The sequence below is a fragment of the Agelaius tricolor genome, unplaced genomic scaffold, assembly GCF_023055355.1.
Source record: "Agelaius tricolor isolate 1412-34295 unplaced genomic scaffold, bAgeTri1.0.p SCAF_24, whole genome shotgun sequence".
Classification (NCBI taxonomy): Eukaryota; Metazoa; Chordata; class Aves; order Passeriformes; family Icteridae; genus Agelaius; species Agelaius tricolor.
Genome location: NW_027269284.1, coordinates 8,364,899 through 8,490,665, shown reverse-complemented (window position 1 = coordinate 8,490,665; position 125,767 = coordinate 8,364,899). Strand labels below are relative to the sequence as shown.

Sequence of the window (125,767 nt, the reverse complement as noted above, 5' to 3'; positions counted from 1 at the left end):
CAAATATTTATGTACTGAGCAAAGAACTGGGCTGCTGCTTGCTGAGTGTCTGAGGCACTGGTGTGTTTGTCCCAGTGCCCCACACTTCTGGCTGCAGGACCCACCCACAGATTTAGGACTGGAACAGGATATGCAGTTCTGCAGGGCTGGAAGACATCCCTTTAATAAGAATTTGTAAGGAGATCAAAACAAGCACAGAAACCCAATTCCATCCTATATGTGTCAAAAATAAATTTACAGCTGGGAATACTCCCCAGGAGATATGTTTTTCCTGGCTTCTCCCTCACACTAGTGAAACACAGCCAGTGCTCAGTTCTGGACTTTGCAAACACTCATCATTGATAAACTGGATGGAAAAAGCCAAGTGTTTGTGTGGGCTTAGAAAAAAAAATCATTATTTAATGACACTCAGACAAGTATGTTTTTGGAGGGCAGTTCATATGGCACCAGCTGTTCTGATTTAAAGGATCTTGGTAGAGCATGTAACAAAACCATAGACCATGGTTTGGTCATCCCAAATAATGTGTATATGCACAAACTTTCCTTCAAAGTAAACCATACCCTTAAATCTCTCCCCAGTGATCAGACACAAATTATATTTGTTTTGACATACAACATTTTGCTCCACTTTGGAGAAGCTATAAAACTGCAATTGCTCCAAATTTTAAGCTCCTCTTTGACATGCTAGACATTGAGTTTGTTCAGTTTCTTGTTGTACCACACCTTTCTTTGGCTTTGAATTCAGTATTTTGGCTCCTTTCTGTTACGTTGTACCCTGTAAGGAAAGCAGGAGTTTGGCATATGGTTTCTGCAGGCACAGATGAATACTCACACACAATACAGTTTCCATTTCCCAGGCAGGCTGGCATTTGGAGCTGGCTTTTGTAACATGAGAACTGGACAAGAATCAATTCTCTGATCGTATTAGGGCTATAATGATCCTGCATTTTCTTACTCTTCCCGTGACACTCCTGGGTCATTTAGAAAAATTTCAATTCTCTCCCAAACACATCAGAGAGAAAAGCACTCACCTTCCCTCAGCTCTGTCTGGCCTAGGATGACAAAATCTCTCTTCACCCCTACATTTTTGAAGGAGATGTTGCACACTTGGGTCAGCAAAACCAATCTGGTTTAAACTTACTAAGCATTTCAGATTATATCTGTTCTCACCTAATTTACCAGTCCACCAATTATGCACAATTTAATAGAAGAGATTTTAAAATTATTTCCAGCTCACTGAGGAAAATAATAAGCAGTGGCAGGTTTAGGATTATCCTTAACAACATCCCTAAAGCACAGAGAATGATTTCTCCACTGATGGCTTCCTGAGTGTGTTTGCTGATAGACAGAATGCTGATTTTCTTCATCTCTATGTTGCATGTCACATATATGCAAAAATCAAAGTTTAAGAATACCTGGAATTAAATTAGGTTTGTCTGAAAAACTGTATTTTCCACAAAATTTCTGATTTTGTATTGCTATATGGTAATTATTTTATTAACTTAATCCCCCCTCAGGTTTTCCATTAGTTTGTTTTTCATAGAATCAAGTTTGTCACTTTTCTGCCTTTTAAAATACTGGTAGAACAGCTAACTCTAGCCTGGTGCAATTTCTTTGATACTCTTAAATATAAGATAAATGAGTTTGTTTAGGCCAGTCAAGTCTTCACCATTTTTTTTTTTACATGGCTCTGCTGATTTTTGTGTTTACCATAGTATGTGTTGCTTAACAGCTTTCTGGGTTACTGAGGGATTGGAAGGTATTTCATCACATCTCAGTGATAAGAACACATAAATACAGTTCAGAACCACTTGCTGAATATTTCTTCTGCCTGTTTACAAACCATTTTATTGAAGCTCATATTTTTGCCATAGGAAATTATCTCTGTCTATACACTTTTGTTTTGATTCTTACATTTTACAAAATAAAACCCCCAAAACACTGTTAAAAGAGGTTTCATTCTCAGGCAATAGTTGCCCACTGCTTGTGGACAGGCTGCCCCAAAAGCCCTGTGGAGTGGTGAGGAGGTGGCAAGTGCAGTACCTGCTCTACAAAGCAGTGTGGTGGCTTTCCTCTGGTTGCCCTGGAAGCTGTCTTGGCCCATGGATCACATGTGGAAAGCATAAGTCACATCCCAGTCACAGCCACAGGACAAACTCCAGATCCATGCTGGTCCTTCCAGGTTGTTTTCTAACTCCTGGTTACCACTCCATGACAAATATGCTGCCCTCTGAAAAAACTGACATTATGAATTGAAGCATTTTCTCTATCCAAGAACATGTAATTTAAAAATATCCTTTGCTTAAAATAAGGAAAAACAATGAATATTTTACAAGTTGGCAAAAATAAGTAATTAGCAAAGTTCTGAGTAGAGAGAAGATGACAAGTGAAATGAGCTGGGAAGGGCAGGAGGATGGGAGAAAATGGGCAGGTAAAGGAAGCTATTACCTAATGATGCTGGGTCTTTGGAGACTAATGCAAAGCTCAGCAGATGCTCTACACTAAGGCTGACCAAACAAAAAATGTAAAAATGTGGAAATTGCCTTCAGGAAATACACTGGGAATTCTTCTAGCCATGCACTTACTAGTCTATTATGTGACAAACACACTGAAGAAACTCTTGATGGAACTTGAATTCATTTAAGAGAGATTCATGCTGAGGCAATGCTGAACAATCACAACCAGGCTGCAAACATTTGAGAATAAAACAAGGCAAGGTAGTCAGCAGAACTGCTTTTCTCAGCATTTACCTCCCTCTGCCTTGAAAGGAACTGATGTGAAATGCTCTGCTGTCTCTCATTAACCTGTCACTTGACTTGCTTGGAGAAGAAGGAAGCTTTGTGGCCCTGTTGCCAGTGCCAGTGCTGTGTGCAGCCTGCTGGGACCCAGCTGACCCCCCCTGGCTGCAGCCTGTGCCTCAGCTTAGACCATCACATGGATGTCTCATGCAGCAGCTCCCCTGGCCCGTGGTGCTCCTCAGGCCCTGAGCCCAGCTGAAATGATCTCACTGTGATCTCAGGCTAATGAGAAGTGAGAATAACAAACCCTTGAGGCCTGTGAAGGTGTGGTGCTAGCAGAGGACACCCTGTGATGTCCACATGGCTGGAACAGAGAGACAGACTGCTCATGATGGTAGCACAGGCTGGTGTGAAATCACCACTTGTGTTTGAAAACACAATAAGTCAGTAAGGAAAATATATGAACAAAGGCAAACAGAAGAGGAACTTGCATCCCTGCAGAATGTGGGATAAATCATTATTTGCAGTGGGAAGGAGGCTTTCAGACAGACAGAGCAGCATATGAGTCTACTGATTCCTACAGAAAACAAGCACCTCTAAATCCACATCCACGGAACTGCAGATGTAAAGCATGGCCAGGTTTCCACCTGACCCACAAGGCACTCCTAAAAAGGTGATGTGAAATACTCATGTATTTATCTTGCCACATCAGCAAGGAAGGTGTGTGCATTCAGTGTTCTAGCACACATAAACAATTTCAGTCTTTCTGTTAAAACCTTTTTGCTTTGAGTCACATCAGCACACAGAAGGCATACCTGGTTTGAAATACCCTGGGCAGGCAGGTGGTTTGACAGTCACAAAGCAGAAAACTGCCACTCTCCAGGAGAGGAGCAGGGCACAGGGCCCTGGGGAAGCAGTTTTAAGGCTCTTTCAGGCCTGTTTGTTTCAGCTTTCTGGTGCCTTCACGTGGCAGCCTAAAAGGATGGATCCCTGAGGCCAAATAATTTTGGACTGAAGCTATTTGACTGAATTTGACCCAGCTCCCCAACCAAGATAAAATGACACATCCAACTTTATTTGGCATTTGAAATGGGAGGGAAATGACTTCTCTGTTCTGCCAGAGGCCTCTTTTATTTAATGTTTTACAAAGAGGAAGAAACTGCATATAATAATGACATCTTGTGGTAGTTGTTGAATTATTGCCCTATGATTTAGTAGATAATTGGATGCCAAATTTCATGACATCTCCCTCTTTCCATGCTGCAGCTCTGCAAGTTCAAAGCTACAAATTCTCCTGCTCTGAGAAGCTGGACATAGAAGATCTCTGGAACCTTTGGCTGTTGACTTCAGAGGAAATTCTTCTCATTTGATTACACAGATCTGGCTAAAAATACAGATCAGAAATTCATAGTCATACCTGATTAAAGAACTTGATCCACAGTTATCCAGGTATTCATACAGGAAATACTACTTTTGATAATGTTGAGTGCAGAGTGGCTCTGGCCCAGGGAATGAGCCTGCCTTTGCTGCACCATGGCTTTGTACTGGGTGTCAGAGGAAAGAGTGACAGCCTTGGCTGCAGCATGGAAAGCCTGACAGCTGCTGAACACCAGCACTGAGCTTGCAAGCAGCCCTGGGGAGCAGCCACCAGCACCCAGGGATGCAGGATTTTTTAAAGAGTAAATGCCCAAGGCCTCACAGTGCTTCTACTTATTACAGCTTTGGTGCTCAGGTCTGTAACTCCTGCCATCAGCCAGGTGTCCAAGGGTCCCATGAAGGTCCAAGCTTACTGCAGGCTGTGACATTTCATATTTTGGGTCCATAACTGAGCTATTTTACTGAGCACCCCACTTTGCCTGCCCATAATCATGTCCTTGCTGGTGCAGCCTCTGCTGTGCTGGCTCTAGTTGAAGTTAGAAGCTTTTCAGAACAAACAGCACTTTTTCCTGCCAGTTTGTCAGTCCTTATCATCAGAGAGAGGCACAGCTTGTATCAGGGAGTTTGGCTGTTGCCAGAATAGTCATAATAAAGAAGATTAGCAGGAAGGGCCTAGGGATATATTTTTACAGGGTGTCTGGGTGTCTGTTTATCTTGTGTTTGGTGAGTATCCTTGTGGTTCACCAGGTCTCCAGGTCTCTGCTACTGTGACACACTTTTGCTGTGTTTTTTTTATTGGGATGAAGCTGGCTTAAGTTATATGCCAAACACCTTTGTGCTTTTTTCTGGGCTACCAAGGCCTCATAAACAGACTTACAGTTTATACACAAGATTTACACACAGCTGTTTCCCAGCTGTGGGGAAGGAGGCAGGAAAAGACTGAGTGACTTATGGAGAGCTCAGAGGTAATGGTGAAATCACACACATGTATGACAGCAGAGTAATGCTGCTGATCAGCATTGATAGTGCAGAATGAGGACTGGCAGATCAATGCTACTACATTTAATGCAGCATGGCATCTCTTCTCCATTTGCCTTTTTCACTGCCAGAGTTCCTGGTGTTCACATTGGATGCTGGCCATTACAAGCTCTGCCTCTTTCCTTCAGAGACACTTGTTGGATGCCCCATTGATATGGAAAATTCCTAAAGATAATCAGGATACCCCATGACCCCATAACATCTAATGATAGATGTTTAGCTCTTTAACTGATCTATTTTTTCTTCCATAGGATGATGCCACCTATTGGACTTTATTAAAAGAGGCAAAAAAGTTCAAAGAAAATAAACACTTTATACTGGGTTGGTTTTTTTTAGCAAAGAAGGTTAAACTTTCCTACAGTTCAACTGCAAGAAAAAGAGCTTCTATCAGGACATCCGAGTTAAGGTACCTCATTAGAAAAGAAGAAAGAATAGAGGCAGAAAAACCACAGGCAACACTGACTATCTCTGGTGAAGAAAAAGAAATTAAAGAAAAAAAATACAGTTTAACAGGATAACTTTTATCCATTTTTCCAATGGGACTATAAACAACAGCCATAGGAGTTCAGACTTTTTCTTTGGCTTTTTTGTTTTTAAACTGAAGTGTGTTGAGGGTGATAATTCTTAATTGACCTTGAACGTGATGTGGTAAAATTATTAACATTTAAAGACTACTCTTAGTCTGGCTAAGAAGCTATCTTTACTGAAAGAACATTCCTTTCAGCTAAAAGCTAACAGTGTGATTGTTTCCAATTTCCCACTTCTGAGCTAAGACAACACAGGGTGTGCCACTAATCAGAGCCATCTTTCCACACTGCCACGTTTCTGTTTGGTTCCTCAGAACTGGGGCAGCCAGCAAGCTCCCAGAGACATCCTGTGCCCCCAAGGACAGACAGCTGCCTCTGCTGACAGTGAAACCATTGCTTGTGCTGGCCTCTTCCTTTCTGGTCTTCTGAAAGGCAATACAGGTTGGTTCTCTGCAATCTGAGGACAGGGGAGCAGAGGGAAAGATGCTCTCCCCATGTTCTCTCACTATAATCATAGTTAGTACAGGTTTTTTCCAGCCTGTCCTAATGTTTTTTTTGCCTTTATCAGCTTATTCATAATCCCTGGTGGAAAATGTTTTTTTTTTTAAATTATTTACCTTCTGGAATATGAAAATAACAACAAGAGAGTGATTGGAAAATCTTTTTAATATAAACTTTGCAAAGCAATGATTAAAATAAATCTTCATTTTTTTAAATTTAATTGAGTAAATATGTATAGTGTGCAGATGTGTTGCTCTTGATCTTGTCATTATTAAGTTAACAGTCCCTCAGATCAAGTTGGACTTGATTTCAAAGTTATTTTAAAACCTGGCACCTCTCAGTGAAAATCCCTTCCATTTTCAGTGTTCATGAGGCCTCATTTCCTCCTGATGTTTGTCACAAGGTATCCATCTCCGGCCCATCCAGACTCTTAAAGCTTGTTTGGTTTACAATCTTGACCTCAGCCTGCCTATAACAGGTTTATTCATGCAAAATTCTGCCCACCATGAAGGTCTGCTCAGAGCTTTGTTGCCTTGAAGGATCTCTCCCCACATATTTTTGTATAACTGCAAAATAATAATTAAAAAGAATTAATGCACAGAGAAGAAACAAAACTTCCACAAGACAAATTATTAAGTTAACTTGTTGGCTGAAATGAGATTTTGATTGAATTTCTAGATAACAAATGTGAATAATTATGTACAGGCAAGAACAAACAGAACAATAAGCACAAAATTTCAAAATCAGATTTCTGTATAAATCATTTAGACCATGCTTGGATAAGAGCAGGAAACCAGAAACCTTTATTATCTCTGGTTTTCAACTTGACAGGAGTTGTACTATCAAAGGTAGAAATTTGGAAACAAGATTAGATTAAGCCAATCTTTGTTCTGTCCAAACCTGAGGGCTGTGTCTGAGAGCACTCATGGACAGCTGCTGTTATCTTTGTTTGAACACACTTCTGGAAAGGAACAGAACTTCTTTCCCAGTGTGAACTGTTTGATTTGAGCATAAGAAATTCTTCTCTCGAGAGCAGATTGCTTATTTGTCATTTTACTAATTTGCAATTTTTTTTGCGGAAGAGTTAAAAAGAAACAAATTTTGCAAAAGTAGAATTTTAACAATATTTGTTAATTCATAATTTACAAAAGCTTAAAACTTTAAATAACTTTATAGCAAAATCAGAAAAGAAAGAACATATTTTCAGCAGTAAGAGAGCACAGTGTAGCAAAATAATAATGTAGTACAAAAGCAGTCAGTGAGGTAAAGTGAAATGCCTTTTTTCTTCATCAAAAGATGCTGTGGTTCTAAATATCTGTGATGACATAAATACTGAAATATAATACATTTAATATTAAATATATTTTACCTTGATTACATGGCCTAATGTCAACTACTTATTCCATTCTAATTCGGATTAAATATTGTCTAACAAGTTTTAATTAATCCTGAAATAAATGTGGCAATACCTTCACAGATTTAGGCTGAGATTAAGATTCACTTTTATGGAGAAATAAAGATTCACTTTTATGGAGAAATTATCCACACCATCAAAAGTTCCTTTTAAAGAGAATCTGAATTCTTCTTTAGGGCTTAAGGCTGCCTATAAAAAAATTTGAAATCTTTCTTCAGCTCTGACTATGATCTGTGGCTTACAGTGCAAGGCACTCCACTGCAGCACAACACAATTTATCCTGAATTAAATTCACCTTTTTGTTGTACTTGGATAATCTATTCTTTAAAATACTGTAATTTTTACTAAAATGTTTGCATTGGTTCTTAGAAGGTGCAAAGCTATCAATGAATAGAGGATTAAACATAGACAGCCAGGAGACAATGATCTTTAATAAGCATTTTGAGTGAAGGATTGGCAGCCTTTTTTGAATTTCAGTTGTGTAAATATTTACACAAGTTGAAAACCACAGACTTACAGGCAATTCAGAAAACCTTCCTGAATTTTATAGAACATGGGTTGAATAGCACTGATTAAAATTATTTTCTCAATGATTCAATGAATTTATAAAAAAGTAAGTGTATGAGGAAGTGTTTAGATTCCTACATTCATTTCTCATATATTATACTCCTAATATTAATATCTAATACTAATAAGTCTCTATGGCTTCTGCATTTGTAAGAGCTAAGAGGTACCCAATAAAGAGCCAGCCAAATCCATCATGACAACTTTATCAGCCACTGATAAGAAATCTCCAGGTGACTGCTGGAGAGGGGATACTATTCTAGGAATGGATCACTGTGTACTTGTACCATATTTTCCATTTCTGCCTAAAGCATCTGCTCCCAGCTTCTGCTAGAGCCAGAAAAATGTGTTAAAATGGGCTTTTGGCCAATAGAGATACTTTTAACATTCTAACAAACTATGTTCTTTCTCTGAAGAGTTACCTTCAGAGCTCCCCTCCCATGACCTCTTGCATCAATTTAATCCTCAAAAAACTTATAGAAATGGAAACAAAGTTTCCAGTGATGATTACAACCCTCTAGGAGATGGCTGGATAGGTACAGCCAGCCTTTCCTGCCTCATTTGTAAAGACTGCTAACAAAGTAATCATTGTGTTAGGTCAGCTTAGAAACATCTGTTCTGCCCTCTGTATTTCTGGATCACCATGGGAACAAGGGGCAACTTCAGACAAGAATTCACATGAAATACTGAAAACCACGGAGTCTGATGCAGCATTCCTGTCAAACATCCTGGCAGGCTCCCCAGGCTCCAGGGATTGTCTGCAGCATCCATCCACACCAACCCAAACTAACAACCCAAACTGTGCTGTGACACTGGCCTCTGCAGAATAGTTATCCCACAGCTCAGCCCTGATGAGTAGGTTTGGATCAGTAAGCAAGAATTTTGTGTTGCTGAGATTTTGGAAAAAAGACAGATCTTGAAATATGTAAAAAGAAAAAGGAAGGGAGAGACCAGGAGCTGTTGTAGCCAACTCCATGGTGCACCTACACCCCGAGTCCTGCTTGTAGGTTTGGTTATGCCACTTCAGAAATGATATGGCAGAAGCAGAAAATACACAGAGAAGGAAAACAAGGTCTGTCATAGGAATGAAAAGGCTCCCATAGGTGGTAAATAGATATGGACTGGGACTAGGAAGTATTTTCTAAAAGTACTCATAATTAAATTGTAGAAATGATGGTGTGATAAAAGCCAAATGACAGCTGAATTTGAAAATGGATGGGAAAAAATGGAGAATAGCTACATCTGTGGCTACTAAAGAGAATGATACAAACAGAACCTATGGCATGAGACATCTCTTAAACTGCCAACAGCTGAGACATCAGGAAAAGCACACCTCACTTTTTCATCTGTTTCCCAGTGTTCTCTTTGAACATCCATCCCTGTCAGCCACAGAGTATTCTGTGAAGTGAATCCAGTATGGCTCTTCTTATGCTCTTAACTCTAGCTTTGTGTAACTACACCAAAAAATTTCTCTCAGCCCTTTTTCAGTTCAGTGCACAGATGCCCACAACAGCAAACTACAGCAATACAAGTCTCCCATTGAAGTATATCTCCAGTAAATGAAAAAGTTCATTTTCTGCTGACATCAATTTAACTCTGGCAGTATTTTCCACTGAAAAATTGTCTTTCTTTTCTTTTGTACTTGTGAAATGTCTTGAATATGTTAAGGCTAATTACAGGCAATAATCTTCTTCATGATTAAAGTTACAAATTTTACAATGGGTTTTCTTACCTCTCCACTTGCTTTACCAATGGCAGAATTGAGAATGAAGTCAGAAGGAGCAAAGGCATCAACCAGGGCAACTGCATCATCTTTCAACTGTTTAAAACCAAAAGAGACACATTTGACAACTTCTGCAGTTATCTATGGCTGAACTACAGAGCAGCATAAAGTACCAGCTTTGGTAATTTAAGAGAAATCCACAATTAGTAGCCTAGTTTTATTTCAATTTCTTTCACTCCCAGGGTAACTGCCAAAAAAGACTGTATTTCAAATGTTTTCTTCCTTTACCTAGGGGGTTTTAAACACATTTTAACCAATTTGGTGCTGTTTACAGATATAAACACGAATCATTTTGGACTTTAAAAATATAATGACCAGATTCTTCTTTGAAGTGCTGCTGACCTGCAAAGAATATGTTGCAGTTTGGAAAGCTTTAGTGTTAAGAAAAAAACCCCACAAAATCACTTAGAAATTAAATAAAAAGAACTGTGTTGAAATATTTCACTGGCTTTCTAATAAAGATTGCAAGGCCACAAATGCTATGGTGTTGTTTGGTAGGGCATATTGTTTTCCATTTATTGAAATAAATTAAGACTAGATTCAGGGTCAGTGAGTTGCTAAACTTCACAGAAAATTATTCAAAAACCATTACTGTAATATCCTGCTAACTTATCCCATGAAGTACAGAATAATCTGATGATTGTAAGCTATGTATCTCATTTTTAGTGTTTATATACTATATATTTAATCACAATAAACAGGCTTACCCTGTAACAGAGCTTCAGAATAGCATCCTGAATAAATTTCCCAGGTCGTTCCCCTGAAGCATAGCCACCTAAAAAATATTCACAGAGAAGCTTATACCAGTTAAGATTACACTGATAAAAACTTTTTGCCAAGTTCATGAGTTCAGTAGTCAAGAGTAAGTAACTGCACCTGTGTAATTGAACTGACAGTATTTCATTAATGAGCTGACTGCAAAACTCTTAATCTAAGCTATACAGAGCCTTTTGCAGTAATGAGCTGCACTACAGCATCTTGCTGCCTATCCCTCATCCTCTCACAAAAGCACTGGATCACAGGAAAACTTCTTCTCTCTCCATCATCTCTGAGGTAAGAGAGAGACTTTTAGGTTAATTTTTCACTGCAGATTCCTGCTCCTGAAAATTTGGTCGGGAATGATTGTTTTGTATTAAATAAGCAGTAAGAAAATGCTGTAACATAAATCATCACTAGGATTCCCTGCCCTGGCCAGGGAGTACTTTTTGTACTTTTTATAAAAGTGACGTGCACAGCACATTCAGGGAGCTGACCTCACCTTGGTAGAGCACAGCCAGGTGTTTACTCAAGGACCAGAGCCCATAGAGAGCACTGAGATGCCTCAGCACTGGCTGCAGAGCTGCTGGGACACTGGGATCGTGGCTGTAGTCGTGGAAGCGCTGTAAGGCTGTCTGCTCAATGAAAGCCAGAGCCAGAGACCGACAGTAGTACACCTGAGGAGACAGGGGAGAAAAACACTGAGGAACAAAACACAAACACAAACACTGAGGGAAAAAATACAGCAAAACACAGAGAACCAGCCCTCAGCCTGTGCAGAATGGCATTGGTGAAGTTAGTGGAGTTCTGCTGATTCATGTGTGATGATCTAGTTTGAAAAATTCTAACAGTAGGAGAAAACACTTCCCACAATGTCTGTGCAAAGGTTAGTTATGGAATGTCTCATGAAATGCCTATTAGAAGTAAGATGGAATGCCTATTACCAGTGTAATTTGGCAGTTTCAGCCAGGCTTTATGGCATCAAGAAGCTACATCAGAGAGAAGACAATGTAAAATCAGGTCTACTGATTTTAGGATTGTTAAGAAACCTACATGAATCTAAGAAGAAAAAGGTAGGCTTATATTTATTTAATATGATCCAGAGTTTTATAAAGAGAATACAAATCTTCCTATTGAAAAATTATTACAGTCCCTTCAAATAATAAAAAAAAAAAAATCTGATCATGTTAGCATGAGTGGATTCTGTTGATGGATTGTAATAGATTGCACTATGGTTTGAAGGAACTATTCATCTAGTCCTTCCCAGCTATCTGATGAGAAAGACAAGTCACCAGTTACTGTTAATGCAAAGTACCTTAGTGATTGTATGTACTAACATAGGAACACTTGTCTACATTTATGTACTTCAGCTTTGTTATATGTGCTGCCATGGAATGGATTGCTGACTGACAACACTCTAGCTGATGAACAGCAGGGGAATATGATGCCATTGCTGTCCTGGCTGACTTGCTGCAATGATGTAACTCATGTTTGTTTTAAGTTGGTTTTGTTAAGGTTTGGGTGTTTAATTTTTTTCCTGTAGAATTAATTGATTATTTTAATTCTTTTCTTTTAAATAATCACAATATCCTTGTATTTAGATCCACTGTAGCATATAAAAAAGTCACATTGCAAAGATCACTGTCTCTGTCAACAGCAGCTGCCCTGTGGCACACTTATGTCCAAGCTCAGATACATTTATAAACAGCAAAATACACATCCTTTATTCTCTGCAGCATTAAGGAGGACTGCCCCATTATTAGATGTTTTTTTGAGATATGCTAATTCCCTACTCAGAATGAAATGCATCTTAACATCCCAAATGAAACATTAAGAATTATTTTCCTGTTGTTCTCCTCTATAATTCTATTTTCCTCTTTCCATTGATTGCACTTCTGTACTGTTTCTATCAAGCTGTGCCCAAACCAAAATAACCTAGGGATAGACTAGGAATCTCTTCCAGATCCCCCATAGCACGAACAAATATTTTGTATTAGTCAACCACTGGGCTGATAGAAAAGTGTTTCTTCATGCCCAGAAAGTTTTAAATCAAATATGTACATGTCTTCAAAGCATAGCTTGTAAATCATTTTCAAATGTTTTTGAGGCATGACATTTAAAATAAAAAGTCCTGCTGTCCTGAGGATGAATTGTAGAGAGAAAAGAAAAACTAATGACCTAAAGTATATCTACACCTATCTCAAAAGCAGTTGTGTGCCCAAACCTCTCTGAATTTTAAATATAATAGATAAGGAAATCTTCATACTTCTGAGCTCACCATTCTAATGCACTGGCCCAAACACCAGCTTCACCAAAACCTGGCTAACTGACAGGCAATCAGCCTGGAGTTTCTGGCAATTCCCAGTCTGGATTTGACCCTGAAGAATTTCTCTATAAGCTGCTTCTAGGGTAAAAGCAGGAAAGATTTTCTCCCCCTGTTAGTGGTTTGACACAGATCATCCCCTGTTGAAGACAGGCTGGGACTTTCTAGGTGCAGAGTTGAATGTTGACTATTCCTTCCTGCTGTTTTTTAGCTTTGCAGATAAAGTAAATGACACCAGCCATCTTCAGGGAACTGACCAATGACAAGTGCTCATTCTTTGGATGTGAGCCAATTTTTCTCATGGAGGTAGTAGAGGAATCTGGTGAGCTTGGGGATAAATACTGAAATTTGGAGTTAAGCCATTCCTAGCTGTTAAAACTATCTGGTGAGAGAGTGGATCTGCTATATGTAAATTGTCAATGTTTCCTTTTCAGGTTCCAATGCTGTCAGTCTGGTATCTTTCATGAGTACTTTGCACTATAGGAATTAGAGATGAAAAAGACCTATTAGGTCATCTAGTTTACCTACCTGCCAGAGCAAGATTCTTTCCTACACTATGTATTTGGCCACAAGTGCAGATGGAGAAGTAATAATCAGATGCTGCAGTTTATTTAATACTAACAGATTTAGTCTTCAGAAGTTGTGCTATCAAAATTGCAGACATCACACAGCACATGCCTGCAACTTCTCTGAAGGGAAATATATCCTGAATATATCCTGGAAGATTTCTACTGATGGTAACTGTCCTCATGCTATCATGTTCTATGCAATGCACACAGTCAGGTATTAAGTTTTATTAGTTATTTGACTTGCTGCTTTATGGTTCAGGAAATTGTACTTTATGACAAAAGAAGATAAAACTAAAAGAAATGGAAAGACTTGATGAAAAGAAATAAATAAAATAAGAAAGATTAATAAGTATTACCTGACAGTTGTTTTTTGCCTCAAAATCACTTTGTCCAGCCTGCTTCTCCTTATTCATTTTTAGGTCACTTTCTCGGAGCAGATAGCAAACCAACCATTTATAAGCTGCTAAAGGAACTATTGAAAAGAAAAAAGCAAAATTTTTAACATTCACAGTTATGATGCAAAAAGTCACATGAAAATTCTATTGCCAGCCCCAGATTTTGTTACTTGAGATGAAAAGTGAAACCATCAATTAATCAATCCATTGACATGTCACTTTTTCCATTAATGTAGATACAATAAATATCTGGGGATTACAGTCAGATTGTGAGGGTACAGTTGAAGACATAATCATGTCTGGCCAAACACCACTTCAAACTGATCCCAAGCTGGAAGGCAAGGTGTATCCACAGCTCAGTTTAGACTTCTTACTTGAATAAATTTTGTTGTTTTTTTTTTTTTCATATGAAGGCTTAGACCTGCAAGGTACAAAGTCTCTTCTGAGAGTACAAGAACAGAAGACAGTCCACAGTTACAGGAAGCATGTGACTTGCACCATTGTTTTCACTGGTGGCTGAATGTAATCACATTTAAATTACTAGCTTTGCACAAAATTGTGTCATATTTCTAAGAGCAGCCTAGAACCATTAAGGTAAAAGGTTTTTCAGCATGAAGTCCTTGCATGAATCCAGGAAGCTTGTTTCTCAGCTGAAGATTTAATGTAGAGGATACCTTATGGTATAGGGAGCGTTCACATGCTGCCTAAATTAAGGCATTTAGATTAACAGTCCAGTTTCTAACAGAATGGATCAAGAAACAGATTCAGACATTTTTTAAACTATGGTCTGGTTCAGTAGGTATTGCATGAGAGGAGAGAACATGTGCTGTTGCTCTCTCATTATGTGTTGGTATTTTTTTTAACTTTTGTGTCCAAGGGCCAATCTGGGCTCAGTGATACACAAATGGGAACAGCATCTAATGTCATACTTGATTTGATTATAGCAGAATAAAGCAGGAAAACTACAGGGAACTCTTTTACCACCATTACTAATTTTTCTCTATACAACAAAAAGCATCAATCAAAAGCAGATGAAATTCGTGCCTTTTCAACATGCTTGTAAATCCCTTGTATGGCTTTCTAAAAGAAGCTATTTTAGTCATAGAAGGTAGTGGCAATTAATCCCCTTAGAACTGGAAAACAGCAATACAGTGGTGAAAAACCCTAACTCAGAGGTGCTATTTTAAGGGAAGAATAGAGAAAAAGTAATACCTGATGCTATCTTCCATTCCAGAAATTAATTTTGGGGAAATTCATTTTTGCATATGAAAAATGCAAAAATGCATATTTTGAATGTGTTTTGAAATGCAAACTATGTTCTTAGTAAATAAAAATGCATGTAATACAAGAAATGTCAGCAAATATGACAAATATCTAATAAGCAGCACAGGTTGAATCTCAAATCTCTGGATCCTTTCCATTGGAAAGGAATTTAAAGTTCTAGAATCAGTCTAATAACAGCAGAAGCCTACCTGAGGAGTCCATGCAATCTTCAACACTAATGGCTGTGAATTTCCAGCCAAGAATATGATGGTAGTCTTGCAAAAAGTTTATTGTTCCCAAAGGGGATTCAAAAGGAGCTTTATCTGAAATACCAGAGAAAATAAAAATGATTTATGAGAAAAGAAATCAGACTTTTTGGAACTAAAAGCCTATTACAAAGCCATGCATACACTTGACAGGCCAGATGCAATTAGACCATAATACTTATTTTATTATGGCCTAGTCCAGCCAAAAGAGGACTGGTAGACAAGTGTGGAAAAACCTGACATCATTGCCTATAATTCTTCCCCATAAGATTCAACTCCAACTGCTGAGTTTTCTAGCTCTGTAAGATGCCAGTGAAACTCTTTCCTGGAAAACTGAAACAAAATCTAGAGAACTACAAGATGTGGTGATGGATATTGCTACCAAGTCAGGTGATATGAACTGTTCCAAGTACAATAAACAGACTTATGATGACTTTACCAATACAGAGTCACAGAATCATAGAATGGTTTGGGCTGGAAGGGACCTTCAATGTCATCTTGTTCTAACCCTCCCATCCTGGACAAGGACACTAGACCAGATTGCTCCAAACCCTTATCCAGCCTGGCCTTGAACAGTTCCAGGGATGGGGAATCCACAACTTCTCTGGCCAACCTGTGCCAGTGTCTCATTGCCCTTGCAGAGAAGAATTTCCTCCTAACATCTAATCTAAATCTCTCATCTTCTAGTTTAAAACCAAAGGCCATGACTATCTTCCCATGTAGACAGACAGCTCTTCAGACCTGGATGCAATGCTGAGGTAATTCAGTTGAACTAAACTGCACTTCTCAGGGAGTAAGATATGGCTTAACCTGATTAGGGATGGCAAAACATCTAGCTAGCTGCTGCAAGACAGAAGAAAGAATATTTCTTGCAGCAAATATTTCTGTATTGGGAATGCACCATATGATGGAGTCTGAAGCACATTATTTATGTTCCACAAAATTATTAAATGACTGTCAATTGCTTTCAGTATGAAATTACCTCCTGATTCCATTAGCTACACACTGTTAGGTGCAGCAAGGTTCCACAATGAAAACATACCTCTTATGCAATTCATCCAGCTCATTAAGTAGTTGCTGGTTTGCTGGAGCAGGACGTTGTTATCTCCCTCATATGTGCAGTTTGGATCATTGTCATTTCGGATTTCACCCAGACGATTCACTTAAGAACAAGTGCACAGTTTAATGTATTGCAACGTACTAGTAGAAGCTAGGAGAGATTAAATAATTATTCTGTGACAAAATGCTGTCTATTCCTGTACCTAAAACTACTGCTACAAACAGATGTACTTGAAAATTCACTGATTACCTTGTACAGTAAAGATTTTACAAAAGTGTGGCATTAAACTTCCAAGAGAAATTTTCATCTATAACGTCTGCATCTTTATATTTGAAACTGAGACTGAATTACTTGTACAGTCTGTCCAAACACTGGTGCATATCCTGTATGGGTTTTTTTATGACTTCGGGTATGAAATAAGATTTAAAAATATGGATATGAGGATAAAACACTTTCTAAATACATTACTAAAATTTAGAAATCATAGCACAACAGAACACAAAGAACACATCAAAATAACCATTCTCTTTCTGATCAGTGCATGCAGTGTCTGTAACTTACTGGCAAGGTAACCATGCCCTCCACAAGCTTCTCGGCACTCCTGGGCTGCCTGCTGAGCAGTCCAAGATGCCAGTGATTTGCTGGCAGCAGATAAAGCATGAATCTCACGTCCCAAATCAGCCTTTGAGAAAAACAAATTATAAATGAGGAATAACTTTCATAGAAATTAAGCTGGTGACCAGCTAAAGCCATAGAAACATGTGCTGCTTTATAATGAATAATAACTGGCAATACAGACATAAAAGTCTCTGAGATCTGTGTAAGTGCAAAGTGTACACTTTGGTGCCACAGAAAAATCCTGCCACAACTGAGGAACCTTCAGCACCAACTTTCCTATATGAGACAGCAATAATTTGTGTCAGGTAATGGGCACATGGGTGCATCTTAGCTCAGCTGTACCAGCAGGCACAGCATTGAGTGAGTTAATTCACCACCTGCCAAGCTTTCCCTCCCAAAAATGGAGAAGCAGGTGGTTGAGGGTGGCCTGTCCAGAAAAAGCTTCTATTCCCTCTGTGACATAAGCAGTATCTCTCTCCCTAGCCAGCAATAGGATAGTTTTAAAGTTTATTGCCTTACACAGTTCTCACTGATCTTTTAAGCATCAGTTTTGCAAAGAGGAGGAAAATTTTTATGTACACCCTCAGAGACTCCAGAGAATCATAGTGGCCTGAATTTACACTAACTCTGTTGACCTTCTTCTGAAAATGCATTTGGAATTCTGGGCTTGGGCTTGATGCAACCAAAGCTTATTTAAGAGCACCTCCCTGATTGATGTTGTTTGTTTTAAGATCTCCTGTAGAACAAAAGGAATTCATAAGAATTAAATTCTTAAAAATTTTAACAGCAAGATTCTTTCCTATCATGACTTTTTCCTCATAGCCACTGTTTCCCCTAAGATTAGTGACTGCACTGCAGACATCCAGAGATTAAGTATCAGGTAAAAACCTGATATATCAGGTAGATCAAAAATCAAATAGATTCTTCTGTGTTTTGTGCAAAGAGGAGAAATTAAAATACTCTACCATCAGTACAAATTACTTAGTGAGCTTTAGCTGAAAAAAGCTTGAGGATTTAAGAAAGACCTGAGCAATACACAGCAGTACGTAGGCCTTAAAATGTTTTATTGCCAAAAATTATAAAAATATATAAAATTTATATGCTGTAAAAACACAATACTGCAGTTAATTTGATAAGAATCAGTCCTTGCACAGAGACTCATAGATTAAACTATTTCCTCTGTAAAGGGATGACTTCCAGTGGGCTGACTGTGGATGAAAAATTCAGTACTAAGGCTCAGAAGTCAACTTTTTTCATTAAAAATATTTATTTTAATGCATGAATTTGAATTTCAAACTCAAGTCAGACTCAGAGAGTCTGTGCAGGAATTAAGATATTTTCGGAAAATCTTTGATATATGCTCCCTATATAATCATTTACAACAGTCATAAGCTGAATTTACAACATCATAATATATTTATGATGAAAAATTCTGCAAGAGAACACAACCTTCAATCCCACAGAAATCAATAAAATGTTAATCACTCCATCAAAACTAATCTGAATGCTTTTCTAATGCAACTTCAATCAGTACTTTGAATGCCCCATATTTCTGACACATTGCTCTATCATTCCTGATCATAAGAAAGCATAAGACTTCTAGATTGGTCTTCCATTTAACAGTTCCCAGATTACTATAGTAAGAACTCAGTGAAGAGGAAATATGTAAACATCTCACCTGTCTCTGACTCCTGTCCTTTGTCAAAACACCTGCAAAAAACTCTATGAAGTTCCCAAACAGGGACTTTGAGAAATAATCTAAGGCATATGCAGCAGCCAGATAAGGTAAAAGACGCCATTGCTGGAAAAAAAAAGAATTAAATTGATTTGATTACAAATTGATATGTGTTTTTAATAGTTATTATATTGAACCAACTCGTTAATTTTTACTGTGTTCTAAATGGAAATCTGCTTAATGGAGAGGAGAACAATAACCACCTATAATATAATTTAATTACATTTAATTATGTCATAGGTGGTTATTGTTCTCTTTATACAAGTTATGGTTATATTATTTTAGTTCTCACATTTCATGAATTTGTGATAAGCATTCTTTTAAACCTGGGAAAAAGTTCACTGAAGCTTTGGGGACCAAAGACATATTTTTGCCATGTGTTTATAAAATGTCTGGCATGCCAGGGTCAGTCACAATTCATAAGTTTCCTCAGTACAAACATACAGAGGTTGTAACCATTTCATGGGGCTCACAAAGGAAAAGAAAAAGTGCTTGAAAGTCTTTGTGGTAAAGGAAGAAGGGTTCTCCTTTCAGCAAGGAGAACCCACAGAACAAGCCAAAACTGGGAAAAACTGAGAGACTCAAAGAATAGTGGAAAGCACACTCTGGCTTGTTCAGAAATGGTGGAAGGCACCTTCCAGCAGTTTGCAGAAACTCAAGAAATCTTTCAGCATTGCAAGATAAGTGTCAACTTGGAAAAAGGCACCCACACTGCAAGGACCAACTGGGCACGTTTGTTTTCAGCACTTATTATATAATAACCTCTGTCATTCAGCAGATCTGAGTTTTCCCCTTTTCCCAGTTATTCTACATACAGTTTTTTTATTTTTTTCAGAGCAAAAAGTGTTTCTCATCAGCATCAACTGCAGGTAAACCTTGGTTATAATCCTCTTAAATCACTATTAGCTTGAGAGTTTTCCACAATGAATGTCATTGAGTTCTGTACTTTTAAAGCATACAGGCTACAAATGAGAAACAGCATAGCAACAAAAGAAGCACTGATATTTTGAAACAAATGCTACTTTCTACATCTGCAGTACTTTTGCATGTGTATGTAAGACAGCCTTTCTCTTACAAGGTTACTTTTTTTAGAAGACAAATGCTTCCAGCTACTTCAGAGGAACATGAATTTTTTTTTGGTTTTGCTCTTCCAGAACTCGTTCTAAAAGCCTGGCCATGCCAGGAGAAGGTTTTGAGTTGGAATGAACCCCCACAGCTGTACTAGAGTGATACTTCAGGTGACATAGACAACTTTAATTTCACTGTGACCTACAGTAGCTCTGAATGCGAGTTTCATTATATAGAAGTCTGTAGACTGAATTCCAAAGTATTTACCTGTGTTTGGTATTCAAGGACAGGTATTTCTTCATCCTCAGTGGGTCCAAACTGACAGCGAGCTGCTGAGAAGCGAATGGCTATTGCCAAGGCAAGCTTTAAGTTGGTTGTGGAAAGTCCTGTGATCATAATTCTGCCACTGGACAAGGATCCCAGAGCTGCACTGAAACGTTCTTTAACCTCCTGAAGGAATAGAAAGCACAGAATGAATGCTGAGGCTAACATTTCATTTTACCCCCACAAAGATGGAACTTGGTAGCATGAGAAGAAGCAACTTTGTCGATTTTGTCTCTTGACTCATTCAGATGAGTTATTCAGGTGAGACTCAGAATAGTCTTGCCTGAACACAGTCAAACTCTAAACTCTTTGGGACAAGTGAGGTCATGCAAAAAATACAAAGTTCAGTAGAGTCAGCAAGGTGAGTTGAGACATCTCTGAAAGGCAATTAAAAAACCAACATTCATACCTCATGTGAAATTGCCAACAGCCTTCTTAAGTTCAGGTATCCAGTACTTCCTGACATAAGAGGCCTGTTGCTCTGTCTCTCAACCTACTTATACCTTTGTATATTTAATTAAACAAGATCTTGTTTCATACCTTGATAGAACTTGAGTACTTCCCCTCTGCTGTGACATCTCCAGCTACATTCAGTATGTTTTCTTTTGGTATCCTGACATTATGGAACATAGCAAATCTGTTTAAAAAAATACACAAACAGTATAAAATCTATGTCTTCATAGTCTGAGGTGTTCATATTACAGAAAAAAAGGTCACAAGAAAGAAGGGATTGCAGAATTATCTCAGGCATGTCAGTGAACTGAAAACAGAGCCCATCAGGCCAAGTAGGCAATTTTAGGGAAGTATGCCTGGGACAACAAAGACTTTCAGACTCAGAGCAGTACAATAAATTCAAGAAGAGAAATTATTTGTTATAACTCTTCTGATTTTTGGTTTTTTGTTTTAAAAAGATGATGTTTACAAAACCAAAAGAACTACTTCATTGACCCTAGGAGACCATTTTAGCAGCTTTGTAAGGAAAGAAGTAAAAAAGAATGGAAGGATAAGTAATGTATTCTGGTTGAGGGAAGAGACAAGTAAAGTTACTTATTAGAGACCTTGTACACAGGCAGTTTGACAGGTGCTTTCACTGACACCTCAGAAAGCTGAACTGCATTCTCAGGCTGCATGACTTAGGTTGGCTAGGTTGGAACCCCAGCAGTTAAAAAGCTTGGGAAGATGAACATCTTCCTTCTGCCACCTAGAACAGGACTGGGCCATTCTCATTCCAAATAATTCCCTGCCTCAAACAACTCTGCAGAACTGTATTCTTAACTGAGGTGTTGTTTATTCCAGTCTGGAGACTGCTTTGGAATAGAGACACTATATATTTTTATGAGTCTAAAATATAGACCTGTGAAGATCACTCATTCTACTGCAATACAAATAAGGACATAGCTGAAATAGTGCCCTGAGAAGGAACTGAAAGGAAATTTTTCCTTTGTTTAAACTCAAATTAGGAATTCTATTCCCTGAAATGTGGATTCTTAGAAAAGGAAGAGCAGCATAACCCCTTCTAAATTGCAGCACTCTAGCAGCAATAAAGATGGAAGTTCTTAAGGTAAATAGACTGTCCTGAGTATTCATACAGTTCAGGAAGAAAGTGATTTAATTGTTTCACCCAAATGGGCAACACAATTTGGCACAACAGCAGCAGTATCAACCCCACTCATGAATATCTCACTATCTAATAGCACTTGAAAAGCTGTATTTGTAATCAAAGAAAATTCCTTTTTCCTGCCAATAAAGGCTGATCTATTTAATATGGCTCACGAGAGCTAGGTCTTTCACATTAATAAATTACATAAGGGCTGCATTGCTGCATGTGCTTTTAAATTATGAGTTGTTTCCAAGGAAACATATCTGAATACTGAATTTATTCAGCCTTAGAGATACACAGAATTTTCAGACTTAGACACGGAGAAAGGCGTGCTATCCTAACCAAGAACCAGCTGCCTCAACAACTCCAATAAGTGCTTTGTTAAATGCCAATTTCAGTGAGACTACACTACTTAGTAATAGAAGCAAATTCAGATTTTCCAAAAATCTGATTTCCATCTACGTTAATATTTTTTTCATATCACTGAAACTACAAAATATCTTTCTAGAAAGATCTTCTGGCTAAATTCACATTCTCTGCTCCCTATATCCCAAAAAGAATCACAACTAAAATTGTATAACAACCAATATTTTTAAGCAATAGCATGCACCTTAGAAAGAACTTGAGCTTTTAAATTATTATTACTCATTACTTTAATTACAGAAGTGTGTGTGTGGCAAGGTTTAGGTTTCTAGTTTATACTCATTTTTCACAGTTGCTGTCCACCCACAGAATTCCAAGAAGGTGCTTCCTCCTAGGATCTTACAATGCAAGCATAAGGTAGGAAGCTACAACTATGTTCAAACAGTGAAGCAGACACTAATTACTGAAGAATATTTTCCTGACAGGATGCCTGCCAGTCACAGCACACCAGTAGCTCATCATTTTTTACAAGCCATTAAGTCAAATGAGAATTTTAAAAATCAGAGTGATGAAAGTAAGACAGCTCCATGGATGTTTATAAGGATCCCTCCCAAGAAGGAAGGGATGCATGGAAGGAAGCAATGAAACATTATTTTAAAAAGCTATTGACTAGGTGATAAAAACTGGAATTATAAGCCAGACTAAAGGAAGAGTTGACCTAACTCTAAGAGATGATACAATTTTTGGGGCACATATTAGACCATATTTTAAAGGGCTCCAGTTCTTAGGCTTTCTCTCTGCAAATACATATCTGGAACATGCTTAGCCTCCTATGTGATGAATGGTTAAGATTTCATGGCAGCATTCACAGAATCATTAGGCTGGAAAACACCTCCAACATCAGAGTCCAACCATTACCCCAGCAGCACCATGTTCACCACTAAACCACATCCCCAAGTGTGACATCCACACATCTTCTGAACGCTTCCAGGGATGATGATTCCACCCCTTTTCCCTGGGCAGCCTGTCTCAATGTCTTAACACTAATTCAGTGAAGAAATTTTGCCCAGTATCTAACCTAAACCTCTCCTGGTACCACTTGAGGACCCTTCGTTTTGTTCCGTCATTTGTTACCTGGGAGACAATGACAATTAATAAAATGGCAAATTGTCCTCTGTTATGTGTTGTGTTTTACACTGTAGTGATTAGTTCAACTCACTAAGTTGTGCAGTTGTAGAATTTTTTTTTTATATTGACCTGTGCTTGATACTTCATAAAAAGCAAATTGAAAGCTACTACTTTATAAACCTATATACCAATTGCCTACTTTCAGGAATTCCAAGCCTACTCATAACAAACATGTGATAGATGTGTGCTAAACAAAACAGCTCCCAAAATGACCTAAACAATTTTATCCACTTTCACTTGCTGTAATACAATCCCAAACAGTTAAATCTAAGGGAAGTCTTCTGTTGGAAGGAGTGAAAAACCTTCAAGAAAGTTTTATTATAATCTGTCTGACACACATATAAGGAAGCTAATTCTGTACCACATAAAAGATGACCTAAAATTATTATGATTGAAAAGTACAAGCACACCCTTCTTTAATAGCTTCACTCACAGCTAATGAACCAGAATATTGAATTTCCTCTCATTATATGGTAGCCTATTTTCTTAAAATCAAAATGAATTCAAGTAATGGGTTTTTAAAGTTTAGATTTTTTCCCTTGATATTCTCCATTACAGAAATATTATATAAAGATATGTGGACATGCATATTAGATGGCAAAGACTTTAAGAAGCAAAGCAGAGGAGCAGAACTAACAATTAAAAATTCAACAGAAAATTTCCATGTGTAAAGGAATAAGATATTTTGCCTATAAGCACAAGTGTTGAAAATAAAGGCAGAACCTCACAGGACTGGTGGGTTAAGTGACCTTGTGAGATTGCTGCCAACTGCTGTTATGCTCCTTCCCCAAGAACTTTGCTATTGGGAATTGTTAGACATACTGGCCAATTGGAACTTGATATTGGAACATATTAAAAATAAATAGTGAGATTTAATGAAGTCAATGATCACATTTTTAATGGTTATTAGCCTAGAAAGCATGGACTTGGCCCACATCTGTCAACGCATTTAGGGGAAAAATCTCCTGAAAGAATTGAAGAAATATCTTACAATAATGGAACTGTATACACAGTCATGGGGATATCATGTACCAGCAAGCTTGGAAAATGGCTAAATTTCACACAGTGATGACAAGACCAGAGGTCTAAGAGCTGCCCTACTTAGGGCCTCTCCAGCACAGCAGATAGCGTGACTGAGATTAGGGCCTCTCAGCAAGACAGACAGACAGCTGTCACTTTCAATAGATATCACAGGCCTCTACAGCAATGTGTAATTTTGCATCCTGTGGACACATTTTTTACCACAGATAAAAAAAAACCTGTGTCACATAGATTTCTACCAAGAGCAGCTGAGCAGAGGAAAGTGCCATTCCAATAGCAGCATTCTTGTTTGGGTTCCTTGGCCAGTAGTTTAGGGAACATTTCAAACTAAGTTAATCTCACTGACTTTAAATCACGCAATAGTAATTCATCTGGTGTGCAGCAATGCTGATAAAAGAGGAGCAGCTGGAAAAGCTACAAGCTCCTTTTGCCAGTACTAGAGTAATAAACTGTTACCTATAGTACAAATAGCTCAAACATGCTTTGATGAACTTCAGACTCACTAAAATCCTTTTCTGCCAGCTTTTGTTACTGACTACCTTAGAGATGGTGCAATCATCTCTAATGCCAGACTTCCAGCCAGAAACAGAAACCAGGTGAATTGTATTGGAAGGCTGTGAGTCAATTAATATCAGGGCTGTTTATGGGATATATTAAACCTTGGGAAGAATAACATTTCAGAGGTTTGATGAAAAACTTGCAGAAGGAAAGAAAACTGCCACATATTCTAGACTGATGCTCACAGAAAGGTTGGAGCTGAAAAGAGTTACTCTTACAGTGAAATTGTGTGGCAGTATTTTAGTTTTATTTTCTACAATCAAGGCTGTAATGTAAGAATGCAGTCCTGTACAGTAATGCTCAATAACAATGATAAAACAACATAGTTTATAGCCCTCCTAATCCTAACCTAATGGACTTCACAGGCACACAAAGACTCACTCACACTTAAGTTCTTACAGTCCAAGTGCTCGTGTTGTGAGGAGCACTGGATGAGCAGACTCCTGCAGCTGTCAAGAGCTGACAGAGCCCTGCTAAGGAACAAAAATGGCTGGTTGAAGTTCACTGCAGATGTGAGGCTGTATTTCTGTGCATCAAAGAACAAATGTGTGACCAGATTTAAGTCTACCTTTCCCCATTTTCACCCACATCAAGTGCCTTTCAGTGTGAACTAGCTATTGCTGTAGAATCTTGAGGCACATGAACATGACAAAAATGAGGGAATAAGGCAGCACTCTGCAGCAATGTGACCACAGCCTAGTAACACTGTATGTACCCACAGAGTGTCCAACCCTGACTGCAGAAACTACTTGAGGGGGGCAAAGCAGGGAAATGTCAATGATTCTGCTGCAAAAAGCACAGCTTTAACTTAAACTGTAAACATGCAAGACATGTTTGCAAAATACCTAGTTTTAACTGTGGAAGTGGCACTTTTCACAAGAACTAAAGTGTTCATGGTGTATTCAGATAACGTAAATACAGGCACAAGCATTTTAACATTCTTTTTTCATCTCTAGCTACTTCATTGCTATTGCTATCACAACTGTTTGATACTTAGGTCCGAGGCTGTAAGTCAATAAAAAATATTAAATGAGCTCAAGCTTGTTTATTTGGGAAGAAGGACTCATTTTTAGACTTAATTTCTTATATCTCTGTTCTTTTTCCTGTACTGAAACAGCCACTCCTAAGGCCTTGCAGTGAACCAGACCTGACAAATTATCTGACTGAAGACTACAAAAATTGGTAGGGTTTTTTTTCCATGAGCTTTCATGCAGTTCCAGTTCCCCTACAGCTACATAAATGTTCATCACAGCAGAAAGAAAAAGGCAATGTGGAAGTAGGAACAAATAACCAAAGAAGCTGATTATGGATATTATCTTCACTGAACTACTGTTTCAGATTGAAAGATGAAGTTCCAAAGACTATTTAGGCTTCAATCATGTATTATAGCTCCTATCTTCCTGGTGAAATAACTGCAACAGTTGCAAAATCTAAATGGGCATTAAGAGGATAAATAGCAGAAGACAAAAAGGACTAGACTGATTGTTCTGTCCTTAAACTAGCAATAGCAGCATCATAATGTATTATTGGCAGTGATGCTGAAATACTAATGAAGAAACAAAGTATTAATTAACCATTTAAATGCAATTTGTAAAGGTTTGGAAGCCATGTGATATATCCCATCTTTGTCAATATATAAGGAATTATAATGGGGGCTTTCTGAGCCATCTCTTTCCAGAAGGATCTTTTTACACAATTTATTGCTTTTCTATCAAATAAATCCCCTTTACTCATTTCTTCTTGGGCAGTGTTTTGTATTCAGTATCCAGAACACTGAATCTGGCCTCATTGATTGCTAGAGAACATGCTGAACATCTTAGTGTGTTGTATGTGTGCAAAGATTGGCTACATTTTAATTGTACATGAAAGGCTGTTAAACAGCTCATAAACCCCACCACAGTTTTCCCAAGCCCACAATTATCATTAGATCCAGCTAACAATTCTTCCTCTAGAAAGACCCTTTCCTCCCCTACAAAGGCTTAAGGTAAAATGACAATTTCGTTTCTCTAGTTCTTCCCTTACAAAGGGTTTTATCTGCTGAACAAACTGCTACATGTTATCAGTGGACACAGCTGAATGGAGCTCAGAACATGTTTTACAAAGAGAGGCATGGTAAGCACTACTTCAGAAATACAATTATAGCTGATTTTCACTCTTCCCCATGCAGATACAGCTGGGCATCATTTCCATCTCTGGAGAGAGGAAAGCAGAAATTTGCTGCTTCTTACAACTGGACTTGAAAATGGTTCACCACCAATTCAGTGTCAATCATTTACTGATGTGCACTGAGGTAATGGGCAATCTGGGCAATGTTTCAGTAGCTAAGGTACATCCTCCCCCACCCTGGCCCCCCAAAAAACCCAAACAAACAAACAAAAAAAACCCCACCAACAAAAAAAACCCACACCAAAGGAAGGAAACAGAAATGCACATCAACACATAGCCCAGCTCTTGTTTTATGTGTGTGCCACCCCTCCACTCCTTATGCCTGCCACGCACTTTACTGAAAAGCCCCTGAAATCCCAAATACTCGGGGATCTTTTCAGTAGTTTTTTTCCCCTCAGCGACTACCATTTTGGGTCCTCAGTGAGCAGCATATTTCAAAGACTGCCAGAGCACTAGCAACAGGTGGACATTTTAATATTATAAAACAAAGACTGAAGCATTTGCATCCCCTGGTGGCAGTCTGATTTAACTTTGGTAACAAAACACGAACCCAGTTTAAACTCTCCATAAGAAAAAATAGAGTTCTATTTTTGCCCCTTTATGCATCGATTACACAAATTATTGTAAATTTCCTAGAGAAAGAAAAATATTTTAAAATATTTTACAGTGATTTTGTCTTTTTTTTGTTGTCAGGGCAGCTAAAGTTACAAAGACCTGCAAACACCATGTGATTTTTGGACATTCACATTATGAAACTATGAGAATTACTTGGAAAGATAATTTTAGAAATGGATTCACACTGCAAAAATTTCCACATTATTTCTGACATTCTTTCTCTTACTAAAAAAAAACTATACTCTGCATCAGTAGGAAACCAGCTTTCAGCCAAACAACCCAAGAGAATAATTGTTTTTCAAAGCCAGAATGGACAACTACAATCAACTACTCTGTTTTCTTACATAGCATAAATCAATTGCATTTTCTAAGGAGGCTCTGGAATTTCTTCCCCATGACCTTCATTAGTGTTCAGGAATTTAACTCTCTGTATCCATATTGAAAATTATTGGCGTAAATTTCTTGAAGCACAGGAACAAAAGCAAACATCTGTCAGAGATGTCAGACTCTGATCCCCACTGTGACCACATATCCTGAGTGTAACTATATGGAAATAGACCTGATTTACTAAGTGCTCATGGTAGCTGAACCAGACTTCACAGACACATTCAAAATAACCAGGCAGTGCATGTAGTGGAGACTAACACAAGCCCATGCCTTCTCTGAGACAAATGAGGATGTAAGATTGCCAAACAGCCAAGGAGAACACCTTGACAAGGTGTATGTGGTGAAATTATCTCCCTGTGGATCCTGGCATTTTGCAGATCATGCAACCAAGAGTCCATTTTCTAGGGTGGCATGGCTTGTTGTCTCTGCACACAAATGCAGAACTTCCTCTCCAGTCCCCATCCAGACCTTCATGTGCCTCTGAGAGCTGACATCTCCCAGCCCTGACGCTTCTGACATCTCATTGTGAACAGGAAAGTTGCAGAACAAAACTTGGTTCCCTGGTTCTTGACAACAATGTTGGCCTGTCTGCAGTCTTAGACCTCTCCAAAAAACAAAGCAGCTAAAGTAGTTTAGGAACACAGGGTCCTGGAGTTTTTAGCTAAATGAGGGGTATCTATGGGTAAACTTGGGCTCCCTCATACTTCTTTCTTAATCTACAAGTGCTGTCTTAAGGTTTCTAATGCAGGGACTATCTTAATGCATATTTAAGAGATCTATATCCATGATTGGGGTTCTTTGGGCACTACTGTTTGAACTAATAATTTTCTTAAAACAACATATACAAGTAAACAGGAATGCCCTATGACTGCTTTAAATGACATATGATGTCAACTAAGATAAGGGACTTCATCTGACATTAAGATAGGAAGTCACTGTTATCTCACTTAAGGAGTATTTTATGGATTATAATTTCAAATTATTCAGTTATTACCTGTATTTGAATAAATACTCTATTTTTTTCCAGTAGATAATGGAGAAAATTATTTAAAATTATGTACATTTAAAGTCACGTAACAAGCATACTCTTCATTCCCGTGTTGCACATAAATCCATATTGCAATATAAGAATGAACAGCAGAATTTAAATACTTCTGTAGAAATATGAAGTTGAATAACATTTAGATTACTCAGGCCCATGCTGCTGTGCCATCTGGTGGCTACTAGTCTGTAATGCAGAAGCAGAAAAAAAACACCCACCAAACCTTAAATAGCCCTCTTTTCCAAGTCTTTCTTACAGTTTTCCTCTACAAATTAATTTTGGGTTGTTTCAGGTTTTTAAAATTTATTCCTTCCGTGTCTTCAGGAAACAGAGAATCAATGATAATGAGCCAAGTAACCATAAAATTCCTACAACATTCTGGAAAGACAATTACTGCCATAATGTTTGAAACCAGGATACTTTCAGATGTCTATAATGTGTTTACTGCAATGATCTGTTTTGAAGGACAAAACATAAATCTGTAACAAACTGAATCAACAGAAAGAAATAAATTTGAGGCATAAGGAAGTGAAACCTTTCTTTACCATTTAAAGGTTATGTCTTTATACAGAGCTATGTAACTAATCAAACAGTTTAAATAACTTTTACATAATGACTGTTTTAATGCAGAAATACACCTTTGTTTTCTCACTGTATCTCCTCCTCATCAAACACCTTTTGGGTGTTATTAAAGTTGACACAGAAAGGCCCTTGGAGTCCATGACTAAGAAATGGAGCCAGGTATGTTTTTATTTCAACTGTACACACACAATACAGAAGAAAATAACTAGCATTTGCTTTCTTGGCTGCAGTCTAGAAATCCCATGGTTTAAACAAGAGACATAGTTTCTCTCTTTGGTCTCATTTATCTTAATCTTTACTGAAAATAAACCTTGTCTGGGGACCACCATTAGCCTTCCTGTGGGCGGGAAATCAACAGAAAAAATAATTAAAGTCTTACATCCAGATGTGTGCAGAAGCTGATAAAGCTCTTTACTCAGAACTTACTAGATTTTTTTCCATTATTATTGTTGAAGAGTCTGTAACTGCAAGACTACCTGGGGATAGTCACAGAATACCAGGAGCACTTAATTTCATTTTAAAGAGTGAGAAAGGCTGAAAGGCTGTTAATATTCAGATAGAAAATACTGAAAATCAAGATCTTTCAATCTGGATTTTTTTTTTTTAGAAATATTAACAATTTTAAACCACTAGTGAACATTTCAGGAGTAAGGACAGAACAGATACAGGGGATCTTTGCACCACTGCAGTATGACATAACCTAGAATGTTTTCTCTTTCAGATGTATTGACTTACCCATTATCCAACCCATTCAACCCAATTTTCTTTCCTACATCTCCTACCATCACACCTGGCATTGGCAGGAGAGTTTTTGTGTCTCGAATCTGTACAGAAGTGAAACAAAACATTTCAGTAACAGAGCAATGAAAGCTATCGACTGAATTTTTCCAAGGTTGAAAATATTCCCAACTTGTACCCTGATATTAATGATAAAGAGACCTCTCTGTTTCTTTCAAGCACATAATCCTGCATATAACTTGACTTATGCATCCTCTCATTCAGGACACAGATACTTTAATGAAAATTAATTTGGAATATGACATTAATTACATCACTGTTTTAAATATCACTTGACAATGATGACTGCTCTCATCAGACTAGCACTGAAACCTCCTTCAGGTGTACACAGACAAAGCAGAAACCATTGGATTTTTTATGTAGCAATCAGCTTTGAAATATTACAATTCTGTAATAAACTTTGTTCAGTCTGCAGCTAGCCTAGTACATTTTACTATGTACAAGTTTTGTACTACACCAACATATTTTCTACATATTTTCTGATGCCTTTAATTCTATAAAATTATTTCTGTGGTAGAAGTTTGCAGATTTCATGCAGATCAGCATGAAGCACTGGCAGACATAAATCATCTTAAGTCCTGTGCAAGACTTTCAGGACTTTATATGACACAGATGAGTTCTATCTATACAAGTACCAATATCATCTGGAGACTTTTCAGCTCTTCTATATTTTCTGAAGGTTTTGCAGAAAACTGAGAGTATAAAACCAGCTCTACAACCTTCATAAAATCAGTGAACATTTAAAAAAAAGTATCCTGGTTACAATTCCAATAAAATGTAAAGGTATTAAATAAAGAATCTGCTGGTCAGGTATAAATAACATCATAACAAAGTCTTGAATTTGAACCCACTCTTCCCCAAAAGAATAAAATTATTAACAATATTTCTACCCTACCTGTACAATAAAGGGATGTAATCCTTGGCACTGTCCATCAGGAGTATAGAGCTGGGCATACAAAAGTGCATGAGTGGCATGTTTCCCCAAATTACCAACCCAGAACTTTGCAGCTTCAAAGTCAGGTGTATTGATGACAAATTCCTGTAACCAGGAAATAAAAAGAAAATTATATAAATAATTAAAATCAGGTGGGTTTTTTTCACCACCCTGGCAATGTTCTGAAAACATTCATTAACTGCCAGGATTTATTCTATACTGCACTCCAGCACCTAAAATCTCTCTTATTGTGTTCAACTTTAGAGAGAACCTATGTAGTAAGGAAAAAAAATTAGAGTTCAAAAAGCTCATTATCTCATTGTAAAGACTGAAACTCAGCTTTTTTAATTGCTCATTTAAGCAGTTAAAAAAAAAGAAATGCAGCTTAATGGACTGGGAAGCATTTCCTAGAATTTAGGTTAAACTGAGCTGTGAGTTCAAGTAAAGAACCGAGAGAGTTGTTTCAGCTGTGAGAGTTGAAGCCTGTGCAGGGACCAGCTCCTTCTCACACAGTTTAGTATGGAAAGGAAGCCTGGCTGACAGTGTGCATCAAGGACTAACCTGAGTGCTGGGATCAAATGTGGCTGTAGTCCGTAAGCCTTTGGTGTTAGATCCGTGGCTGAGTTCAGTCAGAGCAAAACATCCAAAAATCTGAATTAGGAGACAGAGGGCACAGTTCAAGACCACTTTATTACATTAATTGAAACAGCAAGACTTTCAAATGGTTTCAAATTCAGCTATTGGAGAGTAACTTGGCAAAAAAAACAAAACAAAACAAAACAATGCAGGAAGTGATAATGAGCAACAAAAGAAGCACAAGGCTCAGTTAAAGTGCAATCAAAATATTGATCTTTTAAAATCAGAAGGTCTGGCCAGACAGTGAATGCTGCCCACATGGCCTGGACTGGAGAAAATGTTTAGGATTGGCACCTTCTGTATCAGACAGGCTGCATTTATTCTGCAGAGTGCTTGGTCCCAAGTTCCCACTGAACTCCATGTGGTGTTTCTTTGGCATTAAGACATTATTATTTTCCATTTTATAACATTAGAATGGAATTTTTATGGCAACACGTCAAGGTTAAGAGTATCCTAGCAGGAGAGTTTTAAATGACTCTGGACAGAGCCTGAATTGGTGTAATGTCATCTATACTGCCTTTAGGGAAAAGTTCCCAAATTTTGTCTGCATGTTAACTTGGATAGTCCAAAACATATCCAGGAAGTGGTTTATGAGCTAGTAGTGAGGACAGTCAGAGCTCAATGCTTGAATCTGCTCCATGGCCTTTTCTTTTGCTATTTAGAGGTACCTAGGTACCCAAAGAGATCAGAAATAACACTAAAACTGCAAATAGTGCAAACACAGTTCTAATAGTGTCCATTTCTCACAAATTATTAGAAAAAAATTACCTCCATAGTATAAGCTTGTTTCAAAACATATGCAAGTCTCTTAGAAGCACTCATAATTGAACCTGCAAACGACTGTAAAAACAGAATAATGGATTAAATCAGTGCCCTGTGATGAAAAGCACAAGTTGCACATGACTTTTAATAGTAATGTCCAGTAAAGAGACCAGGGAAAGTGAGCTGCACAGTAAACTATAATTAGACTATAGCTGGGAGAGGTAAGTCAGGATTTGATCTTGTCAAGGCCCCTTTACAGATGACTGAACTTGTCCCAGCTCTAACTTGTTCAAGCCTTCATAGCAATTGCTTAGAAATATTTTCCACTTGCCCTTAGTGATATTCCCTTGAGCAAAGGAAAACTTAAAGACTATTTTAGTTCATTTTACTGCAAACAGATTGGGAACTGAAAAGTAGCTGCTTCAGGATCAAACAAGAATGCTGATTTGAAAGCTGCCTTCAGTTTTCCCATGTGGATATTCACATAACAAAACTCTAATTCCTAGATGGTCTCCAGCTGTGTGAATAGTAATAATTAATTAATTTATTAAACTGATGATATTTGACCAGCTATGTTGAGCATTCTTTGTGAGAGACCAATCTGGGAAACAACTGATTAACAGAATTCAGCCACTGATGCCAGTGAGAAATTTTAAACTGCTTTTCATTCCTTCTGGATTCTGCCCTTCATTAAGACACTGGGGCTCAAGCAGGTAAGTTTCTGATACCTGCAAATCTTTAGCAAACACACAGCCACCAACAACCAAGTTCTTGGGCTACCCTAGAGAGGAAGCAGAGTAAACAAAAGAAGGCATCAAAAATTTTTTTCTGTATCTCTGTCTATACTGTTTCACCTTTACTTTCCAGGTGGGATTCTAGTGGAGACAGGGGTTTAACAACAAAGATTACCCACAGCTCTCTGACTGCTCTAACCAGCTAAAACTTAATACCATTCTTGAAAAGAAAGGACGAGGAAAAGATCAAGTTTTAATAAGATAGGCATAAAGCAACAAAATTATGGTATTAGAAGTTACTTAAATTCAAACATACACTACTATAGCCATTGAACTGTACTTACACCAGAATGTAAGAAAAACTTGAGACACAGAGACCAATCATACATTCCTATAAAGATCACCATATGAAAGAGCCTTAATGGGTGCTCCATCATCTCTTGCTGAGTGAGGAACTCGTACTCAAAGAGCCTTTTGCAGCGCAGGAAGGTCAGCTCCTGGTACTTCTCACGGCACAAATCTTCTCCAGGATGATGTGCAAAGAGAGGATCATTTTCCAGAGCAGAGAAGATTCTGTTCTTGGAGAGGAGAAAACTGACATGAGAATACTGACCTAAAATCATTACCAAAACCTGTTAACGTCCTTCAAAGTAACACTGGGTCTCAAACTACAATTGTTAGCTGGAAGGTACAAACTTAAAAAGCAATTAGGAAATATATTTAAATTATCTGTCATATATACAGCTCATGCAGCTAAATTTTATGACATCTCCTTCACCATGAAGTGATTCACTCTGAACCTACAAGAACAGTATGGTAAAACTTACTTGCTTTGGGTAGCAGCTTCACTATCTCAATACATGAAGCTGCTGGCAGAATCTAAGGGGCAAAAGTCCCTCAGTCTGAGGGTAAAGGTAAAACTCCAGGGCTTACATTCAGTTAGAAATATGTCATGATGGTAAAACCATTAGGCTACCACAACTGCTGTGTTCCCAGATGAAAGTAAAAAAAGGCTCCATTTAATGGAACCACCATATACAGCCCTCCAATGTGGGGTTGTGCATCTTTTAATGTTGTAATTTGGATCCTTTTTGTATTAGGTAATATATTATGGCATTTTTTTTATCCCAGACCTGTGTCTTCAAGATATCCACACCTTCTTAATTGTGTTTCACATAAGAAGGAAGAAATCCAGACTTCCTGTGCTTTCCTTTGAAAGGCAGTCATTCCCTTTCTCTGTGTAAGCATCTCTACATGCCCACACAGCTTTGAAACTCCAGACACAGAACATTTGAGGTTTTATCTCTGCTGTAACACACACCAGCCAGATGCAAAACCAGGCCTTTTTGATTTCTCTGATCTACCTGCTAGGATGTTTATAATTATGGTGAAGATTCAAGATTATTTAAATCTATGTAAATCTACACCACCTTCAGAAAGTTAGCTCTTTCTCTTTCTATATCTCCAAGTCATGCATTTCCACACCATCTCTGGTGCTGCAGGTAATCTCTTTTCTTGGTAGGATTAGCTTTCAGCAAGGTTCACATGCTAATCTCCAATTGCAATGCCACATAAACATTAATGCAAGCACATAACATTGGAAATTAGGTCAAAGTAAGACAGAAATACTGTTTGATGGTGGCTTGAACGTAGCTCTGCATAAGTGCCTTGCAAAATCATGTGATCTATGATTTAAAGCAAACAGTAAAGAAATATGGTAGAATATAGTTATTTCTCAGTTTGAAATGAACACTCAAGTTCTGGAATGTTGCACCTGCTGATCTCCCTGTACTGATGTTCAGTAATTAAATGAGTCTTATGACACAGCACAATAGATTGCTTAAAAACTCAGCTCTGTTTTGAAAATTAGCTGTGCAAATCAAATTCCTTCATGCTCCATATTTACAGAGCATTATTAACTATACTCCCTTTAAAAAAAACATACTTAGTTCTACTGGTACCTGCACAATTAAAACATGCCTACAATTCTTGCCAAGTTTACCTTCAGCTGGATGATATCTTCACCATCTATGAAGAGTGCCATCTCCTTCCAGTTGAAGGAAGCTTTCTTACGATATCTGGAAAGGGGGCCGTGAGGGAAATCTGCCAGCAAATTATCCCATGAGTTTTGGTTGCCAGTCATTTCTTTCTGATTCATTGTTAGCTAACTGCAGCAAAAATGAAAAGATAAAACACAAGCTGAAGCACCACAGATATTGGATTGTTAGTTATAAAAAGAAATTAAAAGAGGTGTTAATTGAATCCATAGACTTGTTCAAATGCATGAGTGCAGCACTGCAGAGGCAACTAAAATCTTGCCCTTCCCTTTTTCTAATTCAACTGGCTTGATACAAAGAAAAAATGCCTTTTACCCAATGTAAACGAATTAAATCATATTTGTTATTAAAATATGAGCTAAATATGAAACAGGGACAACACTGGTTATTACCATATTGTGTATTAAGAAAGGGGGTGATAAAAGATGAGAAAATACCATGTCTTGAACAACAAAATGGAGTAAGGCCCCATGAAGTCTGCTGGCAACTTTGTGTGCATCTATGGGTCAGGCAAGAGCACTACAAAACTGCACAGACCCTGCAGGATTTCCCTGTCAGGAGGTACAACTGCACTGCTTCGGGGGAGAGAGAGAAGAATCGTGACTTTTATGGACCAAAGAAATAGAGGCTGATCCTCTGCAGCTCCCAGAAGCTGGTGTTGGAGAGCCCTCTGCTGCTCACGGCACTCCCAGCGATCCCTGGCACCTCACAGAGGCAGAGATCTCTGCTGCGCCTGGAGGGAGCAGAAACCATCGGACAGGGCAGCAGAAGGACCGGCTGAAAGAAGCAACTCAAAGGTACAGGCAGGACATCCTGGCCCAGGGCTGGCCAAGGGCTCACTAGAGACTTTAAACATTATTAAGTACAGAAACTACTTCAGCAGTCTGTTTTTTCAACCCCTTTCCTCACTCCATCTGCTTGATATATCTCCTTGATACCTCTCTTTTCTTTCAACCTTTTTCTTTTATGGAGGTCATGCCCTAGTTCTGAACAGTACAAACATAGTAGAAGGGAACAGCAGGACAGTATTTCTGCACGTGACTTCGAAATCAGTTCTAGGAAGATGCAGCTCCAGTACTGCGCAACAGGTTTGGAAAGAAAGAAAATAAAAAAATAAAAAAAAAAGGACATTGAGTAAGTGTTTCAACCTCCAGCCAAATAAACAGATACTACGCTTGTATTTGGAAAATAGCTAAATCAGGCAGCAGTTGGATAGGTCAATCAAACAGCTTTTCACCCATAAAAGAGAAAAAAATTACACTGTAATATTGCAGCTATTGCATCTAACTTTATTTACATTGCAAATCTGTGATATTACCCAAATGAGAAAACCTAAGAGATCATTTAAAAAAGCATTCTGTGCTTAAAATACATTATAAATTTTCTGACTTCACGCAATGTTTTAATATAATCTGGCTCCAAGTCAACACTTTCAAAACTAATTAAGAAATCAAAAAGGTGGTTGCAATAGGAAAGTAACAATAGACTGTCCTAAAGAATAACTTCAATGTTAATTTCAGCCTTGCTCTGAAATTTTGAAACGTGTGTGAAGGTGGAAGTAAAGACCACAATGTTTTCATTTTGCAAAGAACTGCCGCAGTTCCTCTGTGAAATGTTGAGTTGTAAACCTTTTTCCGTGGAAAGTGCTCCTGTTAGCAATTCAATTTCATACCCGGGCACCAAAAACGGGTCACAAGGGCAAAGGACAGTTTGCAGGGTACTACCCTCAACTATCTCACGCAATAATGACACAGCTCAGACACTTGGTTGCTGTCAAGAATAATGATACTGTACCCTCATGGCCAAGAGATGATACAACCGGTGTTTTACTTTATTTCCTTTTCTAGCGGCTCTGCATTTCCGAGCAATCTGCTGCTGGCAGGGGCCCAGAGCAGGGCAGCCCGGGCAGGGCACGAACCGCTTCTGTGCGGGTTCGCCTCAGGGCCGCTGCTCGAGCGGCCCGAATTCACGGCGGGGCACGGCTTCTGCTCAGACAGGGCAAAACCAGACTGCACGATGTGCTGTTATTTGCTAAAAAAAGGTGTACCGAGATGTTTCCCTGATGGGCCGGGCTGACTGTCCGCTGTCAGTCAGCCGTCCCGGTCTGGAGCTTGCTCTCCGGAGCGTTTTCACGCAGCTGTTCCGCGCCCGCTGTCACAGCGGCACAGACCTTCCCCAAAAGAGCAGCACATGCCGTGAGGACCCTCCAGCCTCACGCCCTGCTGGCAGCTGGCGGCTCCCCGCGTTTTCAGCCGCAGGACGGCACGGCAGCGGTCTCTTGCGGCACTTGGAGCCTCAGAGCCGCAGGCGGGGGCCAGGGGACCCGGTACGTACCTGCGGCCGGCGCCGTCTCCGCCTCGGGAACTGACGGGAGCAGCCTGCGACGCGCTCCGCCTCCTGGCGCGGCGGCGGCGGCGGGCGGCGGATGGGGCCGGTGGGGACGGCGGCCTTGCGGGACCCTGGCGGCACCGCGCTGCCCCGCGGCTTCTGGGCGGCCGTGCGCGTGTGGCTGGAGAAGCCGCAGGTGGCCAACAGGAGACTGAGCGGCGCCGCTGTCCAGGCGGAGGGGAAGGTGCCGCTCGGCGAGGGCGGGGAGATATCGCCGTCCATGGTCACCGCGGGGGCGGGCGGGGGCGATGGCGGGCAGGAGGGGCGAGCGGCGGGGGCCGCGGAGCTGCGCCGGCTTTGGAGGGAGGTGCGGGCCCAGCTGGCTCTGCCGCCCCCGCCTCTCACGGCCTGGGGCGGGTCTGGCGAGCTCCGCGCCGTGCTGAGGACGCTGCTGCCCCGGGGCCGCCCCGCCGCGCCCCCGGCCCGGGAGCTGGCGGTGCAAGGTGAGCAGGAACAGCGCCGGGGGTGGCGGGAGGCCGGAGCGCGGCTGTGAGGGGCTGGGGCTGTCGCAGACCTGTCCCCTCGGAGATTGTCTCGCACATGAGAGAAATACCCTTTTTTTCTGCCGTTTGTGGGAAGGAAGATGGACTTTTGTCCCTATCGTGTGCTTAGGGTTTATTTTTTACCTTTCGTTGTTGTGCCAGCAAGCATTGAAGTTTTAGCATTGAAAAACAGATTACAGAGGCCAGGGAGCTGTGACACTCAGGAGCTGCTGCCCACGCTCGTAGTGCAGACCTAATGACAGCTTTGCCAGGAGTGACTGGAGTGTTGGGAAATGCGGAATTACTGAACAGAGCAGGCAGCTCTGGCACCTGCCTGGCCAAGCAGAAGTGTCTGTTTCGACTTGCTTCATGTTTAGTGTTGCTTAATGTGAAAAATGTGTATTTTATGATTGGCTTTTTGCAAATATTAAAATGAATGTTATATGTGTTATGTTAGAAAGTTATGCTGTATTAATTTTTTAGTAGTGCGTTAAGTATAGTTTTAAGTTATAACATAATGTTAAAATAGAGACTGTTTTGAGTCCTTTTTTTTAAAGAAAGGACTCACAGCAAAATAGCAGCCACAAAACACCTAAATCTTTCAGAGAACAAGGATTTATTGCTCCATTATCAGAAGAAACAAACTTCTTCTGCCTCGCTCAGCCCTGAGACGCCGTTAAGATTAAGAGGAAAAAGTTGATGCTGGCCAGACAGAATCCTTTGTTTGAATAGAATTTATGCATCATGTATGATGTGTATAAATATGCAACAAATTATTGTTTTTCAGAGTTAATCCTCTGTTAATGGGTGTCCTTTTTCGGGCTTATGCTGCCCAGAAAAAGGTACCCAGACATCTGTAACTCTTTGTTTCTGTTGTCTCATATTGTCCTAATCCAAATTATTATTACTCTAATTATATTGCTATTTTTATAACCATTTTACTTTTAAAATTTTAAAAACAAGTGATTAGCATTTTTCACATTAAGAAAGAATCTCAACTTGTTGCTTTTTTGGGGTTTTTGGGGTTTTTTTAATTGTTGTTTTTGTGTGTGTGAGGGTTTTTTTTTGTTTTTGTTTTGCTTTAGGGTGTTTCTTTACATTGTATGATGGTAATATGCTCGAATAAATCCTGCTAATATAAAGAAACTTACTTAGGGTAGAACTTGACACTGCTTTTACGATAAATTTTGGAAAAATGTTGATATGGATTAAATTCTAGTAGTAGTGTTTTGGAAAGAATTAGAATTCCAGAAGCAGCTTGACTTAGAATTCAGAAAGACTGATAGTCATTTATGGGCCACACTTGGGATGTTCTTGAGGCCTTTGATTCTTACCTGATGCCTTCAAAAAATCGGTGCCTTTAAAAAATATTATATGTTGCAGTTTTGATTTATTTTTTTCTTTTGATGGCAAGAGAAGATGCTCCTGAGCTGCATCTATAAAGTGTAGCTCTAAGAAAAAGCCTAGGAGATTTTTTTAAATTATTTTTTTTTAACAATTAAAAATATTAGAAGTGGAATTGCTAAGGATGGGATGAGATAGCAAGACTTAACGTTTACTCTATTGCTAATTAATTCTTTCTTGTCTAACTCAGAAAACTTTGGAGTCCATTGGAAGTTGATGAAAAAAAGCCAATGTAGCCTTTTTTATTTGCAAGAACATTTGTTTTGATGGTAATTAAAAAAACATTTTCAAAATGGAGAACTCTTAGAAGTTATTCTGCAAAAGTCACCCTGGGTAAACAATAGCTAAAAAGATTTTTTTAATTTTTAGAGGAGGTAATACTGCATATACACCTGCTTCCCAGGACTCTGGATTTGCTGTGGGATATTGGTATACTAGAAAAATCTTACTGTTTAGTTTTTACTTTATTAAAATAGTTAGGTTTGATGAAAATGAGTACTCCTGGTCAGCCCTAGATATTCTGGAAGCATCATGCCATAGAATGCTAAATTTGGAGAATTCAAATCATCCAGTAGCTTCAGATGTCAGGAGCACCAAGAAGCAGATCTATTCCTGGCATTGTGCTCCTTTCTCTATTGTCTTAGATCTTACCTGACTGGTTTGCAGGCAGAAGTTCATTTTGGTGCTAACCAGGGTGGGTTGCACCATGGAATAATAAACCCTTATTTGCATATCTTTTCAGATGTGTACAATGGAACTGTGACCTTTCTGCCTTTGGAGGAAAACAGTGAAGGAAAATACCTGGTTAAAAAGTGCAATATTTATCAAATTCAACTTAAACACATAAAAGATGAGGAATGGTAAGTGTGGAGTGAGGAGAGGAAGCAAACAGTAAGTTATTGCAAGAGTCACACAATGGTTTAATATTGGTATGTAGGCATTTTCGATTTTAGAATTTTCTGCTTGATTAGTAAATTACAGTAGTGGTGTGATAGGAGTGCACAGTGTTCTCTAAAAAGAAACATCTACAATACCCAGAATAATGTAAAACAAACTTGTTTCACCTTTGAATGTAAAGATTGACTGTACCTTTGCATGGTCTAGAAAAAATGTGCCTGTTCTGATCATGAGGATGTAGCAGTGCCTGTGAGAAAGGGTCTGTGGGTGTTACTAAGGGTGAGGGTCAAACCAGAGTTGCTGTAAATGACTGAGCTTTAGTCATTGAAATATGGACCATTCAGTTTGGTCCTGAGCATATGGGGATGCTCTAATAAAATCTGAATCAAGTTAGGGATGATGAAATAATGAGTTGTGACAATGGATATATTTTTCTCTTAATTTTGCTTGTTATTTTTCAGGAATTTGAAAAGTTGACTTTCACTGTTTAGTGTTTGGCTGTCTTGTGAGGTCAGGTTGCTCATCATCTGTGAGTCCTCATTTATTGTGTTAAATGCATCATGGACTCTTATGTACTGTGTTTGAATTGAGAGATAATGAGCTAACAAAATTCAGAGGAAACTGTTCCATTATTAAGTAATTTCACTGGTTTATTTTCCCATTGTTTCTCTACATATTTATTTATTCTCCAGTCTAGTTTTATATCTCTGATCTGCTGGTTTTCTCCATTTTATCCTTGTTTTCTCTGTCCTTGAGGTAGCTGAAATAATGAAATGTTGTATTTATACTAAATTATTTGTTTGTTTGTTTGTTTTTAAGGTCTGTATCTGTTGTAGCTCCATTTCCAGAAGATTGGTTTTCAGATGGAATTGTGTACCCCAAACTAGCATGGCTTGGAAATGAACTTTTGTCCAAACTGGCTAAATGGTCTGTGGAGCAAAAGCCCAGTGAGTTTAAAAGTACACTCTCACTCATTTCAGTAGCAAAATACAGCAAGGTTTATCAGGACCTGAAAGAAAAGTACAAAGAGATGGTAAAGGTAAGCTTAAACAGTAAATGCAGTGATATTATCCTTCCTTCTTTTTTTTTTTACTTCATTAAAGTGTAATGAAGCTGCTTCTTTCAATAAATTCTTTTTTTTTATTAAAGAAGCAATTGAATTGTAATGTATGTTTTTTGGTTTCGTGTTTTGGGGGGCTTTTTTGATAATTGTATAGAGAATACAACAGTTCAGTACTTGGACAAACTTAACTGGAAAAGCAGGATTTAGAGCCAAATTCACAATAAATATTTGGATATTTGGATGTATCACTTATGATAAAAAGGAAGAAGTAAGTCAGTGGAATAATAGTTATCCACATTTTAGAAGGCATAAATAAAACACGTCCTTCTCCAAAACCTTTGGATACTATCTTAATATGTGTTTGAATTAGAGGAGCAGTGCTGTAACTTGTTTGCTTATCTTGGAGATCCTGAAGAGCAGCAGAGTGCTGTATGAAGTAATGTCTCTATTCTTGCAAACAAAAAAATTGATCAATGCTTTTGTAAAACATACAGTGAAAATGCTGAAATGTTTTACTGATAATATTTCTGTACTAACAGGAAGAAACAAAGCAGAGGAGAATTAGAGTTTTGGGTAAGGCAACAATTCAGTCTTTAGTTCTGCAGTAGAATTGCTGCTGTTGCACATTTTAGTCTTTGTTTCAATTCTTCATTTACAAAGTAACACTTAGGAATAATACTTCAGCTTTCTGTCTTCCTACTTCAGATTTTGATTCTTTGTGTTCTGTTGTGCCAGGATAATTCCAGGTCTGTTCCTTGTGAAAAGAAATTCACAAATGTTCATGTCCTCAGTGTTGCAGATGTATAGATCAGATTTTTTTCTCATGAGAAAGTTAAGCAAAAGATACATGGTCTGTTACAGAATAGGTGCAGCTGTTTACTTGTGACCTGCACATGTGGAGCCAAAATGTTCTTAGAAACTTTATTGTTTGGTTGAATCAAACAGTCTTTATATTCTCTGGGTATATTTTAATGAGGTTAAAGTCCAAAATCTGTGAAGTCCAGAAACTTACTGAAGTGAATAAATATCCAAATTACTGTGTCTGAATATTTTTGAGGTTATTTCAGATGATGCCAAAAATAAATATTTATCTATTTTTCATTCTGTTTTTCTTTTTTTCCTGAAGGTGTGGCCTGAAGTGACAGATCCTGAGAAATTTGTTTATGAAGATGTTGCCATTGCCACTTACTTGCTGGTAGGGAGCTGCTTTACCTAATAATATGCTGTAAGGTTATATTTCCTGATAAGGGAACCTCTCTAGAGAAGATAATTTTAGAGGTAAACAAAAACTTCTTCTTGAAGATATGATGAAAATTTGTAGTCTTCTCTCACAGGAAATTTGTCATCTACATACACAAGATTTATTTATTTCTAAATGAAAAACCCAAAAGCACTGATGCAGAAGTTATAAGATGGATCAATAAGAGATTAGGATTGATTTTTTATAAATTTTTCTATTACTTGTTCATTTTATATTATGAACAAATAAAAACTTAAGGTTTTTCACTGCTATGCCTTTTCTTGATAAAATTTCAGCTCAAATCCCATCTTCAACTGTAATAAGGTCAACTGCAGATGCTAGAAGTGCAGATAAATGCTTGGTGCAATTTTCTCAAGCATCTATCTACTTAAGATTCTATGAAAATTCTGCCACCTGCTGTTCTTAGAAACTTCAGGTTTTTAAAAGGCAGGCACATACATATTTTTGTTTTCCATCCAGGGTGTGGTAAGAATATGTCTACGTTGAACTATTCTTGTAGCATCTTACCTAAATCAGTTTTTCTGAGTAAGTTAGCTCATTTCCAATACTCATTGAGGACTAATTTTGTTAGTTAAGTGTTTAACCCCTTAGAACCTTAGATACTGGCCTGTGGAAATAGCTATGTAATAGACTTATCTACCATTTTTACTACTATCTTAATATTCAGTGTTGAAAATTAGGAATTTAGTTGTAGCCACAAGAAAATTCTGGAGTGATAGCATTTTTATACATGTGATTGTTGGTTTACAGTGATTTTATTTTGACTAATATAGCAGTAGTTATCAGAAAGTCATTAAAGTCATTCAATATGCAGTTTAAGTAAATGAAAAAGTATGGTATTAATAACCTAACCTGCTGCAAAATGTTCAGGTATCTATTTGATGGTGTGTGAAACTCATTGTTTAGAAGTACATTATACAGGTGATTAAGAAAAAGTAGGTCCAGTGTTAAGTTTTATGGATTTATGGCATCTGCATGTGACCATTTTATTTTCCAATCATGTTGACATCACTCACTATCCAGGGGCATGGCCAAGGGCATGGCTGTTGTGTTGTGAAAAACCCTGCAGGAATTGGGGATAGGATCTGTGAAGGATGTAATTAGGGATTTCTGGGATACTGCCTGGAGTGCCAAAGTGCAATGATTGGTAAATCTAAAACCATAATCCATGAGATTAGCAGACTGTGTTTATCTTCAGCTTTTTTCCTTCTAGCAAAATGCACCATGTTACAAATACTTATTTTCATAGTTAAGTACTCTTCAAGATTTTTGGTAGTCCTAGTGAAAAATCAGAGTGCAGAGTTACAAATGTGTGATCTCTACCTTCTCATTGAAGGAAAAAGAGTTGGAAAATGGTGAAGGTTAATCCATACTCTGCAGAGAAACAGCCACTTATTAATTATGGATTATATATCTGGGTAAAAGTACCTACTTATGTACAGATCAGGGACAAGAATTTGACTGAAAGCTTTGGGGTCCCTTAGCTGGTGTAGAATTTGGGGCAGTTACCTTTCTAGGTAACACTGTTGCTTTGTTCAATAAAAGGGAGGTTGCAAGTACCAGTGTATCATCAAGTGATCACAAAGAATATTTTGGGGTTTATTTTCAGCTCTGCCAGCAATGCTTTCTTTAATGCAGTGGATAGAAATGCATCTGTGGTGTTACTTGCAGAGACACTGATGAAGTTTACTTGATACTTCCCTTGCTTTCCACTGTTCTTCTCTTGTATCCCTTGTTTTAGCAACTTATTTTACATTAATGTTCATTCTAGCCCAGAGCTGTAAAGTCCTGACTAATTTCAACTCCCAATGACTCAAAATGTAGTGGAGGATGTGCTTAGCACTTAGAAAACTATTGATATTTTGCAAAATAATTCTTGTTTCACTCCATAAACAGTGTTTTTCTGTTTTGTTTTGGTTTTTTTTCTTTTGTTTTTTTTTCAGATTTTCTCTTTTTTTCTCTACATTTATTTTACCTGTGAGTGCAGTGAATGTTTTCTGTCAAGTCTGCATTTCCAGCTTTCCTCTGTCATCTCCAATAACATTTGATGGTTTCTTACAGGGAAATGTGAGAGCAGAAGCCTAATATGTTTTGTTTTCTTTTCTTAGATTCTTTGGGAAGAAGAGAGAAAAGAAAAAGGATTGACCAAGAAACAGTCATTTGTAGATCTTGGATGTGGAAATGGTTTGCTGGTTCATATTCTAAACAATGAAGGGGTAAATAGAATGATTTTTAAAATAATTATTAAAAACTAGTGTCAATATTCTTGTTATGCTTTCCTTTTATCTGGCATGCAAATAGCCAAAATAAATTAATTCATGTTGCTAAACCAGGATTTTGTCCCTCTAGTTACTAACAGAAAATCCTACCAGAGGATTAGACCATTCATTTATTTATCTTAATTAGTGTATTTAATTTAAATTCAGGGCTATTTTTTCTCAGAAAAAGAAAAGAAAACTAAAGAAGGTAATGGATTACTTCAGTTATGCAAAAAGGAATGTGAAATTTCGACATAGGTTCTACCTCTCACAAGATGTGTTCATGAACTCATTTTTATCCAAAATGAATTCTACTTGTGATGTCATAAAATGTTTTTCTATATCTTTGAAAGCAGTCCTGAGATTTCTTCATTAAAAATGCCTAACAGCATACTGTACTTTTTGGAGTAAAAATGTAGCAACAGCATAATTCAGTTTGTTGAGGCACAGTTGCTGAAATAGCAATGAAAGAACAGTGAGACTAAACAAAACCCATTGAAGTTGGGTCTGTCTGATTCAGAAAATTGCATTTTCCACTTTTGAGAGAACATGGGGAAATTTTTAGAGGAAATGAATGTCTCTTATTAGATAAAGAGATGTCACTGGGGGAGTAGGGAAATGTTCCAAGTTCTCCTAGCACAAGATTTCTATTCTTGTGTGGCCAGAAAACTTTTGTGTACCATAAGCTGCTGTTTTCTGTGTGGATTTTTCAATCAGTCAGTCATTCATTCAGTGCTGACAAACACTGACTGTCAAAAAAATCATGTATGAGAGTTTTATGAGACTTTTTTTAGTAATTGATTTTTCTTAGTTCTGCACAAGGTTCTTGGATTTCAAATACTACACAGTCTTCATTTCTGGCTTTAGTTTCCAGTCTATTTCCTCTTCCCTTTAATTCAGACAGGGGAAAAAAGTATTTGGGTATCAGTAGCTGATAGGTGGTTCTCCACTAAGGCCTGCTTAGAGAGTAGCATTTTTCTTTGAGCCCTGTGGGTGCTGCAGTAGCACTCAACTTGTGAAAGGCCTTGATATTTTAAAAACAAACAAACCAAAAATCAACACCTCTGTTTTTACATTTCTAGAGATACAGATTTTCAAGAGCAGTCTCAGTAGGTGTGCCCAGGTAAAATTTTGAACCAGATATATTCTTAAGGTTTCCTAATTATTCCCTTCATATTTCAAAGGGAAGAAAGGGAATAAAAGTATTCAGCTGAAATGGCAAAGCTGGTTTTTGTTGTGTGTCTAAATCTTAACAGGAATGAAATAATTGAAGTTAGTGTGTACATTTACTGAACTTACTTGAAATTTCTGAAAAAAGTAGTACTTAAATGGAATATTTTTGTTCAAATATTTCAGCATCCAGGAAGAGGAATTGATGTGAGGAGAAGAAAAATATGGGACATGTATGGACCAGAGACACACTTAGAGGTATTATGCAAATGTATGTCAGTCTTACTGATCTGTACATTTATTCATTGGTTCACTGTTTCAGGATGTATTGATGCAAGTGTAAGGAAGCACACTGGTTACACACAGTTGTCTAAAGGGACCCATGGGTTTGTTATGCTGCTACCCATATCCCTTGGTGGTGTAGTAAGTTGTAAAGGGAGAAAAATATGAGAAAAATATTGTATTGTACCCTTGCATGTTTGCAACTTGTTTGTTTCTCAGCCAAAAACCACTGGCATGATTTCTTACTGCATGTACAGACATGCACACCATGAAACAAGCTTTCTTTTTACCAGATGATCAGTATTAAGCAGCTTTATTTGCACCACTAGTTCATACAAGATAATAAAGGCACTCATAATTTGTGATAATTACATGAAAATGATTCTGACCTTCTAGTGCTATGTTCTCTTTTAGGGGGCAAAGTTGTTGTTGAACCTCAAAGGAGCCAACATATATAATAGCAATAAAAACCTTCAAAAATGAACAGGAAAATGAGTCTGCGAAAGGGATTATATTTCAAGTTTCATGTTATCATTTTCATGAACTATTTGAGCACAGGAGCATTCACTTTGATTCTGATACTGATTAAATCTAATAATCTGATACTCATTAAAGCATGGTGCCAATGAGCAGTTGTCCTTGGGAGGTGAGGTGTTCCTGGTTTTTTGTTCTTCAGGTCTAGAATTTCTTACTCTGTTCTGTCAAAATTTTCAGCTCCCAATATAGTAAAATAATTTTCCACCTGTGGTTGTTCTCTAGTGCTGTTTTAAAGTTCATTCAACATATTATGAATTGTTCATTCAACAATGAGGGTGCTAACTCATTAAATTAGGAAAGAAAATCAATTTTCACAGATGGGACATCACAGATTTCAGTGTTGTGTAGCCTTCTCTTTTCCACCCTGCTATTTTGGGTACAAGTTGCCAAAACTGCCATATTCCTTTACTGCAGTCTGCAAGCAGATCTTACCGAAAAGCTTCAACAAACAACCCAAGCCATCAAGCTGTGGTGCTCCATCATTCTTCTTGTACTGTATTAAGTCACATCTGATCATGATGAACAGCATTGTCTCTCTGTCTTTGTATTACATGTTCCTATTTCTGCCTAGAAAGATTAGAAACAATAAAATATATGCTGAGGAAAGTGATGATTGATGCCGGAAGGAATTAGACCAGGAACAGGAAGGGTGAAATGATTTTGCAAGGCTCATGTAGCCACAGAAGGAAAAAGAACCTGCTCACAGTTTGTTGCCCCTGTAGCTAATTTTGTTTTGATCTTTACTTCCAGCACGAGTTGCAGGGTAGCTGTTGCCACCTGTGGGGTTCAGTACAGTTCTAACCTAAATGGATGTAACAGGTGGCACTCTGTGCTTCCAAACTGCTGTCAGACACGGTGAATACAAATTTGATTGGGGTGACTGTCAGAATGGGCAGTGGGGCACTGGTAATTCATGCTATGCCTAAATTGAATGATCAAAACTGAAATGTAAAGTATGAGCAATGTGTTTAATCAACCTTAAGAAAACACTTACCAAAGCCTTGGTAATTTAACATCCAGTAATCTGCCAAAAAAACTTGTTACGTTCATTATCTAGAAATGTTTATGCATATCTAAAAATGAGCTGTAGTATTTAAAGGGAACAATTTTAAGTGAACAATCACCGTGTTAATCCTTAAGAGGGATTTGGAAAGTAACCAAGATAGTCTGAAATTCCCTAATTAGTGGTTTTGGTTTATTTTATTCTTTAATTCCTATACAGATACATGTGATGCATGTACATGTGAATTTTAAGTTCTTAAAACATATCTTTTCTTTATAAAAAGAGATTATGGGTGTAATTTCCGAAACTTTTCCTAAAAGACTGTGGAAATTCAAATCTAAAACTTTTTTCAAATTTGCCCAATAATTCTTTTAATGTTCATAGAGATTTTCAGGGAAGAGTGTCTACTTGCATGGTGTCAGCATCTTTCAGTGCTTTCTCTGCTGAACTTAGTTCAAAGTGAGAAAATGTACTTGTGAGGCACAAACATCATAGCCACTGCAGAACATTTGAATTTAGCCTGTATGAGGAATTCATCCTCTTGGTTTTATTTGAGGTTTCTTTTGTTTGATACTGTTGTATTACATGTGAATGATAGCATGTGAAGAGAGCGGTGTTCTGTATACTAGGATTTGATTTGGGCAGCAGCTGTGAAGGAGGAGAAAATAACAATGAAGGTGTGTTCTGATTAATTGCTGTGTGAGTCCTACAGACTGCAAGATGGCAAATTGAGTGCCTTTCTGAAAAACCAAGTTCAGGCATACAAGTGACAGAAGGAGATTGGCAAGAATTCATAATTTAGTGTATGATATTTGTTTATATATATAAATATATATATATATATTTGTTTATATATATAATATATTTAAATGCCAGATATCTTAATCAGATTTGCTGTTCTACTGTTTTGCTGACCCATGTTTTGTGGGTGTTTTTTGTTTAATTACTTCTCTGTAGCTATAAAAAATTGCTGAGGAGAACATTGTTGATGTCTGTGCTGCTCACTCACCTTGTATTTGTGAGCCGGTATTACTTGATATTAAATAAAATGCTTTAAAGAAACATGCTATAGCATTCACTTGCTGTGTTGTTCTGTTTTGTAGGAAGCTACAATCATTCCAGGTGACAGTCATCTCTTTCCAGACACTGACTGGCTCATAGGAAACCATTCAGATGAATTAACACCATGGATACCTGTAATTGCAGCTAGGTATTTTTGCAGAGGGAGGGGAGTGGGATGGACTGAATTAAAAAAACAAACAGACAGAAAAAAACCAAACACCCCCCCCCCCCCCCCCCATTATTACCTATGTAGGCTTGATAAAAACTGTCAGCTTTGTTTCCACACCAGTTGTTCTTTTAAGACTTGCTTTTGATGCAAGTTGATTATTTTTACAAAGTGTTTTTGTAGAGAAGTGCAGATGCAGTATTTACTTTCTCATAGAATGCAGTGCAGTATTTTGCTTTTGACATTCAAAAACCAAAACTGTTTTTATTCCTTGTATGTGAAGCTATTGAGTGGCTTTTTGTTGTGTTTTTTTTTCTTGTAAATACAAGCTTATGGTTCTGCCTTCCCTTGTGCTGTTGTGCTCTTTACCACCAGCAAAAGTAATTTAGTTTTACTTCTGCAAACTAAGTTGGCAAAGTAGGTTGCTGCATCAAATACTTTGTGAAATGGTAATTTTGACTAAATTGATCATTTGATTGAAAGAGGAAGTTACAAATATATTGCATGAAGCTCTGTAGCTTAATAAAATTTCCATTGTTGCTTTTATCTGATAGGTTGTTTGTTAAATGTTTATGTTTTCTGAAATAACTTACTGTTCAGCAGTTTGTTATCCTTCTTGTAGGTCTTCCTATTCATGTTGTTACTTTGTGCTGCCATGCTGCTTCTTTGATTTCCATGGAAAATACAGCCGAAGACAAAGCAAGAAAACTCAGTACAGAGAATATCTAGATTTTGTTGCCCAAGTGGGATTTGTATGTGGCTTTCATGTGGAAGAAGATTGCCTTAGAATTCCATCAACAAAAAGGGTAATTTTGGCCTCTGTAGAGCTTTTGTCTTGTTTTTTTAATCTGCTCTGTTTGAAGCGTGTGGATGTTTGTTCATTGTTATTTTTGTAAGATAAGATTATAGTCAGCTTCATTACTTGATACAGTATGCTCTGAAAAGAGATTAAAAATACTCATTGTTTTCTTGGGAATTATTCTCTTAATGTTATAGGTACAGTCCCCCCCCCCCCCCAAAAAAAAAAAAACAGGAAAAAATGAAATGTTTCATGATTTTCTCTTATGTCACTCTATATGATGAAAAACTTGAAAAACCTTTTTTTCTACCTTAATTTTTCTAGTTGCCTTACTTTGTACTTAATTTTGCTGTTTTTCTTGTCCAGTGAAATTCAAAGTGAAGTCTTTTCAGAGTAGGAAGAGGTGTCCAGCTTTAAATAATCTGAGGGTTAGAAACAAGATTTTTTGCTGTGTGATTTTATAGCATGATGGATTATGATTTGTTTACTGGATTTCTTCTGGGGCACCAATATTCAAAGACTGGAATTAAAAACCCCTCAGGTGTTACTGAGCATTGAGTTGATATTGGATTTTATTGTAGGTAGTGAGAACCCTGCATAAACATGTGGAGTTTGTGGGGCTGGGTGTAAATACAGGACTCTGATAGTGATTTACTTGTTTCTGCCAAAATAGGTCAGTTTTGTTGGGAAAAGCAGGACCTATCCAGCTGCAGAACGTGCTCTGATTGATGAGCAGATAACACAGTTTATTAACAGTCGTCGGACCTGTGCTGGGGCCACATGTGACAGAAGGCTTGGATTTAACCATGAGCATCACTGTGGTGGTCTGTGCAAAGAAGCAGGCTCAGAGCCTCCTGAAGATGAGACTGAAACAGCTGGTACAATTTGGATGCCTGGATTTCGACCCAGAGAAAAAGTAGAACAAGTCAGAAATTGTGCTTCCCTCCCTCGGGACTTTGTAGATGAAGTGGTTCTCAATGTGGCAAACTTGCTGTTAAATGCAGCCCCCCAGAAATCATGTTCTGATAAACAGGGTGGAAATATGAATACCTGGAATCAAGGAGGTGAGGTTATCTTTCCTTTACACTATCTTTAGCTGGCAGAACATGTCTTTTCCAGCAAATTTACAAGTTTGTGAATAGATTTTTAGGAAACACTGGGAACAATACAGTAGCAATCAAAGGTGCTTTTTTTTTCCACTATGTTTTATTGCATGTAGAAGAATATTTTGAAATTGGTGTGAGTTTTTTTCCTCATTTACACTTAAACACTGGAATAGAATCGATTTTTATTAAACCAAACCAAACTAAACCCACAACTCTACCCTATTTGTGGAGAATATTATGGTTTAGGATATTAACATAATAATTAGCTATACTTCTGTAAGAGTTTGTAAGAAGTCCTTTGAAGTGCCATTAGGTTACAACATGATTAGGATTTTTTAGTTTAGTTTTAGGAACAAAAAGAATGTTAAGCTGCTGTTAATTGTATAAGCAGTCAGTTATCACTACTACCATCTTTCCATTTTCTTCCATCTGTTTTATAATTTACTCACTGTAATAAGTCATATGTTACTGACTAAGTCTTCTTAACTACATGCTTATGAACAGTGCTTATTGCACTGAGGGTTACATGCTACTGTAAAAAATGCAGAGCAAATAAAAAGTGTCTTACTGTAGAAATTCTGACCTGAGTCCTGCAAAATGAAAGTTGCTGTTTTACAGACAATATACATATAAAATATATACCATACATTATATTGGGAAAAAAGTTGCTGCAGTCCTGGTAGATAATTCTGACATTCTGCTCACAGTCATTACCTTGAATAGAAGTTGAATCGTATTAAGGTTTTATAGAGAAAAGTTTTTAATCATTCTACCATTTTTTTATTGCAGAAAGCCTTTCCTTGAGAGAAGTAGCAGAACACTTGGATAAAGAGATTTTAAAAAAGCTGAAAAGTGAATATGGAGGCCTGCAGACACTACTCAAGAACAATCATCAAGTATTTGAAGGTAAAGGAGTTTTGAGTTGGTTTTTTTTTTCTCCTTAATTATTTATCTCCTCTATATGCAGTTAAACTTAACTGAAAAATTACTCTGGTGGTTTTTTAACTAGTTTGTATCTTTGTAGAAAACTGAATATTCTTTATGTGCCCATTGCTCCAAGATATTGTTAGTAAAGCTCTTATGAATTGAGATTGGTAATGCATCTATCAGCAAAATGTTCTGCACTGACTGTATCTGAAAAGACAAGCCTTTAGTTCAGGTGGCTGATTTGATGCTATTCTTTGACTTTTTATTCTTGTTTCTTCCTATGAAATACTGATGGTTTTGAGGCTGTGAAATACAGAGCAATATTACTAAAGCATTTAGCCGGGGCTAAATGCTGACATGAAATGTGTAAATGCTGACATGAAATGTAAATGCATGCCCAAAGTGTAAATGCTGACATGAAACAAAATTAGTCTCCTTAAGAACCTATAATTATGAGGCTTGATGTGTTTATAAAGCTTGTGTTTGTGCAGCTTGTGGTAGCATGGCAGAAAGAACTCAGTAGCAAGTCTCTGTGGCTGGCTGGGTTTGTTGATAGCAGTTTTTTGGGTTTGTTTTTTTTTCCCCTGTTGTAATGTGTGGTGACAGTGTGCTTTGTGTAATTTGTGCTTTGGGGCTTTTTTGTGAGTGTGAAGTTTTGCAAAACTGAAATGTAGCTTTGCAGTAATACGAGATCTTCAAGGTTTTATCAGTATTAAAGCTGCTTCAAATTTCAAAATGTGTTATGTCTATGTCTCCTGTAAAATACTGATGAATTAATCCATGGAAAGTAATCCTGAGTATGCAACCTGTTTGTTGCCAGTGGTCAACTTAAGCAAGTTTAGCATCCACTAAATATTTGTGTACACTTGGCTGATAGAATCCTCCTGAATTACCATCCATTAAAAAGAGTTGGTCATGTGGATTTTTTTATATGTCTGAATTTGGTTTCCTATCATTAGGAATAGCTGAAATAGGTTTTGCAATATGTTATATTGTAAATGGAATGAGCATTTTAAATTGGCTTGGAGGCTGTGTGCACATTACCTATGAAGAAAAGACTGGGATTAAGTCAGACCATCTCAGTAATTTATGTCACAGGGCCTGGGGAGGGACCACTTGATTCCTCCCTTAGTAGCATGTCACCATAACAAGAAACTTCTGGTGGTCTCCAAGGACATTGCTCCTGCCCAGGAGGACAGAGAAGAACATAGCTACAGCTCTTTTGTCATTTTTACTGATTTTTTTTTATTTTAAGTGGATGGATGTACACACACCAAACAGAAACTGGGTCTTAGAATAATTGATCAGTGGCAGTTTCTTTAGATCGGGTATCTTGTCCAATACAAGACTGGTTTTCTAGGGAAAAATTATGTTTGATAATAAATACCTGTTAATTTTTCTTCCTCTTTTGTGAGGGATTTTAAAGCTCAGCTGAAATTGCTTCTTGATTGGCTTACTATGAGTTCAGATCTGTCTGTGTATCACAAGGAAACCTGGAGACATTAATTCATCCAGGGCAGACTGTGTGATATTCAGCTGTCACTGGACTTGTTACTATTTGAATAGCAATGATCAGAATGCAGAATGGAATTAGTTAACTATCCCAAGCTACAAGTGTCTGAGACAGAAAGAAGGTGTGATTGAAGCAGAATATGAAGGTAGAGCATGGCAACTTAAAAGTGGCAGATTCTTCCCTCTTCATTTTCACTGTTGTTTATCATCTGTTTTTTTTTTTTTTCTTCCTCTCTGGCTAATTTCCTTTTATCTGTTTACTCATTTAAGGAGTTGACAGAGATTCAAAAGTGTGTACATGTGCAGTTTATGGGCCTAACACAGCAAACTAATTTGAAAAGCCCAAAGTGCTGAATCCTTATTAACCAATGATAATTCAGTGTTGGTTCTCATGAAGGATTAGACTTGTCATCTCCTTTGTGCTGTGTGTTTTTGGGTCAGTGAACTGTGAAAGTAGCAGAAGACACTTGCTGGTAATCACATTTGAGATGTGGAATCATAAAGTTAAAAACATGGGAAGAATTACAGTTCTTGAAGTTGAAACTTCTTTTGTTAGAACTTGCAATCTAAGTTCAGATGATTTTAGTCTCAATGATCCCAACCGCTATATTTAAAATGAACTAACAAATGTCTACAAAGATGATGCAAAGGTGCCTCAAACTATTCAGCATTGCAGTGAAACATCTCTCAGGGAAATTAATCAAGTCTTCTTTTTACTGTGTCTGCATTATCTTTGTAGTGGTTTGTTGTGTACTTCTCTCTGTTTCTATACAAGATGGTTTTGCCTGAGTGATCCATTTGTAGAATGTTTTTCATTCACAGAATGTCACTACAATGTTTTCCAGTATAATTGTCATGGATCTCTTATTAACAGCTACATTTTTGTTTGTTTTTAAATCTTAGTTCTAAATGGGAGAGTTCATATTCGTGACTGGAGAAAAGAGAAACCACCAAGTAAAACTAAACCTGAAGTGAAACGGCGCCTTTCAGCTGAAGCATTTAAAACACGCCTCTGTTGGTTTTTCATTCATCATCCTGATGGCTGTTCTTTACCTTCTGAAGCTTGCCCATATGCCCATGGGACTGAGGAGCTAAGGCAGTCTCAGATGATTAAGAAGAAAAAACATATACAATAATGAAATGTTGCAACTTGTGTTTAGATTTATGTACATAAGAGAATCTATGATTGACTTTGGGACTGCCTAGTGTGTGAACATCTGTACAGTATGGGGGGATTTTCCTCATTTCTGTGCATCTTATTTTGCAGTTGGTTTACAAGTTCTCCTGTATTTCTAATTCTTTATTTTTTTATTAACAGGTAATAGGCATAGTAAAGTACATTTATATTTTTGGATTTGTCACAGCTTGTCTAGCATGCCTTTGTATAAGTAGAAAAGTTTAAAAACTTAATTTCCTGGGAAACTCCTCATGATCCTTAATCAGATCAAAAGTACATGATGCAGCATTTTCAAGCCCTGAAAATTAGCCTGTTTTGTTCCACAGTTTCCAAGTGTCTTAGGGAAACTTCTCTGTCCAGCCATCCAGGTGCTATTCTGGCAGCCACACCTGCAGCACCTGAGCTGGGACTGAAGCCCCTTCACAGCAGGCAGCTCCAGTGAGCCCAGGGTTGCCCTGCTTGTCTCCCTACACCCCCCACACTCACACAGTCAGACAAGGTTCCTTTACTCCCTGGCCCCAGGATTCCCATAGCACAGGTCTCAGTCCTTAAAATAATTTAAACTTGGTGCAACAACAAAATAGCAGCTCAAGCTGCTGCCTCTGATGAGGGACCTTGTACAAAGGAACTCCTGGGTTTTTATACCCTCGCAGGCCCAACACACAAAGTCTGGGGATCCTCAGCTCCTGCCTCATCTCTGAGTGTCCAGTGCTGCCACAGGTCCCCAGGCCCTTTCCTGTGTGAAGGGTGGCATTTCTCAGCCTCTTGCCTGGGGCTCCCACCACTCAGAGCTCAATCTGCAGTTCACACTGCAGCAGCTCACCTTGCTACCTGCACTGAATGTGTTCCTCAACAGGAGGATTTATGGTTTCTTATAACTCATAGTGGCTCTTGGGAGTCTTGCCATCAGAAATGAGAGAGATTTCACTCTTTCATGGCTTGATAGCTTCCTTTCCAAGTTACTATGCAGTAATAATATAGAATACCCTTCATAGTCCTTTCCTTGCATTTTATTTTGATTCAAAGTAATTGGTTTGCAAGAAGAATTTTCTGGGAAATTACTGTGGAAGCCTTCAGATGTAGATGTAGGTTTTTAAGGGTTTGTAGGCCACACTGTCATAGATTCATAGAAGGAGTTGTGTTGGAAGCAACCTTAAAGATCATCTAGTTCCAACTCCCCTGCCATGGGCAGGGACATTTTTCACTAGATCAGATTCCTCAAAGCCTCATCCAACCTGGCCTTTTCTTATTTTCAAAGTAAGGAGTAAAAGTAGAAAATCTGTTTAATAATATTAGGATGATGAGATTTCTGTGTATCAGATAACAAAGGAATGTTTAGCACCTTGAGCAACTTTTAGCCCCTTTGGTAGAATATGTTCTTTAATAGGTTTAACTTTTAAATGCACATCCTAAGAAGAATACTGAAGCTGATGAAGGGTGTAGAGAATATGTCCTGTGAGGAGCAACTCAGAAACTGAGGCTTTTTAGCCTGGTGAAAAAGAAGCTCAGAGGACTCTTATTAGTCTCTACAGCCTGAAAGGAGGTTGTAGCCAGGTAGGGATCATACTCCCAAGTAACAAGTGACAGCTTGAGAGAAAATTACTTCAATTTGCACCAGGGGAGGTTTAGATTGGGTATTAGGAAAAACCAAAGGACTTACCAAGCATTGCAACAGGCTGCCCAGGGAAAGGGTGGAATCACTCTACCACACCTGGAGGTGTTTAAAAGACATGTAGGTGTGGCATTTAGGGCCAGGGTGGTGAACTGGCAGTGCTGGGTAAATGGTTGGAGTCAATGACCTTAGAGATCTTTCCCAATTCTATGATTCTATCAACTTACCAGTGAACCTAATTACTACTCAGTGGCAGTCATTGAACTGGTGTCATACCTGTTAAGTACTTGTAAAGTTCAATATGTGCTGTACAAGTTGTGACAAGGACTTGTGTTCTGGCCCAGTTTGTACATTGATAGTGTGGAAACTCATCTCTGATCTACTGAGACAAGACTTTGATTGCAAAAACCTACTGAAGAAAGGCAAGATGAAGATTACAGAAGAAAGTTGCTAAAGAAGAAATGTGGAGGTGGGTGCAATGACACAGAAAGTGAGTGCAGGTGAGATCTAGGGGTAAGAGTGAATAAGCCATGCGAGGACTCAGTAAGAGCTCAGGGAATCTGGACAAGAAAGAAAGGAAATGATTGAATACAAAGCAGAGGAAAAATGAAAAATTACACCATAAACACTTTTCAAAACAGTTCCATGCACCCTAACTTCAAGCAGCAGGGTGCACTCCATGGCATGAAGATGAAACGGGCTCCAAAACTATTGGCAGGATAGGACCAAAAAATTGACAGAAATGTTGCATATTCTCCATTTTTCCTTTGCATTTTTCTTATGATCTTGAAAGAAGCAGCACTTGCTAGATCACAATGACCCTGATAATTGCAGCAGCATCTTGCTCATGGATCATGTACCACATTATCCAATATGCTAAATACTACAGGTACCTGTCCTACCACTGCCAGGAGCTGTGGTGGGCTCTGAGCCTTTCCCATAGCTCTGGTTTGCAGTGTTTGCAGTGCTGGGTATCACATCCTCAGTTCAGCTCTTATCAGTGCTGTGTTACAGACAGTACAGAATTTGTGCATTTCAGAAAAAAAGAAGTACCCTGAGGTGAATTACCTGAAGGGGCACATTGAATGCTGTTCAGTGAAGGTTATTGGACTAAGGGGAAGAACAGAATAACTCAAGGAAACTGCAACTGCCATGAAACAGGGCAGCACAGAAAGGGAACACAGCTGATAGAGTAGTTACTGTTGTAAGAATCAGAAAAGGTTTTTGCCTATTGAGAGGGAAAGAGCTGAGAAAAGAGAGGAAATTGTGTGAACTTGAGCGTAATCAAAGGATGAGGTTACCTACCTGAGTTAGCTTTTTTTTGGCTATGTGAGAAGTGAGAAGAATCTCTTATTTATTGTTTGCCACAATAAATAAGATGCTTATTTATTGTGATAAACATACTGGTGTGTTTGTTGAGGAGGAGGCCCCTGTAAAATTAAGTTCATGCTGTTTCCAGGTAGAGATTGTTTCCAAGTGGTGCAAAAAGGAAAAACAGACATTGAATTATTTTCCAGTCATAGGTGTCTACCCTGATAATGCACCTTGGGGTAGGATGTGTTTACTTGAAAAGGGAGATTTCCTGAGCTTGCATGTGGGGCCTTTTAGGTAGGTTTGGAGGAAGTGAGGGTTAAGAAGCTGGGAAAAAAGGTTGGTTTTGAGGGGTTTTTTCCTTCTTTACACTAAAAGGAGAATGAAATATGTGCTTGACTAATTGAAGTCACAAATATATGCATGATAAGACTAGTGAATTAGTTTTAAAACTACTTTTTTTTATTTGTGCAATGCTATGATAACTAAAATAGCTGCTGTTGCACACTGCCTCCTCTGTATAGGCTTTGTTTCTGAACTCACCAGCATTCAGCTCTGTCACAGATGTGTGAGGGCTGTTCCCCTCCATGTGTGGCATCCCTGCAGTGGAGAGCCAGCCAGCAAATCTGGAATTACAGAAACTTCCCTGTTGTTTGCAGAAATGGGAAGAGAATGTTTTTGCGTCCAAATGCCAACCTTATATAATTCCACATTTGTATGTGAAAGTAAATGCTGAAAGCAAAAAGTGGCTCTGTTTTATGTAAATTTTCTATCTTGTTGCTTCCTGTCTAATCCACATCCTTAAAATGGCATTAATCCAGCTTTGGCAATGGATGAAATACTATGTGGAGTAAGAATCAGCTCAACTCTATAAAAAACTCTTGCTCCACAAGGACTTCAAGCATAAAGTTTCAATTGTTCATGTGATGCTGTCATTATACTCTTTAATTTTTTTACCATTATTACCCATTAGTTAATTCAGCTTTATTTGAAGCCTATTTTATAGAGGCTAAATACTTGCTGTGTAGATAGCTCATGTGAGTGAGAGTATAAAGAGAAGATAGGTGTCAGATTGCAATCAAGAATTCTGGGATTTAGAGATTTTATCTTTCCATTTGTAGATTAGCTACGGTTTCATTAAGGCTGAAGAAATATTCTAAATTCAATAACAAAGAAATGTGTGTTTGCCTTTGCCCTTAAACATCAGTAAAGGATTGTATTTATTTGCTCATCCCTAACTGACAGCAAATTCCAAGACTATATTGTTATTTATGGGATATATATGTATAGCCTCAGAACAGCTGATTTTTTAATACACCTCAAACCAGAAAATTTTCTCTGTGTGTATTATTTGGGTTGTCTGTTTACAATATTACTGTCAGTACTTCAATTATTAGCCCAGATTTAGAGCAATTTCTAGAGGAAGTCTTACAGCTTGCTGACAGTAAATACAGGTTTCTACCTCTGCTTTGTAATAAAATTAGGCTGCTTCTTATGGGTTTTGGGGCTTTTTTGTTCATATTTTAAGTTTTAAATGCTAGTTTGAATAGACTGTGCTTGTTGAACTTCATGAGGTTTGCACACGCTCAGCTCAAGCCTGGTAAGATACATCTCCCTTAACTCTTTATCTGTGGAGATCTTACCATATTTTTATGGCCTGGAATCTTGCTTTATTTTTATAAAATAGGCAAGAGTGAGCAACCAATAGCCTTGCTTAGGACATAGTAATGGTAGATATTTGAGAATCAACAGAGATGAAATATAAAATCTGTAACAATCCTAGCAAGTCACAGCTAAAACAAATAATGAGGCAGGTATCCACTAAAATGTCTAAACATTTGGCATCAACTGATGTCAGACAATATGTTTTGTTATTGCTCATTACTTCTGTTTATATCACTGAAAGTGTATTTTCATACAGAAATTGTGGTTCATTGGGAATTCACACAGAATGTAATGCTGACATATTAGCACAAGGAATAGTTTCCACAATCAAGATTTTCTGCTGTTGTGTCGTGCTGGAACTGTGAGTAGCATCTTACAGTTTTTCTCTGAGGCATTGGCACATTTCTCTTGTGGAAGGCTGGTGCAGCAGCTCTGTGCTCCCATGGCAGTGCTTTCCTGGTGGGCTCTGTGTGCTGGCACAGGTTTCAGTGAACACTGCTCCAGCTTGAGCCTGTGTTAGTGCTCATTTACCATCCCAGAAATGCTGCTCTAGGCCAGTTCTAACTGGGTGCTTTTACAATAATACTAGATGAAAACTGCTTAGCAATTGCAGCACAGCTCCTCTCTTCCCTCTGCAATTTTAATTTAACAGGTTTTGGCAGCTCTAAATAGGTGAGTGTAGCTCTGGTTGCCTCTGTGGCAGGGGCATCATAGCAAATTTTTGTTCAGAGATCAGTGGATCTACGTGCATTAATTTCTCTGTGAGCCCTCCTGTGCTTGGCTCAGAGCTGTGCAGCCAGCCTTGCTCAGCTGTGGGGGGATGCCCAGGGAGCAGCACTGGGCTGCTGAAGCTGGATGCACCTGTCACACTGTCCAACACCCTCCTTCAGGCTGCCAGTCAGGCTCCTTGTCTGACAGCTGGCCAGACACTGCACCAAAATCCAAATAGTCCTCCTGGAAAGCCTGCCCTGAATAAGTGAAAAGGGAAGTGCCCTTACTGTTAATTTATATTATGAGTGGGGTGTACACAGAGATACAACTCTTGTGAAATTAAGAGCCTTTTTGCTTTGCTTTGCTTTTTTGTTTCGCGTTAGAAGTTTTTAATCCAGTGGAAATAAAATGAAGCTGGGAGAAGAAGGGAAAATTGCTTGCAAGATGTCTGTCTTTTGTCAGTACATCATGGTTTTTTTTTTCCTTTGACTGTGTAGCCTTCCTAGGAGCAATGCTTTTACTTTCCACCAGCCTGGTGTATCTTCACTGGCCTTTGGTGCATTGTGAGAAAATCCATCTGGTACAGTCATTGTTATCCTTATCTCTGTTTTGCTGTGGAACAGTATAGACATAGTAATTTTAGGTGTGTTTTTTGGTTTTTTGTTCATTTATTTGTTTGGCTTTTTTGTTTTCTTTTTATTTAATGTTTGTTTTGGCAGATTATTTCAGCGACTTTAAATCCCATAGTGAACACATCACCTGTTAGCTGTGATCTGACAGTGCTGTGAATATAATTACAGAGTTTAGCCCAGCAGCCATATTCCTTCTTGTATCTGGAGTCGAAGCAGATGGGGAATGCTTTCAAGTGAAAGGAGTCTTCTCTTCTCTGGAAAGCTTCAATGAACAGAATTTTGCACTTTTTTCGTGTTTTTTGTTTTACTCAGATGTCTCCTCAGGGATTCTAATCTCAATTTTAACAGTAAAAAAATAGCAGAACAATTTTATTAGAGGTCTGTGGAAGTGTCTGGGTGTGAGGCCAGGATCACTTTAGTTGGATATTTTCCTGTTTCAGAGCACGCTGGTGCTGTGCTGCTTTCCAGCGTGACCAGCAGGTGGGGAAAGGGACAAGGTAGCAGAGAGAGCAAGCGGAGCTGCCAATCCCGGGTCCAGCGGCTGCGGGGCTGCTTCTCTCTCGGAGTCTCTGTGGTCGAGATGACCCCGAGGTTTAGAAAGTCTCTTTTTCCCAGCCCCGAGATCGAAGTAGGAGTCAGGATTCTTCGGCTGTGGTTTTCAAGATTGTTTATTTTCTGTTGTCTATAACATTCTTTTTCTGACCTGCTGAGGTCTGTCTGGCAGGTCAGTCCGTGGCACACTGACCACCCTTGGGGTGGTGCTACCTTTTTATACTAAAAACTACGTGTACATTATTTACAATAATTTTCCAATACCTATCACCTACGTTAGACAGTCTGCTTCTAGTCTAAACCAATCCAAAAGTGCCACATCACCCAGAAGATGGAGGCTAAGAAGAAGAAAGAAGAAGGACAGGGCACACCCAAATCCCTCCATCTTGGCTTCTGAACCCCCATTTTAAAAACCCCAAAATTCTACTTTTCCACCTTGTGACAAACTAATTATCATTCTACTTAAAATTTCGGGGCTTGTAAATCTTCATATAGAGTTGGTAATTTTCTCCATGGGTTAAAATCAAAGCCACAGGTGTCTTGGGCTTTGTGCCAAGGTCTCTGAGCCCCTGGCCAGGGGCTGGAGCCATGCAGGGCAGCCAGAGGGATGTCCTGGGTTCTGACACTTCCCCAGCTGCCAAACTGGCCTGGATGGCTGCACTGTGTTTCTTTAGATGATGTAGACTATTGGCTGCTGAATCTTTCTTTCGAATTCTTCCTGTATTTCTCTCTTTAAAAGATAACCTGAATTTACTTCTCTCTAGGATCTTCTGAATAAACATGAGTATCTGAAGTATATTACCAAGTGAAGTAACTCGACCACCACCAAATAAGTGGCATTATTTTGATAATTGCCCTAATCACATGAAAGAGACCAGTTAAGTCATTTTTCAGCAAGCTGAAATGCAAATTATTATTAAGAAGGTGGGTATTTAATGTTGCTTTTTTTTTCCCTCCCTCTGAAACACTGCCTTTCTTTTTAAAAGTGCCTGTGGTGTTCTAGGTGTTGCAGTAGATGGGAAATAATGGTGCTTTTTGCCAGCTTTCCTCTTCTGGTGCGATTGTAATTCCTGAATGCCTCCTGATAAAGAGAGAGCTGTCAAAATCTTTCTTTTTAAAGACTTCTTGGAATTCCTGTGACTGTAGTGGCCAAAACAAATCACCAAAATGCTTTGCACTGGTACAAATTAGTGTCTATAGGGGTCCCTATGTGGAGAAGTGGCTTTATGGTGCAATTAAGTGCCTTTGTGAACTCATTTTTTTTCTTTCCTTGCTGTGCCAGCTTTTGGTGGTAAAATTGTCATCATGATAGGAAAAGGTTTTTTAAAGATGTTTTTGAACCTTGTGCCGTCAAAAGAATACTATAAAACTAAATGAATAACCAACTTGAAGTGTCTCAGTAAAAATAATAATAATAAATGTACCTTATGGGCATCCAACAAGGAAGGACAATCAGCAAGATGCCAGCTGAACACAGCCAGTGAAACTTTTAAAATGTGTCTCAGACAGGTAATTACTGTAGCTCAAGTTCCCAAATAAAGAGCTTGTCATCTTTCTTGCTCTTTGCCACCAGATATTTAGCATCAATTTGCATCTGACACAGGGTGTCAGATTGCAAAACTGATTTGTGTGGTGTCTCAGTCACTGAAGCACTTTTCCTGTTTAAACACTGATGCTTCCCTCAGAAAATATTTATTCTTTTGATTAAGTGGGGTCCTTCCGGTTGTACTACCATGTGTTTTTTATCTCTTTGATGATACTGTGTCCTATTGCAATGCTGCTAAAGCTTTGGAAATGTCCATAAAAAGACTCAGAAGTATTAGTTTGATGAGGAAAATGGAAGGAAATGAGTAGTGTTAGTGTTGGCTGCTGTAAGAACAGCCAACCAAGCAGTAGCAACCCCTCTCCTGGGCAAATGGAGAAGGAACTTCCCTGGACAGCAATTTAGTGAGAGTGACTTTTAGGTAGAGAGATTCTAACTTTAATAATAATAATAAACACACTGAGCCATATAAATGGCACTTGATGTTTGTGAAAGAAAGTTCCAATGCTGATCTATCTGGAGATAGATCAAGCACTGTCAGCCTGGAGGCAGATCCATGGAGCCATACCAGTTCATCACAGCTGGACTTGGACACTTTGATCACAGAGCAGAGGTACCTCTGCAGCTGCACAGGAAGCCCCACCACTCCTATGCCTCTTTTATTTACAACCAGATTCTGGTGTTAGGAAAAAAGGGAAAATCACCTCTCTTCTCCTCCAAAAAAAGAACCTTTATTAAGGCCCTGCAAAGGCAATGAGTTATTTTCTGTTAACTTTTTTGAGGTACAGGACCAAGCCTTGATCAGTTTGAGGTTCCTTTGAACACCTTTGCTGCCGTTACTTATCCATCACAGCACTGCATCTCTGTACTTAGTAGATTATGGGCTTAATTTTGGAAAATCCAGATGTGTTTTGTAAATTTGTCAACAGGCAGTCAGCTTTGGCTGCAAATACTGTTCCTAAATGTGTGCCCTGATGGGAAATGGCTTTTTATGTGTGTTTTCTCCTTTGACTTGTCAAAGCTTAATCAGTGGTCAATTCTTATGAATAGGGCACTGAAGTTTCTGATGAAAGAAACAGGTTATGTTCCAGCTGCTTCTTTGAAGTGCTTTACTCTCTGGATTATTGTCAGACCTTCTGTAGTGTCAGGAGAAGTTTTGCTGCTCTTTGCACAGTAACTAGTTTCTGCCAAACACTGTGACATGTTACAGAAAGCCATGTTTGCATCTGTGGAGAGTCAAATGGCGAATCAGCTGTATGTTCTTCACAGAGAAACCTATAGGTTGTGTTTCCTTCTGCAAGTGGGTGTTGAAGAGAAAGGTAAGAGGTAAGATAAATCCCAGTAGGTGAGCACAAACAATGGTTTTTAGAGAGGGAGAAAAGCAGGATAGCACTTGTGTTCCTTGGATGCTTCTGAAAGAAATAATTGCTGCCTGCATTGCATAGTATATGTCCACAAGATCAGTCCTGGTTGTTGGCTGTCTGACACTGAAAATAGACTGTACCTTTTGTTACTGAGTGTGTCAACCATTTCTGCATTTTCCCTGAAGAAGTAGAAGGTGTTTAGGCAGAGATGAGATCTGTGTATGCTCAGTTCTTTTTGAGTTTTTTTTAGCATAAGTCAGGCAGCTTTGAGCAATTCTCCTTTGACTCATTAGCTGTCAAAAGCAAATGGAAGGCATAAAACTGTTTCTTTCAGAGAAGAGGAGTGTAGCTGCAATACAACCCTCCTCCATATGGAAGCATCCTTCACATCAACCCAGGCTTATGCATAAGCAAGAACTGACACATAGCATGATGTATCTGCCTTGAGTCCTAGGGGCAGTTTTGGGCACCACAATACAAGAAAAATATTAAACTATTACAGAGTGTCCAAAGGAGGGCAACAAAGATGGTGAAGGGCCTTGAAGCTGTGTGAGGAGTGGCTGAGGGCACTTGGTCTGGTCAGCCTGGAGGAGAGGAGACTGAGGGGAGGCCTCAGTGCAGTTACAGCTCCCTCATGAGGGGAAGAGGAGGGGCAGACACTGATCTCTGCTCTGTGCTGACACTGACAGGACCCCAGGGAATGGCCTGAAGATGTGTCAGGGTTCAGGTAGAATAGTAGGAAAAGGTTTTTTGCTCAGAGGGTGACTGGGGAGTGGAACAGGCTCCCCAGAGAAGTGGTCACAGCACTGAGCCTGACAGAGTTCAAGGAGAGTTTGGGGAATACTCCTGGGCACATGGAGTGATTCTTGGGGATGGAGCTGTGCAGGGCCAGGAGTAAAACTTGATGGTCCCTGTGGGTCCCTCTGAACTCAGCTTATTCTGTGATATTTATAATAAGAAAGGAAAATATATGAAGAATAATAAAGTTGTGCAAACGTGCTGTGCTGGTTTCAGCTGGGCTAACTTTTAATTTAATTGTAAAAGACATTTGAGATCATCCAATTCAACCATGCTAAATAATAAAACATTATGTTTTATATACACAGGTGATGGTCCTTATATATATATATATGCTTTATTATACACAGTGCAGTGATATGTGTATTATAAAAGAGGAAAGTCAATCTTTGTGTTTGAGCTTTGGTGTAACAAGTCCTAAGGTGGCTCTATAGCCAGCAGTATGCCAGTGTAGTGCTACTTGTTACATTGCTTGAAGGAAATTATTTTGATGCAGAAGAAGTTTGGAGCTAAAAAATACAGTCTCTGGCTGGCAGGAGGCAGTTCCTGGAGGAAAACAATGAAAGGGAGAGACACAATTACAATTCAAAATTGTCTTGATTAGTTGCATGAGTGATTTGAAATCAGATGAAATTTAGTTAAATTCAGGTGCTCAATACATGGGGGTAGATGTGTGTTTGTAGGCAGGCAGGGAGCATTAAAAATACAACATGTTGAGTTACTGACTGGGTGATGATCTTATAATAGATCACAAACTAAATAAGGATCTGCAAAAGAGGAATAAATCTAATTCTGGGATTTATGAACAAGAAGATGAGGCATAGGAACCAGGAGGTGAAGCCACAGGTGAAATAGAAGGTCTGGTTCTGTACATCATGATCTAAAAAAGAAGGCTGCAGGAGATTCATAAAAATTATTAGATATTTAAAGATCAAAGGGCATGATCTTCAGGGGTTATAAATCACTTCATGCTCAAAACCTCCCAAAGAACTGAACTGATTCCCACCAGCTGAGGAGCTGATTAAATTACTTATTTTTTAAATTTTCTTTCTAATCTAACCTTAACAGTAGCAATTTACATTAAGTTCTCAGTGACATCAAGTTTCCCTCAGGGCTTACAGGAAAGAATTATTTGAGTGTCATAATTTAACTCTCTCTTATTTCATTTTTATCTTAAACTGAGCTATAGATTTTTTTCACTTTCTATTTTAGCATTATTTAAAAATGAACACAGTTAAAATGGAAAATGGAAATAATTTTTAAATACAAGACACAATTAACCTCTGAACCTTACTGTCTCTTGATATCACTGCTGCCAGAAGCTTAATAGGATCAAAAGAAGGGTAATAGATAATGAGAAAATCTCCTGATGTATCAGAGGAGATTAAAATTAAAAGACTGTAGGAAGAAAAAAAGCACAAAAAATTATGGCTTCAAAAAAGAAGGCACCCTTCATATATCTGGATGGAGGAAGCTGGTTTCTCAAAGCTCATGTGCTCCTGTGGTTGCCCTTAGTGGGCTTGTCTGACTTTTGAAAGATCTCCTGTTAACCCTTGTCAGATGGAGGATGAGTCTGGCAATGGTGCTTTTCCCTAATCTGAATTCTGTGCTCCTGCAGCTAACCCCTGTAAAGGTGACTTGAAAGGACTATTTAAAAAGAAAACAGCAAAGGAAAGCTTCTATTTTTGTCTGTGTATTCATGTCTGCCTGCTGAACATGATCTGTTGTTTCAACACTCTTTATGTAGCTATGTGTTTAATTTCTCTTAGAGGCTGAATTGAGGAAAGGTTTCTCCAAGGTTTTATCTAGGAAAAGATGGGCATCAATAAAGAAAAATGACAAAAGAAGAATCCAAAAGCATTGCTTGGGTACTTAGGTACAAAATTATAAATGACAATGCCTAGCTACAGCTAAAACCAGCAGGGAACATTAAGGATATAAGAAATATCTTTTGTAAGATTCAAAAATTATGCCAGCTACTGATGGAAATTTAGAACAGGAAGTGCTGGTTAGAAAGAGCCTAATGATAGACATAGTGGGGAGAAAACTGAAATTCTCAGGACCTTTTTTCCTCACTATTCACAGGCAAACTTGCTCCCAGGCTTCCCCATGTACTGCCATAGTTTGCCCTAAGGAGATGGCAACCAGGAGGTGGGAGACTGGTCAGAAAAGCTGATTTTCTAGAAATCTGTGAAGGTTTTTAGGTTTTTAGGACTCATCTGAGGGTGCTGGTGTGGTGACCATGAGGCTGCTGTCTGTCATTTATCAAAACCCAGTCAGGGAAACAAGACAGCCAGGGAAACAAGATTTGGAACCACTGCCCTGCATCCTTAATGGATGGCTTTCTCAGCAATGTTGTGCACTGGTCTGCTTGTGAGTATCTCAACGGAGCTGATTTAATACTGTGATTAAATTTTTGTAGTTCTCTTTTGCCCCAAGCCTACATGTTGCTCTCTGGAATTGCCAGCTTAATGCTGTTGGAGCAACATTCCAGTGACAAGATATGTAAGCTTCAGCTGATTTCTCCTAGGAAATGTTATCTTCTGAAAGGAGAAACTAGTTTTTCACCCTTATTGGCTCTTTACAGTGATCATCCTTAGATCCTTCCTTGGAATAAACAAATTATGTAAGAATTAAATAGACCAAAATGGAATGCTGAGAGGATTTTTACTTCTGAATTTTTTAAGTTGCAAGTTAAACATCAGATGTGGGATGATTCTGATGTAATCCCAGCTTTACAGAAGTGAGAAGCAGTAAACTGAGTTGGATTTTTTTGGTTGAATTTATAGATCCTATGCACATTTTAAAACTTTTTTGCAACTTCTTTCACACTTTCTAACCTGAAAAGCCTTCCAAGCCATTTCAACAGCATCACAAAATATTTTTGAATCATCTTGCAATTAATTATGTTCATTCTTCTTCTAGGTTATGAGAAAATCATGTCTGTCAAAACCCTGCTTTTTGGAATTTCCTCGTTTCCTGTGAGACTGAGCCTAAAAGATGTGATTTCAATGATTTATGATAATAGAGAATCTGACCTAATCTATTTTAGTTATACATAGAGTAGAGTCTGTGTGTCATTTATATTGTGGTCTTTCCTTAAAGCTCTTTGCAAATAAGTGTCCCAAGGCAGAGAAAAGAATGGGTTAAGCTGAAGGGAACCATCTATTTCAATTTCAAGTGTTACTTTAAAGATTTGAAAACTTTGTAAATGTCACGGTTTTCTTTTTGTGGCCCTTAGCTGAACGGGAGATGTCATCAGATGACAATGAGCTTCAAGCTGGTTTCCTATTACTTTTGACAGGTTGTTCATTAAGCTACAATAAATTGATAGACCTGAGGGCTGTAAAAGGTCTGTGACTTTCTTCCAAAGATGTACTCTGTCTTGATTTGAAGGTCTTGGTGCTTCATCACTCTTGCAGTTGAAAATTAGTTGAGTTTCCCATTTGAATATGTTCAACTTGACCTGTATTCCCTTGCTTCCTGGTTTTCCTGGAATGACTCAGCATCCTTGTAGGTCTCTTCTTGAAAAGGTAGGCAATATGACTTAAATTTACTCCTGGTTGTATCTTCAGTTTTGTGCCATGACTTTCCAAATATGGGCACCAGAACTGGAAGCATCATTTCCATTTCAGGGCTATCAATAAATGCTCTGAAGTTTTCGCAGGTTCATATAATGAAGGAATATAATAACTTTCCTTGTGTCTTTATAGCATTGAGAATAATGATAATTATGTTTATCATTTATTTGTCCATTTTAGCTCCAGATTCATTTAAAGTCACTGCTTTGACAATACACCCTTCACTCTGCAGGCATGATTTTCACTTTTCTTTCTATGGGTATAATGTGAATGTGATTTTATTAAAATATTTTGTGGGCTTAATTGTTTCATGTGCTGAATTACTTCAGATCATTCTATATAACTCTTCCATCTTTGCTCTTTATCATCCCGCCTGTTTTTGTCAGCTGTAATTGTTCTAAGATTGCATTAGCCTTATTTCAAAATCGTTTATGAAAATGTTATATATTCCAAAATTCAGTGCCAACCCTGAGGGATCACATTAAAATTACTTGAGTTCCATAGTGTTTTTCCTTTCATGACTGTTTCTAGGGGTTCGTGGGCCCCTTTTTAGTTCACTTATTATGTGCTTTATTAATAAAGCATAGTGTTGGTTTTTAGATCAGATGATCAGTTGGTTATGCATAAGTCAAATACCCTATAAAAGTTTAAATATATCCTCACAGATATCTTTTTTTAAAGAAAATCTTGACCTCATCACATAAGTAAATAAGATTTGGTCCATAAGGTCTGCTTTCTATAAAATCATCATCCCCTAGCTGTAATTATATCCCAACATTGGACTTAAATGGGAATTTTTCCATGTTAAATTCCATGTTAAATTAACATTGTTTTAATCATGCTGAGTGTCTTACCTGCTTTTCCTATATGTATGGGCACCAATTAGCAACCTTCTGAATTTGTTAAAAATATACTGCAGAGGCAGTTACCTCATTAGGAAGCTGTAGCCTGTCACTGAAGTGTAAGAAAAATTTTAAGCATATTGTCAAAATATTTTATTATTTAAAAAGGCTAATCTGGAGAAATTATTTTTGTCACATGAGACCTTTTTTACTTTAATACTGTTTTCAATGGAAGAAAAAATTAAATTAAGTACTATTAGTTAATAGTTAATGTGTTTGCTTAATATGAGCTTAATCAAAGCATCTCCTTCTCTCAATGAAATCCTTTGTCTTATGTAAATGAAGCAAATTAAATATAATTTATATCAAACCACTAGTTAAAGCACCATGACAAAACAGGAGGCAGGAGGATGATATAATTATTGGTTTTGTCCAAATTTTCATGCTCCTTAGAAGTCAGATCAACCTGTGTACGATTGAAATTCAGAGCATGTGTCCTTGGTTCAAGGGCAGATTGAGCATCTGGCAAGAGTGGCAAGCTCATTCTTTGTATTGGCAGAAAATAAAGCTGAACCTAAAAGCTTTAATCAGATAGTGGCAGGGAAATTCAACACCTTATGGGTGAGAAGAAAGAGACAGAAGAGAGACATCATCAGAGGGGGCTGAGAGGCAGCCTGGAGCTGAGTGGAATGCCCAGTCCCCAGAGACAGCTGTGGTCGAGCTGCAGCTGCCACATGGGTGAAGGAATTATCTAAACCAAGAGATTTGGAGCCTTATCAAGATAAAATGGAGCACCAATGGGAAATCCTTAAACAAACAAGACCAGAGGCAAAGGAAGAGCATGGCAGAAGCCTGTGTGGGGAGGATGAACCCAGAGCTCCTCCAGATCTGGAAAGGTAAGAGTATAAATCACAGGCTTCATTTTGTGGTAACAGAAAATTAATCTGGCTAAAATTCTTGATTCTTCTTCCTTCCTTCCTTCCCAGCAGGAAGAGAAACAACCATACCCAGGTCACCTGTGTGCACCAGAACAAGGGGAAAGCTCTGATGGTGGTAGGCTGTGTACTTTGAATGTCAGGATGTGGACATGTGGACATGTAGGTGTCATGTTAGCATCAGGAAGTGGTGTTCCCCAAGGCAGAGAGCCCACAGCAGAGAAGAAGGAATGATCAAAGTCTGTGCTATGTTACATCACTCTACATTTTACTTTATGTGTTGCTCTATGTTCCAGGAGTGAGCAAGCATACTTCTGTATGCCAATAATTATGATGTTTTTGATGATAAATTCTTCAAGAGCAACCTTGTTCAGCTTGAGAAATACATACAACTTTTCATGATTTATTAAAATATCCCGTTTCACTCATATGCATCTGTTTACTCTGTTTTTGGAACAATGGGGTGAAGAAGCAATCTTCAGAACTGTTGTGACAGTAGGGGAGTACCTTAATTTATTGCTAGGTGAGGCTGGCAGATAACTCCTTCTTCACTGGGAACAAGGGGAAAACAGGAAAGGATGTGCATTTAGATGCTTCCAGAACTAATCTTCTAAAACTTGAAGCATTAAAGCAATTAAACTCACTTCTGTCTTGTTTGATCACAATTGAAATAACTCTGAAATAATTAAAAGGAGCATATTTTTTTTCAACCTGAAGCATTGATAGAGCAGTACTTAGAAAGGGGATCAAGCAGAGGACATGAGCAGCAGTATCAGAGTCAGAACGAGGTATTTTTTTCTCAGAATTTTGTTATATTTCCTCTACACTGCTTATTAGCTAGCAATGAGTTTGTTATAGGAGTTATCATGGTATCCATGTGCACTATTACTTTCTGAATGTTTGATCTTATTTAATTCCCATCAGATGACATTGTGTCTAGAACTGCTTCAGAGATAATTGTGCAGAGTGAGATGAGAGGATGTCACAAATATCTAGCAAGGTCAAATTCACCCACAATTTAGCAAAGATCAGTACAGCTCCGTGAGCAGATTCTAGTTTACATTTTTGTGCCATTATTTCATTGCAAAATGACCCCATATACTACATTTTGTTTACCTAGTTAACAACAGGAGGAAAAAAGTCATCACTATGCAATATACTTGTGGAACTAAGGTAGTGGAAAAGGAAGCAAAATAACCTTTGTCTCTAATTTACTTTAAGCCAAAATTTATTTTGTCTCCTTATGTTTCCAGCTTGCATTTTGGATTCAAATGACAACACAAATCATGCAGGGACAATAAGCTTTGTTAATCAGAAATTCAAAATAATATTTTGAAGTCATATAAGAAGTTTCAAACAAACATTTGAAACTAATTTTGTTTTGTGCTCTTATTTCTGCCTTACCAGTTTGGGACACAAGACAGAGGCCCTTTGAAGTCCATTTCAAAATAAGATTTGCAGTGCTTAGTTTGGTATCTAAGAGCCATAGGCTTTGATAGAAGACCCAGCTTCAACAAATGGCATTTGTTTCACTAAATAAATGATGTGCTTTCCTTATTTACAGAACTTCTGTCCTTAAATTCTTTGAACAGTTGTGCTGATAAATTTAATGTATTACTCCCTAGAAGCTTTGGATATTCTTATGCAATGAAATAATTTCAACAGATGGTTAGTGTATAACCCCAGAATTCCAGTGGATGTCAGCAAGATGTTCTTGACTAGGTTTATCCTTGAGGATAAATTGACAATCATTGCCAGGTAAGAAATGGGTCTGTGTACTCTACCCAGTTCTGGCATTCCTCTCAACAGTTTATGTATGACCAGGATTCTTTTGCAGTACCAGAAATATATTTTGAGTCATTGTTATATTGTGAATAAATTTTTTCGCAGGAAGTTATTATTTTATGTGTTCTTCAAGCACATGTACTTTTGTCCTGCATGGTTTACAAATAAAAAGGAAATCTGCAGTGTTAATGATATTTGCAGATAACATGAAATTTGAAAGAGACAGAGAAACAGTCAAACAGGAAAATGAGAGCAATTCAGAATGCCTGCAGAAGACAGAAAGGTAATTCTATATGGTCAAACTCTAGAGAAAAAATAAATAGACCAAACGATGAAAAAGTCAGTGGGAGGGAGAAAGTTTATATTAAACACTGGATGGCAGACTTACAAGTCCAGTTATTTTATGATTAAATTTCTCTAATCGTTTTTGTAGCAGTACTCATCCAAATTCAAAATACTAGAGAAATTCTCCTCACAATACATTGTTATAGCACCATGACATTATTTTATAGATTTTAGAGCTGAGAAGCAGGTACACATGTAGATGTAGCCTTCACAGAGCAGAGCATTCTCAAGAGAAGCAATTTTCTGGCTTAAACCACACAAGCTTAAGAGGCATTCACCAAGTGAGGACATGGAAGTTCTTCCAGACTGAAGTCAGAGAGGTCCTCTTTCCACATCAGGAAAAGAAGTTGTGCTACTTTAGTGCTGATATGAATTTTAACACTAGAATTGTTCAGTTTCGCTAAAAAGAAAGAAATAAATGGAGTTTACGGTGAGTTTACATTATGGGCAGAAAGACCTTTTTATATGTCTCCACTAGTAAAATATAAGGCTACTTACCCTGGGATTGAGAAGATATGCCTGCTTTTTAAGTGACTTTTTGGGACCAGAAAACTTTGGATTTCAGTTCTGGTCACGGCAATATCAAAAATAAGCAGACTGCGTTTCAGTAACTACAGAAAAAAAAAAAAATGTCCAGAATTAGCAAAAGAGATGAAAAATATTTATGCTAAGAATATTTGGTGATAATTAGCACTCAATGTAAAGATATGTTTCAAATTGTTAACACCCAGCCTCTCCTATGCAGTGCTGGTTTGTATGTGTCACATTGTACCTTATTGCTAGTGCTATTCAGTTTCAGTAGAAGGATTGCCTTAGCCTTCAAGGTAGCCAAGATTTCTGCTGCAAAGGTTGCAGGAAAGGCATTTACCCCTGGAGGAGACAATGGCTTTTTGTCTGGAGCACTTTAAGGGTTCATGGATGTGACCCAACCTGGTATGCTCATTCTGCAGCAGAAACTTAATCAAAATTTCCTTTGTTCAGTAAGTGGGGTGTCTGAGTCATCTGTCCACAGGTAATCTTTCAGTCCTTCTTCTTGGCATTTTTCTACTTTATATTGAAAATGTACAGTTAATTTTCAATATTGTTTTACCTCTGTGGAATTAGAAAGGAAATCATCTACTGTTCTTTTGTCCTCCACAAGATCTAAATTTAATTTGCTCTATTTTAGAGCTACTTGTAAAAAAAATCTCACAAAAGAATGTTTAAAGCTTAAAAAAAAAAAAAATAAAAGACCTGACTGCTGATTAATATTTTAATATTCATTCCCACATTCTTCTGCTTGCTGGGACCATTTTGTCACTGTAGAGGACAGGATCTAATACTTACCTGATATGCCATGCTCTCCCTTGCTCCCTCCTCTTTGCAAGAGCTGAACTTCTGACCATGGTTTAGGACTAGGCTATTGCTGTGCCTCATAGTGATATGCAGAGAAATGTGTGAAACAGGCTGTGCTGTGCCCCAGGCACTGCTCAGGAACACAAATTGCACTATCCCAGAGCATCCCATATCCAGAGCAGCCCCACAGCACATCTCTCTTCCCCAGAAGCTGGTCCATCTCCTCTGGGAGCCTGTCTCAGCAAGGAGGGTCCTGGGCAGTGCTCCTGCCAGCCTTGCTTTGTTTGTTGCTTTGTTTGTTTGTTGCTTTGTTTGTTTGTTGCTTTGTTGTGCAGGGACAGTCATTATTGTCTGTTTGCTTTCTCAGTCAGCGTCTCAAAAGCTTTTGTTGCTTTAAAGACAGGCAAAGGAATAGGATAAAAATCTTCACCAGATGGCAGCCTCACAGATGAGAAGGTGCTGCCTTTTCTCACTTTGTGATTTGTTGAAGCTTCCTACTCTTGCTGTTTTAATTTCACTTTGTTGGCTTGTTCCCAGTGAACCTGTTTTCCCCATATGTGAATATTCTTTTTTTCTAATCTGAGGTAACACTGCTGGCAAGTGTCCTTGGATGTAAAGTGTTTCTTTTTGTCTTGTGATCAATAGCACTTGGTTTTTTTTTTCCTATCTCAAACATATCTTTATATGTGGTGCAACAACAGGCCAACATAAAAGCATCATGTTATTTCACCAGTTTTTCTTGTGTGTAAATGGATGCTCAAGGATTTTTCTTTGCATCTAAGGCAAAGAAAGTAAGGTAAGTTTAATGTCTCTTGGGTTTCCAAGACCTCAAGATAATGTATTCCCATATTCCTGAGATTAATTTTTCACCTGTTTTTCTACACAACTTGGCTATTGCCACATGATGGGTATGCATCGCAGTGCCCAGTCTACTTATTTGTACAAATAAAGGGAAAAAAAATTGAAGTTTATCCCATTGTACATAGAATGAGAGAAAACACAGAGAAAGTAAACACTGGTTTGCCATAGATATTTATCTTTTGCAAGACCGAACTTCTGGATCACTTCTTGCCATGTAAAGAGGAACTAGTACAGTGAAAACTCCTCAAGGAGAGGCAGGCTGGCTATGCTTGTTTTACTAAACAAGTGTGCAAGGGCCCTGAGAGTGGCTTTGATGAAAATGACATGGAACTTTTTGCATCCAGCTTTTCCCCCTCCCCAGAGTGGCATCACCTGTTTTATAACCTGGACATTTTCTGTGAGATTTGTAGTTAAGCATAGGACAAAGCTGCACTAGAGAAGCCAAAGGTTTAGAAATATCAGCAAACTCCGTCTGGCTTTTATTTTTTTATTATTATAGGTGTAGCCTCAAACCCAACTGAATTAACTTAGACCAGATGGAGTGTGGTTTAAAAGCACTGAAGATATCAGGACAGAAACCAATAGATTCATTCACATTTTAATTTGGCTGAAGTCCTGCTTAAGTTCTTCTGGTTAAGTCTTGTTTTCTCCTTCCACAAGGAGAAAAGGCCTCTTAGAATAGCTATTAACCCTCCCCTTGGGGAAATTCCCTGAAGTTTAAGGCTGGGTCTAGCTTCTTCCTGGACTGAATAATTTGAAAGAAATATTTGACCCCACATCTGCTTCTAATTCAGAGGAAGGAGATGAGTTCTTTGTCTGAAGGTGATGGTTTGGAGCCATTCTACTTTGTATTAAACAATCATCCAATGGCATGAGAAGGTGATAAAATAAGAGAACAGACAGTATTTGCAAGCAGAGTGGTGAGCCTGCTTTAGTGGTGGATCTGCAGCTGATGCACGGTGACTGATCCTGTCTGTGTTTGCAGTCATTTGTGATACACAGCAAATCAATAATAAAGATGATTTGTGCTCCTCCTTTTGATGTGAGTTTGGGAGCTTACAACTGGGTGATTGTGGAACTGGTTGTCAACATGAATGTTCTTCTCTTTTCAATAGAAATGGATGTGGGAAATGGAACCACTCCTGAAGCCATGCCCTATTGATATTGGTGTCTTGTGATCAGGAGCTTATCTTGCTGGGTCACTGTGCACATCTGTCTGAATCCTCATCCAGAGAGGAAAAAAAAAAAATCCACATTTTTATGTATATATAATCAAGGAATAGATTTTCTGACTTCACAGACCTCTGCACATTAACCGATATTTCTGAAATGATTCTTTCTTTTGTTTCATTTAAACAACTTCTGCAGACATTTAGTGTGGAGAAAATAAAGAGGTTGAGAGATGTGTTTTCTTTTTCTCATTAATTCTGTTAGACACATAAAGACTGTAGAGTAATTAACATATTGATTTAGAGTAAATATAAATTAGCCTCATAATTTCTCACGTGAAAGCTTGGGGAATAAAAGCTTGATAATAGTGCTAGAAAAATGTTTTGATTTTCCATGGATGTAAATTTTATGGTCAAGAAATGGGAAGGAAAGGAGGGTTATACATCAAGCACTGACATTCTCTTTCATCTAACAGATTTCATCTTTCTAGCTTTCAACCTCAAGAGCTAAAGACAGACCCTAATGACTGTGATTAAGATTTGCCCTCTTACATCAGGGCTCAACGTTATGCCCGGTTATTTGAAGGGGAATAATAAAAACCACAAAGCTGTATTTTACTTGGCTAGAGCTCTCCTTGTATTAACCAACACACTGCAGAAAAGTTATGGGATAATGAAATTTTATAAGAGGACTTTTAAACATAAAACAAGTGTAAATTACTGAAAATTTATGGGTCATTTATTCAACGATTGTAGTGTAATTCTGGCTAGATCAAACATTTGGCTAGTGGACTAGAATTTTTTTGTTTAGATGAAAGAAATCAGTAAGAAATAGTATTGTCCTCAGACCTGCAGCCAGCATGACCTCTGTCTCTTGTAGATTCTTCTTCTTCTGTTCAGCTATAAAAGAGTCATGGGGCTAGGTTCTGAGCCTACAGAAATCTATTTCCTTCAGTGCAATCAAGAAGGAACAGCAATATATTACTAGTAGTAATATTTTACTAGTGTATTCAATCACCATCTGTTAATTAAAATGAGACTTAAGGGGACCTATACTTGGAAGATTAGATCATAAAATCTGGTTTCTAAATACTTAAATATTTAAAACATCTCAGTCAAAGCGGCAGTTAGGATGGAATTCTATTGGGAAAAAAATACTCAGCCTTGCTCATTGGTGGTTTCCAGCATCTAAGTATCTTTTCAAGATATAAGTCTGAGAACATAACAGTGTTAACTAATAGTAGATCTTTTGATCAGAATTTAAGAGGGACAAACTGAGTTCAAACTAAAGAACTGTCTTGCTCAGACTGTGGTTCCAGTGGATTCTTGGGGAAGGAGAGCAATAAACAGGGCAGGTATTTCCCTGTTCTGTCCTGCATCTTGCACACATCCCAAAGCCATGCATTTCTAGCAGTTAGTACCTTTATGTGCTAACTGTAGTGGATACAGAGCTTATGGAGATTACAAAGCCCTTTGTGTGGATTTAAAGCAGAAAAACAAAACAATTTTCATTTCTCTTCATCCTCCTTCAAAGAAAGATATTCCATTCCTTTTCTTGCTTCACTCTCTCAGCACCTGCCACCTTCCTCATTAGATATTCAGGTGAAGCGATGGGAAAGACTTTGGCTGAGATCCTTCTGCTTCCTTCTGCCAGGAAGAAATTCACTGAATCACATCCCAGATCGTGTTGAATTTGAATATCACCTGTGACAGACAGAGGAGCAGAGCCTTATCGCAGCCCTGCTCCTGCCTGGGTGCTGATGAGGTGATGGGACTGTGACAGGGAATCTTCTGGGACTGCATTATTCAGGTGCAGAGCATCCATGTGTCCTAAGTGTGATGGAATGAAGATTCCAGAGGGAATTTGTATTGCAAATCGTGTAAACAGGCAATTCCAAGGCCATAAAAAAGAAAATTATCTATGGTGCAGCACTTGGAGACTTAAACTCTAGGGTACAGCTTGTGCCTATCCACTCTGAAACTTCTCATGTACTTCAGAGAGTCAAAAAAGTGAGTGTGCTCTAGTGCATGCAGATGAAGCCACGTAAATCTCTGCCCTCACAGACAAAACTGTAGTCCTGCAGTCCAAGCTAAGGCCATATATTTAAAATAAGGGAAGGTTCTCTTCTTGTCTCAGCCTTTTTCCTGATACACTTTGGTGAAGTTAAATACAGCTCTGTAGCCAAATGAAATAAATTTTTGGTGAGAGTGAAGAAGGATGTATGGAGAGAAAAATATTTTTATTTGTCTATTCAAGTCTTGTATAAACTCTCCTAAAAATTGAATTTGATTAAATGTCAAAACCAATTCGCTTGGGATCAGAAACTCTACTTTTTGAAGGAAGTTCATGTCAGGATAAACCTCCTTTCAAAATATTATTACAAGCCTAGCACAAAGGTTCAAGTTGATTCCCCTTCTGCTGGACTTATTCCAGTTTGAATGAACAGGACCTGGTGGCTGCTCTCTAACTACTCCCAGGCAGCCTTTCCTAGCAGGAGAACACTGTGAAAATGTCACAGCTAATCATAATATTTAAAATCACTGGCACTACTAAACATGCAGTGTTTGTTAAGGAACACTAAAGGACAGCAATAAATGGTTTTCTGTGTAGCTTGAGATCTGGCTGTACCAGAAACAAAATATTTGCCACATCAAGAGCTTTTAATGATTGAATATATACCAGAAGTAAACACGCCTAATGCAAATAATTTGTTGGTCAGATGTGAAAGCTGGGACTAGTCTTAGGTCTGTTCACTGTTGGAGATCAGGATCTTTTCAGTGCTTCTTTTCCTTTTCCTCCCCTCCCAGACCCTTGTCCAGACTGTTTTCCCAAGGTCTGCCAGAGCAGCCCTTGCCTGTGTGCTTGTAATCAGCCTTTTGTGCATCTTTCCTGCTGGATTTCTCCCCAGACAGTGATGCAATGAAAATGTTATTGATGCCCTGTTGTGTAAAGGTGGCTCTCCAAGCCCCTCCTGTGGGGCCCAGGATGAAGCACAATGGCAAACTGGCTGCCCTGGCAGTGCTGGCTCCCTCTCACTTCCACCTTCTGCTGAGAGGCCAAAAAGCATCTCAGAGTATGTTGCTAAGAGCAGTTTTTTATTTCTTCAAAAGAACTTAATGAAAATGGGTGATGAGGTTCATTAGACTGGACATTGGTTCTAGGGATTCAGCAGGGTTAATTGCTGTTCATAGTGATTAAGATCTAGCTCTCATAAGATCTTGCTCTCCTAAATTCCTTTTGCAAGGGGTAGGGAGCAGTAAGCACTTTACAGGGAGGGTTCTGCAGTCTGATTAAGCTGTGTGCTACTGGATGAAAGGGAATTTATTCCAGAATTGCCTGATTTTCTCCATTAACTCTGAATGAATCACGTGGTGGTGCCTGGCTCAGGTGTTGCTGTATCACAGGGGACAGCAGACCATGCCTCTATATCTTCTTTAGAGAAACAACTACTACAGATTTCCTTCCCTCTAGATACATTCACAGCATAGGAAAAGCTAAAAATCACTTAGGGCAGAAGTGAGTGATGTTCTCATGCAGTGAATATGCTTGCAAAGTCCTCCACACACTCACCAATATCCAGAGCACATCTATTCAGTTTAAGTTGTATAAACAAAAGGACTGAATCTAGCAAAAATTAGTCATAACACTGGTTTGTTTCTTGCTATGAATTCTATAAAAGTCACAGCAGTTTTAGAATCTAAACACTGTTTTTATTTCAAACCCACTGAAGCATCACTAATTCCTGCACAGAGTTAGCATTTCATCTTGAGACATTGTAGAATAGTTTTGCAAGTTAAAGCAAGCTACTCACTAATGTGATCTGTGACTAGACCACGATTCATTTTGGATTAGGAGATGATACTGAGATCCATTTCTTAGGATCTACTTGTATTTTTCCATGCAGCAGTGAGCATGGCTTTTTGAATAGCCTTTTTCCTTTTAGCAACTCAAAACACAATAAGGAACTATCCAGCTTGTGAGAAGTGCCTCATTTTTTCTTTTCATTAGCATAAATATTTGTAGATAGTTTTATTCCTTGCATCTTATAAATACTGATCAAGTGTTTATATGTCTGAAAATCCTACAAATAAAGGTCTCAGAGGAATACAATACAGGAATTATGCACTTACTGATTATTATCTCTGTGTGATTGTTCAAGTTAATCTCTAAAAACAGGTTAGTTTGTTACACAGGCTGTTTATAATGCATATTTTCTTGGCATTTAATCTACATGTGTGTGAATATTTATATGTATGTGTAGGTATGGGTAGTTTACTTAGAAATGCATTGCAAATTAGTTATTCTTAACTTCCCTGTAGCTACTGGCTGACTTTCAAGCAATCACAGGACAATCCATCATAAAAATTCTTGATTTATATTCTGATTATAGGAACACTGATGCCATTTCAATACATTTGCTGTATGCATTATGCATACAGAAGTATGCATATTATGAAATACATTTATCTATTTTCTCTACCCGTGATATTTTTTGCATGCTAGTCCAGGTTTCTGTAAGCAGCTTTTCAAGGGGAAGTTTTGAGCACCCGAATGAAATTAATCTGATTTTATCTTTTTATTTGGCCTGAGCAGAGATCAAGGTATTTGCAGTGTGCCTTGTGAGATGACTTTTTAGCTGTTGGGGTCACTCACTTGGGGTCACCAATTGTGGTCACCAGTTGTTGTGGTGGTGTTGTGAGGGTCCCCAGGATGAGGTGAGAGATGAGAATTGACTCCAAGTTGTTAGAAGACTGATTTATTATTTTATGATATTATATTATATTAAAAGAAAATGATGTACTAAAACTATACTAAAGAAAAAGAAAGGAGACATCAGAAGGCCAGCTAAGAATGAATAATAAAATCTTGTGACAGACTCAGAGAGTCAGACACAGCTGGCTGTGATTGGCCATTAACTAAAAACAATTCACATGCTGAGTAAACAATTCTCCAAATCACATTCCAGAGTAGAAAAACATGGAGAAGCTGAAGCTTCCCAGCTTCTCAGGAGAAAAGATCCTGGCAAAGGGATTTTTCATAAGATATGTCAGTGACATTTAGCAGACTAAATGATGACCACTATTAGACTATTACAGCTGTTCAAGAACAAAGGCAAGTTATTACCAGCAGCCCATTATTTGCTGCACCAGAGGTGAAGCTCTTTGGGGAGCTACAGCATTTCAGCAGGGGGGCTCTTCTGCCACAGCTGCTGTGCAGTTTGTGTGTGGCTGCTCTCAGGGAACAGGGAACCCCTCTCCCTCTGGGGCTGTGCTAAGGCCTGGAGAAACCAACGTGGATATTGAAATGAAAGCAAAGACATCTCTTCCCTTCCACCCCCCCAGCAAGGAAACAGCACAAAGAGTTTGTGTTCTGCTCCTCTTACAGGGAGTGTACACAAGCACAGAGTTTCTGTAAAATTCTCTTTTCTGCACTGGAAGGGTGTGACGTGTTTGCTCTGTATCACTGTTGTGTGATGTCAGGCTGTGGACCATCAGATTCTAAAATGTGCTTTTGCAGCATGAACCACCTCCTGTCTCACACAGCAGAGAGCCCAGTGCACAGGCAGAAGGGAGGAACACAGAGTCCATGCTGTGAAAGCAGTCAGAACAGAGGAGAGCCAGCTGAAAATACGACCTTTTATCAGCTGCAGGCTGTTGTCATGAGTGAAAAAAGCAAATATGCCTAGCTCCTGTCTCTGGCTGGGAGCAAACAACACTGCAGCCTGACAGAAGCATTTTAAATTGCTGTTTCCCTCAGCATGGGAAAGATGTGGCTGATATTGATGTGAGCTGGTACCCACAGCCTGAACCAAAAGCCTGGGATGTTCCTGCAAGTTACGTGTGATGCTGGTGGGACCTCAGAGCAGGGATGTGTCACAGCTACAGAGAAAATGAAACTTGGGCCCATAGAGGGAGAAAATCTGTTCAGCTGCCTTCAGAAATGTGCTGAAGAGGTGAGATTGAATCAGTTACCTACCAGTGCTGATGGAGGAAGCCTTGGCTTGCCACTTAATTTTCGTCTTCTCAGTCCTATAGCACTAAGGAATGTAAGCTGACAGCACAATGCAGAGAGTTCTCAGAGGCTTAATGTGTTAGTGTCAAATGAAACAAAACCTGAGCTTAGCTTTTTAAAGGATTTTGTATGCTACAGATAGGAACTGAAAGGCTTTTATAAATCAGCTCTGTAGCTTTGGGGAAGAAAAGGGGGAGATGAGCATCAGGAAGGAATAGTGATGGACTAATTAAATGGATTAATGGATAGCAACAATAAAATGGTGCATTTGCCTACATAATTAGTACCTGCTTGGGTTTCAGAAACTCAAGGTAATTGAAGCTGCAGATCATGCAGTAAGCTGAGAAGGATAAAAAATACATTTCTAAGACCTAAAAAATCTTGAAATTGTGATGATAATTACTAAATTCTAGGTTTTCTGGTTCCTTTGTTTCCACTTCCTGAGCTGTGTCACTTAATGTTGTATAAATGAATATTAATTTAGCCAGAAAAGGTATATTCTCATATAGAAAAAATCTTTTGGTTGGTGTGATGGAGAGGGGCTGAGGTTTGGCTGACTGTGCCTTTTAAGTAAATCTTTCCTTCCTGCAAGGAGGAAGGAAAGTAGGAAAAGGCTCATGCAGAGGAGCTGGGTGCCTGGGCTTGCATCTTTGAACACAGGTGGCAGTTCTGCTGCAGTCCAGGGTGGAGGTGTTGGCTGTTGCCAGTAACCTTCAGCTGCATGCTGCTGGTGCCTGAAGCCTCCTGCTCAAGATATTTGTGGAGTTGCTGCCTTTTAACTTTAATAAAAGAGAAGAAAATTATTTGAATAGCAGTTTTGCAGCATTGGTTTTGAGTGACCCCGTGACACAAGTGGCTGAGCAGGCAGAGGTGAGCACGGAGCTTGCTGGAGGAGCAGAGCAGCAGCAGCACCCTGGGGCAGAGACATCCATCCAGCATGGGAGGAAACTCATTCCTACTACCATGCAGTGAGGACCATGGTGCAAATCAAGGAATAACCTCAGGAGAGCAGGGAAAACATTTGCCTGTTCAGATCTGAGATAGATGTTCATGTCACAGAAAATGTCTCGGTAGTGTTGCTCAATTGGTGGTCGTGTTGCAGTGGGTAATTTTTGAAAAGCAGACTTCTTCCAAGCCACAACTGTTTTGTTATAATAGTGACAGCACAGTCTGAACCACTTTCTGTGGGTATCTTCTGTGCCATCAATCCTCTCCTGAGCAGCTGGTGGTTCCACCAAGGTGCGTGTCCTGGCACAGGCTTGACAAGTCACCCTGTGGGGAAACTGAGATTTCATAAAGGCTTCTACATCTTGGTGCCTGATTATACACAGTACAAGTGTGTGCTGAGCAGATGGCTTTCCAAACCTCTTTGGCTTGAAGAGCTGAGCCTGTCTTTCTGAGGATGCACTCTTCAGTAGTATTTATATGGCTTCAGAAAACACCAGGAAAACTTTTCAATTATACTATTGCTTCTAAAGTACTTATGTGCTTACAAAAACCCCAGCTGTACTGGTGACCTCCACTTAAGTCCAGTTCTCTGGCTGCAAGCAGGTAGTATGTGTGGGAGAAAATTCCATTTCATTTCAGCATCACTCAATTTTTCATATTTCTTCTGGTAAAATTTTGTAGAATTTTGTTAGGATATTCTGTAGAGGTTGCTATCTGGCTTAAGTAGTTAACAGATGATGCCATTTATGAAATTCACAAAAGCTTAACCTGGGAAAATACCACAATGAATAAAACTCCCCTTTATTGCATTTAATTTCCATTTGATATTTACTTTTCTTTCTTTAACCTTTATTTATCCTCAAGTCCAGGGCTTCATGGCTGGTTTACACTTAATTAAATACTTAAGCAGAAATCAGTATGAGGGTGTTTTACAAATCTGGTTCTTACATAACTTTGTTAACTGTCAAACAATGTGAAATGTTGTAATAGGACACCATAATTTAGCAGATAACGAGGGAGTTAGGATAGCACATGCAGCTTGCTTTTTCTTATGAGTGCTTGCATGTGATGATTTCTGAGGACTTGTTAGCAGCAGACCCCCAGCTTCCATTGGCACTTAATACTGATTAAATTAAAAAGTGTTTAGTCCTTCTGTGAGCACCTACACTCAGAATAAAGTAGCCTTTGGTCAGCTTACCAGGAAGGTTAATTATGCTAAATTGAAATAACATTTTAATTCCAATTAAAATGCAGGGTTTCTGCCGCAGGAGTTGAATGTGTGATCACTGTACAGCCATAGGTGTGCTCTGTATCTAGATGCTGCTGCTGGGTGGGGTGGAATTTAAAAACCAGAGGCAGCTGTCTGTGTGCACACCCTAAGAGACAAACAGTGGGTAAAGGGGGTAAATTATCTTCCATTTTCTGGGGGTGGCAGAAAGACGTACAAACACAGCTGCAAGAGTTGTTAAAGTTCGGCTCTAAATTCACAGCATCGCACCCCTTGTATCTCACCTGTGTGTTGGGAGCCTTCACTAATTCAGACTGACTTTCTTTATTGCTCCCAAATAGATGAACTTTCAGCCTTTTCACTCTCATTTTCTGCTAATTTGTTTGTTTTCTTTGTAAGAAATGTTATTTCTAATGCCTCCTGTTGGTTATTTCCCCTAACAAGCAACTGTCATTCCATAGCTGAAAGGGACAGGCTGTCCCAGGAGAATGCAGCTCCCCTTGAATTTCTGTACTCAGAGTTCTGTCTACACTGTCACTGAGGAAGCCTGGAATTGCTTAGGAGCTGAATTTGGAGAGAAGCAGTCCCAAAACAGAGCAGTGGAGCTGGCAACCATTCTACTGACAACAGTTGAACCACCGGCTCCATTTTTAGCATAGCAGGAGCCCCATCTGTTTCCAATATTCAAGTATACACAGATAAAATGCTGCTCTAGCAAATTGGATGTAAAGATGGTGTGGCCACAGTTTGCAAATATGCATTTCTTTAGCAAGACTGACAAAAATTGTATTTTGAAACATGAGTACTCCACAAGTCCTTATTTTAGTTCTGGAACTTCACGTTGCTGTATGTCCTGGTCACTTTTTATTTGAGTCCCCATATGTGTCATGGTAGCTGTGAAATGAGCAGGGACATTCAATTCTGTTCAAGGCTGTTCAATTGGTGCAGTAAAACCTTTCAAGTTTCTTTAGTAAATGGATTTCTCTAAGAGCATCTCTGTAAGTTGCATCTTTTATTACCAAACATGAAAGTATTTTAACTCCATGATGTCAACAAGGGGCAACCACAGCTGGCTTCTGATGTCAGCACAAAATGAGATCCATGCCAATGTCTTCTGCTAAAGCTAGAGAACATTTTATCCTAATTCCTTCACTCCCATGCAGGATGAATCATTGCTACCTCATTGATTAAAGGTAGTGGAGTTACAGTAGCAGAAAATAATTTTAAGATGGTGGTGAAGTGCCAAAGTACATGTTGTGTTTGAGATGCATTTGAGATGCAATGCAAAAATACAGGGATTCATGTAGTTGTCTTGACCATACAAACTATTTCCATAAACCAGCTAATTTTGGTCATTCCTTAAATACTCTTTTGTTTCAAGCAAAATAGATGTTTCAAGTTTCCTATCTTTTATTCTAGAACAGAACTGTGTATAGTTTGAGCTTTCCAGGTGTAACTGGAACAACAAACACAACTATTTTTTCAGAGTATTCTTATGTAATAAGGCACCTGACTTGCACAAAATGTAGTTGTTCACTGGCAACAAGTCAGAACATTGGAAAGCTGTGAGAGCAAAAAAAAAAAAAAAAAAAAAAAAAAATAGCAATGATAAAAGCAGAATGAGCCATCATAAACCACACAGTTAAAAGAAAAACAGGAACATAAAGAAACAAAGCTGGAGAGACAGATAAGATGTTAGTGAACTTGTAAATGGCTTGAAAGTTGGGATGAATTCTAAGAAAGTGCACGTAAATAAATTTCACTTGTCTGTTCTTGTTTTACTTTTGTAGGCAACACTTCTACTGAGTAATGCCTTGTCTTTACCAGTCAGTATAATTGTCTAGCACCCTACACAGATATCCCGTGCAAAATGTAAATCCAGGGTTTTGCAGCTGCTTGGGCCACTGCCCTGCCATCACCCACAAGCAAGGACTCAGCCAGAGCTGCCTTCCCACTGGGTTATTCCCTTCAGCTGACCTGCTTGGCCATGCTTGAACTCAACCATCTCCACCAGTCTGGTTCTGGGGAGTCTGGGCTGTTTCAGAAGTGGTGGGAGCCCAGCCAGGGGGAGGTGCAGGCTCTGAGAAGGATCTTTGGCCCTGGGGAAGGCAAAGTGAGCAGGCAGCACTGGGGCAGTCTGGTTTTCCTGCTCACTCATGAAGTCCACTGTGCTTTGGATCAGCTCTAGAACTTGATCTCAGGAAGATAATAATTCTTCTAGTCCATCATACTAAATTTCAGGTTTAAACACCAGTAATGAATGTTTTCTGTTGTCCCTCCCCCACCACCCCCCTTTTCTTATTTCTTGGCAGTCTCATGAGAGACCTCCTTCTTCTGTACCAGAGTCTTAAAATACAAAAACCACCAAGGACTTTCTGGGGTGCTGGATCATAATGAAAGGGATTATTATGGGCTGCTGCTGTTGTTTCTCTGTTAATAAAAAATTAGCTATTTGAAGCAAAGGACATTGTCTGGAGTTCTACTATGCAACAAAGTTATCAAGGAGAAATAATGTAGCAGACAATGATTATTTCATAACTCATACAGAAAGCTACGATTAAATCTCATGATAGGATTTATTGAATTTTGAGAAGAAAAAAGCTAAGGCAAGATAGTAGAATAAGAAGTACTGAATGAATGATGATTTACAGACAATAAGAAACTGCATCTGTGCTTCTGCCTCAGGTGTCAGACTTGGTCATCTCACAGATATGCACTCTTCAGTGTCATTAAAGGGAAAATTAAAAGCCATTTCCAGCTTTTTCAGTATGGTGGCATTGCATTTAAAGAAGCTCATGACTCACACTGTGTTTACTTCAACAGGGAGCCTGACATTTAGAAGGATGTATTTAGTAAGAGTGGTTGTATAGAAGAAGAAAATGAGTTTCTCTTAACTACACTTATATGTTAAGCACTAGCAAGATGTTTAGAGATGAGGCCTAATTTTCTTCTCAGTCATGCCTGTGTTAATTAGCAGTAATTCTAGTGCAGCAGCAAAGTGACTTGGTAAAATGACAGCAAGTATGAGCTTTTCCTTCATATGTTGCTGCTGCTGTTGGCAACAGATGAATTTTGATACATTTATTTACATTAAACAGAACCCAAATGTATTAGACATACCAATGAAATGCTTTATTTAGCACTGGACAATTTTAGCTTTTGTGTTAATTTTTCATTTATTACAAAGTTAAAGTAAACATCTGTGGAGACACTAACTAGAAAACACAATTTCAGTCTTTTTTTGTGGCTTGGCAGTAAGCATTGTTAGCCTTGACTTTTTTAGTTGCACATGAGGCTGACATTTTCCTACAACAAAGGGGACATTTTCTTCTCCTTTTTAAAGATTTGACTTGTACTTTTCTCAGGAATTATTCTTCTTTGGTTATTACGACAAGCAGTGAGGGCTGCAAGGCCAATTTGTTTCAGAAGCTTAAAAATCCCTGTTTTTGCAACAGAGACACATCCTTTCAGCACAGAAGGGCTATGAGTGCCAAAGTTGGGAATGGACAAAGCCTACTTTTCTGAGAGTATCATGTTTTCCCGTTTGTCACGTCTGCAAGAGGAAGAAAACATTTTCTCCCTGATTCAGCTGTGTGATTTATTACACTTTCAGCTCCTGTAGAAATTTTCTAGCTTCTCTTCTTAGTGGTTCTGAGACATTCTTTGCTGATTCAGGGGAAGGAAATCTCCAGAATGACACCATTGACGAGAAGGGCTGTATTTCTGGGATCTCTAAATGCAAGTGCAGGTTTTAGTGCTGCAGTTACACCCAAGGCTGAGCCACAGACACTTCATGACAGAGCCACATGTAAATTCTGTCATACACATTTTGACTTTTTTTTTTTTTTGTGGATTTTTTTTTTGAAATTTTCTACTTTCTGAAGAAAATGTGGATTTTTATTTCCTCCATAGTGGAAAAGAAACCATATACTTTTACCAGCTTGGCTTAAATTTACTGATAGATCAAAGTGTATCTTTCTACCATGCTAGGGAGATACACAGGTGCTGTTGGAAAGTTGATACAAAATAACAGCCATGTCAAAAGAAACAGCAACACAGCAGAAGCCTTTTGCAGCACTATTTGCTTTAATTTCTTGCAGCCACAGCTTCTATCAACCCAAAACTGAGAGAATTTCTTGGTGGTACCTTCCCATACAACCCTTGTAAACCTCCCTGCCTCTTTCAGGCTCATGTATCTTCAGGCCTCAGGAAATATCTTCAGGAGAACTACAGAGTCCTGCCCAAATTGTTAGCTCCTAATGGATTCATTGGCTCAGAAGAAAGGAGAATCCTCCAACTTATTCATAAGAACTGTTTTTAATGACCTAGTTAAACAAAAATAACAATGCTCTGAGATGCTGCTCCTTTGCTGGAACTTTTGAAGATCACATAATTTTACCCCATGTTTTACTTCAGTTTTGTACAAAGAGTTATTAAATTATCTAAGAAAGAGTCTCTGCAGTCTTTATAGATTTCCATGAGTTATTTTGATTTTGGGCTTCCCAGTCTTTATAGATTTCCATGAGTTATTTTGATTTTGGGTTTCCCAGTGATGATTCTTTACATGATGAGATCATAATTTCTGTAGGGTCTGTTGTGCATGTTTGTAATTTCTTAATATGCATAAAGATGGTGGGATCCTTCTCACTTGCATAAATTAAAATAGTCAAAGGAGGTTTCATACCATCCTTTCTGTACTGAGATGGCTGCTCTACAAGTGGCTTGAAGCTAGGGACAGACTGCAGTGCAGTCCCAAATCTTGCCTTTGTAAACCTGAACCTGGTTGCCTTTCAGATTCTGTCTGTAATAACAGATAGTCAGAATAAAGCCATTGTCACCTGAGGTACAATAGAAAGTGAAAAGAAATAATCAAAGTCTGGAAAACATCATGGAGTGGAGTTGGGATACATCTGGGAGAGGTAGATGGAAGAGTAGGTGATTAGTTTGATGGTAAAAATTTAACACTGGAATTAAGGATGAAGGAGAATGGAGTTTTGAACTAGCTGGAAGCTGCCTTGGTACATAAAGACATATTTTAAAAATTGAGAGCAGACTGAGGTTTGTGTGCCTGTGACAGCTTGTGAATCTGACTGCACGCCTGCTTTTCCTACACAGTGTGGATGAAGCCATGGTGTCTGCACGAGAGGTTATTCCAGGACAGCTCTTCAGAGACTCAGAAATACCTCCATGCATCTATTCTGTGCAGATCCAGCTTTGGAAATATGGCTTGCTTTAACCATATTTTTCAGGATTTTTTTTTCAGTGGAATGTGTTCTGCCTGCTGGCTCAGTGCTGGCAGTGTTGCTTGTTTCTTTGCTCTGCCATATCGTGGTTCCAGCAGGAGGAAAAAGCTCCACAAAAGTTAGCAGCAACAAATAGCTCAGTAATGGAATGGCAAGTATGAGAGCCATTCCCTTTTGGGCTGTCAAGCACAGAACATGGATCACACAGCTTAGCATTTGCTATATTTTATAGCTATTCTGCAGTGTAGATGAGAGAATCACGTTTGCCTGTTAAAATTAATGCCTTAATTAGAAAAGCATGCCCCATTGCTATTTTGGATCAAATTGCAAGGAAACCTGCAGTAAAGACTTAAGTCTGATTCCTCCTTTCTGGTGCTAGCAGCTAAATAAATGCAGTGTAGCCTGGCAATATTTAGGAGTTACTGAGAGAAGTGGAGGTGGTAAAAATGAATCTGTAAGGTATAGAGAAAATAACCCAGGCTGAACAAGATTTATTGGGTAGCAGTGGGAGGACAGGTGGTGGACACTGCCTTTGGTTGTTTTGGGATCCTTTTTAAGGGGAATGTAACATCAGATCAGTCTGCAAATAGACAAAATGCAAATTGAAAAATGCATTTTACTAAATAAAATATAACTATTGACAGGGACTGCAAAAACAGGGAAAAGTACAAAGCCATAACTCTTCCTAAATAGCTTTCACTTTTTAAGATTTAGGGATATCTTATCTTGTCCTTGAATTTCAGGGTGATAATTCATTCCTTTCCCCAAATCCTTTTCCTCTGGTTTTGCATAGTAATTATAGTCCTTTCTTTCTTTACCACCTCAACATACCATCTACCTTATACAGAAATAGCTGTTACATTCGGACCAGGCTGCCTTATAAATAGTCACTGCATCTTCAGTATTAGGCTTTAAACTCTTTTTTCTGGGTAAAGAGGAAAAAAAACCCTTATAAGGAAAGAATGTATTGCTAGTGTTCTTGAAATCTGAGCAGTCTATAAAAACCTTTCACATTTCTTCTTGAGGAGGCTGTGGCCAGTCCAAGCAGTGGAAAAGCCCATTACCCTAAACACCAGCTGAAAGCAAGGCTCCCTAGAGCAATCTGGCTGAGAAGAGGAACTGCAACTCTGCAGAAGCAGTGGCAGGTTTGGGCGAGGGGCTCCAGCTGCTCCCCATCTTTGCCTTCAAGGATGTTTGTTCCATTCCTTGTAAAGAAGTCATCCTTCTCCCCTCATTTCTATTTTGAGCTAGTTTCTGCCTTTCACTGTACTGCATTAAAAAACAAAACAAAACAAACAACCCTCTGCAATTATTGGTATTTATAAACCTCCAAACCCATCAGTTAAAGTGGGAGCTCTGAGGAGCTGGTGGCCTCAGGTAGGAAGGTGGGGTGAGAACAGTGGGAGGGGATGGGGTTGGCAATTCCCTGGCCTGGGTGGGTGCTTTTGATTTTGGTTTAACTGAGCCTGATGGGTTTGACTGAATCAGGTTAGGGAGCTAAGCTGAGCTGAGAAGTTTGCAGTGAGTGATTTGAAAGTGCCACAGTTTCCCAAGGAGATGGTGGTGAGGAGCTATTGCTGAGCTGGGGGATGTAACCTTTTCACCCAGCTGAGCTCCAGCCTGGGCAGGGGGTAACCAGATCCTTCAGCAGAAATAAAACTTCACAGAAACCTCTTATGGATAGCTGGGAAGAAGAGAGGGTGAGAAAACACAGATTTGGTATTAAATGCTAAAATTTCAGCATGGTGAAATTGGAAAATGAATGGGGATTTAGTAGCACAAAGGCTTTTGTACCAGTACATCTCTGGGAATAATTGAATTTATTTTTTTTTCCAGCCTCTCTAAACAAGCCCTAGGCAGGTTTCCAGCCAGAATCTTGTTCTCTCTGGATTTTACTTCTCTCAGTTCCTGAGTGCTCCTGCCCCACTCAGAGCTGTTTGTCAGCCACCAGTGCTGGAGCCTCCTCAGCAGGGCATCATTTCCCCTTGCCAGGGGGTGTTTTGCTCCTTCCTTGGGAAGAGGCCCAGCAAGGGTTAAACTGCAGTCTCTGTCATCCACTCAGTTGGGCTGAGAGCCATGCACACCCTCAAAATTTAAGTCACAAAGGAATCTGAAGAGCAAGGAGTGTGTTGATATAGTTTCTTCTTTTAAGAAGTTCACCCATTTTCCTAGGGCTGATTTATTGCTTTTCAACCCACTGAACCATGCTAAAACCTAAATTCAGCATGAATTTATGAGGATGGGAACATACTTGCTTCAGTTTTCAAGATTTTAAACATCAGTACCTCAGTATTTTGTGATATAAAAAACCTATATGATAAAGTATTACATCTATGTATAATGTAACTATATAAGAGTTTAAACATAATCTACTTTATAATTTAATGATTCAAATTTATTTTTTTATTTTGTGTAGGAAAATTAATAGTGCACATATGTAAACTGAGATAATTGCTTCAAATGATTAAATTAGCTTTTGAGAGGTGTGCTTTTATTTACGCTTTTATCATAATTACATTAAAGTGTCAATGTGAGCTACTTTGAATTAAAAATTCTAGATCATTGTTTAAGTAATTTTTAACAAATTTTTTTAGAGAAAGCTAAAAGAGGTTATCTATGTTGCCTCAGCATGCAGCAAGAGATGAGAAGTAAATTTCAGATGAATTTATTAGATTAAAAAAAAAAAAAGGTTGATTTCTTATTTTGATTGCAAACATTCTTCATGTTACCTGGAAAAGCCACACAATAAAAATTGTACTAAATGGAAGATGCTATCCCATTAATGTTTGCAAAATATTTCATGGTACTCTTGAACAACTCTGATACTTATATTGACAATGTAAAACACACATTTAAATACATTTCCATTTAACACAGGTAGAGTCATAATTTGAGTCATCTGTTCTTTACCACTTTTACTTAATAAGGCTGGGAAACTTTCTCTGCTTCTTGCCCAGCCTTTGCTGCAGTGGGGGTCTCCTGTTTTCTTTCTGACAGAGCTGAGAGGTTGTGACTGCCAGGATAATGTACAACTGAGCCATATTTTTCAGATCCTGAAAAAGGCCAGGTTTGTTTGGTGGGTCCCTGGGCAGTCAGGGGAACCTGCTCTGTCTGGCACTGCCAGCAGCACGTGTTGGCTTTACCAGCCTGCCCAATTATCTGAATTTAGGGCACACCTGCCCTGCTTCTGCCATCAGAGCCAGGGTCTGTCTGGGGCTGTCACTGGCAGGGAATCTGGGCATCCTGAGCAGCCCCAGCCTCACTGCTCACCCAGTGCAGGGCCCTTTGTCTGCACTGAATGTGGCAGCAGAGCTGAGCTGGGGATAAATTAGTGCTTCTGCTCTGACCAATTGTTAAAAACATTTCACTCACACACATACAGTAACACGTGTGCTTTAGAGAACTGTGCTGACAGTTTGGGGTTTAGCAGGTGATGAATTAGGGGGCAAGAAATAAAAAGAGTCCCTAGCATGGTCTTTTTTCCAGTAGTACACTCATGTAATAACTACTCTTGTGGTAGTTATTTTTAATTGTAAGGTATCTAAAGTGTGAGGTATTTTAGGAGCACAAAATAATATTAGTTAAACCTTAGCAAGCTGAACTTCTGATATATTATCTTGCTTTTATTTTCCCCTGAACCTAATTCTTCAGTGTTATCTCAGCAGTCCAATACCTGAGTCAGGCTTCTCTTTTTTTTTTTTTTTTTTTTTTCAAGTGGTGCCTTTCTCATATTGTGACAAGTAATCTGTGAAAAATGTGGAAGTGATAAAAGAAAAAGAAATTGTTTACAGGTAAGCCTGCTTCATCTTTGCTCTTTAACCAAAACAAACAAAATTGCTTTGTGAGCTTGAGCAAGAATATGTTTTTCAGTTTCTGAAAAGTAGATATAAAACAAAATAGGACTCACTGAAATAAGCTGACATTGCTACAAGAGAAATGGGATATGTACTATAACATCATATACCTCTTCACTAGCAGCAACTGTTAATTAATCCCTCAGAGCCAAGGAGTCTGATGAAGACCTTTGGATTTGGCATGCTGCTAATAAGAAAGGCACAACACATGTCTGTATTCCATGGTATGGTTCCAGATTTCCTGTCCTAGTCTGTTGCCTGGATAGCTTCCCAAATCTTCCTTTTCCAGCCAAATTTAGGAAAAAATAATTAACAAGCAATGTTTCACATAACCTAAATTTTCAAATGTTCAGATGTTTCCAATCCATCTGCTAGTCCAGGTCCTTTTACAGAAGTAGTGAGAAGAGTTTAAGGAAAATTGTCCTTAGCTTGTACCATCTGGAGGTAACTGTCTCAGGGCTGAGCCACACAGATAAGTCAGGTATTTCTTGCTCACCTACTTCTGTTCAAAGCCAGCCCAGCTAAAAAAGCCCTGAGATGGTTTGGATTAGCTGAGCTCCCTGTGTACAGGAGATGAATAGCAATTAAATGACCTTAATAGATTTGGATTGCAATTAAAACTGCACTTGACTGTGACCATGTGGCTGTGTCTTAAAAACTAAGCAGAAAAGCTTAGCTTAAGTAGCTGAGCCCTCAGATGCTTTGGTGGTGATGTGGTTCTCTGGGTCTGGTAGATATTAGTGTTGCAGCTGGACATTGGAAAAGCTGTCATTTCCTGTCAAGTGGTGTCCCATCCATGTTCATCCACCACTGCCTGCTGGCTCCTTGCCTTTCTAAAGACATCTTGAACAAAAATTCTAATTTGTTACTGTCTTCTTGGGGCAGTGGCAGTTACCATCTATTGCTTAGGACTTGTATCTTTAGAGCATGACAGGCTTGTACAGAGCTGAGAGAAGCACTGCTCCTAATGATGCACTGATGCTCCCGTGCCACTGGAGGTGGTGTTTTTTCCAGCCCCATTTCTTACCCTATGACTTCCACCACAAACATCCTTTGTTTACCAGGAAAACAGTTCCTAGGCTTCCAAAGCCCTTCTTGTTTTCATTTTGTCTGCTGCTTTGTCCTTTTGCAGCTCTCTGGGGACTGATGTGAGTTGTCACAGCAAGGCTGCCTTATTTTTGATTTTGTTGCATAAATGTCAGTAAGGAGAACCCTTTCTGGAGAACCCTGTTGGGGAATTTAGCAGGAATCTCCATCAGGAGCCTGCTGTGAGCTGGAGTGGCTGGCCCAGGGCAGGACCTGGCAAAGGAACATTGCCAGCCCACTTTTAGGCTGACACATACTGTTTTGCCCAAGGCACCACAGGACAATCATTTCTATGGCTTTTTTTTTGTTTGTTTGTTTTGTTTTGTTTTGTTTTGTTTTTTTTGTTTTGTTTCCTTTGGTTGATTTATTCTAGAAATTCGATCCATTCAAAAGAAAAAAGAAAAATTAGACAAAAAGAATTCCTTTGAAGCTAACCAATGGTATTGTAGTTCCAACAAAAAATGACTGCTTGGTGGACTGTTGAAAGCAAATAATTTATTCATTGAATTTAGTGCTTTCATGTTTCCTAGTTGCCAGCAAACAGATGATGACAATAAAATCCAGAAATGTGTATGTCACTCATATGCAAATCAGTAGAAGAGTATTTGTGTGGATAAACAACAACTCAGAGATTAATCTGGCCATTAATTTTGTGGTGCAGGTCTGTATGTATGTTTTATAGCCTCAGTAATTGTGATTTGTACTACAGAGATAGGTACCTCACATTATTTTTATGAAGGGATAAGTGTTAGTTTTAGGAGCAGGACCAATCAAACTTAGTTGTTAGCAGAAATGTGCTGAAAAAACCAGCAATTGCTAAAAAACATTCGCATGCCAAAATTGTTTTTTGAACTATGTCTAAAATAATGTGCCTCATTTAAGTTTTAAGTAATGTGGAGTATTAAATTCTTAACTTGTATCAAAATTACCTTAGCACCTGGTATAAATGCAGTGTTTAACACTGCTGTTAACAATCAGAGAAGAGTGTTCTTACTGGTGGCATGGTTGATGGGGCTTCTATTACTGAGACTTTTTGAAGAACTGTTGGGATAAAAGCTGTGGGGAATTATTTAAATATGGATGATCTTGCTTTAGCACAGAGGGTTGGACTTGGGATGTCCCTGTTTTCTGGGGGTCCCTCTGCAGCCAGTAATTTGTCTCCAGTGGCTCAAGTGATGGACAGCCTGGAAGTGATGGTCCAAGTAAACCACGTTGAAATTATTAGCAGCCAAATCAGCCTGCAGGGTCCAGTTTGGCATAGGATCTGCAGGATGACTGCAGATTACTCAGCAAGAACAAAAGCTAGGCCCCACTCCAGGGAATTCAGTCTTATTCTCATGTCCTTGCAGAACTCTTGATGAACAATTCAACCCTTAAAAAAAAGAAAGTCATCTTGATGAATAAAATAGGAATAGGATGTGTTTTGCATGTAAAGTAATAACTGATTGTACATTATTCTTTGAAGGCAAATTGCTATCAAATAAATAACTACTGCTCTTTTAATTTTTCTTATGCTGCTGTTATGTACATTTAATACCAATCTATTATGCTATGAAATATGCATATGGAGCTAAATATGTTGACCAGGATTTCTCAAAAGAGCAATTTTCTACAGAGTATTTCAAAAATTCATCCTGAAATAATTTTGCTGCTCCTGGTTTGGAAGAAGGGACGGACTTTTTATTTTATAGAAGATTTATGTGTAGTCGGAAGAGAGTGCTTATATGTGGATCATTCTTCACAAGCAAAAGGCTGAGTTTGTTTCACAGTGATTGCTGTTGCTTGATAAATAGTTTGTGGTTGAAATGGAATACGTAAACATTTAGGGCCATAAATAACTCAGTCATGGTAATGACTTGTAGACAGTGATATATCAATGCCATTATGGAAATTTGTGTTCAGCACCATAAACAAAAGCTAAACCACATAAAATGGGAGGATGTTTCTATATAAGGATTCCAGGAAGCAAAAGTTTTTCTGTGTGTGCTGCAGATTAGCCCAGATTTTCTAAAGTGAGGTATAATGAACAAAACTTGTGCTGCAAATATGTGTAGTGAGTCAGTGCAGACCTGGTGTAAGGCTGCTCTGAGTATTGCTGCAAGAGTACAGACTAGAGCTACATCTTCAATATATAAACAATATCAGACTGGAAAAGAACTGCCCCAGGTAAATATGGCAATAGGTGATATCAGCTTAGTGCAAAGAGGCATCTTGTGCTTGAGCATCTTGCTTTGAGCTGACCTGGGCTGGCTTTGTGCAAAATTACGGGCAAAACTAGCACAGAGGTGGACTCAGGTATCTGCCCAAGAACCCTCTCAGGCTGGGGAGGTGAGAAGGAGAACTTCTTTGTGAAGTGTGGGAACCCAGGGCACAGGGAATATTTCTCTGTCTGCTCTGAGGGGTCCTTACCCCCAGAGAAGCATTGACTTTGACCCTCACCCATGGAGAAAGCTTCCAGGACTTAGACTGGAGTCTACAAGAGTGTGAAATACATAGTAGAGAATAGTATAGTTTATCACAGGGTGGAAAACTTAAAGATTGGGGTTTTAGAATATAGTAATACATATGAAGCAAGATGGGGGTTTTAGGGCAGAGGCAGGTTGTTGTTGTTCTTCTTCTTCCTTCTTCATGGGTTTGGGTGGTGTTTTGAAATTGGGCAGAAAAGTCCGCATTGCAGGCTCCATGGGATCAGCTATTGGGTGAAAAGGAAAAATAATCTAGATGTCATTTCTTAATTGGATAATTTAGTCTTAAAAGACCTTGTAACAAGAGATAGCCATTTTGTGGTGCTTTTCCAGCATGCAGGGTCTGATGCAGATGGTTTGCTGAAGTTTTGATAACAATAAATAACAAGCTGAAGTCCAGTGTTTCCTAACACAGAACTGCTCCAGGAGGGTTTTCCCCAACAGGGGAACCTCCAGGGAGGGGCCCAAGGTGGGGCCAGAAACTGAAAGTGAAGAATGTGCAGCCAGCCAGAGATGACACTGTTTGGTGACCCTGGTTTTTCACATTTGTTAACTTCTGGTCCTGGATTTTGTTAGAAATTTTAGGGCGGGTTGTGTTTATTTGTTTATGTTGTAGGTGGAAATGTATGTAATGTCTTTAAACATGTGTTACCATCTGGAAGCAGGGATGGGAGCCAAAAACCACAGCCAGCTCTCTTAAAAACTCCACCCAGGGCTTTTCAAATCACATCAAGGCTTTCTGATTTATAGGATACACAATTGCTGAATATTGTGAAGCACACGGAGCCTTACAAATTATGAACTTTAGAGGGGATTTTATAGCTTCTCCAGGGACTCTGAAAATAAAATGGCCTCTCTACCCTGTTCAGCTATGGCATGCACTGTGTTCAGACGAGTATTGCTGACTGAGTGTGACTTCCAAACATTATTGTTATGCTTGAGTGTGACTTCCAAACATTATTGTTATGCTTGTGATGTACTTTCACATTTCCAAGAGCCACTGAGGGTTCTTTTTCTCGTCAGCAAAATTTCTCCACTTCTCAATCAAAATTAAGAAGGAACCTTACTGACATAAATGTCCTCCTGAAGAAAGAATTTTTTCCTTTTTGTCTGAGAATACTCTTGTCAGAGTATATGAAGCACCTTAAGAAAAAAAATCACAACTCTTCTATTAAAAAGGAAAGCTACAAGACATTAGGAAGAAAGAAACATTTATTTCAGCTTCTTTTAAAAATGATGCCTGCATTGCTCACCAGGTAGAGTATACATTGTTTAGAGCATCCAAAAGCTAAAGAAAAGATAAAGAATATATTTTAGAATAGTACATTGCTCAAATAACACTGCCTGAAATGAGTCACTGTGGTGGCTTTTGACATACCAGAGCTCAAATAGTTTATGTAGAAGACTAGATCTCTTCAGGTTCATAGGTCTATTTTTGTGTGAGGCAGAGGAATATATCTTTGCTTTTCTGTAAAAATAATTTTAACTTCATATGATTGCTAATTTATTAATTTGTCATCTTACCTTTTCTCTCCAGTGAAAGCAGTGTGTGTTCACATTCCAAATATAACCAGCCAGGTGCTGGAGGAGGCTCTGGAGGATCTATGTACACAGCATTCTTCAGGAACTTCTGGTCTTCTTCCTCATGTGCCTTTAATTTTGTTCTCCTCCAAAGTAATGAGCAGCTTTGAGTTCAAACAGCCAATTTCATTTGCTCTCCCTGCCTACACTATTTGCACAAAACTTCTTTTCTTTTTCCCCCACACTTGTGATAACCTTAACCCTGCATGAGCATAGGGAACTGTGAAAAAGTATTTAAAAAAAAAAATAAATAATTAAAACCCTAGATAAAAAACTCTGACTAATGTTTTTTTATTGCACATTTCCTCCCTGCAAGGGAGCACAATGATGGTGTCAGCGAGAGAAAGCACATCCTGGGGATGGGGACTGGGATGTGACATGTCTTGGTGGAAATACATGTTACACAAAAATTTACCATCCTCTCTTCCCTGTCAAATGGCAGCTTCTGTTTTCCTCCAGGATTCTTGCTAAAGCCTGTGCAGCAGCTGAGCCTGAGTTATGTGAACATGAATGTGAACAGTCATGGTAGGTGGGAGGGCAAAGTCACAGCACTCCCACCATGGCTGGGGTTCCACACCACAGGGTTTGGAGACAACTCCTCAGCCAGCTACAAAATCAAATGTAAACCCCTAAATTGCCCTGAGGCCATCTCAGTTGGTTTGAGCATGAAGATCATGGGTCATGATGCATGAAGTTCATGATGCCAAGATCATGGGTTTAATCCCTGTGCAGGCCAATTACTAAAGAGTTGGACTTGATGATCCTTGTGGGTCCTGTTCAACTCAGAATATTCTATGTTTCTGTGAATTTTCAATGTCTGCACCTGAATCAGGCTTGATGGCATTTAAATGTAATTTTACTTATATTACTAAATATGATTTTTTCATTAACTATATTTATATTCCATATTAATTGAGTATATAAATATTTTCAATGTGGCAATCCTTACAAGACTTCACATAAAAGGGCAATTTATTTTTATTTTACCGCTGGACAGTCAAAGCCAAGAGGCTGCTTGTGTCAGGTGACAGAGGATGCCTGTGTGGTCTTTCACATCCATCGAGGAGTAAGCTTTTTAACCATCTGGATGCAAGGCAGCTCAGATTAGAAATGCTGAATTATCCAGGAGGATTTAGCCTTTCAGCACAGAGGAGCCTTTTCAGCCCAACACCAGGCTGGTATTTTCAGCTGAGTTCAAGCATGAGCTGTGTTTGTGTGCAGGACCCCTCTGTTGTCATACTTGAACTTTTCTGTGCCCAGACTCTGAAAATCTGTGTAATCCCAGGCTCCTCCAGATCCCAGCTGTGGAATTAACCTTAATCACCTAGAGAAGCTGTGCTTGCATCTGCATTACACATTGTCTGTGTCTCCTGTGGTCTAAAATGCAGGTAGGGCAGAGCTGGGACAGTCTTGTCCTGTGCACTGCAGGCACAAGGAAAGCCAGCCTCAGCAGGGCACTCCCAGAGCTGCTGTGCTGGATGGACAAGGCAGAGATGCTGGATTTCTTGGAACAACACACAGCTCAAGAATACTACATTTTGATTATTTTAAACATTATTTTTTACATTTAGGTTATTTTTCAGGAGTGAGAGGCAACCCATTCTGAGCAAGGAAAGCCATAATTTATTTTCTAGGGTAACTCCCTTTTGGTTTCAAAGGAAAGTGAAGCCTAACACTCAATGATATAGCAAGGCTGTAGGAATGAAAGCAGGAGCTACAACAGATGAAAAGTGGTGAAGAGAAAACAAAGTGAAGCCCACCAGACCTCAGCTAAAGTATTTAAGTGTAAGCTCCAGCATGCTACCAAGAGATGAAATGCAACAGATGACTGCATAGAAGAACTCTACTAAATGAAATGATTCAGCGCAGCAGTCAAAAACAGGTGGGGTGAGAGCTGAGCAGAAGTGAAAGTAATTTTCCTTTGTGCCTGCTGCCCATGATGGAGATTATTGCAACCGAGCAACAAGGGCCACAGCTCCTGTGTAAGCAACTACAGAGAGCAAGGGACACAGAGTAATTTTGAAAACTTTCTTGTTCAGCAGCAGTTGCTGCCAAAGGGAGATTCTCCTCCAGGATGAAGAACAGAACTTCACTTGTTGTCCAGGGAAGTGGCAAAGAACCCAGCAGGGAGCTGAGGTTAATGAAAACTGATGGTGAGATTTCAACACATGCAAGGCAGCAGCTAGTGCTGATTTAGGTGGTGAGGGCACTGACAGCTGGGCAACCACAGCAGCATGGCTGTCAGGATGGGCTTTTCTAAACCCAAAGCAGGAGGTGATTTTGAAGAATCCTATTATATTCACTTTTGCTTTTAACTGGCATCTATCTACCCTTAGTATATCTAGAAATGCTATGTTGCCACACACCCTTTCTATGTTTCCCTTTTCTGCTTTGCATTTTTCAGACCTAAAAGAAGCAGCCATTTTCTAAAAGTGATCTGAGCACCAGAAGCAGAGGCATGAGTTATGCAGGGAAGGGAGGATGAAATTTTTCTCCATAGGTTAATTACAGGTTTTAAAGATTCCTTGCTCTCAAGAATGACAACCTCTGTATAAAAATGTGTTTTCATTCATGCTTTTTCTAAAAATGTAATGAAATTTAATTACATCCCATTTGCTGTAATAATTTATATGATGAAAACAACCATTGTGTCTCACCTATCAAGATAAGGTGCTTGATATTGCTTTCTTTAACCAACAGGCAGTTTGGCTTTTTTTTCCCCCCATTGCTCTTGCAGCAGAGATCTGATCATATTCCTGATGGATTTAAACCAGCAGGTGTGTGTGGTTTGGTTGTTCAATTCACACTCTGGTATTTATAGTTTCTGTTAGATTAATAATGAATCTTTGAAGAAGCCCATCTGTTAAGCAGCACAGCCACAACTTTGAAGACTTTAATTTCTCTTGAATTGCAGCATTCTCAGCTGCACAATGAAAGTCATCTTTTGATCAGTCCACATCATTATAATTTCTCTGCCAGGCTTATTGTACTTACAAATGTTCTAATTCTTATGCTTGTGCTGCTCAGGACCTGCATTACAGAGTAACCAGTGTGGGGGCATCACAGATTCATATTCAAGTTACAAAGAGGTGCAAGAGAATGAGTGAAAGTCCCCTCTTGTTTTTAGCCTATTGCCTCATCCAGCTGGCAGGAGGAGCACTTGATAGATTTTTGCTAAGTCTGAGGAAAATGTGACATGAAATGTTTCATGAGGATCTACTAACATGTCAACATAAAAAATTACAGAATTGCTGAGTCTGTAAGGGTGAGGGTGCATTGCTGGCTCATGGTCAATGTGGTGCCCAGCAGCCCCTCTGCTCAGATCCTTTTCTGCAGAGCTTTTCCATCTGGCTGGCCTCCAGCCTGCTTTGGTACAAGGGGCTATTTCTCCCCAGGTAGAGGATTCTTTATTTCTCTTTATTAAATGTTATGAGATTTCTCCTGGCACATTTCTTGAGCCCCTTGAGCTCCCTTTGAACGGCAGCACAAACCAAATGACTGGGATCCAGCTCCTCTCCAGGCCTGTACCCTACAGGACTCTGACAAGCAGGTCCCTTGGGTCAAAATGAGGGCCACCTGCTAGTCTTTCTTCTAATTACAAAGTCTTTGCTGCATGAGAAGTTCAGATTTAGCACTAGTTAGAAGTTCCCAAAATGCAACACAGCAGCTCCAGCCAATATTACAACAGAGGTCTCAAAAAAGGAATTTTGTTGCTGTTGTCATTGGATCTTCTACAGTTCCTGACTGGTTTGTGCTGTCTCTTTTCAAGCAAATGCCAAACAATTTAATCTGTGAAGAACTTCTGACTCATGAGCTGAAGTCTGACTTCAGGCCAAGAGGAGAAACTGGGGAAAGTCTTATGTGGGAGTCTGTGCTTCCTTTCCTGGAGGAAAATTTGGGTTATTTGCACTATGTTGTAAAAGTGGAATCATAAAATAGGAAAATGGGCTTAGTTGGCATTCAAATTGCTTTGACTATGCAGAGCTAAAGAGCAAGAAAAAATTTACTTGAGCACTTAGAGGAAGTCCATACATTTCCACATGATATTTGTTTTTATATTTTCCTACATAAATTAAAAGAAGAATAACCCCGAGGTAAAGGAGATGGAAACTTTTTGATGTAGTCCCTATTAGCTGTCTTAGTTGATTAGCAAGGTATTTATAGTTTTTTTGCTAAAAAAAAAAAAAAAATTATTTTAACTTTTTTGTTTGTTTTATTGATATAAAAAAAAGCCCAGAAATCAATTATTTCTAAGCTTCTTACTTTTCTTCAAAAGCTGGGGATGGATGAAAAAGAGATTTAGATATTTATGAAAATATCACAGTGATTTATTTTGTTTTACTTGCAAATATTAAAAACTCGTGATACAGATCTAAATCACTTTAGGAGGGCTTAAATTTTACTGTGATGAGCACTATGAAAATACAGGACTTGAAAGGACAAAAGAAAAATATAGATTTTCACAGATAAAAACTGTCATGTTTCTCGTAAAACTGAAGAGGACATGCAAGATGTGTGTTAGCTGCTGAGTGTGATTGGTTTGCTAAAGAAAACTGGCAAGGAAAGCACAGGAATGACAGCACCAGAGCTGGAAAAGAGATTTCTTCTCTGCTGTGCTCCTTGCCAATGCAGAAGGGCTGGATTTCACTTTCAGACCATTTACTGTATTTTACAGTCTAATTTTTACTGAATATTCTTTTGCTTCTATTGGAAGACTGACTAATGCCCATGTCGCCATGACTTTTTTCCTGAAGAGTAATCTCTGTGTTTCTTTTGTTCTGTTCCTTATGGCTGTATCACTGGTGATTCATCTCCTTTGTTTAAATAGTGTAAGTCAACCCAGCTTTCAGAGCCATTTATTTAGGGAGTTCTGCTTTATCAAATGAGTTAAGCATGGCTCTGCAGGTGATCCTTTTCACTGATGTGAATTAGGGAAATCCCTCAAATCCCTCAGATTTTATCTCTGCTGAGTTAAATGCTAGCATTTTTCTTTCTTATTATTTCAAAATTCCTTTTCAAACAGCTCATTTGAAAAATAATTTGAAATGTAGGATTTCTCTATGTGCACATGAAAGATGTAATCTGCCCTAACAATACCCACATAAAAAGTTACACAAGGTTAAACAAGTTTCTGTAATTGTATATTTTATAGTTTTATCCAAGATACTCCAGAAACACCAAGTAACTTTGCATACCTTTTGTTGTATTTTTTATTCTTTATATGCCCTTTCCAAATGATACTTCTGCAAGTCTTTCCCCAATAATCATGTACATTAGTACATATATTTTTATCTTTCTAACACTTTCAAATACTGTATTTTCTCTCCCTTATGTTCTCATTCCCCTTTTGATATATAAATTGACTTCCACCGACATTTGGATGCACATGCACTGCTACCAATCTACCAGCCCAGCACATTTTCTTATTCTGACACCAGAAATCTTATTGTTGTGTTGTGATATTCTCTTTTCTTATTTTCTATTCTGTCTGTTGCAGTCATTTTCCCTTATCTACCAAGTATGAGATATTTCTATTTACCTTATCTTTTATTAACTTGAATTTCCTATTATACTCTGTATCCTGGTGGGAGGGCAGGGATTGGATATTTGATCACTGAGATTCCCTGACTTTTGCTCTAAGAAAAGAGAAACAGAGACACCAATACAAAACCCAGTAACCAGAGCCTCAAATCAGCTCTTTGGAGAGATGGGCCAAGTTCTTGTTAAGGAATATCTGGCTAGGAACTCAACCTGCCAGGGACTTAGTTACAACGCAGGCTGAAAAATGAAGGTTTGGGGAGTCTCTGTGCCTCACACTACCCTCGGCCCTGGGGTAGCAGGTAATTTTGAGAAGAGTGTTTGAAAGCCTGGGGCACTCAGAACACTGCCCACTGCAATTATGGGGTGTAGGAACTTGGGGATCAAGGGCCAAATGCTGCAGGAAGGAGAGATCAGCAGGGGCTGAGACACCCTGCACTCTCTGGTCTGGACAAATCCTGCAAGGTGAGCAAAGAGTCTTTGTCCTGTGATTTATTGCCCTCAGATACAAAATAGTTCTTCTAGAAGTATTTTAAATATCTTTATGATATAATTTGCCTAGTTCCATTGATCAGTTTAGACAACAAAAAAGAAAACTGTCAAATGTTTGCTGAGAACAAGCTGTCTCTGAGTGTCACAACAGAAACCCAACAATGTGCTTTAGCAGAGCTTGTGCTGCAATCTCACCTCAAAGACAGACTGGTAGGCCAACATTTGAGCTTTTTCAAGATCATGGGAAATTCAAGTTAAAAAGAGATGGGATCATTTTCAGAGAGGATCTGCTTCTCTGGGCTATTTTTAGTCATAGTTCTCATTTCCAGGGAATTGTGTTCTCTATGAAACGGGCTGCCCTCAGCAATACGTGGCTTGTATGTTTGAGGCTGGTGCTTGGATCCACACAGACAGAGAGAACTGCCCTGGTTTTTGGTGTGGGTTATCAGCTGCTGAGAGACCAGCTTGGATCTCTGCTCTGAATTTCCACAGCTGTTTAAGAGAACAGGGATGTCAATGCTCAAAGCCATCATGAAGTTCCCATAAAACATAAAACTAGGTGTCAGATTGCAAGAATTGTGCATTTTGCCATCCCTTCTTTGCTGCCATAATTTAAGAGTTTCTTTTGGAGTGCTATTCTTCTGTGGATATTGGAGATTGCTATGTATAGTGTTGCTGTCAGCCATTCAGGCGTTTTTTTCCCCAAAAAACCAGTGTCTTGGGTCTGAGGGCTGAATGGATGGATGGACTTAAACAATTTAATTAAACCTCTTTCTGACGCTGGTGCTTGAAACTCTGCAGCATTCTGCAGCTAAACCATTAATATTATAATGTTTATAATTGATTGAGCATCAAAAGTGTCTTTGGGAACATAAAAGGAGCAAAAGCCATGTGGTTTATGTACCTGAAAGTTTGTAATTGGATCCAACCAGACACAGATTACACTTGTGACTACTAAAAAAACAAAACAAAGAGCAACAGACAGGTGTTAGAATGGCAGAAGCATCTGCAAATTCATAAAACCATCAATTACACTATTTCCCTGAAAACCTGACTCATTTTTACCTTCAGTCAATGTCAAGGGACAAGGCTGATAGCAAAGCAAAAGGAACTTTCTGACTTGATAACTTTTCTTTCCAATTGACTGATGTCTTCATATTGTCAGGCAATTTTTTTTTGTAAAATAGTCCAAAGTTCAGCAAATGTGAAACTCATTTAAGCTCCACCACCTTCATTAGGAAAAGGCAAAGATCAAATTGATAGTGATGAAGGATTGATTCTAGGCAACCACTATGAAATTGTAATTTGAAATGTGGGCAATCTTGGGCAATGCATTGTGCTTTATTTCTCTTGTGTACACCTAATCAATAAGACGAAATCATTAGTTGTATTTTTTTTGCCAGCTTCCTATAATTCCCTTTTAGAGGCATTTAAGGAACTACTATTTCAGGAACAGTTTTGTCCTACTTTATAAAATTTGTTTTAAACCTTAACTTGTGTTGGGACACACCTATTTGCAGTGAAACTTAATGCCACCACCCTGTGTAAAAGGCTGCAACATGGGTGTTTGCTCACACACCGAATCCCTGTGTTCGGGGGGGTTGGCTGAAAACCTTCAATTAACATAACAACATACAGATGGCCTTCAATAAAGAGCAATGAAAGGGTCTGTGGTTCAAAACCAATTTATGTCTGAAACTGTTGTCCTTGGCAACACACCTACACACTTTGTCTGTGGAATGTGCTACTGTTTCGTCTGCCGGAAGGAAAAAAGAATATTTAAAGAAAACAGAAGAATAAATATACTATTATAAAGGAGAAGGGGAAGAATCTAAATTAACACAGCATTTCTCTATTTTCATTAATCCTGATCAAGATTTATCACAGAAGGATCTACTATGTTTTAACTCTGTATAGATGTTCTATCTTGAGAAAAGAGGATTAAAAAAAATGGGCTTTAAATAACATCCCCACAGGAACATGCCTTGAGGTGTTTCTAGATATCCTTTACCTCTTTTAAGATGGAAATTTAGAGCCTCTTTCCTCAGTTTATAATTGTAGAGCTGTCAATTTTCCTTTACAAACCAGAGGACAAAACACTGAAAGTCGTATAAAAATTCATGAACGAAAAAAAAAATGAGCACAATAGTGGCTAGGAAAGGTTATTACTGGAACTGTTTGATAAAGATATGCTCATTGTGGGTTTTTTTACCTGGAAATGCCACTGCTTCTAGACTGGCATGTCCATAAAAATTTACCATGTGCTCCAGGGAGCCGTGCAATGGCTCTGTCTTGAAGCCTGACTCCATTACCCACACTCTGCACATAAACTACAGCTGCTTCTAGGGTTTTAAAATGCCTCAAAAACTTTCCAGCAGCCCCAAAACAGAAAGATAAATAGAAGCTGTCTTTGTGTTCTGTTTTTTCCCTATCCCTTCCTCATCACTTTTTCCCTCTTCTCCCACCTGAGCAATTTCAGAGGTTTCAGGCTCACATTTCTGAATGGCTTTGTACAAGCATTTCTTTCTAGGCATGCAAAATTCTGAAAACACATTAATCCCATGACCTAGGCGCTTCCTTGAGGATATCCAGAAACCCTACAGCAGCAGAGTGATTTCTCTCACTGGACCTCCAGGTGCTTGGGATGCCAGGGGAGATTTTACTTTTCTGACCAGACAAAGCTTGGGAGCAGATAGGAGGACCTACATGGGAAACCCATGGATGAGTTGCTTTGTAAAAAGCGCTTCTGTGACCCCTGAAAATAAAGTTCAGCAGCTAGGGAGTAACAGGAGAAATACTTGTTTATAATGTGGGAGGCGTCATTGAGTCCCACCATTTTTTAAAGGAAGATTTTTCTTCTGGGCCTGGACAGTATTTTCAAGCAGACCCTAAGTAAGATACATGGTTTAAGGTTCTTCTGAAATTACCTTTTTCTGGGATTGAAATTGCAACAGAACCAGGAAAAGGAAATCACATCACCAACTCCATTCCCACAGCCATACCATACAGTTTCTGTTAGGCATTTGTGTGTTGGGCTACAACTACACATTTCTAACATATCAGGGATTGTTCTGCACCTATTCTATCCTCAAATTAATTCATATCTTGTTCCTTTTGCATTGATCAGACCAGACTCTCCATGCTCTAGCAGTTAGGAAATTTCATCTTATTTTCAGCATAAATATGTTCACAATGTATTTATGGTATCTTTTTATCTGTTTATTCCTCTGTCAGTATAAGCCTTTAATAGAAACACTTCTTGTCCTCCTATATTTTTGGAGGATGATCACATCCAGTTTTCACCTTTTATGTTTTGAGAGTGAACAGACACATCTGTGTGGTCTCCCTTCATGACTCTCTTGATTCCTGAATTTTTAGTAGCCTGTTTTCACACTAGTCCAGGTTGACAGAGAAACAATAATCCCACTTGTAAATACTGTGCTGAATTTGCACATTCAACTGCTTAAATAAAAACTAGGAAGAAAAGGTACCTGAGAACTGCTTAACTACCAAAGAACTTGAACACAGAGGGACCCCCTTTAATTTAAACTAGGAAGTACAGAGGAACAGCAGATCAGAAAGTTTGGAAACCTTCCTAATAAAGACAGGTTTTGGAAAATGCATGCCTTGATTATGGTCTGAGCAATTTTACAGTCTAGTTAAAGAATTTTTAAAGGAAATGTTGTAGAATTCACTTTTAATCAACCAATCATTCAAAAAGTAATCAACATTCTGAAGTCATCATCAAATAAGTGTTGAACATTTAGAAAAGGACAAATAGCAACTAAAGATTAAGGAAATACTAAATCCAAACCACATGGTTAATCAGAGGAAAATGGAATAAAATTTTACTCTAAACTTTTAAAAAGCTTTCAAAATTATACAACACTTAGAGTGAATTTTCACTAAAATTAAAATTAGGACCAGGCTACTGAAGAATTAGGTTTCCGGGTTTCATTTTAGATTTTGGTTTTCCCTTTCTCCTCTCTGAATTTCCATATCAAAATGAAGATAGATAGTTAAAAGAAAAACTCAAGATTGGAAGCAAAAATCTTTCATGCCTTCAAATTTGGGACTGAATGGTTATTGATCAGTAACTATGAAAAATCTGAGGTTTTTTAAATTAATTCATTAACTTAATTTAAGCTTGTGAATTATCTATAGTTATTATTGTAAGGACTTGTAGCAAGAAGGGGTAAAGAACTCAACTTTTATTTTCTCCAGAATATTGGAGCAAAACAGTAATGCATATATAATAGGTCAACTTCACAAGTCAGACATTAATGGCATTTAATTAATTTTTCTTCTTTTTTTCTTTTTATTAGTTTTCATTGAAACTTCCAGAAGATCAGTCTTTCATTTCCTCATGAAAGCAAAGACAGTATAAAATTTTTAATCTTCTGGGAGCTCCAGTAAAATAATTTTTATCACTATGAAATCTTAACCAAATCTAGCAGTGAAAGATTAATTTTAAAGAAATCTTCCTCATTTTCCTAAACAGCATTCCTATGGGATAATACACTCTAGGAAAAGGTTCTCAAAATATGCCCCATCATATTTCTTGCAGATGTGGTGTGAAATGCAATGGAAGTAGGAGGGCAGTCTGGCCTGGATCAGCTGGGTGCAAGGCAAAGGTGCAGCCACAGGAACAGAGGCAGGACTTGGTGCAGTAGGACAGAAATGGGTGTCCCTGTGGTCCTGGGAGGAGCAAACCATTCCCTGAGCAGTGGGAGACATTTGGAGCACTTTCAGGGTCCCTGGCAAAAGAAGCTCGGGCTTTTCAGCATCTGCTTCAGGAGCCTGAGCAGCCTTTGCTGGCAAAGCTGAGCCTTTGGGAGTGTTTTCAGAGACTCTCAGATCCACCCTCTGGAGACTGTGCCACTCTAAACACTGGGCAGGGCATCTGTGAGAGTGAACCCCATCTGAAAGTGGATGGGGTCTCCCAGAGTGAGCCCTAAACCAGCCTTGATCACAGCAGCATCCTCCCCTGTCTCCTTGAAGAAAGGCTGCAGCTGTCTGTGCTTTCAGCCTGGGATGGCTGAAATGGGACTGTTCATTGAAAACTCTCTTTTGCTGACTTTTTGTTGCCACAGCTACTTTGTCTTTGTTGCCCATCTAGCACCTACTTGTTATTTGGGAGAGAAGAAACACTATTTTTGAACTCTGTCTCTCCCAGTGCACATACCCCCAAGGCTGACAATGCTGCAATAATGTCTGTAACTATCCTCCACAGTTTTGTTTCAAAACCATCTGCATTTTTCACTTGTTCTGTGTAATCCTGCATCTCCTGCCTTTCCTCTTGAACATTTCCTCTGATAATTCCTGCTTACAGCTGTAGGTATAGCCTGTATCATTAATTATAGCAGAAATCACAGAATCTCAGAATAAATCCTCATTACTGTATGATTTGGCAATGACAGCAGTAGCAGCACAGTGACATTTCTGGAGTATCTTTTTGGTGGTCAAACATTTTAGACATTCAGCTCTCAATAAAAACCCAGCTGTCTGAAGACTTTTGTGTTCCTGAATATAAGCTGGAATCTTTCTAATGCTTTATCCCTCAAAATCTTCTGGGTCTGTGAGCTCCTTAAAGAAAAGTGGAAGTAGCCTTGATTAATTTATACTGAGAAAATGAACTATTTTTTAGGAGGAATATTTTAATTCAGGTAGTAGTAAGGTCTTGTGCAGATTCTTTTTTTCCCTGCTTTGGTAGCATTTTAACATTTCAAAATTATCTTCAGAATGGCTTTCTTTCAGTAATGTGCTTGTTATCTCTTATATTTTATTGTTTAGAAATTTTTAAATTATTTTAACTCTGCTTTTTTTTTCCTCCCATGTTAGAATAAGTCACCTGTTCTTCTAGCAAACAGTGAGACAAATGATCTTTGAAGTACCATGCCCACATCTATCAGTGGGAGGTGCAAAATGTCAAAAGCTTTCAAAAGCTTTTGAAACTTATAATTCAAAGACTACACTCTACCTACGTACCAAGAGCCTGCCACATCTAGCAGCTCTGCCACTGCCACCACCCTGAAATCAGAGACACAGTGGCACAAACTGACCTAATCCCCATTTGCACCCACAGTCAAGTCTGACTATTTGGAGGTGAGTTATTTACATGCAATTCAACTCTTTTGGGCCAAAGGAAAGCTGCCTGCTTAAGAAGCACTGAAATCCACATAAGAGGAAAGTTTTAGTGTGAGAACATCCTTTTGGGGTTTTTGAAATGTTTCAACTTTTCCTCTGTTGGAGTGAGTAGTCTCCTGATCAGTCTCCTTTACAAAAGTGAGCAAATGTCAGTTTGGAGCTGTAAAGTAACATCTACTGCTAGGTGATGAAAAACAAATTCAGTATAGCAAATCAACCTCTGTTATTTACCTGAAGGGGCTTGATATAAGCTATTGTTTATGATTTTTGCATCTAAGTCAAGTCTCAAGGCACTTTCAGAATGTTTTAAATGTTCTTATTTTGCCTGGGTGGTAGTTTCTGATCATGCTTTCCAAATGCAAAGGAAAGGATGAGCAGTATCAGTTTCAGTTTAAGTAACATGCTTATCAAATGTCACTCATGTCTTTGTGTTACTTTGAGCTGTTACACTGCATCTGATATTAGAAATGCACTGATGTAAAATCTCCCCCTCCTATTTCCTGCAAGTCATAGAACTTTTTAAAATTATCTGCATAAATGCATTTATTAGTGCTCTTAACCTTTAAATAAAACTCCCATTACTGCCATCAGTCATCTATTGGGCTTTCCTGTCCCACTAAAGCTTGTTACCTGTTCCTCCATCTTTCACATCCTCCTCCTTCTCTGTGCAGAGCTGAAAACCCAGCACTGCACCCAGGGCTCAGCCAGCAGAGGTTGCCTGGGCAACCAAGACACAGGATTTGGACATGTGGATAGTGAGAGAAGGAAAGGAAAACCTCTAAAAGGAAGAAAAAATTATCCAGAATTCTCTTTATGAATATTTTTTCATTTGTAAAAATGTTGTAAATATTCCAGGGTAGCTTTGTACCAGTGCTTGAGGAGTAAGTCTCATCTCCCTTCAGTGAGAGTTTACAGGAGCTCAGGCAGCAGTTTAGCAAAGGGGAGGTTAATATGTACACAGCCTAGAATTATCCAGAGAGAAAGAAATATTCCTGATACAATAAGACTTTCTATTTTAGAAGAAAAGTTATATCAGTACCTGACAGCCAGATCTAGCTGAAGTTAAATACATTCAGACAAGAAATAATGTATGCATCTTTAATCAGGACAACAGTTAAACTTAGAAGAAACTCACCTCAGTATTTGTCTCTCTCTCTAACTTGATAATTGTCTCTTTCTAAAAGATATTCTCCAGCTTCTAGATAAACTATGGATTTCACAAATATATCCCTCAGTATGTCATCAGACTGATGTCTTCTCCAGCTCAAATTTTTGTAATGGATTAAAGTCTACAGGAAGGAAACAGAGAAAAATAAGGCATAATTAAAAAAGGTCCAACTTATTTGTTATGATGAATAGATACTAACACATTGGATTGGATCAGTGCTCAAGCCAGTCAGAGTGATATTGAAGCTTTTTCTGGTGGCAGCCCAGCTGCAGTGGGGCTGGTGACATGGTTATTATGGGATGGGGGTCTCCTAGTGGTCAGGGAGATGAGACATGGGCAGCCTTAGGGTGAGCCTGGTCACTCAGCTCCCACACAGGGGCTGCTCACGATTGCAGGGAAGGCCACTCTTCTTGTAAATTCTCCTTTACAGGAGAATTATGACAGACATGCTGCCAAACCATGGCACCCACCTGTCCCCTCCCTCCTTGGCCACTCAAATGGACAACTGCCAATGCACTATGGGGCAGATAAGACAAATACAGCTGATACTGTCATGGTCTAACTGGGAGGTGGATGCTCCCCTGAGAACACTGGAGCCCCACACCCTCTTTCCCTGGATGCCACACAAGCTCCTAGCAACAACCCTGGCAATGAAGAAGCCACATCACAGCAGGCAGAGCATTTGTGGTGGTGTCCCCAACCACAGTGGGGCTGGTGACATGGTTGACCCAGGCTGGCTTTCAGGAACATTATGGGTGGGCATTCTTGGTGAGGTTCTGGGGGAGCCCAGGGAGGCAGGGGCTTCATGGGGCTGATTGTTCCATTTGTTTTCACCTCAGCTCTTGATCAGAATAAAAGGGGTTCCCAGTACAGACTGTTCCCTGCCTTGAGGCTGGGCAGTGTCAGGATTTCCTCCTTGGACATTTTCCTAAGGGCTACAGAAGGACAGACCCCTGGCTGAAGAGAGCTCTCTGTATCACATTATGATCCAACAGCAGTGGGACAGTCCCTGCAGTCTCATGCAAAGTTTACTCCACACAACTCCCCTTCTCTGTAAAGTTTATCTCAAAATAAGTTTTCTGATTTGTGATCCCATTGGCTGGTTTGTGCTGTCTTTTTTTGGAAAATCTTTTGGGATTTGTACATTAGGATTGCATAAGCCTCAATTTCTTAGAAATTCATGCAAAAAAATTTCACTGAATATAAAGCATCATATCTAAGATTAAAGACTGCAGGGATGCATATGTAAACCACTCTCTCCCTTATTTGAGCAATGTAGCAAATTTATATGATAAAGGAAAGAGCAGGTATTTCATCTGAACCCAAATGGCTTGTGGAAGCTTATGAGAATCCTTTTCTTATGTAAACTCCAAAACTCTGAAGATGGGCTCTGGAGAATTCAGGAATGAACAAATCTTAGGTTTAGCTTATGAAGACAGTTTCTGAGCACAGCAGAAAAGCTGAAGGACATGCTTTGATTTATGGATGTCAAATGTCACACTTGATAATGAATTTCACTGATAGGGCTGAGATCAGTGTCTCCTTAACACAACAATGTCAGAAAAACCCTCAGGTGAAACAGCTGAAAACACCTTCATTATGAGTGTGCAATACTTAGACTGAAGAGTTTTTTGTTGCTGTTCTGGCAGGACTGCTAATGTCACAAGCAGTTGAACCACTTGCTACTCTAGCAAAATAAGCTTTTTTTAAAGGATGGACAAATGCAATGCACAGGGAACTTGTGTGTGTGAGGACCCATGCTCTAAAGGATAGCAAACAAATTGCAATGGCAGCCAGCTGACCCACATTTACAGCTGGAGATGTAAAGCTGGCCCAGACAGACTGTTGGTCAAACAGACCATGCATTTCAAATTACAAATGACTGCAGCAGCACAGGGATGGGTTTCCTACTGCCCTGTGTAAGGAACAAGCCAGGTCAATAGAGCATGATGAGCCACTGCTGGAGAGGAAGCACAGATCAGAGTGACTCCTGAATCCTCAGCACAGAGAGGGGAAGCAGCCTCTGGGTGTGCAGAGACAAACCCAGCCGTGGTGCCTGTAGAACCTAGGGTGGCAGCAGGGCTGAGCCGGACAAGCAGGGGAGCTCAGGGGCTCTGGTGCAAGCAGCAAGGCCACAGCAATGCCAGTGCCACTGTACCCTTGTTGCCACCAAGCCTGTGGCATCCCAGCTCCCACAGTGGGTGACACCCCACCATGAATGCAGCTTGCCCCCCCAGCATGGATAACCTTCAATAAGAGCAAAGGTGCAGTGCATTGTAGGGTCACTGGGCTCCAGAGAGAGGAGAGTAGGAGACCTTTCTCAGGCTTTCTCAGGCACAGGGGTGATATTTGCATCAGCACCAGGAGAGAATCACACACACATAGGTCCAGATTTTAGCCCTCACCAAACCAATTAGCTGTGTTGAGATCAGCACACTACTGCTCCCCCTGTTTGAGGTGACTCTGGCATTTTGGGGTCTCCCCGACCCCGGCTGCCGTGGGTGCCCATGACAGAGGAGTCCAAAAAGCACGACCTGTCCGAGCCCCTCAGGCAGGGCCAGAGCCGCAGCTGCCTCAGCAAGCTCAGCTCCTAGTGAGATCAGATCTTTGTGATTATCAGCTCATTTTGTGATTTCAGCTCTTGCCTTGCTCAGTGCCTTGGGCAGACACAGGGAGAGAGAGGAGAAGGCCATGTGAGGTTCCTCAGGATTGTCTTTATTGGCCTTCTGCAAAGGCCTCAGGGACAGCTCTTCTGCCAATCTGGGCACAAGTAGCTCTTTATATAGGGCACAGGAGTTTTAGGAATTGTCCAGCAGCAAGGGTCAAAAGGGAGGTGACCTATAGTCTGACAGAGAGATAAGCAAGGGTCTGGAGGTGGGAGAGGGCCCTCTTAGCTCCAGCCATGGTGACTGGGCATTTCCTATCTTAGGCTGCTGAACGCCAGGGAGGCCTTGCAGGCCCTGTGCCTGCTGCATGTAAGGACCTGCCTGCTGGCATAAATCAGCCTTAAAAACCAGGCTTCTGGGTATTTTGCTGAGTCTCCAAAATACATTGACTGTTTTTGAGCACAGCTTTGCCCACCCCTCTGTGGAGCTGCGTGTTTGTATGACAGGTAATAAGCACATGAGCAATTACTGCTACAGTGGCAAAGGAAAGGAAAATTGAAAGTTGCTACAAAACAAAAATGCTTATCCTAAACCTACCTATTAAAGATAAAGCATTAGCATAATTAAGCCACCTTCCTTTTAGATAAATTGTTTCACACCAGTATTTTGTGGTTTTCTAGGACAAAACCAGAACAAGGGAAATAGCTCTGCTGTGCTCAGTAAATGTATGCAAATAATCACAGCATGAAACTATTATTAATAAAGACCAGTTGGAGAGATATCTTTCAGAGTCCTCAGATTCCTCAGCCTTTTCTTTTCCTTTTTCTTTTTCCTCTTAGAGTTCAGAAAATCTTTTTTCAAAACTTCACGCATACAAGACCTTTCCTGGGATCAGCTGGTGTGTTTCCACAGTGTTCAGGGAAAGCCTGAAACATTGCTGTACATGCAGGATCTTCATGGAATTTCTGTGACCCTGATGCTAAGTGTGATACCTCTGTGTTCAATCTGATATACAACAGAAACTTGGAAACAAGAGTTATGGTTTCATGTATCGTATTTTTGTCCTTCCACCTACATACAGCCTTGTATCACAAAAGGACAGTAAGAAGTTCAATAAATATTTCATTCCTTAAATTAATCTTTGATGGCAAACATATTAAATAATGGCAAAAAAGGATGAGGTTTGGTTTGAAGCCCAGGCAAGAATACTTAATATGAACTCCTGATCTGCAGAGATTGAACTGCTTGAGGAAATTCCTGTTGCTGCCACAGATTTTGGAAGAAGGAAAAATAATTAATGTGTTCACTGCTTCTTTCCTGAGACCAGAGCATTTTCCTTCCATGATTAGTTTCAAACTTAATCACTAATAAAGGTCAGAGCATTTCCAAGTCCAGAAAGCCACTTCCAAGTCTTACTCCTCATAGACAGCAGCATAGACCTTATGGCCAAAGGCAAGCACTTTTTTACTTCTGGTAAATAAATAAAGACTTTTCTATTAATTCAAGGAAGTTAGACTAGAGAAACTTTTGACAGGTGATTACCAGGGTTAAAAACTTAAACTTCTAAGCCACTTCTTAAAAGTGACTTTTAAGATGCTCTGGACAAATGTTAGCATTTTACCCTGATTTTCACCTGCAGCAATTTATAAGAATCTAAGAAGGTGACAGATCAACTCCCACAGACCTAAACAGCCTGTCAGACATCGTTTTTCTTAGCAGCATCTTGGAAGTCTACCATCTCTTCTAAGAATATATTCCCTGTGCCAAATTAAATCTTCCCCAGGACCTGTACTGATCATCTGGATTTATGAAACTTTGCAGAAGTCTCTGAGGAGAAACTAAAGCAACAAGTGGATAATCCCTCTGTAGTCTAGCCTGAAAATGTAACATCAGATAGAATATTTGTTCAAAAATATTTCCTAAAAAGTCAGTTGAAAGGAGAACTTGGGTGTGATGAAAGCATTTTACATATTAGCATAGATTGTTGGCTGCAATATCACAAAAATCATTTTTTTATACAGTTTTAAGTGCGTTGTATTAAAGATACATGAAATAGCAACTTAAGTGATTACATGATCTTCTCAAGGTATTTTTCCCCTGCTTTAGTTACAGATGTGGAGGACGATTTTTAAGTTTTGCCTCGCCCTAATATTCCATGTGAGAGCTTATTCTAGCCTAGGCTGTCATTAATTGCTACATTTGAATGATGCCTTTATCAAAAGAACAAAGTCCAGTTGAACACACTTAGCTGGCCAAGTCTCACCACATCTATGAAATGATGATGGCAGGGAAAGGCACCACTTGCCTTTTTATGTGAGCATGCTGTACCAGTTATTTGCTAAAGGTAAAAGGGCCATAAACCAGAGTTTATGTGTAGCAATGAGCTCTTCTGTGCACTCTGGCCATTTGCTACTGTCAGAGCAGGAGTCCAAACTGCCCTGGGGTCTGGCAGCTTTGCAGCAGGTTAGGGGCAGAGGTAGGCTGCTCTTCTTACTGAAGATTCTTGCCCAGAGAACAATCAAAAGAATTTCCTCTCCTTCTCCTGTGCTCCCTTCCTGCATCTCCTTGCCTCATAATAATCAGGAAAAAAAAACTGTGTGGGAGGCAAACTTGTGTTTTTCTCTTGTATGCAGGGAAAGAGAAGTATACACACAAGGATGCTTTGTCACCTAGGATTCCATCAGAGGTATGAGCCATGTGCCATTAGTATCATTTTCTGACAGAAACACCCTAGGAAGGTCCCAAACACTGGCTGCCCACTCAGATCAGGGTGGCTACAACAGCTTTGATGAAAGGGAGGACAGGAGATCTGGAGAGATCCTGTCACCCATCCATCTGCTGTGATAGTGGGTGTGCAAACCAGGGAGACCAAGAGCAGTGCGATTCATTTTGTGTAGAAATGAGATATACAAAAAGCTTTTTTTTAAAAAATGGATCTCATGAAATAGCATTAGTAGAGTCTAACTTTGGTAACATCAAAAAAATGGAAAATTTTCTGGCTTTATTTAAGTAATGAAATGTAGCTTGGAAAGATTTTGGGATTGTTTGGCTTGAAGAGCACATCCCATATCTTGTAATAAACCACCAGTACAAGAAGCTGGTCTCCACAAGCAGGCACACACAAAGGTACCAAAGTTTACTGCTGCAGTGGGCTTAGAGTTGAAGCTCTTTGGAGTGTATATTTCAAGTACAGATACAATCTAAATATATATGTACTCTCTGTGAACTCAGCCTCCCCCTAAAATTAGTGCTCCTTTATGCCAGAAATTAAGAGAAAAAACACAGTGAAAAACACTTGTTTTCAAAAATATCACTTGTTGGACAGCTTTGTTGCTGTTCTGCTAGGAGAGATAGCCCTTACCCAATTTAGACAGCAGAAACAATCTCATTATTAAAAGAATGAAAAAACCTTGAATTTTTAGTAGCAGCCTGTCCTTAGAAACTGTAATTTCCTTCCCACCTCCCATCCTCTTTTGTTATCTCAGGCATTCTTAATCCAGCAAGGCAGGAATCATGCTCCTCCTCTTCTACATTCACTAACTGGGTGGATGCCTTTATTATTTGGTTTCATCAAGCTCAGTTTTGCCCTCTGAAAGTTTCAGGGAAATTACTAAAAAGAAGAAGTGAGAATACCCATGGGGTTTCTCTTTTCTTTCCCTTCTGATGACAGCTCCCAGTACTAAAGAATTTGCTTTTAATTAAGCCTGATGAATCAGCATTCAGGTGGCTGTAAAATGCTGCCACCTTCTTCTCCTCTTTCTAAATCTTTGGGAATTCACAACAACTCTTCCTACAGACAAACTGCTTTTGATGCAAGGTTTATCATGTTCCCTTTCCATTCCAGGATACCCTGGGCTGGGGCACTGTCATCTCCACAGTTATTCACTATTCAATGAGAAAAATCTTTTCCTCTTCTGAAAATGTTCAGCCAAGAGGGACATTGGCCAAAGAATGGAAAATTTGTACTAAAATCTAGTTCATTTTTTATGGACAGATCTAGATTGATCCAGGAAAAAAAAATGCAAACTTAGAGAATTCAAACATGATGAAAATATTTTGCAGATTTACTACCACCTAAAAACCAGACCAAAATTATACATATATCTTTAAAGAAATAAGTAAATCACCTGTATTTTATAAAAGTAAAGTGGTTATTTCATCAGAAACTAAATCTGAGAGAGGAAAAATACATAAGGGAGGGAGGAAGCTACAAAAGAGGGAGGGAAAAATCTGCAAAGGAGGGAAGGAAAAAAAACAAAGTAAAAGTGAAGCTGAAATGTGTTACAAAGGAAAGATAAAAAGTATTGTGAAAGAAAAGGGAAAGGGAGAAACAAAAGAGAAAATAGAATGACAAAAGCTGAATCTCCAGCACATATATTTTCCAGACAGAAATGACAATTGCTGAGGAGAGCAGAGGAAAATAGATGGAGAGAGGAAAGTAAAATTAAACCAAGCAGAGATAAGGACAAGAAATATAAAAATTGCATTTCATTCTTACTCCCTAAATTAATGGGTTTAGGAACAGCTCACTGTACAAATGGTCTGTTCCTTGCCATAATCATTTATTGATGTTGACCCACTGCACAGCAATTGATAAGACAGAACCCCACTCCCTGTCCACCCCCTCTCCTTGTTAAGGTACTTTTAATATTGATGGACTAGGTATTCTGTGTAGATTAATGAAGTCCATGTAGAAAGTGTATATTAATTTGACAGGCTACTGAGACTCATCACAAGTCAATGGGAAGGAAGTCTTGCAAGACAAAAATGTAGTTCTCAATTCTGCAGCCTTATATTTTTTACTGAACCTTTTGAAATGAGAAGGTTTGTTGAACTCAAATTCCATTTACAAACTTTAAAAACTTCTAATGTTCTTAGAAGTAGAAAGATACTCTAAAAATGTTCCACAGTTAGATACATTTCCAAAAGTATTTTGAAGATAACTGTTACATAATGTGAGGTCTGAATAGCATTCCTTTGTTCATGAAGCTTTAATTCAAATAAGCTGTCTTGTTAACCTTAATAAGTATATTTGAAGGGCTCACTAGCTTCAGTTGGAGGTACATTAATCCTGCTGTAAGTGCCTAGAAGAGCACACCAGGTACATCATATACTCAAAGAAATGGTCAGAGTAACATTATGTCGATAGTGGAGTCAAACACTTATCAGAACAAAATTACCTGTGCATTCTCAGTTCAAGCCTTGGTGAATAGCTTTTCTTTAATGAGTGTTAGTCAGATAAAACACATAAAGATGCTTTACCCCCAGATTACTTCTTGAATTTGGACAGAAGACAGTGCTTGTCAGTAAGCTTCAGTTTTTCTTGTGGGTCCCTTCCAACTCAGCATATTCTGTGATTCTGTGACTGAATCTGCATTGGGAAGTAAAAGAAGCATTTTGGAAAAAAAAACAGCAAAAAACCCCAAACCATATTTGCTTGTACATCTCCTGCAGTAACATCATCCTCTTATTTCCCATTTTACTAATGGAGAGCATAGGCCCCAGATGTAAAGGCAAGCTTAAGGCAAAAGGCAGGATTGACTTGCTCAGCATAGCTTGGAACAACTGCTGTGGACAACTTTAGTTTCCTGGCTTTTCCTCAGCTGCATTTTGGTCAAAAGAATAACATTCCTCTCATGCCTTTTTCCATCTAACAAATGAGCAGAGCAGTAGAGAGGAGTCAGCAGAAATGACCCATGTATGTGCTTAATGGAGTTTGATGTGGGTAAAAGGATGATTTGTTTAATCAGGTAATTATCCATGTATCATAAACTCATGGGATGAAGATAACCAGAATAAGTGGCACAGCAAATTAAGTGTTGGATTTTCATAACCATTGAATACTTTGCATCATTTAAATTTAATAGAGGTTGATTTTTGTTTTTAAAAAGAAATAAAATGTGAAAATTTAAAAAAATGAAATTGACCCTCACCTCAGTCATCACAAAATGCAGTCTATACAGTTACTGCTCTGCTCTTTGTCACATGAGAGTGGTGATTTGGTAGCTTATCTGGGCATCATCTCTGGAGACATGACACACTACCAGACTCCTGACAAAAAGTGAGAAGAGACAAGAAGCCTGCAGCCTCTGAGAGAGAGAGAGAGAATGGTTTCACAGCCCAAATTTACTCATGTCTGAGCTTCTCTTGAGTGTTTCAGCCTTACCTCTGCATTGTACCATTAGTCTTACTTCCCTCCCTGGGGGCAGTTTGCACATCAAACTCCATTCTTCAGTTTTTAGCTGTAGTGTTTGGGGGTTTTTTTATTCCTTCTTTTAATTTTTTTTTTTACTTGATGTCAATACACATCACCTTTTTTCATGGATTTTGACCTCCCCTCTGAGTTCAAGTCCTACTTTCTCATTTTCCCTAAGTTTACTACCCAGACACATACAATTCTTCATAAACCCCTGAGCTCTATAGTCACTCTGCAACCTCATCTTTTGGTTTCTCACTCTTCACCCCAAAAGTAGGAATGGCCCTTAGTGGCCCTGACCAGCCTCACCCAGAACCTCTCCCCAGCCCCTGACCATGTGCCCAGGAACCTCATTTAGGCTTAGACCTGGCCCTGACCTGGGTTATGCTGTAAGTGTATCTGTCTTTAGTCCTAGGTTTGTTCCTATCTCCAGGATAGCACATAGATCTATGTTGAAGATTTGTGACCAGCTCCAACCCTGCTGCTCCCAAATATCCAACAGAAGCTCTTTGGACAAATTCAATCCTGGTTGCACTTCTGCCTCAGCAGTGATGACCTAGAAGCTGTGGGAAGTCAAATAATTGGGGGAGTACAGTGAATGTGTTACAGCCAAATGGCAGAAATGAGCTTTTGCAGCTGCTAAAAGCTGAATTCACATGCAAGTCAAGTATTAAATCAAATTTCAATTCCTTATCGTGAAATCCATTACAAAATTCCATTACTTTTTCATATTGCTAGAACAAAATACTTTTTTTTAATGTATTGATCTCAGACTAAAAGGGACTTATTTGACATTAATTTAGCAGTATCAAAGTGCTTTGACTTAGTTAAAAGAGTTGTAGTATTTCATTGTAAGATAGTTCTGAAACCATAGTAAAAAAACCCAGATTTAATGAGTTGATGAGTGTGTTATTGACTTCTAAACCACTTTACAAACAATTAATATTTAGCCCTAGAGATAATTCATTTCTATGATTGCCACAAAACTACCTGAGCTGGTCTAATGGTTGTCAGTTTTCAGATCAGGTTGACTTTTCAGCTTCAATATTTTTCTGCTTTGGTCAGTAATTGGGTCATGTGAATTTGTAGGTTGCATTTCTTGGTTTTAACTAGCCTGCCAAAAGACTGCCAACACTGAAATATTAGAAATATATAAAGCCATTTTGAGGAACCTGTTGTTATGAGTGAGCATATAGGAATTGAAATAAAATATAATCTGGCACAATAAACTGTGCAGCTCTGGAATGTGAGCAGATTATGACTGTCAGATTAACAAGAACCTTCTTCAAGTGATGATGTCCTGTCAGCTGCTATTTTAGAAGAAGGTCAAGGAGTCAGGAGAGAGGCTTAAAGCAGAAGGGTGATGTGACACATAAGTTTTTTCTTAGGTATAGGATTAAATTATTTCTTTCAATTTAAACTACTGAATTGCCACACTTTTGTTCCTTTTAATCTATTTTGCTGAAAAATACTGAACAGAGTTTTTATCGCTTCATTAAATCAGTATTTCTTGTATGCTCAGTTCCATTAATAGGAAATTTAAGAGCTTTAGCTAATTTCCAAAACCTCTGTGTATAGATAGGGCAGCTAACAAACCATGCAAAATTCACTCCTGAAATCAATGATAAAGCCAGAGAAAGACAAGCATGTGTTTTGTTGCTATGACTTCCAGCTGAATAGTAACTTCCATCTCTAATTCAGCAACACTTTTAATGACATGATATTGGCTTTTGTTGACAGGAGCTTTTATCCATAAGTCACCATATAGAGTATGACTGTTTTTTGCTTTTGGTTGGCAGGTTTTGACAGTTATGCTCTTCAAATCATAATTAAGGAGCTTAAGACAATCATTGTGAATCTCATGTAATGGACTTTGTAATAGCTACAAACATTTGAATCATGAACCATATCTTTACATAATTTTGAGCAATAAATAATATAACATGGTTCTTCAATTTGGCTGTAGGTGCAGCTAATGTTCCATCTCTACTTGGAGCTAATACTGAATACAGATCCTGGTGTAAAAGGTAACAAAAATACTGGAACTATTCATCTAAACAATTTACAAAGCTGCTCTACTTCTGAGTAGAAAAAGTACAATCATGGAACGAAAGCTCTAAGTCATTTGGAGAAACAAACTCTGAGTCCTTTAGTCAACCTCAAACAGTGCTTTGGGAACTGATTGATGTTATCTATTGTTTGGAAAAACTTAATTATTTGCACTATAATTCTTACATGTCTATAAAGCACTCTTCTGTCAGGCTACTATGAGTAACAAAACAAAAGAAAAATTTTCTCCTAATTAACCATCCTCTTGTTGCCTCTTGAGGGAGAAGCTTATTTTAAAACATCTTGAGTTTTTCATAAGATGTGGAATAATATTTTGTACACATTGGTACATGTACTAGTACTTCAGAAGGCACCCAAAAGGATATGTTTATGTACAGCATTTGGAGTGGTGGGCTTGGCACCTGGAATTCTACTTTTCTTTCTCTAGTGGTAAATTCACTACACCCCCAAACACACATCAGGGTTTTCTTGAGGCTAGAATTACTCCATTAGGCTGTGAATCATGCTCGAGCCCCATTTGCCTTGCCAGACAACACAGTGTGAGTGGTGGTTGAAGCATGTGTGGGAACAGGCAAGGGCCTGGATGTGCCTGGAGTGGGCATGATAGCAGCTGGAGGCAATTGAAATCACCTCTTTCAAAGACCATAATTTGCACCTGAAGAGGAACAGGTTATTAAATCACAGGACTGGTGAGCACAACATGCTTCTCAAATTCTCTGTGTGAGAGCAAGAAGCTGGAGTGCAAATTCAGGAGCAAAAGAACAAAAGCCCAACCATTTGTTGTTTTTCTGCACATCTACTGACACACAGGAGTGTGACACAGAAAACTGCAAACCTCTTTGGCAAAAAGGACAGAAGGATGAGTGGGTGTCCCTAGCTTTGTCTATGCTCAGCTGCTTGGGTGTCTCTCTTTTCTAAACTAGTGGTTAAGGTTTATGTATATTGAGCATTCTGTAAATCTGCCTTTCAGCTGGTTAGCAAAGTGTTTAGACTGCATGAAGTGATTAGCTAGATAAGGGGAGATGAGAATTTTTGTATAAATTGGATGTAAAGTGGATACATTAACTAAGCAGGGTCAAGAACACCTTGGTCTGAGAAAGATTCAGGGATGTTCATCAGGACGAGAGAGCACAGAAAAAGGTCTCTGTGATGCAGCCTGAAACCCAGCTGTGCTAGCGTGAGACCTGCCTCTCTGCAAAAGGTGGCCTGGCTTCTGTGCTTGTGATAATGCCATTTTAAAATGCTTTCCCCTACAAGACACCCTGTAGACTTTTCCCACAGGGTAAAAGACAGAGATGAAATTTAAGTGGCCTGATGATGGATGATTTGTCTTGCCTGAGCGCCCGGCTGTGCCAGTGAGCTGAGTGCTTCCAGCCCTTGCCATGGGAACAGCACGGAACACAGGGATCAGCAAAGGATGTTTCATACAGATACACTGGAATGATCATTTTGATCACTGCATGCCTGCTGGAGGTGAATTCTCTCATGGTGGCTAATAGATACTTCCTGCAGCATTATTTTTTTGGGAAAATTTGCTCTTGTTTTGCTGGGCTTGTTATGGATACGTTGAGCACTTGTCTCTGCACTGGAGCAGCTTCCACAGTTGAGTCCTACCAACCCCATCTTCTGCTGAATTTTTTGGGACATAGAGGTCTTGAATACAGTGCCCTGCAGGAACTGCACTCTTTCCCATTAGGAAGGAGCAGTTATTAATTAATGATTTGAGAGGAAAAGAAATTAGGAGGTTGAAGTCTCCAGTTGGCAAGAGGTTTGCATACAAATCTTCTTCTTCCCTCAGGAACAATTAAATGAAATCCGTTGTATTTGCATATAAAATAGCTTATTTTTTTCCCCTCATCTGAAAATAAGTATTAAGAGACTCTTTCTCCTCACAAGAATTCACATGAGAATTATTTAATTGGAAATATTAAATCTAGTTTTTTCTAAAACCAAATAGAAAATGAGATTTTTAAATAATATTCATAAATGGGAACTTGAATAGCTTGGTAATCTGTAAAGAAGTTGCATTTAATACTTTAATGAATTTATAATGTTTTGGGAAGTTTGTACTCATTAATTTAAAAATGAGTTTCAGTATTTTAAAGGAATTTTTTTAACTAGTCTAAAGAAATAATAAAGAAATCCTCCTGCAGAAGTATGGCCAGTTTTCCAAATTCATATTCCTGAGGATTTTTCATGATATACTTTTTGTTAAATGTGTATTTCCAGACTACTATTATAAGTTAAGATTCAATGTTGAGATGATCCATAAAATAGCAATGAATAAATCTCCTGAATTTACTCGGTAGTTGTATAAGTAGTTTCATACCTGTTTCTGTATACCCTGATCATGCTAAACAGCAGCTCTGCTTCACCTCACCTGCATTGCACATCTCTTCAACCAGGATTTGAAACCTCTTTTTCATGGTGATACACAGGAGTGACTCCAGAGCTCCTGAGATTAACATGCCATGTAGTTAATGGGTTTTTGCACTTTGATTAGTGGATCTGTGACTGATGATCCATTGGCCAAAGGAGTGGATCTGTGACTCCACTGGACAAAGGAGTGCTTCCTAGATCAGGAATTTTCATGACTAAAAATACAACCTGCTACTGGGAGTTGAACTCTACAGCAGGAAATCCATGAGCAATTCTTTATCCATGTGGCATGAGGTTGTTTTAAAGCATGTTCATTATACCATGGGGTTTGCCCATGACCAGGGGCACTGCTGGGTAACTCAGTAGGCCTGGTGAGCAGGCCAGGAAAGCCTTGAAACCCATGGTTTTATCAGCCAGATACTAGATCCTGCAGGGA

At 38.8% G+C, this 125,767-nt stretch overlaps 2 protein-coding genes across 3 annotated transcripts; one reads left to right on the top strand and one right to left on the bottom strand.

Moving 5' to 3' along the window:
• Nucleotides 1-6,328: 6,328 nt before the first annotated feature.
• Nucleotides 6,329-38,117, bottom strand: ACOX3 (acyl-CoA oxidase 3, pristanoyl). 2 transcript variants are annotated; one of them, XM_071447487.1, is made up of 18 exons: nt 37,572-38,117; nt 35,728-35,889; nt 34,070-34,303; nt 32,998-33,069; nt 32,155-32,244; nt 31,555-31,698; nt 30,597-30,685; nt 20,860-20,956; nt 20,263-20,445; nt 18,871-18,993; nt 17,136-17,256; nt 16,557-16,676; nt 15,458-15,571; nt 13,947-14,062; nt 11,201-11,375; nt 10,650-10,717; nt 9,892-9,978; nt 6,329-6,747 (listed from the first exon to the last, which is right to left on the bottom strand). In XM_071447487.1, exons 2-18 carry the CDS (start codon nt 35,881-35,883, stop codon nt 6,628-6,630), a joined length of 2,109 nt encoding a protein of 702 aa, XP_071303588.1. In that variant the 5' UTR covers nt 35,884-35,889; nt 37,572-38,117; the 3' UTR covers nt 6,329-6,627. The 2 variants fall into 2 exon arrangements, with proteins under 2 accessions (XP_071303588.1, XP_071303589.1); XM_071447488.1 differs by lacking the exon at nt 37,572-38,117 and having other exon boundaries at nt 34,070-34,298; nt 35,728-35,867.
• Nucleotides 38,118-38,172: 55 nt separating this feature from the next.
• TRMT44 (tRNA methyltransferase 44 homolog) lies at nt 38,173-55,462 on the top strand. Its single transcript, XM_071447489.1, has 11 exons — nt 38,173-38,613; nt 40,799-40,916; nt 41,773-41,992; nt 43,143-43,211; nt 45,386-45,493; nt 46,892-46,963; nt 49,631-49,737; nt 50,378-50,561; nt 51,228-51,618; nt 52,450-52,566; nt 55,003-55,462. Exons 1-11 carry the CDS (start codon nt 38,208-38,210, stop codon nt 55,233-55,235), a joined length of 2,025 nt encoding a protein of 674 aa, XP_071303590.1. The 5' UTR covers nt 38,173-38,207; the 3' UTR covers nt 55,236-55,462.
• The last annotated feature ends 70,305 nt before the right edge of the window (nt 55,463-125,767 follow it).

Excerpts from the sequence above, each read along its gene's own strand:
- TRMT44 (XM_071447489.1), top strand. The coding sequence starts at position 38,208 with ATGGGGCCGGTGGGGACGGCGGCCTTGCGGGACCCTGGCGGCACCGCG. Across the intron at positions 46,964-49,630 it reads GACCAGAGACACACTTAGAG|GAAGCTACAATCATTCCAGG; the intron begins GTATTATGCAAA and ends TCTGTTTTGTAG. Across the intron at positions 52,567-55,002 it reads CAATCATCAAGTATTTGAAG|TTCTAAATGGGAGAGTTCAT; the intron begins GTAAAGGAGTTT and ends TTTAAATCTTAG.
- ACOX3 (XM_071447487.1), bottom strand. The coding sequence starts at position 35,883 with ATGAATCAGAAAGAAATGACTGGCAACCAAAACTCATGGGATAATTTG. Across the intron at positions 34,304-35,727 it reads AAGATATCATCCAGCTGAAG|AACAGAATCTTCTCTGCTCT; the intron begins GTAAACTTGGCA and ends CTCCTCTCCAAG. Across the intron at positions 30,686-31,554 it reads TACATCCCTTTATTGTACAG|ATTCGAGACACAAAAACTCT; the intron begins GTAGGGTAGAAA and ends ACTTCTGTACAG.